The sequence below is a fragment of the Argiope bruennichi genome, chromosome X2 (assembly GCF_947563725.1).
Source record: "Argiope bruennichi chromosome X2, qqArgBrue1.1, whole genome shotgun sequence".
In the NCBI taxonomy this organism is placed as follows: domain Eukaryota; kingdom Metazoa; phylum Arthropoda; class Arachnida; order Araneae; family Araneidae; genus Argiope; species Argiope bruennichi.
In genome coordinates, this window is record NC_079163.1 from 58691780 (window position 1) to 58835958 (window position 144179).

Consider the following 144179-nt stretch of genomic DNA (forward strand, 5'->3'; position numbering starts at 1 on the left):
TTCCTAGCACATACGCACATTTAAAATAATTAGCAAAACCAAAGAACCCAGCGTCTGGTGGTTCGATTTCGCCATTTTTCATTTTATATAAATGTTCATAACCTCTACATATTTTATAAAGAGTCATCTGCCCACATTACCATTACCATCCTCCATTTTCAAAGAAACTATCATCCTTTGCATTAACTATCTCAGAACTTACTTCATTGTACATTTTTTATGGGGATAAACGTTTACAGATTTCCTGAGTCGCAATCACAATACTGATTCCTCCAGTTTTTATTGTTAATGAAATCATGAAATCTTATAATTTCTAGATATACCATCAATGCTCGTTTACCCTCAATGCTTTCCAACTTTGAAAGATATTGAAAAATAAAACTTTCACTGAGTTCCCAGCCTCAACAATTGGATCGATTTCACCCATTTAGTTAATCACTTTACAAAGCGTAGTTAATCAGTCATAGCATAACATCTCTCAAGTCCGTACTCTACAAACATAGCCTTAAAAGTCATTTAAGCAACGTCAAACGTGATTGATGATTAATTTCCTTTAGTTAAATTATATTTTATTAGTTTATTAGTTATTAACATACCAGTTTAAACCATCACTGGCTATTTTAGAACGGACCACATAATTTTGAACCGTAGTCAGATGACGAGGACGCCACCTGAGCTAGCACTTCCCCTTGAATCTTCTGAACCATACCGGAGGCCATTGGGTCCGAAACGAAGTGGAATACAAATCGTACCTCTTGAGAGAAAAACTGTTCTTGGTCCTCAGTAGAATCCTAATCTTTCAATGTATTTGTTCAACGTAAGATATTTAAGATATTTAAAACAGACCAAAACTTAAAAAAGAATTTGAACAGTAACGAGTCTATTAAGCAGTGCTGCTTTTGTATGTTATATTACTAAGCTTTTTGACTAAATAGAAGCATGTTAGTTAACAAGAACTGTAAGGATACACAAAATAATACAATTGCAATTACTAGCCAAATCGCAACAGGTACAGACAACAAACTGAAAGACGAGAAAAAAATGCTATTTACAAATCGAAATGTTATGAACAGTGAAAAAAAAAGAAGAAAACTTATGTTTGAATTTTTCGGAGGGTTAAACCTTACCTAAACCAGTGAATTGCGATGTGGTTCAAGATTTTTCTTGACCGATTAGCGCTTTATTCACTGTTAAGTGATAAAAAATTGAATAGTCTTCTGAGGAATTTGCTATTAATACTGATAATGGTGAAATAGAAAATAATTGTTAAATTTCTAAAAAAAATTAAGAACAAAAAATAAAAAGTAATCTACAGGGGAAAAAAAATAATTAAAAGTAAAAATAAAAAAATGTGAAAGAATGTAATGAAAGAAATCAATTGAAAAATAAAAACATTTTGACGCATACATACACATAAAAATATAATGAATAAAGCGAAAAGTCCAATAATTGTAAATAACTATGTATAAAAAAACGTAAAAAATGACTACTTATTGAAAATTCAAGGTAAAACCAATTTAATTGAGAAGAATTCAAAAATAAAAAACCAGATGAAAAAAATATATAGAACACAGAGAATTAAAAAAGATCTGTTTTAAGGATAAGTCCTATGTTGGAAAAAGTTATTTGAAGAAAGTAAGTTGCGTTTCATCTTGAAATATTAACACTGTAAGTGAAGTGAAGTGAAGATACAATTTCTGCCATCTCGAGAGGGAAAAAATGATGGATTGACGAAGATGCAAGCTCTTGATGTTTGTTTGGTTTTAATTTCACCTTTTGATGGAAGAAGAGGAATATAATGAGAGGAGATCAATTAGCTATATGCAAAAAAACTGTATGAAAATTTGGGACAAAGTCTCGAGCACTGTACTTTTCTGTACAAACAAAAAAAATTGGGAATTTCAAAGGGAGAAGATGAAAGAATTACTTGGAATCTAGATAGAAAAGGCAGGTTTCGTTTAGAGGTAATCAGCCCGAATGCTTTACATTTATTGTGCAAAATGTGAAAGACGTATTCAAAGTTTGTTGGCATCAATGTTATTAATATCGGGAGAAAAAAAGTGACAGTATTTTATTAAAAGAATTGATTTCATTACAAAAACATATTAACAAAATTCTTCCATGATATTTTGCACTCTTATACTTTATTTAATTTGAAAAGGTTAGTATTTCAAGCATTCATCCTAAAAGATTTTCCGATTTATTTTTAACATGCAGAAAAGGAATCAAGACTTCACTTTTTTTTTTAATGAAGAGCTAAAATGTTAATCGACATTTACGACGACGTATTCTTATATAAAATTGCAAATATGTTCCGATTTATATGAATGACACAGTTTATACTAAGACACAATTCAGCATTCTGACATAATAATAAAGCTAGCGTACCAAAGTATTTCAATATGTTGCTAACTATTCAGGGCTCTGTGTGAATCTCAATGAGCATTATATGAGAGATGGTGGTTTTGAACGACTTAATTTCTTAAATTTTTTTTATCAAATTCAATTTAAAAATAAATGCAAAATTAAGCTATTTAAAATTTTAAATCTCGTCTATAGAAGGCATCAATACTACTAAATAAAGCAATACGAATAATTTTGTGTAATACACTAATATCCATAAATTAAAAATAATGAAAGTTTGTACAATTAAAACTATAAAAGTGCAACAAAAATGATATAAATATAAAGCATGTTTATTTAAGAAAAGTGCATGCATGCAAAGTATACTGCAAAATATGAAAGGTATGTTGCCTGGAGTAATTAAAGAAAACTTATTCCTTTCAAAAAAGTAACAGCATATGGTTTATATGAATGTAATAGGCTGTATGTTTGTCATGTACTACAATACAGTCATCATAATGTCTGGGCATGCTCAACATCGAATTATCCAACTAATCTTAGGGAAGGATACACCACTCCTAAATCAATGCTTCGAGTTTCCCAAGAGACTAGGAGGTGTATTGCAGGCTTGAACGTTTCATCTGAACATGCCTCCACATGTTCAATGAATTCAAGTCGAGAGAGAACGCCGGACATTCCAAACGTGTAATATCCCCTTTTTTTCTTTTTTTTCTTTTTCTTTTTTTTTTTTTTTTACTTGGCATTTATTCACTTTGTTAGCAAGATTGTATAGGCGTTGTTATCCATAAAGAGAAAATGTACGTCCATTCTCCTCTAAACAGAAGCACGTACTGTTGCAGAATGATTTTCCAATAAATATCACATACCATGGTACCTTATTGCACATGGAGATCTGTTCGAGAATCCAGGATAACGCCCAACCGAAAAAGAAATCCAGTACCACCGTAATTATGATGTTCAGTGATATTCTCTTGCTTTCAATGGGTCACCGTATAAGAATATAATGTGAATCCATATTCATTGAATACCTGGATTCATCAGAAAATGCATACAACTCCAACTTCAAAGGTGTTCAGCTCACATGTTCTCTACACCTGGACAACTGGCACCGACAGTAGGTTTCGTAGTCTTGCGGGCATGTAAGTTAAATTGCTCTAAACGTCTGTACTCAGTTTTTCCCGAAACTGTGACACCCGTAGCTGCTGACAGCTGTCATAACAACTCTGATATCTCCCTTCGCCCGCATCTTTTCTCAGTTGTAGCTTATTACCAGTCGTATGTTGCCGCTGTAATTCAAGGACGGCCTGTACTACAAATCTTTATATATTTTTGGAAGCTCTTTCAATGTCTAGATACGGCACTTTGGACGAATTCGAGTTCCTTTGGTACTTCCATCTGCATACATCTACTTTATAAACTTTCGATAATTCTGTCACTTGATGCATCCTTCTCAGTCATAGCTATTCGGTTACGCCCATATTCGACTTATACATAAGTTGTGGACTATATAGTCTCATCAAAACCGTTTCTTTTTAACACTTCTGCGATTGATTTGTTCCATTTTATGCCTTGCCAGCGTCATCTGCTAGCTTATTTCAATTTGTAACTTAAGTGCTTTATTCTTGAAGATACGTGCGACTGCCTTCTAGAATACATTTTTGCAGTAGAGTACAATATCTGAGCGATTCTAAAATATCCTTAATTTATGGATATGAGTGTAACTCAACCGTAATACAAATTTTTTAGTTCATTTTGTATACTTTCACAAGCAGAATTCTTTAAAAATCTCTTAAATCTCCTTGAAATTTCAAATCAGGCTCCATTTGAACATCTCATCATAAAATCTGAGAGTAACCATTATCTGCAATATAGTATTAGAATATTAAATTTTAGTAAAATTATGGTCAGAATAATATTTTTTTACCATTCTTTTTCTTTGTGAAAAGGCTTCATGGATAATATTCGATATTTCATAATAGATACCAATCATGATAAGCAATTATCTTTTACAAAAATTAGTAAGCTAAAGATTGCATGAATTTTTCACAAGTGGTGAATTTTGTAGCAAATCGTATAAAGGTATATTCTAAAATACTTCCGATGCCATTTTTGAATAAGTTTCCACAATATTAGATTAAAATTATTTTCATCGGTTTTTCTGAAACTCATCATGATAGGATTATATAATGATTTTACAACTTGCATTAATACCCGACATAAAATCTCTTAAAATATTTCCTCACTCTTCCAAACATCCCTGTTTTCAAGTATTTCTTCGAATGTCAAAAATAATAATAGACAGAGCATTTGCAATAAGAAAACTTCAAACAAATCGAATTAAAAAAATTCCAGATAACAAAATAAAATAATGATTTAATAAACTGCAAATAATATATTTTATTTTGATTATAATAAAATGCAATTGTTATATTTTGGAATACCTTACTTCAGCGTTTTTCAAAAAAAAAATCTAGAATTATATTTTGTACACTTTTTCAACATTTTTACTGAACGTCAAATATCTCACTTTAGGAAATTATTATTTCTAAAGGAATTTCGTTATAATCGCTTGTTCTGTCTGGAGCTGCTGTACAAAATTTCTGAAAATTTGCACAATTATTTGTTGCCAATGAAAATATATTTTAATAACTTTAGAATTCTTAATAATTATTACTCAATAAATATATAAATTAAGAATTTATTCTAGACATAGCCATCTAGTGGTCTGTTATAGACATTAAATTTTAGGTTCCATAATATTTATTACGAATCATGAAATATATTAAAGACTAAAAAGTAGAAAGTAATAACAATAAAAAATCTAACTCCGTTTTTATTAATGTTGTAAAAAGGAGGAACTAGTATTTTATAAGTAATCAATCAAATTATATAGACATAATTCTATATATTATAGTGCGTTATATAATTCTATATAACGCAATAGCATAAAAAAGGCATGCCAAGACATTCGTTAAAAGTTAAAACATATTATAAATGTGATAAAAATTCAAATTTATATATCCTACAAAAAACTATCATTTTTTTAGTTTTATTTAGACATTCACATTTTTTATTTAAAAAATTAAGAATTTCAAAATATTATAGGAAAATAAAAAATTTTTTCTTCTTTAGAACAACAATATTACGAATGCGAATTAGAATATTTAACATTCTACTAGAATATAAAGTTTATAAATAATACTTGTATAAATACTTAATTACTTATATTACTTATTTAATAAATAATATTATACTTACTTATTATACTTATTAGTATATTACTTAAGTATTATTTATTTAAGTTTATAAAAAAAAAAGCTTCATATTTTTGCACCGGAGAATTTTTGTTAGCTGATTTTATGAAAATTTCATTTGCTGTAAGCAAATATGAAGCTTCTTTTTCGCTTTTTACTTTATATAAAATACATTAGTAGCATCATTTACGTTAACAAATATTCAATTAATAAATTAGGATACAGGAATTAAAAAAGATTTTTCAATAACAGATTCTGCGATTAAAACACGACATTTCTCCTGTAAATTTAAAACACCTTAATCAGAAATGAGAAGAATCAATTAGTTCAAAAAGGAAACTGTCAACCAAAAAAGTAATCCTTAGGGAAATAAATTAAAAGTAGATATTTCCTGAATCAAAACTAATAAAAGATACATTGTATTTAGAGAGCGCTAATGTTGCTACGTCTAAAACACAAATGAATTCAACCAAATAGAAATAAACATTAAATTTAAAAGCAAAAATGGGACCATAAAAATAAGAAATGAGGAATCCGGACTGAAGACTTTTTCAAGGGTCACCTTCAGGCAGGGATTCAAACCAGGGATTTTTTCTATGAGGAGTCTAACTTCCGCCCAAATATTGACCCTTCGTGATCCGAAAATCCCAAGAAATTGAGGTTTTTGAAGATAAGAATTAATATCAAAAATCAAAGATAATAAATTACACAATAATAATCAAATATGATTATAAAATTCAAATGAAGCAAAACCACAGCAAAATTTAATCAAACCAAAGTGCAATAAAGTCATTAAATCAAAGAACATAAAAAGAGCAAAAATGAATCGAAACAAGCTAAAATAAAACCAGTAAAGCATTAAGTTAAAGAACATACCTTGTTGAAAGTAAAACCTCTAAGAACTTTTGTGAAGAAAATAAACCTATAAGTGAAGACCATAATAAGTTAAATTGGAGAAGACGAGGAGAAGAATGATTGTACTGCACCGACTGCTGGCATTTATGAACTTCCCTAATTTGCATAGCTATTTTTCTACATTACATGAAAAAAGTAGTCAAAATTTAGTGGTATCTAGCATCTAGTTGTCAACATTTCAACTATTATTTCTTGCAGTTTTCTTTTCCCGTGGCCCATATAATGTATAAACCACGTTTCAATAAAACAATGACCAAAACAAACTTTACATAGGTTTAAGTAATGTCATTTTAATTATAACCACTATATGTGAACAGACATTTGAGCTGATGTTAATGTCCTACTGTCCTTTATGTCGTTTTTTATTAGTATGTCCAAGATTTTCAGGGAAATAGTCTAAATGGCTCTGTAAGTATGAATATTTAAGCTTAAATTAGAACCAAGATCTCTGAATCTGATAATTAAATCAACAGTTTTCAGGCTTGAAGTTGCTCAAGAAGTTCTTGACAAAGAGGTCAAATGAGATGCACACTTTCCCCCTGTCTGATTCAATGAATCCACGAAGTGAAGATCGTGTACGTGCTGTTTAAATTTGAGGACCCTCAAATATTTCAGCCTTCAGTTTTTCTCTTGTTACTTCAGGCATTTTTTGTTCTATGTGTATGAAGGTTAACCTAATCGAAAGTTTTTATTTACTGTTTCATTAATTTTATATGAAAAGGAAGTAGGATGATTTTACCTCAACCATCTATGGATAACGAATAGCATTTCATTCTCCAAAATCCATCTTGTTTCTAGGGTAGACCACAATTTTCTAATCCATTGGTAACCCCGTTGACAAAAGAAGTACGGATAATTCGTGTGATCACTTTACTGACGAAGACGAGCATTTTTAAGTCCACTCAAATTATCCATTGAAGTTCGTGACATTTAATCTTTATGATCAAAACTATAATACAGTATTCTTTTTCCGTTTATCAAACTATTTCCTCTGTAACAGCAGGTGTAAATATTCCTTTTTTTTTTTTCGTTCATTCATGCTATACATCTGTCTGAAAAATTTATTCTTTACAGTTTTAAATATCTTATTGTTTAGCAACACTGATTCGCCAAAAATAACATTGATGGATTAGGTGAAACTAGCACATCAAATACTAGATGTCTCATAAAAATGGAACAAGTATTTACTTCTAAATATTGCACCTGAGCGTATGCTTCTAAATAGAACATTTCATTAAATTATTAGGTGATGAATTATTCTAAATCAAGAGCATTTGTTAATAATTATTACAATTCTTGATAAATGCTCCAAGACGTACTCACAATTAGAATCTATAAATCCTCGACTGCCATCACAAAAACAAGCTTTTTGTTATCTTTAAGAAAATGTGCTTCATATTTTCAAGAATCAAAAAAAAAAAAAAAAAAAAAATAAGCTCTGAAAATATTACGCTTTACATTTCAGGAAAGAAAACAAAATTTAAAAAATAGTACTCCTTTAACTTCGGCAATCTGAATTTCAAAAAACATTGACTTTATTATTTTTAAATATGCGGACAAAATTAAACTCATTAGTTTTATACTGAATATTATCAATGAATAAATATACCTGTAGTACTTATATCCTAGATATTCGAAGAAATATGTAAATCAAGAAGAAAGTAATGAATATTCCCGTAAGTTTATTGTGTCGTTTATTCATACATTTCTATTTGTTTACAGAGTGTCTCGAACCGACAGCCCAAAGCATCGCAGTAGGATAATGTTTTAAGCTCCTATCTTCCTTGGTCTGTCTTGATTACATTAACTGTTGAAATCTGTGTTCAGAAATTTTGCATCATGCAATTCACAAAAAGAATACCAGCTTAAAAACATCATGTTAATAAATTCAAAAGTGAAAATTCTGTTTTGGAATTACTGTTTAAAAAAAGCATTTTTATTAACTTTAACATTGTCCAAAGTACACGAGTAAACGATTCGATGGTGCAAAAATTTCGAATTTCATCATGAAGATAAAATGTATTGTTACAAATAGTTATTAGTTTCAACACGTTTTTCATATCTTTAAAGAAAATTTCAACGAAACAAAATTGGTGCAGTTGAAAAATATTCTTTTAAAATTAAAATGGCTTCAAAATTATTTTTGTTTGATAATATACTTCGAAATTATTGAAGAAAACGTCAAAATTTCAATTGATTTTAATTAAAAATTCTGGAAACAATTTCTTACTAAACACCTACTATTCAAGAAGTACAAAATTTAGTAGTTCTGGATCCACAGGAGTTCTCGATCCCGTGGGGCATTGCATACTACGCATAAAGCGCATACTTTTTGCATTACGCAATTTACAGAAAGTATTCTAGCATAAAATTATTACCATGTTAAAACTCATTTTACGCAATTTTATCTGATAAAGACATATCGTAACAAAGCAAAATCGGTGCCTGATGATAAATGAAAAAAATATACACATGTGTGGCACAGTTAATCGGGAGTTGCGGAGCATAATTTCCAAAGTGTGTTGAAATAAGTTGTAACTTTAGATATGAATTGCGGATTGTCTTTTTCCTCGAAATCGAAATCCACTTTAAAAAGTTAGAAAAAAAAAACACAAAAGAAAATTCGCCACGCGACTTACGTACAGTCCCAAAAAAGGATTCTAGTATCTTCATTTCAACAATGAAGATACTTTTGGGAGTAAATTATAAATAAAGTAGGTCAATATTATTATTTCAAGATCTTGAGACACACGTTTAGACGATAATACTTCACTAAATGGTGATACGGAGATAGATGAGTGGTTATTACTACTTTTAACCCCTTAATCTACAACTACGGGTATAACCCGTAGCACGATGATCGGACTACAAATAAATGTAATTGATTTACGTCATAATTTAGAGATTGGTAATAATTATTTTGTATATCTACCACAATTATTATATCAGGTTGTAATTACCTATCAAATATTCCACAAAATTAAAGCAGTTGTGACTTATGCGTAGTATTTACATTCCGTAAGTAGTGCGCGTACAACTTAGGACCGATTTGCCGAACCGTGGAATGGCTCGAAGTCAGCGCGACCTTGTTTACATTTTCGGCCCAAACTTTTGGAACGTAAATCGTAGATTAAGGAATTCATTCCACGAATAATCAGAGTTCTCTTTATTTCTAAGTGTAAACTTCCCGCCCTTTCATCTTTCCTCTCGCCTCTCTGACGAAATTAATGCAAAAGTGCGGAGGGTTTTACCAAGAATGAATAGTATTTTGAAAGAATCAAGCCTAATCAAAAATATACTCTTAGCAATTGATGATTTATTTAAAACGTGTAGTTTCTTGCTTAGACTATATACGTATATTTATCAAAAAGACAGTATATAATCTTATTGTTTTGTTTCCTATATATATTTCCCTCGTCGAACTGTATTTCGGAAAGCTTTCAAAGGCGAGCTATTGGTTTTAAAAATATAGTTTTGGGGGGGAGAGGGCATCTTTTTAATTTAAGATTATATTTCATTCTTTTATACTATCATTGCAACTGGTAAATATTTTGTTAAACAAAATGTATAGATTATAAAAAAAATTGATAGAATTCTTTACTTATCTTTAAAATAAAAAAATTATTCAATTTTACCATAAATGTTTAATCTGAATGAATTGGAAACTGATCTCAATCTGCAATACTTATTTCATTAAGAACTGCAAATAAATTAGGAGGAATTATCCTCAGGTTTGGAAAATTTACTTGTTAGACTATATACGTATATTGATCAAAAAGATAGCGTATAATCTTATTGTTTTGTTTCCTATATATATATTTATGGAACCTTTACTTACCTAAAGATTATCATGTCGGCTAGCTTTTTGCAAAATTTATCATTCTCCAAAAGCCATTTTTCTGCAACGATTTCAAGGGCTCCCGTGTTTTCAAAGCCGTAAATCTTGTTTCCGGCATTTCTTCACAGTTTATGCATGCACTCAACATCAAGTTTCGTAAATCAACTTCGGATTCTTAGTTTAAAAAACGTACAGTCAGAATGAAAATGAATATCTTGGTTTCAAAACTTTACTGTTATTGTTTTATTTATCTGAAAAATAAATCAAAAATAAATATATTTAATTTTAGAATGTTAACATAGTAGATATACAATTTGCGCTCATTTTGTTACAAGGCTATATCAATTTTGTAATGCAGTTTTTGCAAAGCCTTTAGTTCATCTTTACAGATTCTGGCAATAACAGCTGTAGTATTGGCTTTCAAATCAGCGATACTTGTACACGGAGGGACTGCAGCAATAACGTATAATCATTTCGTTTGATTGGTCTCTCAACTAACAGAATGGAAAGCTGCTGCTTTGGCTAACACGGTAACCAAATCGCAATAAGTGAAAAAAAATTACTTTTATTAGAGTAGATGACCGAGTGAGCACCTTTTCCCTGTACAATATACCTCTTAATTGTTTCTTGAACCAAGAGATATAATTGGGCTTCTATACAAAGAAAAAAATAGTGCTATTCAAAAATGCAGCTTACACGTCCTATGAAACTCAGTGAAATACAGAAGTTTCCAAGATTTCTGTTAAAGAAACTAAGCCAAAACTTGGTATTATTGCAACTCTTCAGTTGGAACCTATTTTTGATCGTTGATAGCTATGGAATCAATTCTTCAAGACCAATGATGCGTATATATTTTTATTTTTAATCATTTTAAGTCATTTTGCTAGAAAAGAATTAGGTTTGTAGGATAAAAATCCTGCAAAATGAGTTCAATTTCATCAGTTATATCAAGGAATTGCTTCCAATGCATTACGATGAAAACCTAAAAAGGGAATTTTTCTCTCTAAAAAAATTAATTTAAGACGTTAAATAGATTTTCGAGCAAATATCTGAATCGGTACCTGGTCTAGTCTTCACTACATGAATATAATTTTATTTCATAGAATTCACCTTCAGATAATGTCTAAAAAAAGCGCAACCATGAGCAATTTTTGATATACAAGCCCAAGTCAACAAGATTTTTTTTCATTTCATAACCGTAAAATGTTATTTTGAATTAATCTCAGTTTTGTATAACATAACTTTTATGGTCATTTCGATATGGCCATAAATATGGATATCCCTTCCTTCCCCAGGTCAAATTTTTCGAACAAATAGGTAGAGTCATTTCCCAATATTATGACGCATAGTTATTTGAAAGAATGGAATCCTCCAAGGCAGAAACGACTTTCATTTAAAGGTACAAGTGGAACCTGTCTTTCTTAGAGGTAATGTTAAAATCTAAAATATTGCTACATTGAACAGTTTTGATACACAGAATTTCGGACAACGGATCACTAGACAAACGTTAATAACGAAGTGAGTGACGATCACTATGAAAGATAGAACCCTCCTTCAATTAAGAAAACCTTATCATCAGAGGAAATTTTATTAATCATCAATGGCATTATGCCCTTTTTCTCTCTCTTCTCAAAGCACTGTGGACGTCTGGAGGGATTCAGAAAATCGAAGAGCAGTCTACTGCATTTGTCAACCATTTGTGAAACCCCACTTCGCTTTCTCGTTCATCACGAACTAAAAATTATTAACATAATTGCGCCATTTCACGAAACTAAGTAAAAAATTAACATTATGATCACAATGCATATTAAAAAAATGAAAATTCAACCCTCCTGCCAAGAAATTGTAAAAAGCGTTTGTCGCGTTTCAGTTTTTATTCAATTTAGTAAGCTGCTTCGTTATAAGTAATACACTAAGCAATCAAATCCGGTTTTTTTTTTTTTTTTTTTTTTTTTGCTAAATTATTTTCTTGAAATAATTAAACTTGACAATACTTTTTTCAAAAGCCAATCGAAAAAAATGAAATTATAACTTTGGGAGACTCGTACTCACACGGAAATTGCAAAGTCATAACTGTAATTCTCGCACACATTATAATGATAATGATTCGCACTCTAATCATTTGATTTGAGTGCGCAACTGAGTACGCGAATCGTAAACATTATTCCGATGCTTTTGGACCGAACTACGAGAATGAAATTTTATAAGCTTTTGAATAGAATTATGTTTTTGAACAAATATGCAAAAGAAAAAAAAAAACCAGAACAACAGTAGTAATCTAAATGAGTGAAACACTCAAAACAATTGTAAATGAGGTTTCAAAAATCTGCATATATTGTAAAAGGATTAATAATATCAAAGTGATATTTCGATGAAAGAACTTCACACGTTTGAAATGTTACATTATGATCACAAAACAATTTAATGCTACAAATCTTTAGCTAATCTTAACTGAAAAGGAATTTGGGGAAATGTAGGGTGGGCAAAAACTTTCTAAAAACATTAAAAAATCATAAGAACTGGGAAAGTAATAGAAATACGAAAGGGTTTGCAGTGTTAGTTGAATCTTGGTGATGGAAATTTTTTTTAAACATGGGAAAAAAATAATTAAAAATACAACCGATAGGTGAAGCATAACGTACACAAGTCAAAAGACATGAAGTAAACAGTATGCATCCAAATTGCTTATTATATTAATATGTGTTCCAAATTATCACTACCACATGTTTCTGTGAGGAAAGGTCGTACCATATTTGTATGAAAAAGATGCTCTTTCTACAGTCATATTTATACAAGATGGAGCAACCATTCACACTGCTACACCAGTCAAGGCACTCCTGATACAGACATTCGGGGATTCAAAATTATTAGCAGGCGTTGCAAGTTCCCATAGCCTCCAGACTTGATGCCGGCATTCTTCTGATTATGAGAATTTGAAATTCTTGGTGTACCCATCCGATCCATCCAATCTGTCGGAATTGAAAAATATGATCCTTCGAGAAGTATCATATATACATCCGGACCTGATGAATTCTACCTTTGCTGCATTTGTATCTCATTTGCAATATGTTATCCCTTAGGGTGGTGATCATGTGGAATACATATTAATATAATAAACAATGTGAAGGCTTACTGTTCGTTAATTACTTTTTCTTTGACTTGCGTACGTCAACATCAACAATCGGCTGTGTTTTGAAGGGGGGGGAAGGGTCTATGTTAAAAAATATTTCCGTGATTTAGAGATGTTAAGGCTGCGAACCCTTTCGGTAATTTTTCCTATTTTTATTAATTTAAGTTTTTACGAACTTTTTTCCTACCTTGAATGCAAAAGTATATCAAGTTAACTTTAAGTCGTGATGACTCAAAAAAGCATAAATCATAAATGGAATATTTATCAAAAAATGAACAAGCGATAACGGCTCTGAAATTTGTGTAACAGAGAAGAACTTGATGAAGTGATTTTTTTAACCTCTTCTTGGACGATTAGCATACGTTAACTATACATAAAAACCAAAATCATTTCTTTCAGTAACCTTTCTTTAGGAAAGAAAATTTTATTCGAGAAATTATGAAATATTTTTGATGAAGAATTTTCCATCAGAATGGTACCGCTGCGAAAATAATAAATGTTCAATAATAGTATTTAAAAAAAATAATAATAAAGCATTGCAGTCAAAAATGAAAAAAAAATTGGCATGCAGAAACTGTACTGAATCCATAATTTATGTCCAGTTTCGAAACAATACGAGGGCTATTTTGTGATTAACATCGTTATTTTGAGAAACATGGTTGGATGATACTTGATCCACTATCATTCACCCTAAACTTTCTCCCCACACCAACAGAAGATAAGTTCTCTTCGACAAATTTAACGAGACTCGTTTATTCGGTGGTTCTTTGGTAAAATGGAGGTTCGAACTTGCCGTAGTCACATTTTTTCCTCCGAAAACACTTCGAAACAACAAGAGTAATCTCCCTTCAAAGCTTTCAACTCGATAGAATAAACTTCTTGTTGTTTAGGCTTCGTTTGCATTCCTCTAAACAGGGAGTGAATTATGTTTTCATATCTGTGCGGAACCAATTCTAATTGCACAGTTAATCTTTCTCTCGCATAGGATACTTTACTGACCGAATCTAAAAGAATCCTTGCGCGCTTTTCCCGACCTTGACCTCGTACTATTGCAAAGAGCGTTTGTAAATACACCGTTCGTTAGAAAGAGAAATAGTAGAAGCAGAATTTTTAACACTTAAAGATTTATCAGGTTTTTTTACAATGCATATTTTCATAATGAGATAAAGAACAGAATCGACACTTTAGTTTATATTTTAAGTCACATTGTCCACTGATATGATTTGATTTAGTTAAACATATATAACAGGCTCTTTTTATACACAATATTTTTAACTTATCATCTAGACATTTTTTTTGCAGGAAAACATTTATGGCTGGAATACGGTTTATCCCAAAAGGTAAAAATTTCCTGTACGGTCACCCTTGGCGACTTTTCAGTGATCTCGCCAAAAGTCACCATTTTGGTGACTTTTTGCACGAGCGAGATGTAAAGAGAACAGCGTAATGAAAAATATTGCCTGTGGAAAAAAAATGGAGGCGAAATCACTCAAATCGTTAATAAGGAACAATAAACATACCTGTTTCCCTTGCCGCTATCGCTTGCCCCCTTCACAACGCACCTACTTCGCTTCAAAATCTCATTCATCGTCTTTCGACTCAATTCGAAAAAGAAACCCTTTCTCACACTCCTTTTAACATCATACATTTGTCCTTTCACCTTAGATTTACACCTCCACTCGCAACCATCACTTATATCGTACCTTTCAACAAATTTCATATCCTTACCACATTTACAACACTCATATCTTTGCGCAATCAAACCCGCTTTCATACAAAAATCAAACGTTTCCTTTCCTTTATCCAATCCATACAAATACCTTAAATTCACATTCTCATCATACCACACAACATCATTATCACCAAACATTCTCGCACTTACCTCAGACATTTCCCATGCAGCAGCCATCACAAAAATTTAACCAAAAGAACGCGGGAGTTGAAAAGTAAAAAAACAAACGTGCAATGTCTTGGTCGACCGAAATTTAAAAAATGGCGGTTAACGGCTGTTGTCCAATAGGGGTACTGCAATTCCTTGTCGGTCGGATGGGGGTTGCCATAAAAAAATTTATCGCCAATGTTGAAAAATCGCGCCAAGGGTGACCGTACAGTAAAGCTGATCCCAAAACTATTACCTGTGGAATTTAAACTTACCAGGGCTGCCGCAGTCACCTGATCTACATTAATTACGTTTAGAAGGGTGGGGGCATATTCTTTTTTAAGGATAGTTTGATTAGCTGGAAATCCAGTTCTTGTTAACACAATTATCTCTTCGCCCTGCACTTCTTGACGGAGAAAAGTCACAAGACTCTCCAAGGAGCGCGTGTTCTTTTCGTCGGTGTTGTTGCCTTATTCGTGGCAATTTCTGTTGCGTTTCCACGTCATAAGGACTTTTTCAGGTATGCAGCTCTCACCAGGGGGCTAAAAAGTCGTCGGACTTTTCCTGCTTGCGTCCTAGACTCTGAGAGGCTCTCAGCTTTCTCTCCAACTCGCCATAGAGTCTTGCATGGTCTGTTTTGGCTCTACCATACACAGCATTCTTCATAACCATTGTCAGAAAGATCCCGACCATAAATCTGGACAAGCATTTATTCCCTTCCGAACCGCTCTTTCAGCTGGGCCACTGCTTTGGGATAATTAGATGCGGTAGCTGTAAAATTAAGAACTAGCCTCTCAGCTTTTGATTTCGGTTCGACTGAAACCATTGCATCTTGTCTTCATCCGAGTTACTCGGATCGTCGTTAATTTTCTGAAACTGGTTCCAAAACGAAAGGAACTCCTTCGCATCTCCGTTGAATTTTTTCAGTTCTAGTTTTGATAGCTTGAACTTTCTTGGTGTGCCTGGCTCTTCTGAATTGACGGTCTTTTTCAACTTCTTATAGATGAGAGAGTTGTATTTTAAATATCTTTCACGGTAGCATTCTGCAAGAGTTAAATCAGTCTCGAATTCCTCTCCGTCATCTTGATGTAGCAATGCTCCAGATATTGCTTCTTGGGCAGCTTCTAATCTCAAATATTTATCTTCTAATTGCACTTGTAGCAATGAAATGTTCTTTAAATCTACTGCATCATTCATAAGCTCATTCTCTATCTTATTTGTGCTTAAGATAAATGCAGTCCTAAGTACTCGTCTGTGCGCCTTTTGTGCTTTAAGATCCATGTCTAAATTAACTATTTCCAATAACACAGCCCTATCGCGGACGCCACTAAAATGTTACAACTGTAACTTACAGGTTCTGCTAATTTCTTATGCTCCGGCTATTGGAATAAAATATATTCATTTCTTAGGAGTAACAATCACTATTAACACAAAGCATTGAAACATTTGCTAACACATAAAAGGGACAAAAACAAACTACGCCGTAGCGTTTTTAACCTTAGATCATGCTATCCTAAAACTCTGACATCATACAGTGATGTAATGAAAGACCAATCACTCATTACATCCCTTCAAATTCTCTCTTACTTAAGGGTTGTGATGTCACACGTGCGATCAAGGACAAATTCGTGAATAAGAAATAATTCAATGGCGCCGCAACATACAGTAAAAGTAAAAGAATTTCCTTACGGTCTTAATATTTGGTAATAATTTTATGGTATTTGGTTTCAGTTAAAATAAGCTGTGACGACAAGCGAAAATGGTAAAATTTCAAATGCAGTGTAAGAAGCTAATGGCTTTCAGAAAACAAAAAATACTTGGTGTATTTTGTTTCACAAATAGTTCCCTTATCGTTTAAAACGGTAGAAAATTAGAATGATGAATGATATTGATTAAAACTAGGGCATTTAGTTAAAATGTTGTTAATAGAGTTGATCGCACCAGAGTTCACCACAATTAAAGCAATTAGGGTATCGTTAACCCAAAAGCAGATATCTGTGTGTTTAACGTGAGTGACTGGTGAGTGATACGAGTCAACTTCAGATTTAAACCTCAACTTTCTAAAACAGAACTATGGTTTGTGCGACTGAGCGGACTTTATAATCATTCAGATTGTTTTCAATCTCCTGCCATTTCGTTCCATAAATATATATTTTAATGAACATAAAATTATCATATATAAGAACTAAAATCAAGAAAGAGATTAATGCCGACTTCGCAGAATTGATAACTTGAATATTTTCGTTAACAACAATACGGCTTGGAATCTAGGATATCATATCAAAACTTCTCGTCTTCAATGACAACAGCTTACCAACGATATATGATAAAACAGAGTGAGAACAATCAAAATATTTAAGCTATTTTATAAAATCCATGCTATGCGTTTATATGCACAATTTGCCATGAGAATTTAAGGAAATATGCTGAAGAGCGTTTAAGATTGCATCATTTCAACTGTGTACACCGAACACAGTACTGGATGAGTTTGGTTGAAAGTTGAATCATCGATAACTTCAAAGACAACATAATTGGCCATTTTTGAGCGATCTATAAACACAATATTGAACGATTATGCACAATAGTTGGCATAATGGAGACAAAAGCAGCTGTTGAGTCACATTTGGATTAACCTCCATGTTATTAAAACTCTTAAAAGAGATTTATAAAGTCAACATAAATTATTTTCAATGGCGTAACGTAAATTAAACTACCAAATGATTTAGGTGAGAGTCACAAAGCAGAGATTTTACAGGATCAGAAAAGGGTTGCGCTGAAGAGGAACGAACAGCATACAGGTGAACTAAAACTGACTTAAAATAATTGTTTTCCTCTAAAGATGTTTGGTTAAAAATATGGTTTTAAAATAGTATAGTAGTAACAATTTTTGTCATTTCAAATATAGTGGAATCTAATGGCGCACAAAGTTCAAATTTTGGACATCGAGTGCAAAATGCCCTTGAACAAATTCAAAGAGCAAAGTGATGAATAATGTCAAAATTTTTCAGCATTGCACGTGGAATTATGAACTACAAAGTTGTTATCTATTCAGAATATCAAGTTCCAATCACAGCTTGATATACTCGAAGTACAATCGATATCCCAAGAAGTGTTGGAGAGAATTTTTAACATTTTTTAAAAACTTTTCACGTTTTTTTTTTTTTTTTTTTTTTTTTTTCCCTCACATGCAATAAATGAGAATGAAAGGAGAATTTATGATAGAAAATTAATCCCAGAAAGTTCATTATAAAACTTTATTATTTATTATACTTTATTATATTTATTATTATTGGGTAGTAGTTATTTTTCTTAATGTGTATCTTCCTTTCTTGGAAAACATTTTTGGCGCCATAAAAACATTTTCGCTTTATTTTACTTTTTGTTTTTCAACTTGCAAAATTTCGTTGCTTTCTCTAACTTTTTTGTATTTAATTAGCTTCATTTCTGCATCTTTTTTTATCTATTAATTCAATATTTTAACTCTGAAAATATTAAGAATTTGTCAGTTTCTTAGGTAGTTTTTATGATACCGTGCTGCTATTTATTTAAATTTGATGCAAGTTAACCAAACATTATTCGTGTATCAAAACAAATCTAAAACCGAAACATACCAAACCTGAGCTCTCTTTTCGCAACCTAATCCAATTATAGTATATTAGCACAATACATATTCGCGAGTTGGTAGAACAATGCACTGAGCTCATTCGATTTGCTAATAGGGATCCTTCACCTGGTTTCTAATTTGAATCGTTGTTCTAATTTTTATATTTAAGTAGGCAATAAGTAAACGAAAAATGTAGTTAACTAAAAGCTCCCCCGCAAAACATAAAACACTTTTATAAGATTAAACACACAAAAATGGAGAGTGGACATCAAGACACAGGCGAAATACACTCTAAGAAAAGTCGAATTTCCACGTCTTACGATTCCCACAAAACTTTCCGCTCCCGATGCTACGACTGCCATCTATTGGGAGATTTTACACTTAGAAGAATTTATGAAAACCAATGTATTAGGGCGTCATATAAGTTTATTTCTCACCATTTTAGGAATGACTTTAACTGGCTATGTTTTATGTAACTTAGCAGGCTTACCTATTAGTCGTCCATAGAATCGATTTCATTCTCCCATTACTTTTTTTCACCATTGGCGATATAGTTTCTTTTCTAAAAAATTTTTACACCGTTCAATATGGATAGCCAAAGGAAGCATTCGCGGCTATGTTATGCTTCATTGTTTTTAAAAAAGGCAATATTTCAAAGAATACTGCAGACGCGATCTGCATTGTTTACGGGAAAGGCTATTACAAAAGCTCTATGTCTATTAGTAGCACAATACATGCTGCAGAGACGGCGTTAGAAGAGGGGCAAGGTGGGGCAATTGCATCCCTATCGGCGGCGAGAGATTGAGTTTCGGCGCCAGTCTTCTCCCTTCAGGATGGTTGTGGAGAGCTTCATATTCTCGAATATGAAAGTTTAAAAACCACCTTAAAGTTAATATGTTGTAAACAGTCGAAATATCCAAGTAACGGTTAAAGTGGTTTGTCTATATTTAACAAAATAATCTATAGTGTAGAAGGTCAATTAAATTCCGCATTTTTCGGACAATTTTTGATCGGCTGACAATGAATACAATGCGATGGATGTCGAAGAAGTTAAGTCCGCAGATTTTCAGACATCTGATTTAAATGTCATTCATTCAGCTTATAATTTTCATTATATTTAGCATAATAATCAAAGCTGGCAAGTGAATAAGACGTTGCATTTTTTTCCGAACTAATCTTTGTTTTCCGCCTAAGATGTTATATTAGGTTATGAAAAAAAAATGTTTTGTCGAATATTTCGCTTACTTGACAATGAAATTATAAAGGGAAGTATATTTCTAAATTATACATGAATAAGACGATAGCGTTGTTTTTCCTAATTCAGAATTCAATGAATAATAGTTCTAAAATTAATCATCATTTTATTCATCTACTTGTTGCTTCTTCGGTACCAATTGATAAATTTATTTTATTTATTTCACTGTGAAAATTCTCGTACTATAATCTAGTTAATGGTTAAACTAAATTTAATAAAACACTCATTTCTCCCGACACTCTTGTGCAATATGCATGCTAAGAAGGATCATTTTGCTGTAGCCAAATTATATGAATTCTTAAAAAATCGCTGGAATAAGTAAATTGTAAAACTGCAAATTAAATTTATTTAACAGTAAAATATCTATTTTTTGTAATCTAATTTGCAGGCTGCAATTATTACACTCCGGCTTACTCTAAATTTACAATTATTACACTACAATTATTACACTCCGGCTTACTCTAAATTTACAATTATTACACTGCAATTATTACACTCCGGCTTACTCTAAATTTACAATTATTACACTGCAATTATTACACTCCGGCTTACTCTAAATTTACAATTATTACACTGCAATTATTACACTCCGGCTTACTCTAAAAGCTGGTAGCTTTTTAACTACACCAAAGGAGCTTATCCAAGAATGCACTAAATTTATTAAATAAATTACTACCTAAATTCTTCAGATTCTGCATTCAGTATTATAACTATGTAATTAAGAAACATATTTTTTAAAATTTTCTTTTTCATTTTTTTCTTTCAATTATTCTTCGCGGCAAAAACTATATAATTTCAGGTGCTTCTAAATTTTTAATAGACTTTGAATAAAGATGTCTTGATAAAATGATGATTAAAATAGTTATTCATAGAATATTCTATATAACACATTAACCCCTTGGCATACGCATTTACTTAACTTTCTCATTAGATGGCACATCTTATTTGGGACAATTATTATTTCAATCCTTAGAATAATATAAAGGCATTTGAGGTAATGATGCGTTTTCAAGATACATTTTTTTTATTTAATAGCTATTTAATACTTTCACTTAATTGCAAATTAAAAATGTAGTAATTAATAATGTACGAATGCGCGAATTGTCGTGCATCGAATACACAGTTGTTAGGAAAAACCAATGTATGCAACTTAGGGGATAAAACGCATTCTTTGGGAGGAATATTAGCTTGCAATAGTTTCGCGGGAAAAAAGGTACTTAACTACTAGAACAAGTGCCTAAAAATGAAGATAGGGGAGATCATATTCAAGATATAATTGTTTTTTTTTTTTTAATAAAATGCAATAGTTTTTTTTAAGCCTACATATACATGAAAAATAAATACATGAGAAACCTAATGTTTTAAGTAGTCAAATTTTCACAAGTACATTTTTCATATCTTACATAAAATAGTAAATTTGTACATATATTTACAAAATATTTTCTCCGACCTTCTTAAGAAACAACATCACTGTATCTTTTTCGTATCCTATATTGTTAGTGTCCGAATTACACTAAATTTTTGTTCTGCAAGCGCTGCTATTTTTATTTATAATTCTGGATTTCTAGAAATATTCTTTTATAAAGCTATTTGAATTTAGTTTCTATTTGCATTTTATAGTTTCCGTCATAAAAACATGCATTTGTTCATTTAACATCACATGTCATTCTGGAGGAATCTGTATTTCTGTCTATATACTACAATCTACAATGAGACATAACTAAATTTTTTCCAAAATTAGATCTCAGTGCAAGCAAGTCTCGAGAGTCTCAAAAAAAATAAACTCAAATATTGACAATCTTTTGATGATCAGTAAACAAACTGAGAACATTTTTTTTACAAATATCTCTGTAAATTTTTAACAATGAAAGAAAGGATCAATATCTGAACAAAAAAAGAAGCTAAATAATACTTAATTTCCTTTAATTAAACGTGAAAATTAATTGCTATGAGTTATTTTGAAGAAAAATTAGAGAAATTGTGCTTGCTCCCCTGTCGGCAAATCTCTACTGTCGCCGCGTCTGACAAATTGGTAGAACAATACACTAAGCTCATTTCGACTGATAATAATAGGAACAATTCACCTGATTTAAGAGATTAAGACTTGAAAGATAATGCGAACTTTTATTAAAACCATTCTCGCTGAAAATCCTCGATATAGTATATACATGATAGCGGATAACGCAAACATTTTGAGAATAGTAGTACGTAAACACCAGATCAGGATAGGAGATGTCAGTCACTGAGAAATTTGAGTTTAGCGCCTATTGGAGACTGCTAGAGGAATCGCACTTTTATGCATTATTTGCTTCATCAGCGACATGAAAGAGATCCTTTCTTTAAGAGACTTCCAACTGGAGACGAGACTTGGATTCCTCCCTCACCTCAAAAATGAGCTTGATCTAACTGTTTTGGAGCTTGGATTTTATCCGAAGAAAGTCCTTTTGTCCATCAGGTGTAATTGGAAAGCACGTTACTACAAGCTCCTTCTTCAATGTGAAACCATCAATTCTGCCTAATACTGCGATCAGCTTGAAAAATTTAAATTCACCATAGCAGAGAAACAATCAGAACTGTTGAATCGCCATTTTCGATAACGATAGTGCGAAACTGTATGTTGCATTTTGTGTGAGAGAAAAAAAGCTATTACAGTATGAATGGGTGATTCTACCGTATACTCCTAATTCCCTAGACCTTGCTCCATTCCACTATTATTTGTCCCCACCATTAAAAAGTTCTCAATGGTAAACTATTCCAATCAGTAAGAGAAATAAAAAAACGCACCTCGAGGAATATTTTACAAGTAAGCCCTAACAATTTTGGATGAAAGGAATAATGATGCTTCTTGAAAGATGTTAGAAAAAAGAGCAGAACAGCTCATTTATAGTTTAGTTATATTAACGTCCCGTTTTAAAGCAACACTAGGGCTATTTTGGGACGAGCCTCGTAATTCTGAACCGCGGTCAGATGACGAGGGCGACAACTGGGCTGGCACCTCCTCTCCATACTTCCATACCATACCAACGGCAGGAAGCTTGGCCAAACGGATTTCACGTGCACCAGACCCGCTTACACGGCAGTTCTTCAGTGGAATTGGGTCTCGAACCTGAAACCATTCGGTTCCGAAGCCGAACCTTACAACCAGGCCACCACGGCTCATTTATAAGGCAATATATAAATCTTAAACAACAAACATCATTTATTCATTTCATATCAAAAAAGTCAAAACGTAATGGGGCAACTTATTATTTAGAAATAACTGCATGACTATAATAATAACGCCAATGAATTTTTTTTTATATAAAAAAAAAATTGAAGCTCAAACGAGGAATTAACTGCAGAAATTCTGGGGGGGGGGGGGGAATCAGCAATCACATGCTAATCAAGAAAAAAAAACTTATACGATTTGACTGGATAACTTAATTTTTCGGCCTACTTTAATGTGCATTGCATTATCACAATTTTTTTTTTTTTTTCTTTTTTGTTCTATTAATCATGAACACGAATGGGAAATATTAAAATGAACTAAAACTACAAAAAATTCGTATTATTTATAATCTTCAAATGCTGAAAATTATTTTAACTGCTATTAAAGACTAGGAAGAAATTCAGTAATCTTGGAATCACATGAATTAATGAAAGAATTAATTCATGTGATTAATTCTTTAATTTGTATATATAGCACGGAAATAGGAGGAAAAATAGAAAATAAATAAAGAGATAGACAATCTTTTATTCATGATTCATTTTATAATACATTTGCGTGCCAACGTCTTTAAAAGTGCTGTCGACAAAATAATTGAGCCTTACAAAAATGATAATAGAATACCATACAGTGGTCAGGCTCTACTCCACTATTGAGTTTCCAGCAGAAATGTGATTGTTAAATACAAGGCTAAAGAATATCCCTGGTTTCTTAACTATATCAGCAAATAATTTACTAAAGTATTCTACACATATAAAACAATGTTTTTTACACTAAAATGCAAAAAATATTTTACAATGTGTTTAGATAAGAAAAAAAAAAAATCACTTTACTCGAACATTTTTGTCTAAGTACTACTCACAATGTATATTCAAATTATTTTGTTCTTAAATAACCGACACTAGCAGCAAGATTCAAAAATATATAAAAATGAGCAAATAACAAATTTTATTCATCTTGTATCGAATACCAAATTTTAAAACAGCCACCACTTTGAAAACATTGCTTTTCTTATTAGCAATGCGGGCTATATAAATAGAATGCCTTATAAAGTTAAAATTTTAAGAAAATGATTTAAGTGTGAATATACAGTATGCTATTATGTATGAATAAACATATTCCACAGGTCTAGCAGCTTTAGAATGAGTACAAATATTTTGAAACTTGGTAATTGATGGTAATTCAATCAAAATGGCAGAGTTCAAGACAATAAATTGTGCAGGATTCCATACATATACAATATGAAAATACATTTACAGTTCAAAAATTCTGGCAACCACTTCATGCATTTTGACAAATGACGAAGCTATCATCTGATTCAGGTTGGAAATTATATTCCAGAACTCATTTTACAATTAGACGTTCCTACAAGATTATAACAATTAATCTAGTAGTTGTAATAAATGAATATATTTAATTAATCAACAATAAACCTTATTAGTACGAAGAGCTTTACAAAGGATTAAAAAATGTGTGTGCACTGCCATCTACAAAAAAACTGATTTATGATTTTTACAGAAAAGCGAACAATTAATCCTTCAGATTCATTGCAAAGTATAATTAATACTACACATTAGGTTAACTAAAAATCAGCAAAACCACAAAATATAAATTTATTAAATCCGCTTCCTTTTTCGAGATTACAATCATTAATTATATATATGAAAAATTTGAAATGGAGTAAAAGGCTTAAGTTTCAAAAAATGAATAATCAATCTCGATTATATTTAGGAGGAAATATTATTGCAACTTACAAAAATTCTCACTTTTTTGACAATGATAATTCATAAAAATGTAGCATCTGATATTATATATTACTGATTATTATTGTGCAGCTGAAAGCGATATTTCTTTACACGTATTAACAAGTTGATTTTTAACACACATATCGTAACTTATTTCATGATTTTCTTAACTCAAATTTTAAAACTCCAATTCAAAAAATAACACTAATACCTCTAAATATATACAGCAAGAACTGGTATTCTTCCATTTTCCAATACTCCAAATTCGCCACAAAATCAATACTAAAACAGAATATATTGCACGCACTGAGCTATGCCTAATAATCGCAGATACTTGATGCAAATTTAAATAGTAAAAGGAAGTTTTTTTTGTTTTGTTTTTAGAATTTAAAAAATAATAATAGTTTAAAGGGATAATTCTTCAAAATTTTAGCAACATTTTTTTTGTTTGTTTGTTTTACACGAAAGCATAAAATTTAAAATGCAAAATTTCAACCAGGACAATTCCGAATTTGAATTTATACCAACGCATTGGCTAAACTGTTAACAACTAACTAGTGACAGCAATTTTGCAAAGAATCGGTGAGTTTAAACTAACTAATATCAAGTATGATGCATTTATTAAAATAGTCATAAGAAGGCGATAAAAAAAATTAAATTATTTAAAGTTTACAGGAAACGTAATAAAAAATAGATAATTGCATAAAAACAAATTTAGCGTGAATTTCAACTTAATACAACCATTAATAATAGGTTCATGAATGAAAATAATTTCCCGAAGCAATTGATCTTACATTATATGAAAAAATGTATAGCGATGAAGGGGTCGTTCATTAGCAATCGCAACAATAATTTAAATTGTTTTGTCAACATCTTGCAGATTTCATGGAATTAAAAAAAAATTAATCACATTGTAAAGTGATTTATTTTACGAAATCTCAACTCAAAGCAGCACTTTGCCGTTTCTTTGCGGAACTCGAAATCGCTCGAAAAAAAGAATAGTGCACATCAAACGCGGGAAACAAAAACAGAAAATATTGTCACTATGACTGGAAAATTCAGTTACTCATATCTGGATGTTAGGAATATTCAGAAAGTGGCAATTTTTCAATATTTTGATTTTTCTTTGAATATATTGTAAAATAATTTTCCTTTAATATTCGTTGACTCCCTGCTAACTATTTATTATTCAATGTTTCCTTTCGTCATTTTTGCAAGTCAATTCTTCAAACAAAGTTAAGTTCTTCAGGCAGAAAAATTAATCATTTTAGAGAATGTTTAAATCAATGCTCCAGAGCTAAGGAAGGTTAAAGCAGAATAAATTGATATTTTAGACTTGCATATTTAATTTTATTGAAATTAAGAAAACATTAAAACCCGATATTGGATGAAAAAACTGTGTTAATAAAAATTTACCCACCTTGAAATGAAATGATAAATTCAGTTTATCGTGAACTCTCTTGAACAAACTGGCAATGACGAGCTGCACTCACCAGAAATTGAGAGTAGATGTCTAAGAAAACTTCTACTTGTCTGCTTGAGTAGCGCTTACAGAAAAAAATTTGTAGTTCAAGGGGTTGAGATAACTTTCTCAATATAATATGCTGTTTAATTCTGATCTAGCAAGCCTCTATTGGTAACAAACATTAAAAATCATTACAAAATAAAAGGTTAATTTAATGTCAGAAAGGAAAAATTTATTATATAATCAGTGGTGTGGCAAGGGCAAGTGGCACCCATGCCATCTTGATAATTTCGTCTCTCCCTCTCGGTTATCATTAATAGTTCTATTTGACTTTAAAACGGCCATAAACAAAGAAATGTTTTATCTATGTGATGCCCATGGCATCTATACTCCTTTCAGTTGTTAGGCCATGGTATATATGTATAAACTGATAAGAAGGTTTGAGATAATCAAGTCCCTATTGAATCTCACATACAATAAAAGAATAAATTTTATCTTTAATTTTAGCAAATACGCAAAAAATAATAATATTATTATTATTATTAACTATCAAATAAGTAATGATGACATATTGTTGTTCTACTGCAGACGCTAAAAAGAAAATTTATCTTTAAATATTTAAAATATAAGAATATTTTACTCATTTCAACATTTTGTCTTGAATGATAAACTTATTAATTTTAGATTAACATTTATGTGGCTTACAAACAGAAGTAATCTAAAATGAATTATTAATAATTTAGATGAAATGAAGCTGAATAAGAGCCCCAAGGCTGTTTTAAAAATAAAATATAACTTCAAAACTGAATTACTTGAAATTCATAAAAAAAATTTATCATAAACTAAAACTTTTTCGATCTGCAAGATGAAATATTCTTCTGTCATATTCACAAATGTATGACTCTTTTTCTTATTCACAAATTATTTACAGGAAGTATATATTATTACTATAGAATATATTAGAATTATGATAATAATATATAGTTTGAAGCAGCTTCTTTAACTTCAAAGAAACCATTTGATTTCGCTCAAAATTCAGCAAGAACAGTGCACACACATTAAAACCGACTTTTCACAACAGCAGTAATAATTTTAAAACATTTACACACATATGAGAAATATTAGTTTGGAGGATAAAACTCATTGAATCATTATCCTAACAAAATAAGAACTCTACAATGTGAAAAGAATGAAACTAAATAAATTCATTTATACCAAGAATATTGTTGTTAAATCAAAATTTCTACAGGAAAAAGTATAGTCTGTCGGATTCTAACATACAAGTACTTCATCATTTGAATACAAGCTTTCTCAACATGTAATTAGACAAAAGTAAATAAGGCATCGAAAACTGCTTCGAAAATTTAAAAAAAAAAAAAAAAAAAATAAAAAAAAAGGAAAAAGTCAAGATGAGTCGGTTACAAACATAGCAAATTTTATCGGTATTTTAAAATGCAGAAACACTGAACGATTCTTTTCACACTCAAACAAGAAAACCGCTAACAAAGAACAGCAGAAAATATTACTTTTAAAACTTTAAAAATTAAAAAAAAATTTCAATTAAATTCCAAGCATTTCTTAAAATATGAAGCAAGCAAGTCATTTCATAAATAAAAGCCACTTATAAAACAAAATAAAACAACAAAAATGCATTCTAACTCTTTTTATGGCAGAGGAAAGATAGCTGTACAAGAAAAATATCACAACTGAATTATTAGTTTTCAAAAACAGTTTAACACTTTTATCAAAAAAATAACAAACTTATCAAAGAAAAGAATATATGAACGAATAATTTTAAAATAACCAGGGATATCTACTAACATTACAAGGCACATGTCACACAAATCTAAAAAGGAACTTCCATTATTCACTGAATTTACAAATACTCAATGCTATATACAGTTCTTAATCTCTCTCAGAAAATTGATATCTGTAGCATAATGAAATTGAATTTTAAAGCAATATCAGTAAGCACATCGTTTCTTTTCTTCAATATAACAAAAGTTACAGTAGTCCCTTTACATATCTGTTGAAATAAGAAATTATATTACATATATATAACAAAATATACATGAAAATAATGCTATATGCTTTTAGAAACCATCAGAATACTATTTTTCAATTAAAAAAAGAAGCCAGTTATCTTCATGAAATACATAAAACAATCTTTCACAGTAATAATCTATTTTTAAATTTGCTAAGTCTTAGAAAACGTCATTTTAAAATAATCCTATCAGGCAAAAAACGCTGTTTATGAACAAATATCCAGCCTATCGTTTTCTTTCACCTTAGCTACAATTAGCAAACTCCAAAAAATGGAAATATATATAAGCTGAACCTTGAAGCATCAGCATTTCTACGGAAACAAAATGCAATGGTGGAGGTGAATCAAATTTTTATCTCATATTATATAATCACAATAATTGTCGAATTTTTATGGTGCATGTGATGCACAGGTCCAATGGTGTTGGACAGCAAAAAAGTAGCAAAATTGTTTGAAAAAAGAGACGACTGTTTCATTTCATTGAAAGAAATTTGTCTGCATTTGACCAAAACAAAATCGAGCATGTATTCATATACACAATTATATACAATTTTCAACACATATGAGGGAACTACTTCAAACAAATTCTATACATATTTTAAATTAAATGCATTCCAGCAAGATTATTTGGTATCAATATTTATAATATAAAACGGTTTTACAATGGCAAAATTGGAACTATGACTAATACAAATGAAACACAAACACACAGAAAAGTAGTTGCTGTACAAACATTCAGCAATATAGAAGTATCTAACATATTAAACACATACATGAAAAACTGTAAAAAATAAAAGTATAATATACAAATAATAAAAAATGCTTAAATAAAGGAGTTTCCTATATTAAAATCTTTACATAGCTTACTGAAATAATAAAAGATGAAGTGCTTTTATTTTCCAATAGAAAAATAACCTATCACATATATTTTTTAAGGTGTCAATAAAAAATGCTGACTGAAATATTTTAGTCAACAAGAAATAACAAAAAATAAGTAGAATGTCATTGAATATTCTGTATCATATTCAGTCTATTCTCAATATGATCATGAAAAAACACCAATATGAGTAAATATGCTTATTCGAAACTTGAATTGTGTTACAAGACATTTGAATAAACACACAAAACAGTAGTATTAGTTATTAAGAGTTGTTTGGCATAATGTTAAATTGCTATGATTTACAGTTTATAATACAGAAACTCATACAAAGCTATTTCTTAAAACACTGAACATAATTCAGAAATACATAAATATATCCATCGATTTCATGACTAGGGATTAAAAAAACTACATTTAACAAATTTACATACCCCCTCTGCTTATTCAACCACACTGAAGGAAAGAAAAAAAAATAATTCTCCCTTAATAGGGGGAAAAAGCGAATCCACCTCGATCATTTCAAACAACTTAATAAGCACACGATGGCAAGAAGAGCTCAAGTCCAAAGACTTTCACGGGTCAAAACTCGTCTTTATCTCCCAATTGATTTATAACTTACTCAAGATGATACCAGTAAGAATCTGAAAGCTCTTCATATGGTAATACAAAGATATTCATATATGAACTAGCCATGACCTGCAGAAGTGTCAGAATGACAGTAACTGTTTAGCTCAAACTAATCATCTTTTAAGAATTTATGTGCGTGCAAGAAAGGGAGATCATGTTTACAAGCCATTCAGATATTACATGGAAATCCTAAATACCCTGAGGACAAATAGTTTCTAACTAATTTCAGTATCTCATTTGCCAACATTTTCATAAGTCACATTACACAAAAAGGACGGTCCATTACAGTGGGTTACTGTTATCCTTTAAATATAACTTAAATAAATTATTTTTCAATATATTTGATAGTAGAATAAGCTGTGCCAATAAAGCACTGTAAATGAAAATCAAAAAATAGTTTGCTCACTACCAACAAGCCCCATTAAAATGTATTCACCTTTCAAATCCAGTTACAAAAAAAAAAAAAAAAAAAAATCTGCAACATAAGAGTAATAGAGAGGGATCTATTATGTATAAACAAAATATTAATAGTAATGTTTCTGAAAACAGAATCTATAACTTTGTTGACAAACAATTAGATGCCACAATTATGAAAGCACGAATAAGCACATGAAAAGTCGATGTGTTATGAAGTAGATGGAGCTGCAGTTCATAACAGTAATTATGTCTATCACAAAAGAATGACAAAGTGAAAATTATCAATAAAATAAGTATTTTAGTGAAGGCATTTATAGAAGAAAAGTTCATAGATTATTAAAATGGACTTCACTGCCAGATATTTAAGTATCTCTTTTCAAATCGATTCCTTATAGAACAAACAAAAAACATAAGTGAAAAATTAGAAGTTTAAATTAAATTCAGCAATTAGCTGTTTTACTTTTTGCCATTATACAGAATGCATTCTGCCTGAAAAGACAAAATATCTGGAAAAATAGATTGAATTATAAGAGAATAATAAGCCCAAAAGTAATATAAATGAATAGACAAATCATTTCTATTTTATTAAAATCTTTTATTCTAATCTATTTTAAGATCCCAAGATATTTTTTTAACTTTAACTTCAATTGTCAAAGCAAATTAAACGAATTCAATCTATAAAAAATTTAATTCTTTAAGTTAAAACAACGTCTTAGAGAAAAAAAATGTTACCTGAAATGATTATATATTAACAATATAACAGACAGAAGTACTTGAAAAACTTATCAAAAGATATTGAAATATAAACAGTACTTCAAAATCAGAGTTCCCTACAAAATGAAAATTTAACAAGCCGGTTATTTTGAACGAAAAAGAAAAATACTTGAGGATAAAAAATAAAAAAAATGATGAGTTTAAGTATTTATACAATTCTTATTCAATACACAAACCGAAATCCTCATGAAAATTTTTTTTGCTGTACATTACAAAGCAGCCAGGCACTTAACTACAAAAATTGACACTAAATTATATAAAGAACCAAAAATATACGAATGAATTATACCTTCTCCTATATGTGCTTAGTATTCAAAGCAAAGAGAACTAAAAGCAAAATTGTTAATAATCAAATACTACTAAAGTAGCAAAAAAAAAAAGAGAGAGGGGATACTTGATTTTCAAAGATATATCAAAACACAATATTCTTATTTAGTGAATCCAATGCTTGATAATACTTTGCTTCTGCAATATATTAAAAAATTACTGTACGGGCATTGCACATAACATCAATCATATGCCAAAAGTTTTGGGGGAAAATGAGCAGTTATCAATTTTTTTAGTCCATTAAAGCTGCCAACTATGACGATAACAATATCAGTTGCAAACTTCATAAATATTTGACGTAAGATAAAAAGAATTTTCTAATTTCAAACCAAAAACATCACAAAAAGAAATGAAAAAGCAGTATATGATGCGAAAGTTTACCAAGTACAATTAATGCATAAAATAATTAATTTTTCAAACTAAACAGAAATACTGTGGGGTGAAGAAATGTTTAAAAACAAAATTCGATCATGAGCAAAGTTTCTAAAAAAGAAATCATAAAATTCAAAAACACTAAAATTAGAAAGAATAAATAAGAAGCTATTATTTTATATATTTAAATAAACATATGAGGTAGATATAGCATTAAATTAGAGCAAATAGTGAAAACTTGCCCTAGTATAGAAGCTAAGATATAGACTAATATAAAATTGTAGCTGCCCAACAAATACCGAATTCATACAATGTCACTTAAATCAAAATTATTTTTACACTGCAGAAAAAAAAACATAGTGACTCTTCTTGAAAAACACAGATACTGATATTCAACTTTTAAGCAGATTCAATCAATATTCATAATATACATACCATCTTTTTGGAAAATATATACAAGTAAAATACATTTCAGTTTAAAAAATTCTTAAATACAAGTTGATGCAAGAAGTACAGAGCATTTATCCAAATGCAAATGAGATTCTGAATTTACACAGCAATAATATCCTTGCAATCATATCTTAAACAATTCATATTCAACATAAACCTATGCAAATTCACAAAATATTTCTACATATTCACTAAGTGTTAAACAGCCAACTGTGCATTTATTTTTTATATATGGGTGGGGGCAAAACCAATTATTTCAGTGTACATTTACCATTTATTAGATTTGACAGTCATATGGTACATTCAACCAGATATACATATAAAGAACAACATTTCATAGGGCATTTTTAATGCATATTTTCTTTAACAAAGAAATGGTCGTTTAAAATTATTGCTATACGATACACTGAAACTAAATTCATCTAAGAATTTTAAACAAAATTATACATTATCGAAAATACAAAAGAAAGAAAGAAAAATAATTAAAAAAAAAAAAAAAAGGAAAGCTCGTTAAATATTTCAAAACAGATCTAATATATTTCATTTTAATTACTTTACTAACAAATACTTTAAAATATATATTTCTTATCGTCATTTATATAGAAATGGAATGTTTCATAGAGCAAAAACAGTACTCGAAGCAAGTAAAAATATTTAGTAGACAAAGTATTTTTGCACGAAATATCCTAAACAAGTGCATCAAAAAAACTGAAATGTATAAAGCCGGACATTCACGATCCTTACACACCATGCTAAGAGATTTGTGGCATTCCAAAATATACTGTGAATGCAATATATTATATATCAATTAGAATTAATGTGGTATGGACTGGAAAACCAACATCCAACGCATTCAAATATTTTCTAAATTCGTTTTTAATGCATCAGTTGGACAGAGTGCTCAATGAATAATTTAATATCTGAAGGCAGAACTTGGCATGCATAGAAGTGGGAGAGAGGGGGCTTGTGCTGGATTCTAAAAAGGCGTTTATTGAAGAGATTGGAATGGAACTTGATGGTTTGATCATAATATATGGGCCAAAATTAATGGCTAAAGAAATGGAATAGTGTGGAATCCGCCACATCATTGGCGTGATCGCGAATGACCGGCTTTATCGGCGCGATAATTATAATATTTATTACAGACAAAGGCTTTAATAGTCAACAAGATAAAATTGAAATATAATTATTAAAATAAATTAATATAATGAATTCGTGCTGATGTTGTATTATAAATTTAATAGAATGACCCAGAATTAAAATAGTGCTTTTGTGTATCCTATTATCCCAATGAAAATCTTCAATTATTATCTAAATTCAAATTTTAATAAGTTAATTCAAAATTTAATTCATCACTAAAGTTCACATATGAAACTCAGAAGAAAACTCCATAATAGCATATAAAAATGAAAGCAATATTTGGCTTTTAAAATATTGCTTTGTGATATTTACACAACTCAATATGTTTTTTAATTAAATATTATGGAGCAAATATTGATTGCCAGACTGCAATCAAATTAAGTTTAAAATTCACTAAAATAAAATGCTCCTTTTAAATTATCGGCAAATTTAAAGACTAACATTCATTATGTATGAATGTATAACACTTTTGCTAAAAATTCTTTAATACAAACTAACACCTGTACTGAAAATAGTACTAGGCAGTCAGTAGATAAAATTAAGAATATTAGCAAGTTAAGCTCATGTTTATCATTCAGATAACATTTCCTTTATATGCGAGCACATTGTACAAAAACTAACCTTTCCAGAAATGTGTTGAATTTTTAATTCATAGCAACATACTTATGTTGCAATAAATTGCACCATTATTTAGAATGACAAGTCACTTAAAAGAAGTAGCTCGAAGATCAAGCTGTCAGTTTTAAAACAACTAATTTTAATAGTTATTTAAAAATTTTAATTCCGCATATAGCAAACAGACTATTTTTATTGTAGTGTATCACATATTACAGCATTTAGCCAATACTTGCACAATGCTTTTTAATGTAAAAGATAAAATTAAATTTTTGCTTTATGCACTAAAAGAAATGTCATAATTTTTATATGAAATAGCTAATTTTGTACTTTTGAAACGATGTATTTAAATAAAAAATTTGAATAGGCAATAAAATTTCAATAACATGCATTTTTGAAATACAAAGTAACAACAGATGAACCTTCTGATCATAAAGGTACATCTATACTTTTTAAATACATTACTTGAAAACTTTTAACATTTGAAAAAAAAATTTCTCTATACCTCAATGAAAATGAAAACGAGACTACATGTGATTCAATAAGATGTGTCTGATTATTGTTTCATTTTCATATGACATTGTTTTTCCACATATAAAGAAAAACCCTTAAAAGAAGTTATTTACAGCTTTACTTCCCAAATCATAACATGTGCATCAAGGGATAATTTAGAATCATGATCCTTCTCCACTTTACGCCAATTAGTGTAACCACAACCACCAGTTAACATCAAAACAGTTTTTTGAGTAGAATCAGTAACAGCCTTTGGTGTTGATTTATAAACTGTTCTACCTAATGTAACATGAGTGGGTAAGCTTCGAGATTCATCACTAATTTTTTTTACAGGAGAATGAACTTCATCACACGTAGATTCTGGTGAAGGCATACTTATTTCCGTTGTAGCAGTAGATGTAGCCGTGGAAGCAGTATCATAAGCTGCGGAAGAATCTGAATCCTCTGATACTGCCATGGTGGACAAATCCCACGATCTTGGACGGCCTGACTTTTGTTGCACCCTGTTTGAAGAAAGTATTATAAATTATAAAAGTTTCAATCTCTTATCAAGATTTTTTTTATCTCTTTGGAACTTAAAAAAAGATTCCTTATTTAAATAACTCAAATTCAATCAATTTAAAAAAAACAATTACCTAAAATACAATTTACAAACAATTAATTACAACAGAGCTGGCATGGTAAGAATTTAGGAAGTCAAATAACATTCAGTGAAAAGATGTAGAAAATTCAATATTTACATGGCTTTAAAATATTAAACTAATAACAAGCATAATAAATGCAAAATTTGAAAGAAGAACATTAAAACTACATACTTTCTATCTAAAGTATTGAGGTGAAAATGAACTAGCTCAGGATCACTATGATTAAGCCGCTCATATAATTTTTCTTGGCTGTCTTTTTCATAATCTTGAACATTCATTAAATCAGCATAAAGACCATAAACATCATTAGATTCTTCTATGTTTCCTTGTGAAGAAATGTGTGGACATAAAGACATGCCTCGTGGTAAAGTCTTTGCACCAGATGCATGAATATCACTAAGATTTGACTTTGGACCTAAAAAAAATTTACAAAAATTCATATATTACTCATTAATGCAGCAAAAGATAATTATAATGGCTATTCATTCATTACTGGCAAGAGAAACAAATTTGTACAGTTAAATTCTTTAACTTGAATGAAAAGAAAAATGAAACATTTTTATTCAATAATAGTCTGTTCTTATAGAGAGATACACAGATACATTTTTTTTAATTTAAAAAAAGGGAATTTTTATAATTTGCAATACTTGTTCGCACAATAGTGTAATTTAACCACTAATGACGAGGTGAAAAGTTTGGACAAAGCTAGGGGGTGGGGTGGTCTAGAAGATTGTGTTTATAAAAATTCAGATACAATTTTCTAATATAAATACCATTATAGGATTCTGCCTATGTATTCTAAATATTTTTAATACACTTTAAATTTTAATAAAATTTACAAGTTGACTTCGTCTTAAAATACAAGAATTGTCAGTACTCATAATTCGGCAATCTATAAAAAGAATAGTCATAAGCCATCGCCTGTTTAAACAGAAATTAGATCAACAAATGACTATTTAAAATGCTTTATTTATTTATTTTACCCAAGATAAATAAATTTTATATCAAGTTACTTCACTGTCTTAGCAATTTTCTACATCTCTAAATACAGAAAATTTAGAATTAGTAGAATGCGAACCCTCATTAAAAACAACCCCTTATACAATAATTATTCTTTATCGAAATCGATTCCTACTTCATTTAAAAATCTCTGAAGTTTTGCATCATAACTAGGGCTAAGTTTCAGTACAATTCTCTCAGGCTTGGACAACAGTGGAACACTAACGAGGAAGTGCGACGAGCTAGACTGCTCAGAAGGGGGGGGGGGGTGCACAATTTGAAGCCACAAGTCAAATCCATTTAATTTGGCCAAATATTGAGAATAGATTATTAGAAAGCCATTGTTAGTACTCTGTCGGACCACACCTCCCTGGTTAAGGATTAATGCAGCAAAGTGGCTATGAAGGACTGCACATTGAAATATTTTGATTAGGATTTTTATTTATTTATTTATATTATATAATACTTTTCGAATTCTGTCGGCTTTTTAATATGTAACATTATTTGTTGTAAAGCATGATGCAGTTTTAAGACAGTGAAGAGACTTTTTATATTCTATTTAATCCACCGGGAAAGCATAATTATTTACAAACAAAGACGCGGACATTGTGCGTCCGCCACAGCGCAGTACGAAAGCCGAAATGGGGAAGAAGGGCCGAAATAAATTATCCCTCGCCTTACATAACCTTAGATTTTGATAGGGAAAATATTTCTTCATAGTACTAATGTATTAATAAGATTCTGATAGGGATTTCTGACACACGTCAATCACATGTAAGGGAAACACAGGGATCTTTTAAGAAAGAATGTGCTTACTGGACATTTTTACCCCTTCACACCGAGCGTGTGAAAATATCGGCGTTTAGCTGACTAAGCAATTTTATAAAGCTTCTCTTGAATTAATTAAGTAGAGACAGTGGAATTGGATCACGAAATAAGAGAATGAACTTATTATGGGCTAAATTAAGATAAAATCTTGGAAATTAATTAAATTGAAATTAAGAGTTTAAAATGTCATTACATATTATATATATATATATATATATATATATATACACACATACAGGGTGTCCCAAAAAATGTATACACATTTTAGCAGCTGATAACTAAGTTATTTCTTCTTTCTTTACGGACTGAACCCATTGAACCGAGTGATGGCAGACAGACTTGAATTTGAAGAAAGGAAATTTATTCTAAATTGCTACTGGAAGTATGAAAATGCAGTAGAAGTGCAAAGACAATTTAAGAGAGAGTTTAACAAAGAACCACCTACACGAGTTACCATCACTCGAATTAGAGATAAGTTTGAAGCTGATGGAACTGTTCAGGACGTCCATAAACCTGCAACAGTTGTTCAATTGAGGGCACCATTGAACATGAATGTACGAATATCCCAAGGGAATTGTTCCATCATGTGTGCTATTCCATCGCTTCGCGTTGTCAGCAGTGTCTGGAGCAGAACGGACATCAGTTTGAGAACATGCGATAACAAGACAATAGAATGGTATTTGTAGAATCTTTTACATGTTGAAAATTATTCGAATTATAATAAACCCCAAATTTACAATTATTTAAAGTGTGTATACATTTTTTGGGACACCCTGTATATTATATATTATATTATATATATATATATATATATATATATATATATATATATATATATTCCCATTCCTTAAAGCTACTTCTTAACAATTAAGACATAATTATACAAAAGAATAAATTATCCAAGAGTTTTTTAGGCATATATATTTTGAAAACAAGCACAGGGAAAATGCAATAAATTTAATGAGTCAGGTAGCTAATAGCAAGCTACAGAAAAACAGAATCTTATCAAGCTTTATAATAGAGTGTTACACATTTTCTGTTCATTCCATGTCTAATATGAATTCTTCAATGATTCTTATTAAAGTTAACCAAAGTTAAATGTCATATCCCATAGAAAAGATATGCAAGTTATGAACCAAATTTCCAGACAGAAAACATACTGAATATGATTTTCAGCTGAATACAAAGAATTGGTACAAAAATAGTAAGAAAATATCATAAAACATGCAAGTAGTAAGGTGACAAAGATTAAACAGCACTTTAAGTTCTTACGTTGTAAATGGATGATTTATCACAAAAACTAATTTTAAATTTATTTACCAGGTGTTAATTTCTTGTTTGATATTGATGATGGCAAGACAGAATCAGAAATTTGCTTCATAACTCTTGATCTTGGAGAAACTAAAGACTCATCATCACCATCAGCACTTGCAGGTCTTCTAGTAACAGGAGAAGACAATACAGGAAGAGACAGGGCTTTTGGTTGTAGACTTAACAATAATTGCACAGGCCCCTGATGAGCATGATATGCTAAACTAACTCGTCCAGTTATAATAGGTACACCTTCTAAGCGAGGAAGAGGAACTGTCAATAATATTCCAACATTTGTTCCAACCCACAGAAGACCTTTACAGGCAACAAGTGAAGTAACATAGATAGTGTGAGGTGATTTATCTTTATCTTTACCTGCACAAAAAGAATTAAACTTACAAAAAATACATTATAAATATTTAAAAAGAAAAGGCAATAAAATTAACTCACAAATCTTTCCATATTTCCATTATAAGATATATGTTAGAACATGTTTTTAGACTTCATTTGTATTATGATTAAAACACTGAACCAATATCCTTCTGAAAATATATATTACCTTAGAGGAAAACAGGTGCATATATCTTCTGATACTCAGGGTGTGTAGCAAAAACATTAGCATCTTTGTATATGCATATACAGTAGACTCCCGATTATCCGCGGGCGGTTTATCCGCGGACCGGATTATCCGCGCCTGCCGCACTAAGTTTTTATTTTGCTTCCAAACAAAGAGAAAATACTTCCAAAGCAAGAAGCAAACACAAATGACTGATTTTTTTCAAAAAGGTGTAGTTTTACAGTTATGCTTTTGTAATTACATAATACATTACAGTATTAAAACAGTACATATGTATTAATTTTTCTGTGAATCCTTGACGCCTCTCGTAAGTACAAAGCACTTTTCTGTTTTCATTAACAAAATACATTTTAGGTTAGTTTTGAGTGATATACTAAAATATTAAGCGTTAGTTAAACATTTCCTGCTGTTTATTTTACGTTTTATTGTACATAAAAAGATTTTTCAATGTTGGAATGACTGTTTTCTCTTTTACTATACCCGTTTTTAGCTTTTTTCGGATTATCCGCGATTTTTGTTATCCGCGGCGGCCGCGCCACCCAATTCCGCGGATAATCGGGAGTGTACTGTATACAGAAACCTATGTATTTTCTGAGCATATGATGTTCCTTGTTTAATAATAATGCATAATCTTTACTGAAAAGTTTTAAAAAATTAATTTTAAATGGATATTATTTTAATTTTAATATTTCTGTATCTGCATGTCTTCTACTGAAATACAATTTATGTCTTTTTAGTGTTGATAAAAATAAAAATGATCATAAAACTAAAAATATTAACATTACCAAAAAAATTAATCCAACTTTTAAACAATAAAATCTTATTTTTTTAAACTAACACATTGCCAATAATTTTAGAAGAATACATCATTTTTGAAAATGTCGACATTGATGTAGAAGCATAAAATGACTAAAAATATTGAATTAGATTTTTATATGTGCAATACCAAATAGGATCCGACATGGCTGCGATAGAAAGTGCAAATTCCTCATGTGGTAACTCGCCATATTTAGCAATTTAGAACATTTGCAATTTTATAAAGCAAAGCACTAAACCATTCCAGAATGGCCACTATCATAAAATTGGAAAAACTTAGTCAAATTAACAATAAAATAATGCCCTGTTCTAACTTTTTTTTTTTTTTTTTTAGATTAAAAAAAATTCACAAAAAAGAATAGCAGCATTTAGAAATGATCAGACTATAAATTCTCATGTTTTTTTACTTCTAAAGGTTAGTAATAAACTTTTTCAAACAGTTTATAAAAACCTGTTTTTTAACCTATAAGAATATATATATATATATATATATATATATATATATATATATATATATATATATATATATATATATATATATATTACTTTAGCTTTAAAAAATTACAGAGAAATGTGATTATATATTTTACAAAGAAATGAAAATGATAACGATTCTTAGTTTTCATACATAACAAAAACAAATCCACAAAACAAGTTAAAAAAGACGCCAATCCTGTAGTCAGAAACAAAATAAAAATGCTAGTTAATAAATTTAAAAAGTATTTTTTGAAGCTAGCGAGAGACTATATATCGTACTGCCTCAAAATTTAACAAACTCATCAAGTGAAGAAGTGTTTTAAAGTGAAACTGCATTAAAGTTTTTGTTTAAATTTAAGTGAAGGGGCATTTTTTATCACAACTTTAATAGCTGTAAAGTCAAGTAACTCAACATTTCAATGAAGCAATGATAATAGCACTGAATTTCATTACAAAAAAAAATCATTGACATAAATTGTGTCCAAACTAATTTTCAAAAATTGTTAAACTGAAGGGGGAAATGTATTCGTTCTAACAAAACTGATATAGTAAATTCAAAATTGTGAACTAAAACCACAATTACTTTCCATTTAAAATAGTACAATAAAATCTCTTTAAAAGGTTCGTTCAAAGGATTGTTCCAAATAGATATATTAAAGAAAATGATGATCGAATGTGTAGCATACTAAAGATGTTTCACTGTAAGTATTCATAGAATAGCTGCTCTCATTTTCGACATCTCTTTGACACAACAAATTCATCTTGCTACATTCTTATTTTCTATTGATCGAATCAATCAGTGTATTCTTCGTTGACAAAAGGCATAAAAGGTTAAACAGACAGAAACAAAATTCTTCATCTAAAACAATAAAAATTGAAATTCGAACATTCATCCAGACATAAGTAAAACACAATACATATTTTGTACTACCCCTTTGAGATAGTATTTCAATAAATAGAAATGCACATTATTGAAGAAAGAGGAAGCAGAAAAAATAAAGGTAATTAAACATAATCTTAATATCTGATGGTACCCTTGGATCCATTTTACCATGGATTCTTTCTCTGAATTTTTTTTCTTTTATCGGTTTTCTTTCTTGAATATATCCAGTAAATAAACACTTACAATATCCTTTCGCTTTATCGTATTCAATGACTAGGGAAACAAAAAATTTCTTTGCTCCTTTCGAGAAAGTTAAGCACTTAATAACGACACTTTTTAGAAATGTGTCACTTTTAAGGTGTTTCAAAATAGTTTTTTAAAATTTAAGCACTTTTCATGATGCTACACACCTTGTTAAGCTTATCCCCCCCCCATGCTTTCTCCTGTCTACTTCAATTTCTCAGTGGTATTTAAAGGAAATTCTCCAAAAGAAGCTGTTGCCACTGTTTTCTTCTTGCTTTTCAAGGACAACTAAAAACTCAATGCTTTAGCTATGTACTCCAACCAGCCAGATGAGCAGTATGCTATATGCTGGCTTACCAGTTAAAAATTCAGCTGGTAGTTCGCCATTTACGTAGGATGTCCTAGCAAGATAATCACATTCTTGCGTTTGGCATTAAAAGTAGTCACTGTCACTAAGAGGGACCCAGTGCATATTGGTTCTAGTTAACAGTCTACTAAGGGCTGGGATGACCAGAGCTGATGCTATTGTTTGTTGGTCTCCATGATGAGTGGTGCTGTTGGACACAAATCCCTTTCGATATTGCATAAGGGTTTTTTTTTGGGGGGGGGGGGGTTAAAGGAGGGGTTTTCTTTTGTAGGCAACCTAAGATTAAACTTACCAGCAATAAAACATATATTATTTCGTTACTAAAAGAATATCTGCAAAAATTAAAATTTCACACTATGTCATCTTTATTCATTCAAAAGACCATCAACACAAATGTTGTAATAATTATTATATATATATCCATTAATAATTTTCGTACTGGTGATATGCTGGTAGGAGTGCAATCACAACTTCAAGCCCAGCAAATCTAGGGAAAAGAAAGTTTCAGCTATAAAATAAATTGGCATTGATAATTATGGAGCTACTTGATCATTCCAAGGGTGTTATCACCTTAAGAGAACTGTTCAATATTCCATTGGAAAACACTTATTTGGGAATTAAACAGTTAAGGGGCGATACATATATACTGACTCACCATATGGCAGGATGGACAACTCCTTGACATAAAACATCATAACCTCATCTTTCATTCTCCAAAAATAACAAATTATTAATGCTAGATATAGCAAAGTATCAGTCTGATATTATATTCCAAAGCATCGGAGATGCTTTCAGTACCAACTGACCATTCAATGGGTAATTGCTGTGCAATGCTCATTGGCACCCACGGTACTGAAAAGATTCTCAAAAGAACCAGTGTACAATATTAGAAAAGTGCATGAACTGCAAATAGACATCAACCTATCAATTTCGTATAATGTTCACGTTGCAAACTGGAAAAGCACATCGCTGCAGTTAAACAGCAAATTTCGTATCTCAAAGCATGACGTTAAATTAAATGCAATGCCGATCTCTAAAATAACTGGCATGCTTTCACTTCAAAAAATTTCTCTAACCCTAAAAACATGCAATTACCTGTAAATCTTCTGAATCAAATAAAGCTAACCAATGCTCCAGATACATTAAAATCTAGAGGAACAAATATTAAATCTAAATATCAAAACACATTAAAGCTAAAACTTCCCAAATGATACTTTTTGAATCAAAACATCAAATCGATGTTTAAAAAATCGAATCATTTTGGAACTTATTGCCCAGAGTGATACAGATCATAAAATTTAACTTCTGTATTAGGAGGAATATTCTAAAGTCCTAACCAATTTGCAATCATTCACCTGATAAGGATTAGTACATCAGTATGCTTTTTACGACTAACCCTTACGTAACTTCCATTTCTTAAAGGGTTTTTTCCTTTCCTGGAACTACTATGATATATTGTCCAAATTGCAATGATCATTAACACATAAAATGTTTGTCTTGTTGAAGAAACTTTCTTGAAACTTGATAATCACTTGCAAATGCACAGCTATAATTGCATTTCAAGAGATACTAATGTTCGAACAAACCTTTTGGGAAATATATCTAAAAATATTATTGATCCTGGAGTTCATATCATATTCTATACACTTCGGTGCAGGCTATTGATATAGAAATTTACAAACTAACCTTGGTTACAGGCAGCTGTATTTAGTTACCGTCTCATGATGCCATTTGTTAACTAGATCTCAACAACTTACTGAAATAAGATTCTTTCACCTTCCTACACATGGCGACTACAAAGAACATAATATTTTGAGAGATTAGGATAGCGTATATTCTCTAGAGTGACAGACACAACAGTTTATGTTTGTTAACTGTCAATCTGCTCAGTAATGATGCAAAAACATATCGTAACGCTTACTTAGAAAATGCAAATCTAAAAATATGATGAGTAATTTTTTTCTGTGTACCATAAATTAAAATTCAAGACAGAATTAAATTTTATTGAGAAATTCTGTAATTAAAATATGAATAGCGATAAACGTGTGAATTTTGAATCATTAGTTCTGAAAGTTGCTTAGTAATTATTGGTTTTTAAGATGCTATCTCAGTTAATTCATGTATTCATTGACTATTTTTGTCTTAACACAAAAGCTGTTTTACAACAAAAATAAGCCTAAATACTATGAATCAATGAATTAGGAAGATGCAAGGGAAAAGTGTTTACACAGATAAATAAGGTAAGATTTTTCACATAAAAGACGAGAAAAGTAAAACAATATTTTATGTATATCTGGGTTTTCTTTCATCGTATTATAAAATTAATACATAAATAATTATCGTATTCCAATATATTCTGGGAAAATTTAAAGACTCATCTCTTGAATGCAAATATTTTTTTTTTTTGTTTCTTATATCCAAATAATACCACAATTAACCGCAAAAGAGAATTATCTTTTAATCAAGATATGTCACAAATGTAGTCGTGTAAAAGAACGAAATTGATTCAATTCGAATTAATATAAAAATGATTATCAGTTACTATAAAATTGGCATTTTTTATACACTGTATTTAACAATTTAGCAAAAATATACATCAGATAAACTATTTTTAAGCTAAAAACAATAGTTTAATTTTTTTATTTCTCATCCATTCATTTCCATTCCTAATTACTCAATAAGAAAATTAATTTATCCTAATCTTAAAAAGTTACATATGAATAAGAATTTATTCTCATAAATCTGTCACTGCAACAAGAAATAAAAATAAAAGATAAGCAATGATAAACTTTATTCAATGCTTTTTCATATTTCATGATCTGGTTGTGAGAATGGAATGTATATTAGCTGACCACGAGCTTAAATTCTTATGCTTAACAAATTATTGCTTTTTGTTTTAGAGAAACTAAACACTGATACATATATTACATATACATTGCATTCATAGAGTTTGTTTCTCAAACGAACATAATTTATGATGCCACTGGTTCCATCAAGAAATGTGTGGCAATATAAATATTCTGATATTAAAATAATGGAGTATATAATTTGCATTGAAATTGGTGGAAAAATTTAATTTACCACAATGCATTTTAGAAATTGAATATCAATAAAAAGCTCTTTGTAATGACCAATACAATGAAGTAACTAGGGGGGGGGGAAACATGTTGCTATTAGATAACATTCCAAATCTACTACGCCAATTCTTCATTATTGGTTTTACATGCCTTCACAATGAACAATTCAATGAAAGCATACATACATTTGAGTTTCTTTAGACCTAAACTATCAACACAACTTCAGATTCCAACTCCCAATGACATCTACTGAATGTAAAATTCTAGCTCACAGATGACTAACCACCTTTTAGTGCTAACCTTGCAGCTTTAAAAATTACAAATTTATGGGAAACATTCAACTTCATGGAGGAATCCAGGTTTAGCCGGCAAAACGGTAGCAGATATTACTTGTTATGGAGAGAAAACAGCAAGGAGCCACCATCTTCAATAGAGCACCACCCCACCCACCACCCAAAAAAATTGCAAGCACTTGTGTGGAGGGTTATGTCTTTTCGAAGAAAATATACTCATTTCCATGTTTTTCAACATGGAACCATGGTGCCTTCTTCAAAGCTTATGTTCATCCTTATTTTAGTGCAACAGGGGATAATTTCATCCTACAAGTCAATTTCACAACACAGAATTTGTATTTTAAAAAGTAAATAAATCAACTCAATGATCTGCCAGCATGATATCCAAACCAGAACCCCAATGAACGTGTTTGAGATGGGAAACATGTCTAAAAAATATCTTGTCGTCCTCAATCCTCTCACCCTCTATGTCAGATCTTTTTCTTGCTTGAAGTAGTTTTTGCATGAAAATGGATTTTCACTTCTCTATATTACTCTAAGTTATATAACATTTTTACTAAAAATAAATCAAAATTTACTTAAGCTAAAAAAATTTCAATAATCCCACTAAGATGATATTGTGAACTAACAATGAAACTGCACTGAATAATTGTTATTCCGACTATATACATACACAACAAAAATTAAGAAAATAAAGTGTTTGGCAATATATGCAGTGTCTAATTTCATCGAGACCAACAAACTAATTTCTAAACTGCTAGAGAGAAACATACTTCTACTTGCAGAAATGTTTTAAATGACAAAAGAATTACATTTTATGCTGTTTGAGTAAATAAATATATTTCTAAAAAAGTTATTTTAACTTATTATATTGTCTCCCAATCCTTTTAGCCATATTTAGTAAAATATAGTCAACAGGCTGAGATATATAACTAAAAAACACATCGTTTTATGAAAACTGACAGAATTTAACATAATTAGGAGTCAATTAGACAAATTTTAGGAACAAGTTGAAAATGTAACAAAATAGTGCATAGTTTCAATTTGCAAACATTTCTTAACATTTCTCACGAGATCCCGAATTTATCCATAAAATTAGTCTAAAACAACGGTTTTCAAATTTTCATAAGTCGATAAGTTTTAATCACAAAAGAATGAGTTTCTTTTTTAAATGTTACAATGTCAAGATTATTTTAATACATATGACTGATACGACCAAAGGATAATACAAAAATTTAAAAAGATTTCATAACCTTTTTAATGTAATATTTACTGACACAAAAAATACGAAAGGTAGTCATATTTTATTTAAAGCATTCTTTTACAACTTGTACTATATTTATATCACTAATAGTTTAGAATTCAGCTACTGGGCCATAATACATGTGGACACCCTGTATACAGTTAAGCAAAAGCAAATAGAAAGTGGCAAAATATGATGGTACTTTATTAACAAGATTTGAATTTTAAAATATTTCTTTCTTTCTTCCCTAGCAAAATATAAAAATTATTTTGAGACAAAAATCTATGATAATAAATAAAACATTTCTATACCTGCTAAAATTCTATTCACATTTGCTGCAATATTGATGTCTTGAAGATGACGAAATGTTTCAGTGTGATATAAGCATATAGTGGAGGAATTTTTTAAAGCAATCCATAGTCCCGTTCCAGAATGTGCCAAGAGATATGCCTGACCTTCATTATCATGTTGTATGGAATAACTTCGCTATAAAACAAAATGAATTCTTATGAATGTCACTACACTAATTTTCAAATTATTGTAAAATATTTATATTATTTACAATCAATACTATCACAGGCACAAAAGAATACGATCTTGAACATAAAAACATCCTAAACATAAGAATATACAAAAGAGGAAATTAGCTTTATATAAGCATTTAATTAAAAATAATTTTACTTTTGACAATACATTTTGATAAAGATTTCCTTAAAGAAAATTGAGATATTCTACAAACAAATGGTAAATGTCAAATCATATATATAGTGCTATATATGAAAATCATATATAGCACTATAAAGTAAATATTCATTGCGATTCAAATCCATAATCATCAGAACCAAATATTCCTGAATTTATTGATCAATCCAAAATATACTACACATTTAATTATGCTACATATTTAATTAATTTTAATTAAAATAACCCAACTTCAACAACTACTTCAACAAAAAAATAATTCTAAAGTGCATATTTTTTGAAATTTCTACTATTAAATAATTCTAAACAGAGTAAATAACAAAAAACAGAGCTTTTATACCAGTCACCGTTGTACCGAACAATACTACAGAGAAATAAACACAATCATGCACAAGGTATAATAATTGCCTTTCAAAAGTTAAGATACAATCCATTCTTTTGCCTCCAACTAGCAAACTAATATTAGTAAGAGAATTGGTAATCCAGTTTATCTTGTTACATGATTATTAGCTGTTGCATTTTACACTATTTCTGAATAATAATGCCATAATTCATTAATAATTTATTTATGTAAGTCCGTTTTTCAACAGAAAGGGAAGGAGTCATTTTCGACAAAGAATAACAATATATTCTCTGCTTGTAATGCATTAAGAAGCAATTCCTAAACTGTGACTATCTTATCTGTTTGACAGACAGAATGTGATGAAATAATTCAGATGCACTGATGCTGTTTCCTAAAAAATTTCAATCATGCAACAATATCATTCAGCCAACACTTTTTAATCTTTATTAAACTCATTAACCTTTTGTTGCAATCAGTTGCAATATTTTAAGATTTGCATGGCAGTTTAGATCAAACATTTTCATTGATTTATTTTAATTTTTATACCACTTTCACAGTGCGACAATTTGAATTTATTATTCAGAATATATATTCACATTTCCATAACAATTAATTATTAAAATTTTCAGTTATATTATCAAAACCGGAAGTAATTAACACAACATACATTTTATTTCAGCAAGATACATTGCAACAATTTACAAATGTAAATCATTACAAAGAATTGTGGATTAAAAATAACTTAGCATTCTTAAGTAAAATTAATTTTAAAAAATCATTGATTTTTTTTAAAAATTAATATAGCTTGAACTAAGGATATATCAATTTTCATCGTTTGACAATGCTGAAATAAAACCTCTGACAAAGTATATCAACTTGTATGCAAACAAAAATTTGTTATATTATTTTAATAAATGAAAAGTGATTTTATATTCATGATGAATGATTAACAAAAAATCCAAATTCTTTTAACATACATATTAACTTAATCTATAGAATAGAATAGAATTTCCAAAATATGATAAAAAATTTTCAAATATAATATCCAAATACTAAAAAGAATTGCCTCACTTTCAAATATTTTTGAATATTTTTACCTGCCTCACAAATATTAATGTGGTAGACATATAGCAGACAATCAGCATCATTCAATCTGCATGTCTGATAGTAAAAGAAAATGAAATGGAACAAGTGTAATTTATATTCAGAAGTTAAAATTTTGCTTCATCTATGGGAATAAATGTTGAAACTCATCCTATTTTCAAATAAAAGATGGAAAAAGTTTCATAACTCATCAATCAACATTTGTTTAAAAAATTACAAGAAATGTTGTGAATATTTTCGGTCGAATGTAGTAAAATTTAACAATCTTCTTGATCTAGTGAAAATTGTCCTCAAAAAGATTTCTCTCATATCTATAAGAAAAGTTTGATATCATTTCCACAGGTTTATCACTCTCTTCTACATTAAATAATATTTTCCCATTCATTATTCGATTGAACTATAATTTAATTTAAGACAAAATAAAAACTCAATAGATAAACTATTTGAGGGAAGTCAATACAGCAGTCCTTAAGGATAATATGGCAATTCTAAAGTCATTTTTGTGCTATGTCATTGCATCTAAACTGCTGTAAAAGCAGTGTCGAGATGTGGCTATTTTTCTTCTAGCGGCGATTACAAAAATTGACTTGTTCAGAAAACAGCCTATCATATCTCATTTGCAGTAAAGTTTAAGCTTTCCATATAAGAATTACTAAGAGTGACATCTGAATCGGAGGTGACAGCACAAGAAACAACATTTATCTTCACTTAATATAAAGACTTAGTAAGAGAAGTAAAAGCCCCCTTCCCAATCTTCCAAGACAGCCAATTCAGGTGTAGAAATTGCACTAGACACAAAATTCCACCAATATTTTGATCTTTAAAGCATTACTTGTCGAACCACAGTTCAAAAACTTAAGTCATTATCATTTCTTAAGATGAAACCATGAACTATAGTACCATCATATGATCCATTTTAGAGATCCAAGATCTCATTTCAATACCTTTCATTCGTTTAAACTCTTCTGGGAAATTTATGAAGAGTAGCTTTATCACCAAAAAAATACCAGCTCAAGCGATGATTCTATCCTCACAAGTACTTTAGAATTAGTAATATTTGGTACTTCTTTAATGACATATCAAAATCTAACCCGAATGACTCTCTAAATTGCATCTTGATTTATCTGTGGAGAGAGCAGATTTCTAGTGTAGAATGATTCAAACAGCATGACCTCTTTTTTAATGTTATTGGGCACTTTCCTGTGATCATTTAAGAAGAGTATATGCAGTTCGTCATCAACAGCCTTAAATTACCTTTGTTTAGGAAGACATCTGTAACCACAGTTGTAAATTTTCTTGTGAATGCCACTGCAAAATGGTTTGTAGCATGATGGTACACATGTGTGTTCCTTTGGATCCAAACCAGAGAACAGGTGATTTTTTTTTTTAAGGTTACTGTTTGAGATCAACTTGAAACAGGCTTAATAGAAACTGATTTATATATTTATTTGTATATTTATTGGCACTGATCCAAACAGGCTAAGGCATCAAAGCTATCTAATTATGATGGTGGCGAGTTCATTTGGTCAATCGCCATTTGTTTAAAATCAATATACAATTTCTTAATGACATAAAACAAATTTATTTGCCAAAAGCATAAAAACACTGATTAAAGAAGGAAGAAAAGCTCAAATGTTTGATATTCACAACTATTTATAACTTTAATAGACATGCAATCCTTAAAAAAATAATAAAAATAAAAAATAAATAAAATTATATGAAAATATTTGCAGATTAACTGAATTTTCTTACCTGCACTTCTGCTGTAATTGAGTCAACAACCCATATCTTTGAACCAGATGCACAATACACAGTCAAGCCCAATGGTAACAAACAAGTTACAGGTTCCTGATCTAATGTCACTATTGTGGGATCCTGTAACTGCCACTGGCCATCTACATTAAACAGAATATTTCTTAACAAAAAAAAACCAAATGATACTAAAATATGCACAACCACAATAATAATAAAATGACAACATAAATGGACAAATGAAAATTACAAACCTCCATTTCTATGGAAAATAATGACTGTACCATTGGTCAAAGCTACATAAACTTGATCAAAGTGATATTTCATTTGAAGTATAGAGGCAGGAACGACTGTATTTCCAATTTCCTCCCATTTTTCTGGACAGGAACCTTCCAAAATAAGCACCCTAAAATCGCAATTAAATTCGATTTAGAGAAAAATGTTATACAAAGCAGTTTTTAAAGAAACTCAATATTCATTCACCTAAGTGCCAATATACAGCCATTCAATAACTAGCCATATAGAAAAAAGCCTAGACAGTCAAAATTTTATACGAAATTCTCTTATTTTAGTGAATTAGTGATACATCTGTGCATGCCATAATCATTATTCCTAATGTAATTTTTTTCCCCAAATCAATCAAATGCTACTTTGGTACTAAAAATGATCCAACATAAACAATTTGGAGTGTACATAAAAATCATGCAGAGTTGCAAAAGAAGTGGAACAAGCATTTGTTTTAGCCATAGATATTTCTAGATTAATTACATTCGAAAACAAGCTTTAAAAAGACTGTATAAGGAAAGTAATATTTCTTTTAAATAAAAACAGATTACAAACATATAAGCAGCTAGAAAATACCAATGAAAAAACAGAATTGACATGCACATTTTACATTCTACAAAAGAGTGGTGCTTCTGATTATTTGACTGTTAATTGATTATGGAATAAGCTATTTCATTATTGTTTCTTTTACAAATCATTTAAGTTAGAAAGAAAATACACGCGTACGTGCGTGTGTGATAAATTCAAATCGTTTGCAATTTTAAACTCAGTTTTCTTTCTAACGCTTCAATTCATAATTCAACACTATTACATCCCAGTTATGCAAGCTTCTGGTTTCTCCCACATTTCTCCGGGTCTAACATCTGTAGTTTATTATAAGAATGAGTTGCGTTCTGAGCTATCACGTTACAATCGCACGACCAAATGGAATACCGACTTAGATTTTTTTTTTTTTTTTTTAATAGAAAGTTCCATCTCAAAGGCGTTAAATCTCTGACAACCATCCAATTGTCGCTTTTTACATCTTAGTAACAGTGTCTAGAAGATTCTACTCAGGTTCCAGGTTCAACAAAAAATCATTTAAAATTATCACAGAATTTTCAACTGACATTGAAGAATGAAACAGCGATTTAAGACAAACATTATTTAGCATTTAAGGTTTCACATTATTGCACATACTTATTTTAAGCTTAAAACAATAGGTCTATTGATTACCAAGTTTTGGATTAAAAGTGAAAATTAAAAGGTTTAAATGAAAAAGACGTTAAACCCAATACAGTGATAAAGAAAATTCTAAAGTAACAATTTTAAATAAATGAATACTTACAAACTTTATGATAAGAAAAATGCAGCTAATAGTCAAATTTCACCATAAGAAAAATGTAGTTTATAATCAAAACGTATGACCTAATTTAATGCTTCAAATGCATACCATTTAGATACACAAACATGCTCTCTATAATACTCATTTAACTTCATGATGTTTGTACTTACAAATACAGAAAATTAAGAGCATGGAAATAAATCAGTTTTACACTCAATATAAAGATTTAAAAAATGATTTTAATCTCCATTTAACATGTACATTCAAGCTGATAACAGATTTTCCAAATTTTTTAATGTAGTTATGGCACACAACAGACAACCTTCTTAATAAAATAAATATTCTTTAATAAAATATTAAATAATTTAAAATTAAAAAACAGAATAGAGCATTTAATAAACTTTGAGTTATACAAAAAACTGGAACATACTTTCTATTTTCAGTTCCCATCCATACTGTTTCTACTGTCAATACAGAGTTGCTAGAACTTTCTGCATCTGAACAACTCTTATCAATCTGCATTCCAGGAACAGCTTCAATAGCAATAATTTTGGTTTCACTAAGGTGGTATTCAGCTACTTGACGCAGATGTGTCAAATGCACAGCCATAACAACTAGATGGCTATTAACACCATCAGTAGAGCACAACCACAGATACTGTTGAGGAACTGAGCAGCTATTGACAATATAATGACATCCACATCTGACCTACAAAAATAAAGTTCAAAAATTTATAATCAAAAAAGACAGAAATCGAATACAAACAATTTTTTAAAGACAGCTTAGATATTCTTACTTCAGAGGAACAAGAAGCTTGAAATACTGGAAAAGTTTTAACAAAAAGCGGCATTTTGCTACTAGGGCGCTTTTCTTGTTCAGGTATATCCCAGGCAGGAGTATTATTTGGATCTGTCAAATAATCACAATTCTTGTAAAATATATCTTTACTAATGTTACAAGTTTAATTTCTTCCACAAATGGTATAGAATAAAAACTAGTATAGAATAAAAACTACTGTAACAATTTTTGAATTAAGTAGAGCAATATTTCAAACATGCATGCCCAAGTTATGCAAACACAAAATTACAAGAATTTTTATTTCACTTTCCCGTTTCAAATATTCCTATTTTAGATTACAATGCAAATGCAATATATATATAAAATATCTTCTAATGTATGCAGGATCAATATGATCAATTTAGTTAATCTGCTTCTTTTGTCAATTTCTTTTTGTGCCTTTCCACCTACAAACACACCCAGCTAACTTAAATTAATGGACCCGAGAGCAAACAAAATATTAGGCAAATTAAAAGGCTTGTAATACTAGATGGTCATTTACATATCTTACATAAATATGAAGCAAACGGCTAGACGTCTATTTAAAGACTTATAATTCAATGTTTTTGGTGCCATAACAATACACTCGTAAAATGCAAGGAATTGTCTCTTCAGCGCAATCAGATTTGAAATTGAAAGAATAATGTTAATGAACTAATAGACTGACACAGCACAGAATCGATAAGTTGATAAAGATGCATGAGTAAACGACAATAAAGAAGCCAATATCTCATACCACCAGAAAAGGAAGTGAAAATTGTAGAATATCAGAATTGTAGAATAATAGAAAATATCAGAACACCTGTAAAAGGTTTTAAAATTTAGGAACAGTAGACTCTGATGAGGAATATATTATAGCTACAAGATAAGAAATGTCAAAATTATTAGTTAGATACGAAGAAGGCAACTAAATCTTCAAATCAGTTTACTAGATCTTATGAAACCATCAACAAAGAAATAATTGCTCCATGCAACACTTTTAATTTTGTACCATTTAGTATTAATCAATAAGAAAAATCACATTAATTATAATATAATTTTCTTCTAAATATTTTACTAGCCCTTGCTTCTAATTAATTCTTAAAAATGTAAAATAAGACGCTAATTCAAGTGGTTTTCATCAATAACCATTTCTCGCATAATTTCAGAAAATTACTATTTGACTAAGAAAATTTATCCAACAAAACTGGAAGCGAAGCCTAGGTAGTCACAGAACGATAAAGTTTTAATTAGTTATTTTTCGCTAATTCGGACTCTTGATGGAAAGGAATTGTAATAAATTTAAATTAAACTTTCGGAACTTCTAATTACAATTTGAAATATTCATGGATAATGAAAATCAGGAAAAATTTAAAAAGATATATACTGCAATATCACAGTACACTTGGGCATAGAATAGTTTGTCTGAAAATTATCAACTAATTAAGTTCTCAAAGATAAATATAACTAAAATCGATTATAAAATATAAAAATGAAGTCATAGTGAAAATGCCTGATCATAATAAGGTTAACTGAAGTTTTGGTTGTTCTAAGAATAAAATGCAACAAACTTTTAGACAAGAACCATAAAATAAATTATCCTTTGCAAAAAGAGTAAGACTGCATTAATTATTCTTTTACTATTAAACAGCATTTCAAACACATAATTCGACATAACCATGTTATAATTAAAAAAATGTTCCAAAATGATTTGGATAGATATGTATTGAAAATAATTTAAAAATAAATTGAAACTTATGCTACTGGCAACATTTAAAGGGGACTTTCCTCCCTCACCATAGACAAAGTATTCTTCAGTGATACTTACATGTCAATTTAGCGTGTTAAAGATTTCAATTAATTGAGAAAATTCTAACAATGCTATTGGAAAAATAGCAAAAAACATTATGAAAGTTCTAGAAAAATATATCCCCAAAGATTCTTTTCAACAATAGTTTCAAAAAAAAAAATCTATTTCCAGCAAGAAATTTGCTGGACTCCAAAGTCTGGGTCAAAAGTTTAAAAGATGATGAATTTTAAATAGAATGATGAGTGCAAAAATAATCAGATTGCTTAGTTAAGGAAAAAAAAACCACTGGATGCAACGATTTCTGCTTCCTGCTATAAATATAGCCGGAAAGTAAGAATGATTAAATGGCAGAATCTATGACAATTTTCTTAAATTGCGAAAATAAAGGACCTCCTTAGCTCATAAGAGAGGCTAGGATACGGTACAAGAGTGAGAGATTCCATGCCACAAATAAACTACATACAAGTTTTAATTATAATTTTTACTTGATTACCAACAATTTTTTAAAAAGGCATTTTTGTTAAGTTTAAAATTAATATTTCATCTCTACAAGTTACTGGATTCATCAGAGTTATGATAAAGCTCTCCACCTAATACATCTTCTAAAACAAAGTTTTATCTCGAATATTTATAAACAAAGTCAAGATCAAGCATCAACAGAAATTTCTTCTATAAACAAACAAAAGATACATGTTAAAAAATAAGCAAACGGTTTGTATCAATCTGTTTAAAAATATAAGCTGACCAACTTTACCTAGAGCAAGTTTTGCAAGCCTTAAATCAGTAGTCCAATCACGTTTCACAGATGGGCTTGACATTTGGAAGCATATAGTTTCTTTGTTGGACCTAAATAGAAGATAATATTTAATGAAATATGGAAATAAATTTATATGACTGATGCCATGCTATTAAAATATTATTTTAAAAAATTAGTATCTTAATGCTTTTCTCAAAATATTTACAGTAATTCCATAATATTGACTCCAATAGCAGCTACAGAAGAAAGCTTTAAAAAAGCAATATTTTACACTACTAAAAATTTACTTCTGATCTGATAATTTACGATATGCTAAAATGCAGATAAAAAGAAATAAGTAACAAAATTTATTGTGTATCTCTCATAAAACAAAACTGAAACCAACTAAATACATATGAATATTCCTTTAAACACTTTCTTTGGAAGAACTATCGATTCTTAACTTTGATTTAAAAAATTAAGTGCTACTGCTTAGAACACAGTAAGCATTAAACACATTAGGGCAACAGCACACATAATATCTGCATAAATGTGTGCATACATGCACTCTAAAACAAGATTTTTTAAAAATATACTGCATATATGTGTGCATACATGCACTCTAAAACAAGATTTTTTAAAAATATAAATATTTAAATTAAGGGGGAAATGCAAATGAAAAGAAACTATCGTAAGTTGGCCTCAAAGTGGAAATTACTATGACTTCCCTTGTAGCCAAAACAAAATAAAATATGGTCAAATTTAATTTTCCCACTAGTAGCAGCTCACCCATAAGAGATGCAGACTAGCACTGCACCAGGAGATTATTATGTGCATTTTAGCTTATCTAATTTGCTAGCTTTTCTTGAAAATGCAATGCTTTTTCCTTACTTTTCCATTCTGAGAGCTGATAATCAGCAAAAAAGGGGAAAAAAATAATAAAATTTTGTAAAAATAAGAAAGAAATTGAATCAAGAAGCACGGGAAATGCAGATCGGGATTGACCTACAAGTAACTCGAAAAATTGGAAAGGTATTTGGACAGCCTATTGATCTGATTTTATATGATCTGATAGCACAAGAACAGGAGCAGGTCATGCTGAGCCACGTATCAGTCGGATTACAAATCCTCAAAAAAAGATAAGTTGGCTGCAGTCCAAAAAGTGAAAATCTCAGAAGGGAAAGAAAAAAAAAAGTTTCATTAAAAGTTTTTTAAAAATCAAGATAATATTTTCATGCTTCATGAACTAAGAAGTAAAATATGATTAGAAGATTGAATACAAGTGTTAAAATTTGTACAAAGTATAGACAATCATGGATTTTTCCAAATTCTCAGTGAAATCAAGAGTCTGCTGAATCAACTATTAGAACATCAGAACAAGTTTAAAAAAATCATATGTCATTGTGGACTATGCATGAAGAAAGTATTTTCTTTTTCATTATGGTTTTACCAGTGTTGCATGCAATGGTGCCATTTTAAGTATCTTGTTTCTGTTATAATGTCACTACATGAAAAAATTTCTGAAATAATCATTAATGTTTCAGAACTCATAAGCAAAGAAAATAGTGCTTGCATAATTTTCAGTGTTTACTTTTTATTTCTTTTGCCAATATATTGAGTCGTATTTTTACTAACAATAGTGGCAATGTTTCGCAACTGTTTTTGTTTTTAATTTGGTTAGATCGCTATTAAAGCAAGTGGTATTACCTTTTCAGGTATATTACTTTTTAAAATATTTACAACATCAAATAAAATGTTATCTATTATCTTTCTTCTCTTTTATGTTTCTAGTAGAATCGATATCAACTGAGAAAATGCTTTGTCATTAATCTGCATAAATCCAGGTACAATGATTTTTACTTTTACTGCATGCTTCAAGTATACTAACAACTGGTTGTAGACATGCAAGTTGCAGTAAAGGGAGAAAATAACATCCGTGTGAAATGTGTTCTTTTCAATACAATAACTGTACCACAACTAACCATGCCAGCATTAAGCAAATAAAAATCATTAAACTACAATAATGAGTTTTGTCTACAAAACAAATTTTTTAGTCTCAGAATAAAATAATGTATTGAGATTCAATTTATTGAATTCAGCTTTGTATATACCACTAAAGACAAAATTTAGAGGGGACTTGCTGGAGATTTATTCATTTAAGTTATCGATTACAGTTTTCAGAAAGAATGGCTATAGCAAACAGAAAAAATTAATCAGTTTTCAATGGCATGAAGATTTTGAATGTCAGCCCTTCACACAATTGTAACAATACAGGTTTAATTCAGCAATAGAAGAAATTGGCTTTTACATAAAGTACAAGAATTAGAATTTTAATAAAAATTTTGGAGGAAATGCTAGGTTTCTTTTCAAAAGTCATTCTTGGAGCATTTATAACAGAAATAGATCAGAGATTTCTGACTCGTAAAGGGGGAGTGACTTCAGAAATTAATTCAGGAATGGATTTGGTATGGAATAATGTACTTACTTTAAGAGTATTCATTAATAAATGGAAGTGAATAGCTGTATAATGCCAATGGAAAAAAATCCTTCAAAATTTTAAGCACAGCTTAAATACTAGCAGGCTGTCACTAAATCTGTAATGAAGCTGCTTGGATTCTAACATATTTGCTCATTTACCAAATGCTCATAATGCCTTCCAATATATTAGTTATTTTTTAAAAATTTAAAATTTCTTACAGTAGTATTAGCAATTTTTAATTAACAGAAAATATTTTTCTATTTTCTTGCATAAAATACCTGTCCATTCATATTATATTAGAAATTATATTTAAGTTTTAATTATTAAACTGCAAATTTTTTTTAAATACAACTTTACATGAGTTCATACTATAATTAGTATTAAGTCATTAAAGTTTTAAAATTACTGATTTTAAAACAGGATATCTTTTGAGTGCATCTAAAAATTAATAATAAAGAAAAATTTCTAAAATTTATGAATAAAATGATACTTTCAATTTTTACCAATAATTCTTCAAACATAATCATTTCATTCATTTCTTTATACTAAATAAAATATATTATAATTTTTTTATCATCATTCAAGTTGCATTCATAATTACTTAATATAAAATTTTAACTATAATTAAAACATTATATGAAAATACACTCATTTTAAGCAAAAAGAATTAATACATTAGAGCCCAGCATTCTATTTACAAAATAGTTTACATTTCACTTCGTAGTTAAATGGAACTTTTTTAACTTTATCTAAGAAATTAATGTGTATTCCAAAATACCAAAACCAATTTCAGTTATAATATACCATTACCCATATATTGAAGGCAAAGTGTGGTTGATTTGAAATTTTTTTAAGTTCTTGGAAGGAAATCATGCACAATCTTTATTTTTTGACATTTTAAAAAATTCTTTCAATACTTATCCATTAAAAAAAGTTTTTTTAAATGACATTTGCAGATTTTTCTGATACAATTACCGATTTTACTACAAAATATATAAATAATTTTAAAAATTTTTAGAATTTAACTATGTTATTTTACAATTACTATAATCTTGGGAGTTTTTAGCAACATTTATAAGAAATTTATTAAATTCTAAGATTTATTAATTAATTGATGGATTGATATTTTATTTTAAAATATTTACAGTGCTAATTAGAAATTACTAATCTCAAAAGAAATTTTTAATACCATCAATGATAGATGGAAACCTGATTGTGAATAAGCAAATACACTACTAACTAAGCAGTTTCAATGGTGGTTGAAAATAACTTGAGTATATAAACTGCACTAGAAGTTTTGAAGATTTTTTACCTTTGGAATTGGCCAGCTATTACACTTTCATATATTAATGATACCCTAACTGTACAATGTACCATCAATACTATTAACAAACCTAGTCGAATCCCAAATTAGTTTTCCCAAGTTGTACCATCTTCTAGTCTGTGTAATGCAAAAGCTCAGATTCTTACGTTACTCTTTGAAAGTAATGCAAAAAACAAAAACAGGTAAAACAATAAATTTAGTTCGAGTTATGAAGGATTTTAATTATAGAGCAGATATTTCTATTAACAGATCATCTAAACAACGTTTTTAGCAGATTTCCGGTTACTTCCAACATTAGGAATTCTTTTCTGCACAATAAATAGAGAATATTTTAACAAAGCGTTAGAATGTAAAATTATTGAAAATTCAGCAGTAAAATCGAGTATAATTACGGTAAACAATTTCAAAGTATTCAAAGACCCTATCTCATATACAACGACAATTTGGGACCTATAAGAGATAGCAGTCACCAGCTCTGAGATTTCTCAGCCTCGGTATTCGCCATGGTGCTAGCCAGAATCCACACAATGGAAATACACTCCTGGAACATTAACTACACTTGATACAAAATTCAAGAAACAGATTCCTTTGCTTGATCCCTAAAAGATTACCCATTTGAGTGGCTAACTACCAGCAAAAATGATACACTGGAGATCATAGTCCAACACATTTCTAAAAGCTTGTCATACATGGCCAACACATGTAGGTCTTGCCTTGGCTGTGCAGGGAAGGAAGAAACAGAGCAATATTGAAGAGCCCTGAAAAGCCTATTGTTTAAGGAAAGAAGGGGGAAATACAAAAAGCAGAAGTTGCAGAATAAACGTGAAAGCGAAAAAGACCCTTGAGTACTTTGGATCGATACATATATACTCATTTAAAGGTGAGCTTTAGAGGGTTACGGATAGTGCAAGAATTGAAAAATAATTTGTAATTCTAATTTGGATACTACAATACTTTTTATAATTTTTAGTTCTCCTTTAGGGTGGCTTTTCAGCATTGCAAATTTTGCTATTTGTTACTGTTAATGCATTTTCTTTTAGAGTAAGATGGATGGCTTCATTTGTCTGTGTTGATTGTTCAGTAGTGTAGATTATTTTACAATACTTGAATATGAATGGGGTATTATTGGGAAAAACAATTTAAGTTTTTTTATATACCAGAATAATTTTCTTAGGCTGTCATTAAAGACTATACCTGAAATCGAATTGGTGTGCTTCTTTCCAAAGCAAATATTATGGCTCTAGATGCTAAATATTGGAGAAGTAAGCAATCAAAGAACATTGAGAGCAAATTATTTTTCTATGACAAACATTTTTAGAACAACTGAGTCTCTACAACTTCATCACAGATTCAGCTCATAAAGTTGTTCAGCATAGGTGTAGTGTTTAGCTTTGACCTTGAATTGAAGTTCCACAGTACAGAAGATGAACACAATATGTTGGGTAATTACGGATTATATTCCTATTTCAAAGTGACATTGCTTAAAATTTTCTTTGTGGCAAATTTCAATATCAAGTTTCTAAATTAATACTACAACAGTTATTAATACATCAATACAGAGTTTCTGTAATAGAGTAATTAAGAAAAGCTTTAGTAGAAAGATGTAGTTTCAACAGCCTGAGTAGTTTTGATTGTAGGAGACTGCCAGTCCCAAGTATCTATCCCGCAAAGTTTTAAAAATTACTTTTAAGTTTTTGCAACTGGAAAAGGTGTAATTCCGAGTAAATTTTTTGGAAATGGATACATTTAAAAACTGAGCAGTCCTGAAAAGTATTTTGATTTTTAAAGTTTCAGAAAATGTTAAGTGTTTTATTGGACCACCCCAAGAGCATACAGGAAAAAACAGGCTCAACAAAAAACCATCACTGACATAGAAACCACACAGTGTTTGCCTTGGAGCTAACCAGAGCCTAGACACTTTAGGTCTCTGCCACAAAATTCAACAATATTTCATGATCAGCCCCAGAAAATTTACCACTTTCACTTAATCTGTCATCTCACTTACCTAACACAAGAAGGAAAGGATAAGTTGCAAAACCCAATAATAGAATTTACACTGCATACATTTACTTTACAGTGATAAAGTAATTTGCAAAAACAAGAACTAAATAAATGACAAAGATTACAAACATTCCAAAATAAATCTAAAAGATTCAAGTTAACTAGATTTAATAAACACCTCATAAATGATTCATTATCCAGTATCAAAAGAAAGAAAGAAAAAAAAAAAAACCAAGATTGCTAAAATAGTTTGGAAGGAAGGTCAACACATGTATATAGCGTAAACAGTAAACCTCAAAGTATAAAAAATATCCCTGGGTAACAATTAAGGAATGGGTTATCTATGCTCACATAAAGGTAAGCAGTTGAGAGGGGTTAAAAATTAAGATAGTGTAATGTCATTTTTTTAATTACAGACAAGACAAAGACAAATAAATACTCACATTGATAAAAGAAAGATTATGCAAACAAGAAATAGCACATATGCATAAAATTTCTAAATTTAATGGATATTTCCAGGCAATAAAAGCAACACTGCAACTAAAATCTAAAAATTAAATTAAATCTAAATCCATTTCAGAAAGTAAAAAACTTAAACAAGAATAATTAATAAAACAGTATTTTAAGTAAGTGTCAAAATTAGAAAGTAAAAAATAAACTTGCCTGGATCGAACAGGTACCGCTAACTGCAAACAGCAACTATCCAATAGACTGATTTCTTCACATTTTTGTCGAACTGATTCTTGGATTGAGGTTGATATACTTTGGAGAACATCAGTGCTTAAACTCTGAAAATCACAACTATATTAAAATTAAAAGTACCTGCATGACACTCAAAAGAGTATCGGAATATAGTCTGACAATCGGTAATTTAATGTATCATGTTCTAAAAATTTTCCCCCGACTCATGGAGAAACTGAACCAAAAAAATAATACTGTTCATCAGAAAGCGCCTGAACACATCTCGCAATACATAATGTTAAAATCAAGAAACACTTATCATTTAGTAATGCTTTATGCACAAGCAAAAAGGGGTGGTGGGTGGGGCAATCTTCATATTTTTATCTTTATACTTTCAAAAAGTAACTCATTTTTTTTCTCTCTCTCTTAAACGATTCTACAAATTCAAAACCTTTTGAATATGAAATTTTCAGTAATTTGATGAAAAATGACTGATTAAACAAAGAATTGAGACCAAGACAGTTACCTCAAACATGAGTGAAGAAAATAGAAATTTTTTTATAGCTGTTTCATTCATTTTCCAAATTTCTTATTTGTTGATGTAATAATTTCACTGATGCCTTTTTTTTAAGTGATGTTAAAATATATTGAAAATATATTTTTTTTAAAAGCCCAAACATTTAAGAAAACATGCATTCAAATATTTATTATATATATATATATATATATTCATGTATGGAAAAAATTATGAAAAATTACAGAAAATTATTTTGACAAACACTCTATTTATTCCCTTATCCATAAAGAAAACTTTGTATGCATTGATTTTGAATACATTTCTTTACTCTCAAATATTGATGCCATATGAATATTCATTCTGCACGAAGTAGTAGCAATTGCACTTCACAATTCAGTTAAGTACACAATAGAGAATTACGATTAACTGACTGGATGAAAAAAATAAAACTTTTTGAAATGAATCTCTGTGTGTGTAATTATTCACTGTGATTTGCCTTTCAGAGAAAATAAATACTGTGTTGTAACTTTCCAAACCAAATTGTTTCAAATATTGTAAAAGAATGTTTTGTTGCACGATTCACATGACAACTGCCACATTTAAGGAACAAAATTTCTTATGTCCCTTCCTTATTTTTTTGATGATATAGAATTAAATGCAAGTTCAGAATTTTCTCTTTTCATAATTATGTTTCTTTAAGCTATAGAAAATTTATCGGCAACATTATCCAAGTTTATCTGCCTAGAAAGTTTAAACAGTTTAAGTACAATATATACATTTAAGATTATGCTTTATTTTTTAAGATATCATTTTTTCCAAGATTGAGTGCGAGCGTTTGTTTTAGATCTGTTTTATTCTTCTTTCAATAATTTTTTTTTTTTTTTAATTTTATGAAAACTTACTTTTTCTGTTATTTTGTGGAAGAAGCACCTGGGATAACCACAGAGGCACCGCGGTTGATAACTGTAGACCAAAACGTGAACAAAACAAGCACCAAAAAATTCAGTCATTTTTCATGTTAAGGAAACAATTGAGTAATGCTCTAAAATGCAGTAAATATGAAAAATGCCAAAAACACTCTAAACAGATTCAGAAGATTGTGCAAATATGTCACTAGTACAAATGCTCTTATATCTAATGTAATAGTACCCCCCCCCCCCTCCTTTTGCCATTTTGTAAAATTTACATTTTGAAGCAACAACAGAATCTTTCTTTAATTGAAGGTTTAAAGTATGAAGATTCTGCAAACTGCCTCTATAAATATCAGAAAATACGATTATTTAATTTGAAAATTTATTTCTCTTATTTTCCAAATGATGTAAATTTATCCTAATTGTTTACATAAGTTTTAGAATTATGATGGCAGCAAAAAGAAATACATGACACAGTTTTTAAAATAAAATAGGGCAATGTTTGCTAATTGTCGTAAGTAAAATAATTTTTTAATATTTTTAAATAAATATATCAGACGGTGAATGAACATATGCCCTCTCATCCACCATTTATGCCACTCTCAACCCTTTCAGCAATAATAATTAGGATAGCATGGCTTATCATTGGATACTTTTTAAATGGCATGGCAAAATTGTAGTAAATTAAAGGCATTGCATTTTTTTTTTTTTCTTTCTTTCTTTTTCTGCACACTTAACTTTAAATCCGAAACAAAAATTTCTAACAAAAACTTCTTAAACACATGTTAAAATAGGTAGGATTTACTTAAAAATGCCCAACAAAAACAAAAATCTGGAAGGGGAAAGTAAATTAGCTGAAAAGGAACAAGCATTCTATCTCAATTCCCAGAGAGCACAGAATTAATAGGAATATTGAATTATACACAAGTAAAAAGATTATGTCAATCATTGCAACATTCAATCGCTGTTTTTCTGATACTGAATTCATTCATATCTCACAATATGAATGCCGAAAATCTCAATTAATATATATATGAGGTTAATACACTCTTATTTCAAATTTTAGCTATTATGGATGTGAAATTTGTTTTAAAATATCAAAAATGGATGGTCATTAATGCTACATGTTCTCTTTAAATTTTTAACCTGATTTTCCTTTTCACTGCCGATTTTCATAAAATTCTCCAAGAACATCCTTTTTTAAGGTAATATGGTCAGTGAAGATAATTAGACCATTTGTCTTTTTCTTAAATTCATTTCAATTTTATTTGAATCAAACAAGATAATATTAAAAGTCGCGAGTTCATAATTTCTTATGAAGGTAATTCATTAATTTCTGTCGTTGAATGTAATAAAAAAAAAAGAATTAAAGATCAAAAACTTTCTAAAATGCAGACAAAAATTCAACTGGTAAAATGTTTTGTAACCACTTCAAAAACATGCACTAGGTACAACAGATACAAGTATATATACAAAAAGTTCTTGCATTTTGAAGGAATAACAGAATGCAGAATCTACAATTAACAGAGATCCTATTTCTCTATAGCTAAGTTGAAATATCTTACGTTTCTTGAAAGAACCATACATGTTTTGAGAAAACCCATCAAAATATTATTAAAGAGCACTAAAATTATGAGATTCATCATTTTTCATTTCTTTCATAGAATAACTACTTGAAAATACAGTAAACTTTCAAGATCAAAATAAGAATAACTTATCCGAAAATCAAGGAAATTTCGACTTCCTTCACTACATTAAAGATTATTAGATTAATTCTAAATCTGCATGTTATTGTAGCAATTTCTAAGTTTTCATTTCAAAATAGAAGATGCTTTTCAAATAGAAATAAAAGTTAAAACAAATGCTCACACAACCAAGTAAGCAAATTATTTATACTAGATAATACAATACTTATACTATACACTTAATACAAATAGTATCAATAATCATTAATTTTTGTAAAAAATAGTTCCAAAGCATGATTTCATTATAAATAAAAACATAAATCAACTAGATGAAAAAAATTTAATGAATAAGTGAAGTGTTGAAAAATAATTACCGGATAAGAACCTCTCAGAGAGCAAACTAAAGCTTCAATACGACTGATAATATCTTTATCATGCACTAAATCTCGCAGTTCATCATACAATGTCTTATCATTAGAGGTATCTGAAATTGTAAGAGGGGGAAAAAAGCTTGACAATTGGAAATTATAAATACAACACACATTAATATATATATATATATAAAAAGAAAATCTTTTCCAACCTGAATTACGTTCTAAACTGCGACTTCCAAAAGTTTTGTTTCGGCTGGAGGAAATTAAATTTTTTGTAGACAACGCTACATCATCATGAACTTCAACATCTTGCAAAGGGACAGCCCATTTTAAATTCAGCCTTTCTCCATTTAAAATCCCATCATTACTCCTAAAAATTAACATGTTTACTATATTTATAAATGTACTTCACTACACATTGTTAAAAGCACAATTTTCAATAAAACAGCAAACTTACCGGGGAATAACAGCCACTGACACTAAGAGATCATTGAGAAGGAAAAGTCTTCTTTCTTTGGACTTTATAACAAGTCCATTCTGATCCAGCTGCTGCAGTATAAAAAAAAAGTTTCTAAAAGAATCAACTTACAATTTTACAAAAGAGTTAAAGTGGAACTTGGCTATTAAAAAGATCAACACAACAATTTCAAAATTCTAAAATGAAGTCAAGATTTGTCTAAATTTATCTAATTTTAATTTTTGTTTGTTTAAATTTTAGACATGTTTTAAAAAATTATCTCTTACCTTTATTAAATGTTATATAGAATCAATAACTGGAAATTTAGGTTGAATTCAACAGGCCACTAAAAATTTTAATTCCTTCCTTAAAAACCTTAATTCCAACTTCTATTATTGAGATTAATAAATTAAATTCAAACTAAAAAGTGGTTTTAGAATTATATGTGAAGCATTTGTCAAAAAGCTAGAAATGTAGCCTTAATCAGCAAATGCTGCTGAATAAAAAACAGATAATTCCTAGTCTCTTTCAACACATAAACATTAAAGTAGTTAAAAAAAAAATCCTAGGATTTAGAACTGACACAAATGGTTCTGAAATATGTGCCATTTGTAAAGTAACGAACGCCTAAAAAACCATTTAGTCCAAGCTTTATTACCAGTTTGTATGTTAAAAACTTTGCTGAACATGCAGTTATTAAAAATGTTAGAAACGAAGTTAAATAATTCTCCCTCGCTTGAAGATTGTAGAAATAATCCTTTTCCAAAGCCCAATAATGATTTAAACATTTCTTGAGATTACACTCTAACTTTCCTACTTAGTAGTAGCAGCAAAATATACAAATATGTACTTCTTAAACATCCGGGTCAGCACAACCAGGAAAAAAACTTGTACCCCTCAGCAACTTGGTTAAAAAAAAAAAAAAAATTGAGCAACATTCACCAACTATTTCATATCACAGAGCTGATCCATTAAACAGGAACATATCAACAAGTACGATCATTGAAGACACAAGTAGTACTGTAGTTCAAATAAAAAGTAATGGTGTTTCAGCCCTCAAATTTTTTAAAGGATAACATTTTTAAAGATATTGATTGAAAAATTACTAACATTATTAAATATTAGTTAAAATTTGAAATAATGAATTTTTGGAGGGGGGATCCAAAATTTTAATACAAAAGAATATTTAATGTTACTGCTATATTGCAACACTTTTTCCCGAAATGACTAACTGTCCTTTACATATTAGAAGCAATTGAATCTATTGTTGAAATTAGCATTTGTATCCAGTTTTGACATCTAAAAATTGCATTAGTTGAATTTCTAAATGAAAATAATCTCTCAAACAAAAATTAACACTTCCAGAATTTTTTTCTAAATCAACAGATACCTTTTTCTCTTTTAATATGCAACAGTTACTTCCAGAATAATAAGCAATGAACATACTTGAATCAAAATCAAACAATGTTTCGAAATTTTAATCATAACAATTTATTGAATAAAGCATGTCAATTACAAAGACAAATTTATCACTTATTGTGCTCTTTTTGAATTTTTACAAGTACAATACCAGAAAATAACACTACCATAAAAAAAAGCCAGCCATTAATTTAAAGACTTCAATTTATTCCCAAATTCTTATAACTCAATTCCATTAACAATAATATACACTTTAACCATTGATGCATATAAAAATTTATAATTGCACTTGTTTTTATAAATACAAATGCTGACGGTTGAAAATACAATTAGAAAATTATATATAATGCATACACTTACAAGCTGAATCACATCATCTTGTCTCAACAAGAAATGATCCCTATCGGCTGACGATTTAAAAGAAAATTTGCCAAGATGTTTCAACACCTCTCTTACAGCATGATGCTGCTCAGCTTCTCGCTTTCTTTCATTCAAGGTTTCAGCCAAAGATTCTAACTGTGTTAATGCCATTTGTAAAGACATCCGATCATGATGACCTGGAGGCGTTTCTTTCAACAAATCCTGTTTAAATAAAGTTTAATTAGAATGATTTTTCAGATAGCGGTGAATAATCCAATTGAATTTTCCAATAAAAAATTATTATTATGTAACAAGAATATTAAAATCAACTTCAGGAATCTTTTAATTACTTCAGCCATTTATCAAAAGAAAAATCTGACAGAGCACTTTAATTAAATCCATTTTAATTTATGCATCTGCATAAATTAAAGATCAGCAATTCTAAACCCTTTATTTAATATACATATTCTGCACAGAAACAAGCAACAGAGCTACTCTTAAGTTTCAGGATATGCATAATTTAGAAACTAAGATTGATCTTTTAAATGTAAATAAGTGTAAATTTTATAATAAAATAACAAAAATATCATTACAAGTTTTTAGAAGAAAATTAAAAAATTAATTTTCTAACAAATTTCCTAAATTGGAGTTTCCTTATAAGTTCGCTAAAATGATGCACCAAAATATTTGTTTGCACTCTTCAAACGCAATACATACCTGAAGCATTAGGATAAATTGAGGAAATCGTTGAACAGGTTTAACCATAAGACCGAAAAATGAGAGTCTATCTGGACTGTTAATCTGCTTCATCTACAAAAAATATACTACTTTAGTTCTGTATTTACTTTTAAAAAGGGTTAAAATGATAGTGTTTAACAAAGTAAAACAGCACGATATCCACCTTCAGAAAATCGGCAAATGCAGATTTATTTTTTGATGCTTGCTTTGCCGTCTCCATCGCCAAGGAAAAATTGTTTATGAAATCACTATATATGTCAGATACCATAGCCTTGGAAAACTAAAACAAAACAATGTAAAATAAATATCTAATTAGCAAACATTGTGCAGAACTGCTGAAAGACTGTTTATTGTAATTGCAACATCATACATAAACAGACATCACTTAAGCTGTAACGAATAAATTTTGATTAAACCTCAAAGCCATTTTTGTTTCATAAATTCTATATTAAGTTACCATAATTAACAAGAAGCAACTACGATTATTGTAATTAAAATTAACACATGCCAAGCTGAAACACATAACTGCAAAAACAAACTATCAAATTTCTCAAGAGAAATTAAAGTGAAAAGTAACTGCATATTCAATGAAGGTATTCAATATGAAAACATTCATCAACATTATAATGGAAAAACATTAAAAATAAATTACGAATCCAATTATTAGCATAAGTTTTGCATACATTCTATAAAAATACATTTTAATCATTCAAGATTGCAAGCTATTCCTCAATAGAAATTTCCATTTAGATTCTGTTTACAGCACATCATTGATTACAATTTGAATAATGAAATTACTTACTCAATTTGTAAATATTTTCTTCAAATTAAACACAGAATTAATATAAAACAGAAAAGAATGATAACTCAAGAAAGGTAAAGTTATTTAAGTAAGAAGAAAAATGGTAATAAAAATACTTAGTATAAAATCCAAAGAAGACAAAAATACACCTATAAAAAAGTACTAAAGTTTGCCTGCAGTTATTTTTAAAAAAATTGCTGAACTGCAAAGAACATTAGATACATGTTATAACAAAGGTCACTCCATAACACTCAGCACATTTTATAAATCTCACCATCTCTGGTTGTCATAAAATTTGATATAAATATACCATTCATATCAACTTGGTGAATACCAAGCTATATTAAGCTAATAGTATTATAGCTATACAAAATTTCAAAAATTTGTCCAAATCGGTAAATAGAATTTTATTTTGAAATGCTCAAATAGATCTCCTAACTGTACTACAGAGATGAGAGAGGTGTCATTTAATATAATATTTTATACTTTTTCTAGTGATACACAATATCATATGACCTAATACACAAAACAAGTTCTCAAAATCTAAAAAACATTTCTGAGTACATATTTTAAATTTTTAAAATTTACTCCATGAATACTTAATGTTGTAAATCACATGGGAAAATATAAATCCGAAATGATGTTAATTATTAATAAATTTAACAGGGTAACCAGCTTTTCTGCTGTTTGATTTTTTCTCGACTTTTTCCGGTTATTTTGATGTTTTATAAAAACTTTCCGCGATTTCTTCAGGAAGTATCAAAAATCATCCGAATGATATTGCCGCTTCTTACGTTTATGCAATGCACGGTACATTCTTAATAGCCTGTGAAAAATAGTGTTCCACTCCAACTAAAATCCATATAGAATAAAAATTAAATGTTCGGAAAACAAAACAAAAAAATATTATTAATCATTAAGTTTCAGATAAGCATCGTTTTTGCAAACATTTCCCCAACTACTGCAAAGATACTAATCAAATACACAGTATACAAGAAGATGAGTGCTAATCTATATAGCCTTTCTCATTGCTGATTGCATGAAAGATGTAATAAAAAATCGTATGTACATAGAAATGCCTAAGAATTAAATAATCAATTTCCTTCTATTAGCAACTTTCCTGTTTATGCTATTTACTAAGACCCAAATCAAGATTTAAACAATAATTCCACAAACAAAAAAGTTATTTACGAACAAAAATGAAAGACAGCCGAAAGAAAATATTGGGAATATTTTAAAAATACAATGTACTTTTAAAAAAAGGGGGCATTGAATCAAAAAAAATTTTTTTAATTATTCAGTGACAGCAAAATTGCATGAACTTTTAGATTGTCAACTATAGTAAAAAACATCTAAACATCAGCAGAATGTTTAATACTCTTCTATCATACAGCGAAAAAAAAAAAAAAAAACACGGAAATTTGGTTTATATCACATTTCTCTCTCTCTCTCTCATGAATTTTGTAAATTTTTAGCAGTTTCATATATTTTCTATTCTCAGATACGAAATCCCTTTGCACTATGGTGCATACGTCAAGAGGTCTCGATGGAATAGATGAAAGAAATATTCTTTTTTCATTTAATAATGCCGTAGTTCTGAAATTAGGATGCGTACCAACCATAGATAAACTGCAAAATTTAACTATACAAGCAAAGAAATACACAAGTTTCCAATTAAAACAATATAGATCAAATTGAAAAAGAAAAAAGAATTGCAAAAAATACATCTGATGGAACAAAAGACAAGGTATGACAAAAAAATATATATCGAAATGCGCTTATTTTATTCACTGTGCATCACTTCTAGAGGATAAAATCGTCAAAGAGTGAAAGCCTTGAATTTTTTCAACAATCAGAACATCAAATCGTATAAGAAAACCGTTAGTTTATATTATATTATATACGAATCTCTGATGTTGCTTCCTAAAACAGTTAGCTCTCTCACAGGAAAGACAGTTTTACGGTCAGATCTATTGAATACTGATCGGATGTCGGATCAGTGATCCAGGGCTTGGCAACAAAATAGATCATATTAGAATATTCTGGAATTTTGGCAATAATACTATAGTCTGTGTATTTTCTGTAGGCGATTCAAGGTCACATTTTCTACCTCGTAATCGGTTGTCTGCCTCGCGACGTTGAGGCAGGATAACAGTGTCACTTTTTTTTTTTTTTCCACATAGCAGTTAAAGGTATTCCCAAAAGGTAAGGTATTCCGAAGGCAAGGTATTCCCAAAATGCACTGGCGTGGGGGAAAAAAATAAGCTTTGTCGAAACCATGGCAACGAAGAAGGTGAAAGAGTAAAGAGTAGGGAAAACTAGTGTCCTTGAAACGCCTACAGAAATTACACAGATTATAATAAGAGGCGGGTTATAACTGACTATTCGAGAACCTTCTGTGTCTTTCTCTGGAAGCTACAGAAGGCCGGCAGTCTAAGCCGAAGTCAGTCATATGGTAAGAGTAAATGTGTGTCGAATCGTATAGTTAGTGTGTGCTAAGTCAGCGACGAATTAGTTAGATCAATCCAGCGAGGCGCAAGCATCAAATACAGCTCAAGCAATTAGTGGATTGTGAATTGAGCCGTTCGCTGAGTCTTTGAGACAATTATTGAGGCCCCATCGAGTTGTGTGTTGAACAGCTAGTCGTATAGTAGCGAGTCGGTAGTTGGGTACGGCTAAAGCGAGTCGACAGAATAGCAGGCATTTGTAGAGAGATGAATTCTCACTTCCTGCTGAGTTCTGTCTGGCCACTCTGTGTGCTGTTGTGGTTGTTTACTACTGATTACTACTTGTGGTTACTATTTGCTGGAAGTACTGTGTTTTGTTTGTGTACATCTCGGCTGTGATTCCATTCAACATCATTCTGTTCTCAGATTTACTAGGAATGAACTTTGTTCAAAATTTGATAGAAATCCATAAATTTGGTGTTAAGACCACACAACAAATTTCATACGTCAAGCTCAAAGCGGTTTTGAGTTCACAGACAAATACAATTCAAAATATTTGCTTTCCAAACTCGGAAAGGTCAGAAAAGAGGAGATTCGTGAGAATTTCAAAATTCTCATGCTTACAATACTTTTCCTCGATATACTTCGTATAATACAAAGTAAAGAAATAAACCAGTCAATTTTTCTCTTCTTTTGAATAAAAGAGGAACATTAAAGCCAAAAATTTTAACAGTAATGTGAGTTAGTCCTTAGTTACATTGAATTTTCAATAGAAAGCAAACGCAAAAACAATTTCGTGAAGTAAACTGTAATCATAACATATTTCAATACTTGACAATCTGAAAGGGGAAAAAAGCTTTGGGAAAAGACATTAGATATGAAATAAATAAATTATAGTAATTAATTTCCTTGTATTTCTTCACCATGTCAATTCCAACTGTTAATATAATCAAGTTTACTTTGATAGATTTTCAGTAACGTAATATCTAAGAACTGTTACTGTTAATTAAGAGTAATTCTTACTGTAAATTAAGAGCACAAATGCTAAATCGAACTTCAATCGTAATTTGAATTAAAAGCGATGAGATAACAAATTACATTGCCGCATTTATATTACATTATCATGACAATATAAAATTACGCAGAAATCGTGGTGAAAATCAATTTTTAAATTGTATTGATAAACTTGTATAAAATAAGATATAACAAGGCAAATAATAAACAAATTAGTTCTTTCAAAACAGTCAACAGAAGTAAAATCCATCATAACTAAATAAACGTACTACAGAATTCAAGGCACTTATGGTTCTGTCGATCGGATTATCATGATCGGTCCATGTTAAACATCTTTTCGAGTTTTTTTTTTTTTATTTTATTTTATTTTATTTTTATATTGGATGAAAGATTATTCTGAAATACAAGAAATCTTGTTTCGAAAAGTTACTTATCAGAAACGTTATTGTATCAACACTATATGTACACTTTTTACAGTCCACATTTATTTGTATAAACTTTTTCAATTATTGAAAGTTTTAGTAATATTTCCTAATTTTTTTTATCACAGTCAAAAAGCACATTCTTTTTCACCTAAGTTATAGTTTTGTAAGTATGAGCTAATAAGTTTTAAGCAGATTACAATCCTGCATGATTTAAATTGCTGGGAAAATAGCATTTAGTCTTCCTTTAGAAAAATAGATGGCAGCATGAGCAATTTTAGTTACTTCAATGGCATTAATTTATGTTCAAAATCCCTTCGATTTTTTGCCTCAAATTTGGGAATTTTTTTGAGCTCTTACGAATTGAAATCTTATCAAAATCAATCACCTATTTTCCAAGAATATCCATGAGGTTTTAAATCATAATCCTGTTTAATTTTTAAAATAATTTAAGAAGAATCAAAATGGCTGATCCACAGATGTCCTCATTTGGGGACACTACCAGTCTAGGACCTGTTTCTTCGTTTGCCTCTCTTCGAGTGAAAGGTGTTATTTGATATTTTGCATAGAATGATGCAATGCTGATTCTGTGTTCAGAGATGAATTTTGTTTATTTATCTTCGAATTCGCGAGAAAAAAAACACTTGTTTGAAGCCAGAAAACATTTCACATTTGCCTTTCGTTCTAAGTTTTTACATATTTTTCAACTTCATGTTTTGCTTTATTTATTTATTTTTTTTTCTGTAGATCATAATTTTTCATTTAAACTTTTTTCATAATTATTAGTATTATTATTATTGCATTCTGCATGTACAAATTATAGAGTGTAAGATAAAAGAAAATGTTCAATATATGTCCATCAGGTGTCCCCCTCTACAATATTCACTGTACAGTATTAAAACTACACAAAACACGAAAAATGTGCAGAATATGAAATGTCCCATTGTATGTAAGACAAAAAGGCACTCCCACATGCTTTGAGAAATTCCATGCCAAATAATAATTTTTAAATTTATTTTCAATTTTATTTGATATTTTTTACTTTAAATTGAAAAAAATAATTTTTAGGATTTTAATTAGATAATTTTTATTCTTAGTAGAATTAAATTTTAATTTATTATGATTCTGATTAAATTGCAACAGTTCTTATTTAATTATTTAGATTCTCAGACTTACTTCAGAATTTTTGCAGTAAATATTCGAAATTTTGTATTTAATATTTAGAACATGAATGAGAGTGTTTATAAACCTAAAATATTCATAATTACTACTATTGTCAAAAGGAAGTTACGCAAATATTATGAATGATTTTCTTACATAGTTATCTCTAGACGGGCGGTGTCCTCGTTTGAGGACACCACCCCAAGTGGAAGGATATAAGTTGAAAAAATTTTAACAGCAAAATCAATGTGTATACAACCTATTAATCACATTGATTGCATTTTTTCATTCTATTTCAAAAATTTGACCGCATTCTATTTCAAATGACCCGCGCCGGAAAGGGTTGAGCACAGAAGTGTAGCATTCCTGTATTATCCAACTAAACACAGGGTATAAATTTAAAAAAGATTAACTAAAGCTTGCTTTAACAAATAATCCATCTTCCTCCTGAATTTATATTTTGCTAAGTTATTTATACCATCACTCCAAGGAATAAATTTTAAAACATGAAATATTTTAAAATTTCTATTTAGATTTGATAAAACATCTATAATATTAGCTATATGATGTTGAATACTTTAAGAAAAAAAAACATGAAAAATGCTGTAAAATAACAAGTCTCCCAGTTCTATAACTCAATTAGGAGAACTGCTAGAACAATTTAAAATAAATTTCTATTCACCGACTTTGGACGAAATTTTAAAATACATACATGTAATTCAAAAATGAGTTGATATATCAGTATGAAATTTGGCATTTTCCCAAGTCTATACGATTTATGCCAAATTTTATAAAATTCGACATAATGGCCAACAAGACTTGCACACTTTAATGCAATTATTATTTAAAGAATTGTATAACACAGCTTAAATATACTTACCAATTTATGCATTGAAAGAAACATTTCAATCTGAATGGCATTGCATTAAATTTCTCAAATATTTATGCTAGACATAGAAAAGTTTACAAGTCTCTACAGACATCTAATTCATATTTTACACCCAAAATCTAAGCAAAATAATCTCAGTCAAGTCCACAAATTCAGCAATACAAGAATAATCTTGACTAATCTTACAAATGCACATAATATGCCAGAGCTTGGTTTGAATCAAGTTCCTTTCTATGACCGTAACATTTTATTAGCTCAGTAATTTGAAGCACTATTTTGAAATGCCCATTATATTAATTATTGTGAAGAGAATTTCGCACAATTAATTGCTACCAATCATAAATACTTAATGAATAAAGAAGGGATGAAGGTTATAAATCAAGACCATTATTGCCTCCTTACTTTTGCAGCATTTTATTTCTGTATCCCTAGCACTAAAGTAATAAGTATTAATGTTTATTTTAACTAACAATTTTAATTAGCAAAAAAGTACAGAATAATAAAAAAGATATATAATATGCATTATCAACCTTAGGTTTGTTTTAAAATAAATTGTATAAACGAAGTCCAAATTTAGCATTACAATGAAAATAATACACAATTTTATAATAGATTTCAACATTGTGACTAAGTTCAGTTTAATTGATGCTTTGCGTCTCAAGATCAAAGTAATGCCTTATACAACTGGAAATGGAGGTAGAAAACTTTTGAAAATATTTAAATACATAAAATCTGAATACGTTATTTAGCATTATTTATAGCATATTTACTGTTACGAATATAGATAATTTATAAATTAGAATTTAAATTACTGTATTAATTAGTTTTTAAAATATTTTTACAATTTTTAATAAACTGAATTTTGGTAAAAGATATCAGATCCCACTAGCATAATACACGATTTGCTTTGTCTTTCCAAATCAAAAATTAATAATATTGGAAGCAACCACTCTTTCAACCAATTTAAAAATCTCAGAAAAGGACTCCTAATTACAATTGTTCTGTCAAATTAGTATCAAAAATTATATAGATAAGATTCAAACTAGATGACTAAGATAGTCTTACTGCTTATACTGTATTTTAACCTGGGAGATATTAAAAATGGGATAGTATTTTGCAAAATATCTCGTTTAAGGAAAAAAAATTCAAATCTGAAATCAGCATATCATAATTAGGAAATAAAAAATGTAAGTGTTGTATAATTGCAACAAAAATGTTACCCAACTGTGTAACAGGAGTCCAACACCTTGCATTTAATACAAATGTATGCATAAATATGTCATTCTATTATTATAAATAGACATCTGTATGTCATACATATTCAGTTGACAAATTCTAACAAATTATTTTATATTAATTCCTTTATAAATTCTTTTAATATATGAAATACACAAACTCTTAAATACACATATTTATAAATGTACAGCAAAAAAAATATGCAGATAAATAATATTTTCAAAGAGAAAATATTTTTACTTATTGTGCTTTACCAATTTAATAAAATTTATCAAAAGTATATGAATGTTACATGCACATAATTTATAATTTATGCAACAGATTTAAAAATAACTTACAGATGCAACAAACACATCTCCAATCTTTTCTTCCTGGTCCCACTGGCGCACACACTGGATAAGAGCAATTCCAAAAATATTATGACACTGCAAAATTTGTTCAACACGATGAAACATTATACTTATCTTGTTGGCACTAACAATTGGAGGGGCAGAATCTTCCAAAGGATGCTTGTAGTCCTAAAAAAGAGCATTCCAATATATTTTACTTATATCATAAAATACTAAATAGTTTCTACCCACACAAATGTACAATAAAATTCAAATTGCATATACAAACCTCAAAAATTGCAATTAAATATATTATTTTGAAAAGGGATTGAGACATAATGAACAGACATGATTATTCAGTGTGTATCGTAGACTGCACAACACTTTTTTCAAAAAATATCAGCATTAAAAAAAGTCCGAAAAATTATTTAAGAAATATTCCAAGATATCACATTTAAATACTTATTTTGACGAAAAAGCGATATTAATAGCAAATCTAAAATATGTCCATACTAATTGATAATTTCAAAACCATTAAAAAGGCATATACTTCCAATCAAAAAATGTTCTAAATACAGTCGAGAATTATATTTTAAGTTGTTTGAGTCAATAAATGCAATGCTTCAGAAATGACAAAACCTTTTATACAGTTTTTCAGCCATATCAATCATATTTGGTAAAAGTACTTTGATAGAATAAGACATGCAACAAAAAAAAAATTCCACTGTTTTAAAATTAAAATTTAACATGTAAAAAATTTAAATATGGGAGATACACAAATTTATTTCAAGGGCAAATTATCAGCAATTGTAAAAGAAAAATCAACTGGGGAAATTAAAAATGCCATTGCAACTTTATATGTTTAAATACTCAGCAGGAAAGGGCAAAATGGATATTCAGTATGAAAGCAAAAAATTGAATAATTACATGGCTAGTGCAATAAAAAACGTGATGAAAGAATAATAAAATAAAACATTATTTAAAAGACGATTATAATACATTATTTTATAAAAGACTTCCTACTGTTGAAAAAGAAATGTAGCTATAAATACAGCAAATGCAACAAAGATGGTGCAACAGATTTATGTACCATAACATATTTATGGAACCTGTTGAATTACTTCTCTTCCACTGATAATTTTTTTCCTTATCTCAAAAGATATAAACAAACTGACTTAAATATGGTGATCACAGGTGTCATTCTTTCCATATCCAATATGAAATGAATACTTCCAAATGAAATTCGTCAGGAAATTAAGCAATGAAAAAAAATTTGTTAGCTGGCACCTCATCATGTTGAAATCAATTTCTTAACATAGCTCATAGTGAAGCAAATGTCTTTAAGTAATTGTTCCAGATAAAATAGTTTATATTAAGCAACCATCAAACCATCATCCAAGATGTATGGCCATTCAAAATACTCTTCCATATTCTGCAATAAACATTCTAAGGCAGATTCAATTGGTGGCTATTTGGTCATATGTTATCAAGAATTTGAAGTGACTAAAAGTGACAATTGTTTACCATTAAATTTACATTTAAAAAAATTTCATTAATAAATGCATTGTCTTTCTAATATCTAACATATTCTTAATCTAATATTCAATATTTAAAATTCTAGAACACAAATACTATTCATAAAACATTCTTGTCAGATTCAAGAACTTCCTGTTTATATGTTTTGACTTCCTTTTTTAATTGCCTTGAACATTTAAAGATTTTAAGTTTAAATTTTCTTATTTGTTTCACAATACAGCAAGTGAGTAAAATGATATTAATTAAATTACTATAAATAGGCTGGAATGTCGTAATTTAAGGAAATATTTTCAATTCTTTGACATTCCATTGTTTGCATTAACAAATGGGATATTAATTAGTATAAAATCAAGCAGTAGCTATACCAGCTAGTGAACATTCTAAGAAATTTTCTCTTCTGCTTTTCTGATAAGTATGCTTGTCGCTTCAAGTACGGTTGAATGATCGTTGGTAAGTATACACCAACCTTAATTTCATAAATATATCAGCTACCTACCAAAATTCTGATCTTTTATTTTACACGAATAGTTCATCATAATAAATCCTCAAAAAATAATATACGATACGTCCGATACGAATAAAAATACGTCCGATACTTTGTAATTCAACAAAATGATCGCCGAGAAGAGGGAAAAGAAATAATTATTGTAAAATACTTATTTAATTAAAATAAATTGTTTCGGAATTATAATAATGGATCAATATTTTACAACCAGTTTTGAATATTAATGGCCAAAAATTATACTTTCGCTCTCGTTAACACATAGTCCGATCGATTTGACGCTAGAAGGAAGAAAGGGGGGGGGGGTAGCTCCATATATATCTTTCTAAATAAAAGAGACCCATTAAAGCTTAAAATCATAACAGTAACAGGGGATGAGCTTTAGTTAGGCTCCTTTTTCTCTAATTATGTCGATAACTTGACATTCTAAAAAAAGAAAGAAAAAAAAACTTTCGACGAAAATACATATATGCATAAATTAGATACAGTGGTTTATCTTTCTCTTCCATACTCTGTTTTAGACTATCAATAAAAGCTTGATTTTTATTAATTATCAAAGATGTTTCATTCTACTTAAAAAAAAGTACCAGCGAATTATCATTTTCGATAAAAATTACCGATTTATAAAAAAATTTCCAGTTTTATAGTAAATTTCCCCGACCTCTTCGAATTCCCTATTTCCCGTTTTCAAGACCACAAAATTCAGCAGTTAAAATCATCTAAAACAGTAATATTTAAACCTTCATAACTCGGTCAGTTTAAATGCAGAATAGTGAACTTTTTTTTGTTTCAAATGTTAGTGTATGAAGAATACTTCATTTAATATGTTTAATACAGGGTAGTCATATTTCCAAGTTTTAAAAAATTTCCCTGACTTATGAAGGATATGTCCGAAGTCTTCAAAACGATTTTGTTTCATTGCTTTCTTTATTGCATGTTCCCAATAGTATATGAAAAATACTTTAACAAAAATCAATGAAGAATAAAAATCTACTACTCAGAAAGCAAAACAGACCGAAGCAACCCCATCTAAACAGGCTATTGACTCATTAATATATCTCCGAAATGTTTGTCAAATTTACTCAGAAACGATATAATACAAAAACACAAGTAAATTGGCAGAATGCTTAAGAATTACACCCAATTCTTTCTAGCTGGATTTTCCCAATTCATACTGTTTACTAACAAATGCCCAAATCAAAACTGAACAATAAATAACTGCACTAACAGAAGAAAAAATATCATTTACAAATACAAAATGAAAACGTTGACAGAAAGTATTACCAATTCACTTTTAAACTAAATGGAGTACCAAAATAAAAAAATTTAGTGACTGCAAAAATGGATTAACTTTTAGCCAATCATAATAAAAATCTGTACATTTGAAAGTGCTTAACCCGTTTATACCATAGAAAGAAAAGTAATTTTTATCAATTATTTTTTTCTTCTGCATAAAAAGAAAAAATTTTCATAGAATATTTTTAGAAAGATAGCATTAATGAATTTTGTAAATGGTCAGCAGCAATCAATTTCATATACATCAAAACATTTTTTAAAATGTTACACATGCTTTGTTTATATCTTTCTTTTTGAGGAAATCACAGTAGAAATATGTACCTATAATGTTTCAAATACAAGTTTAATTAATGTATTTAGTATTTTGTTTAAAAAAGGGGGAAATTTTAAAAATACACAAAAAAAAAAAGGTCAAAAGTACATTTAATCAATACTATTTTTCAGTACTTTAGAGATCCCATAATTGAGCAGAAGATCCATATTCACAATGTTTCTGAATATTCAGAAAAAAAAAAAAAAAGAAAGAAAGAAATGCACAAATAATGCTTGGATAAAATATTATCAATGACGTTCGGTACTTCGCAATTCAACAAAAATATTTGAAAAATAATGAAAAATAAATTAATTTTGATATAATATTAATAATACATTAGCTTTGCATTATCAGATGTCAATATTTCACATCTAGTGTAAAATAACTACAAATAATAGCAAGATATGCATTCAAAATGTGTGTGTGTTTTTTTTAACATGTTAATGCAATCCACAGGACATTCAAACGGGGGGGGCGACGATTACATTTTCCCCCCTTCTTAGGAATAAAAGAGAGCTAATAAAGTTGAAAAATAATAACAGTAATAAGAGTTGGGTATTAGTTATTACATTGCTTTTTCCAAAGAAAGCAAAGAAAAGAACCATTTTCGCTAATTATGCGATCAACTTGACGCTCCGAAAAAAGAATTTTTTTGTTTTTCCGATCTACTGCATAAATGTCCAATTAATTAGATACGGCGAATAATCTTTTTTCTCCTATGCACTACAAACTATACTGTTCCTAAATTGTTTTGATTAACCTTCTGTGTAATTTTTTAAAATCACTATTTAATGCCTTGATTGCAAATAAATTTAAATATTTTTCATACAAAGTAAACTGATATTGTATGTTACACGATAATAAAATGATATAATAAAAATCTGTAATCGTAAAAATAAACACTCTAAACTTCGAAAAACGCGGGATGCAATAGAAAATGGAGATTGCCAACCCGCGGAAATCGTGGGATAAGTAGCTGGTGGGTATAACGCAAACGCTATGCGAGTCTCAATCGCAAATTATCTCAAAGAATTTTTTTTTTTTTTACAAATATTATATACACACACAGAGAGAGAATATAAAAGTAAAACAAGATGTGAATTCGTAAGTTGATTCAAAACAGCCAACATAATTTGAAGAATAAGCAGAATCCGTCCTAAACTGCATAAATGACTTAAAGAAACTTCTCAAACATAGCACTGACAATTCCATATAGCGGAGATTGCGGTCTATCGGAAATTTAAATGTTAACATTCGGTCACCTATCACGTGAAAAGAAAGGCGGATGGGTTCAATTTCTAAGTGTCAATAAATGACTTTCTACTTATGAAAAAAGACCAATAAATTGACAAAATAAGAATTATGAAGGAAAAAAAAAATAGCTTGGGACTAAATTACTTCGCCTTTTTCCAAATATCCAAGAATCCCAGTCGGCTAGCCACTCTGTAACAGGACAGTGAAACTTCATAAAAATTCTGTTTCTTATTTTTATTATGAATATAGACAAAACAAATCAAAATATAATTACTTATTTTCACTTAAGCTGATCACAAAAGTTTGATACATTATTTTCCGTATTTTCTTCCTTTTGGTGAAGTGTAGACCTAAATTGCAAATCTTGGCCTGAACCAATAGTAAAAAGTTTTTCAATGGCACCGCAGAAGTAATTTCAACAGTTCCTGCCCTATCCAAAATTTTTATCATTTGAAAAATCTTTATTTAACAAGATTCTTTTCAATGGTTTAAGAATTAGTATTTCATTGCCATAATGAAAATTTTCAAATTAATCTTCTCAGTTCACATTTAAAATAGAAATGCTGTATATCAATTTCTGGCATATTAAGCAAGGTAACATGTTTCAAAAAAATGTATTACTAAAAATTCAAAATCTAAATCAATCCCACTAGTTTTTGAGAATTCAGAATTCACAACTACACTCATATCCATAAATTGAGGATAATTCAGAGTCATGCGGAAATCGAAATCTAAAATATATATAACAGCCGTAAAATGACTCCACACATCTTCAAAAATCATATGCAAATTGCAGGAGGCCACCAGATGATACCAATAGCACGCCACAATGGCGAGAGTGTAAGAGAGTGATGTATAAGGAATACAGGCAAAGAAGTAAAATTGTTCGCAAGCGCTTTATAAGTCTTTCAGTGCAATAACCGCATAGTTATGACACAAAGGACGCATTTGGATGATTTTTTACGTGGTAAAATTATCGGCCTCTGGAATGTGGGCGTACCCAGCTGGAAATATCCGAGGAACTTGGAATCGCCCAGAGTGTCATCTCCAGGCTTTGGCAACGATTCCAAGATGACAGTAATGTGTGTAGACGTTACAGCACAGGTCGCCCCTGAGTTACAACGCCGAATAAGGACCGGTATTTGGCAGTTACTGCCAAAAGAAACAGACGGAGCACAGCATCAGACCTGTCTCGTCAGCTCTCTTCAGTCACTGGAACGACAGTTTCAAGGCAGACCGTGTACAGACGCTTAGGGCAGATTGATCTATATGCTCGTAGGCCCGTCAGATGTGTCCCACTTACTGCAACTCACTGTCGCCTGCGGTTAGCCTGGAGTAGAGAGCATGCATTGTGGACACCGCAACAGTGGGCTTGTGTGATATTTTCCGACGAGTCGAGGTTTAGCTTGCAGTCTGATTCTCATCGTACTTTCATATGATGAGCGCCAGATACCCGTTACCACCAAACGAACATCACTAAGCGACACCGTTACGGTGGTGCAGGATTGCTCGTTTGGGGAGGAATTATTCTGGGTTCCAGAACTGATCTGCATGTTCAAATTGGAACCATGACAGGCCAAATCTATCGGGACATCATTCTGGAACAACATATACGTTTGCTTCTGGGCGCCATGGGCGCAGAATTCGTATTTATGGATGACAATGCCCGTCTGCACCGTGCAAACATCGTAAACGAATGCCTTCTATCGAAGGACATCCCCCGTATGGACTGACCAACATTCTTACCGGACTTGAATCCAGTAGAGCATGTATGAAACATGCTTGGCCGACGAGTTGCAGCCCGTCAACCACCTCGTACATGTCTAAGGAACTTCGGAGAGCATTGCTTGATGAGTGATGTAATATTCCCCAAGATCAGATCGATAATTTGATAATCAGCATGCCTAGGCATTGCACGGACTGTACCGCCTCGTCTGGGAGACAATACTATTGTATTGACCATCATACCAACCATGTAATATTGGTTTTTGTATTTTTGTAATTTGCTCCAGGGAGTAAAAAATCCCAATTTTTATTAATGATATCAAACATATAGCATCTTTTTTGCTCTTTACCTTTTGTTTGATAATTAGGCTTTACAAATAAGTCACATTTGTTTTGCATCTGAATCTTTCTTTTCCTGAACTTGCATTATCCCTAATTTATGGACATGAGTGTACATAAAAAAAAATCATGTGCTGCAGTAAGAAAATACAAGATGTGGAAAAATAATATAGTCCTTCAGATAATCCACTGAGAGCATCTCATTTTCACACATACTAGACTGGAAGTGAATGCAAGCATTGTTTCCTCTGGTACAACATTTATAGAGAATATAACAACTACATATTGTAAATTCCCTGTATCTTTATAATAATAATAAAAAGACTTAAAAATCAGAGAAGCAACCATCATACTTAAGAAAAATTTCTTGAAAGATCTAAAATAACCAACATTCATTCTGGGTTTAAAGAAAAATATATTTAAGATTTTTTTTTTTTTTTTTTTTTTTTTTTTTTCAAAATAGGGAAGGAAGCAGCAAAATACATAATTTTTACTATAACAATTGTTCTTAGTTTTTGAGTTTTAGTACTTCACTTCATGTATGCCAATCTTTAAAGTAAATGCAACTTTCATACTATATCAACAGGAAATACATCACATAAATAATAAAAATATACTTACTCTTATTAGCCTTTGCAAAGAATTAACATATGAATTTTCACTGTCAACAATGCTTCCAATAATATATCTCCTTTTCATCTATAAAAGTCAAATAACTTTGTAAAAAGAATCAAACTTAGGTTAAAATTATGAAAAAGAAAAACATTTTTTTAAACTCACTTTTTCTGGGGTTAGACCAGGTGGCATTGGAGGTAGTGATAAAGGTGGACGCTGTTTCTTTGGTATTTTCACATCAACGTAGCCATCTTCATCTGCATAGAGCACTGTTAATAATTAGTTCAAGATAATATTTTTTGCTTGATCAAAAAATTCATTCAAAACAATTATAAAATGATATTTTTCTATTATTCTATCTCTAGAAATTGAATAGCAATTCACATTTTAATAAAAGTATACAAATATTTATTTGTTTCGATTTACTGAATCAACACCAACTCCTAATTTAACATCTCGAAGTTAAGCAAAACATAATTTTTTTTTAATAAAGTTGTATTTTTAACATAGGCAAAAATCTAAACATCATAAAACTTCAAAATCAACAGGGACATTTAACTTTTTTCAAAAGTTTAAACAAAATTGAAGAAAGTGTGTATTTGATCTATTCCCTTTGGTAAATTAATTAAGAACAAAATCTGATATGCAATCTAAATAATGAGGAAAGGATTGAATGTTAAATTTTTTAAACTTTTTATATTTTTAGTTATTGCTTTCAGTTAATTGTTCATGGTGTAGATGGATGTCCTGCAAGTTTTGACATTTTAGAATTGAATGGATTCAATTCTTGTACAATGCATATAAAAATTTACAAAAAGTTATTACAATAAAAAGTTTAACACTAATAAGCATATGTGACAAAACCCCTTAATTATTTCCCAAAGCTAAACTCAAATTTGGACATATTCTCAAAAAAAAATCAATTTTTCAAAATTAACTCTTTGCATTCAGATGGTGACACTCACTCACAATTCAAGATAGTGCATTCATTTTGACATTTTATTTATTTTTCAATTTTTATTGTCAAAAACGCCTATAAAATGGCTAAAAAATGTAGATTAATTTTTTAAAGAAATTCAACTTCAAAAATTATGTATATTTATTTTTGAGAGCAATGAAGAAATCTTTGTATTTGGTGAATAATTATGCATTGAATTACTTTTCCAAGTGCAAAGGGGAAATATCTGAAAGCATTCTGCATTCTTTTAAAGTTAATGTTAAAATTAAAATTCATTTATGCTTTTATTTTTACATGAAACATCTTTCCCTTGTCTTCATTCTATGTAGCAAAGCTACATTAGGAACAAATGACATCTCTAAAGATTCGAATAACCTATCAAGAAGCTGGTTCAACTGTTTAGATTATGTCTAATAAACTAATGCAGGTCCTTTATTTAAAAATGGGTCTTGGAATAACTGTTTTAAATTTGTAATAGTTTGAAATAAGTTGGACTGACCTGCAATTTTTCAAATAGTTAATTCTGAAAATGGATAGTATTTCTCATATTCAGGTAAATAATCTTTATCCATAAACTAATTACCTTGAGAATGCCTGTTAATTTTACTGACACATTTCTCTAATTCATATTCCTTTTTCCTTGTAGAAAACCATCTTGTGAAGCCACCAGTAATGCCCTAAAATAAAAACGGTAAATATATTCAACAGTTTATAAAAACCATAAGTATATCCAACAGTTTATAATAAGTGTAATATATATATATATATATATAAGCACTAAAACAAGACCTCAGAAATTTCAAAATTGTGAAATTATGCAACTCCATATACATTGCATAATTAAGCCTCTAGGCACCTTACTGCTTTGCTTATCCTGCAGATATACTGCTCATATGAAGCAAGACCATTCTTTTATGCAAAGTTAATTGCTATTTTACAAAAAAAGACTATCCACTAGTTCTTGGAATTTTTCCAACAGAAATTGCACATTATTCAGGTAAGAGAAATCTGCAAAATCATGTAACTGTTGTGAACAGAAGTGTTTGTGGGACCCCAAAAAATCCCCTGAAACTTTTACGGACTTACTACCGACATTTTGGAGTTTCGAGAAGGGGGGGGGGAGAAATGAAAAATTACAATTATGAAGTATTGAATGACCTAATTATAAAAGTTCAATGAATTACTTTTTTTGCAAAATTAATAACCATTAATTTTGCAAAATTAAGACCTCTGAACAGAGGTCACGTGATCGCACATCTGGTCGAACGAAGTCTCTCCCTTTTTTTTCTGCCGCGCCTACTTGCCGAAAAGAATCCAGAAGAGAATGTCCGAGAACCGGGGGAATGAGTCATAACTCGTAATAAGGAAAGAACAAAAAGGAAGTTTTTTCCCCCTTTTCACGCATTATCACTGCCTTTGGAGAAAGAAAGGAAAAGTTTTCACCACACACACTGACCTTGCGTTTTCTGCTTTCAAAGCAAACAAAATTACCCAGATCAAAATAAATAATTCATTATTATACCTATTTCCTTTTGAACAACGATCCCCGGAATTTCCGGGTATCGAAGTTCAAAATCCCCGGAATTCCGGGGTTTCCCCGGAGCACAAACACCCCTGTGTGAAACATTATAGCCTAGGTCTATTTCGATGCTTCAATTTATATTACAGTGCCGAGAAATTTCGTTTTATTCAGATTCCAGATCTCGACCTCCAATAACAAGAGTGAAATGAAGCATTGGATTGAACAATGCTATGTACCGTCAATTCTCATATTACAGAAACCCCTTGCGCATGCAACAGGAGGCATTTATTTCACCCAAGTAGGTTCAAAATGAAAGATGGAGGTGTTTAAATTTAGAATAAAGTGAAAGATTATTCAGTTAATTAAGAAGCAAATAAAAGCAGCAGGTGAATAAAGGATTGAATTCACTGCAAGTCAATATAAAATTTCGCTTTCACAGATATCAAATTCTGGAATAAATTTATATGGTATAATATGGAAAATTATCAGTTACAATCGCAACATTTTCTGACAAATTAAGTACCAATTTTTCTTGTGCTTACTTCTAAAAATACACAAATTCATTTGCCCATGATAGTACCCTTTTTGTATTATTAGCCTAATAGAAAAGATTTGCTTTCTGCAAAAATGCCATTGAGCAATTGCACATGCATAAATTATGTATTGTGAAGCATTTCCCATTTGGTGTACATCATCTACATTTTCCAACTGCCAACATTTATTGAAAAAAGTTTCATCAAAATAAATTATAACCCTATCTTATGTACCATTTCTTCTTATGCTTCTTAAAAATTAGATTCTCTTTAAAAGTGTACCGTCTCATTCCACTTCAATTCATTTCCATACATTTTGATATCGTCATCCATTTAAATCCAATTTTTATGAAGAATTTGACAAATTTTGCTTACTTTAATTGAAGTTCATTGTTTCTTTCAAAACCGGAAGTAATTTATTCTTAAAGGAGTTTTTTAATCCATTTAGCATAAAAAGCATGCATAGTTGGCTTAATAATGCAGCAGTCAAATTCATCAACTGATGTTTTTACAAAACATTCTTTTTCATTTATTTTTTTTAGGTGAAGTAAAATTGTAAGTTGAATCTCCTAGTCCTGAGCGAATCCTTTTAATAGCCCTAATAGAAATTACTGCACTTTGACTTGCATGTTCTGTAGAATGTACAACAGGAATAATTAATTTCTCCATTTTCTGCTTCTTGGTCAAATGCTTAATATCATAAAATATTCTTATTCTAACATTTTATATAAAATATTAAATTAAGAATATTTTATAGAGTTTTTTTTAGAATATTTTATATAAAATATTCTTTATTTCTTTACTCCTCAAAAAATATATTCCTAATTGAACTGGCCATGCGAACAAAAAATACACAAGTTTTGAATTAAAACAGCATGATCCAGAACAAGAAAAATTTGAATAGTGCATCAAAAATCACAGATCAAAGTAAATACGCTAATTTTACTGTGTATTGCCCATTTACAGAGCAAAATCGTTCAGAAGTGCTAGTTGGAGGATCCTGAAACGAATATTTTCCCAAAGGTGAATATATAATTATGAACAAAATAAGTAGCATATTTCAGCTATATAGCAGTTCTTCAGCTCAATTAAATATTAATATCAATGCACAAGCATCTTGCAAATGGATTTTTAAAAATAGTTAATCATTATTTTAAATAGTTAACTTTTATACATTTTAGTGTCAAAACAAATTCAAACTCGAACATATAACATACAAAATTTGATTAGACATATACCTCATAAAATTTTGTGAGATAGTTCTAAATACCTCATTCTCTCTTCCTTTCTTAGCACTTTTTTTCTTTTTGCCAATAAACCGAGCAGCAAGTTTAGCAGCACCAGTTTCTTCTTCAACTTCTTCACTAGCAGAGCTAGCAGACTGATCAATACCAGCTTCGGAATCTATAAAACTAACAGTATCTCCAAAATCTTCATCTGTCTGATTTATTTGGTGTAGGTCAACTTCTTCGTAAATGTTGTCTTCTGGAGTTTGTAAACCTGAAAAAATATACAAGCCATAAATTTTAAAATATGTCTGGTGTTTATAAAACTCTTTATAAAAATGCATTGCTGGTCACTTCCAAATACACAACATCATTATGATGACACAATTTCTAAAGAAAATTCAAATAAAACACAGAAGTTTTCTTTGTATTCCTATCAAACAGCCGCCTAAATTCGAAAATAGCTTCCTGGTTTCTTAAAAAGCAACAAAGCAAATGGGGGGAGGGGGGCTATCTTTAACTGTCTGCTGATTCAATTTAAATACACACCTAATTTTTTACAAAGAATAAATGCATTACATATGAACCAACTGTATTAAAAACAGATATATCCAGATATCTTCTTGAGACTATTTATACAGGGTGTCTCAAAAACCTCGACCGCGGCTTTTATTCCTTACATATTGATCACAGACATATACTGTAAATTACAAAGTTGTGTAAAAAAAGTGCAAAATGTTATGAAATCGATTAAAACTTTAAAAAATACAAAATTTAAATTTTTATAAGGACCCTGTACAAAAAAAAAATTCCCAATGAGTAAAATGTGCCTCATCCTCTAATAAGGTCATGTACAAAATTTCAGAATTTTATCATGATAAGTCTCAACGATATGTTAAAACAAAGTTGATGAAGGGTCAATCACAAATTAAAATGCAAATGTTTACAGCTTCAGTGCAGATGACGCGACGCAGGAATGCATCATAAGGAAATAAAATATGCTTTATATTTTTAGTTTGAAATACAAATTTTAAAATCTACGTTTCTTGAAAAATACTTTAAAATTTTATATCATGAATTACAGAATATAATTTAAAAACATCATAGTCGATGAATTTGTAAAAAAATTTATGTAATATTTCCTTTAAGTTAAGTAATCTTTCTTTTAAGTTATTATTTCTACAAATTTTTAATACTTACATGATCTTATTAGAGGATGAGGCACATTTTACTCATTGGGAATTTTTTTTGAACGGGGTCCGTATAAAAATTTAAGTTTTGTATTTTTTGAAGTTTAATCCCCTGAAAATTTTAATCGATTTCGTAACATTTTACACCATTTTTTTATGCAACTTCGTAATTTACAGTATAAGTCTATGATCAATATTTAAGGAATAAAAGCAACGATCAAGGTTTTTGAGACACCCTGTATAAATAGTCTCAAGAAGATAAGATAGCCTGAAGCAAAATTAATGTTATAGTATAATTGTGACAAAAACCAACAAAAAATCATTAAAATACATATTTTTATCTATATAAATAAAAGTGAAAATTCATAAACAGTTGATACATTACAGAAACCCAAATTGCTTGATAGATTTTTTTTTTTTTTTAATTTTGTTCATAAATACTATGAAGCAGCATAAAGATTTTAAAGTTTTGAGACAAACAGTTAAGTTTTTAGTTAATTTAAAACTATGTTTTCATATAAAGGAAAGAGTACTCTTAAAATTTATTTTATCCATTTCCATTGAATGAAAATATAAGATATTTTAAATCATTTTATTTATTTGCCTCTAATTTCCTCTTTACAGTATTATATTTTACTTCAATTTTTAAATTAATAAGTAATGAAAAAAATTGCAATTTGGTAGGATTTTTTTTTAATTTATTTGGTTATTTAATTTTCTCAGAAGCTATGAAATCTACATTTTTTTTCCACAATATTCTCATTTTAATTAAAATTTAAGTTGAAAATAATAGAATATCCTGCATACATTTCATAAAACATTAAATTTTACTATAATTAATTTATAATAGTTTCCATTTAAGTTATTTATATATAAATTTTTACTTCCTAGATGGCATTTATTGTGTTATAAATATTTGTTATGTTTAATGTACTTCAAATTCTGCTCACTAATACTGAAGCATAACAAAGATTTGAAACAATGAATCAGCTTAATATAATATGCTTATAGTATATAATTATATATTAACTTATATCAATAAAGATATATTATCCTAACCAATGGCAGATACTATATAAAAAAATACATACATTTTAATTTATTGTACAGAAAGATACTTTTCATACCATTGCATTTCAAACATAAAAGTACTTTTGCTTTAACTTAAAGATAAAATCTTCACTTTTCTCACACTCAATGGGTGAGTAAAAGAATGAAGGGAATATCTGTTCTGAATGTATAACACCAAAAAGCGTGTTTCCTTTTCTGCAATTTTACACTTCAAGGTAACATGCACCATATATTTGCATAAAATATCTAAACACTGACAACTGTTTTTATCTACTTAAAATTTCATCTGAAGATTTTAAAGATACTTTTCATTCATTAAAGATAACATATGGAGCAAAAGAAGCATCAGGTAAAAGAAGCAACTGCAAATGCTTTGGAAGATATCTACACCTCCAACCTACTTTTATTTCATATTTATTATATAATATTAATCATTACTGAAAAAAAATATAATACAATCAAAATTTTTAAAAGAAAAACAGAAAATTGCTATCATACATCCAACATAAATATGTTCAACTGCAATTCTACACAAAAGGATAATGGAAAAAAGTAATATTGTATATCTCCGAATAAAACATCAGTGTATAAGTAGAAAATGTGCTTCCGCTACAAAAATTTACCCAAAATTCAAATCCCATATATAAGCGAAAAAAATTTAAATCCAATGACTTTCAAACGTGTTTTTATTAGGACGAAAATAATAATAAGCGAGTGGAATTTGCTCCAATCAAGTAACTATAAAGGAGAACTTGAAAAGCCAACGGTGATGGTTTTAATTCTGCTAACTATCTAAGCCAACACAGTTTTTTTTTTTTTTTTTTCATCCATTTGCTGTTTTGTCCACGATCTGATGTATCTACAATAATCGTATTTTCTTGACTAATTTATTTTTTGTTTGAAAGATGTGTAGAGAGACTGGCAAGACATATGCAAGTTTATTGATTAAAAATACTTCATCTCCAAGTAATTCATAAAGGTCTAATAAAGTAAAACATGTTCAACTAACGAATATTACCACATACAGAACATTTAAAAGAACAATTTTCCCCACTTACAAACGAAAATGTTCTAGCGTTTGCCTCAATTTCAAACATGAAAATCGTAAATTCAATGGGCTCTTTAGGCAACTGATGTGGCTTTACACAAGAGAACATTTCTGCTCAGTGCTTTACATGCAGAATGAAATAGTTTCATAAAGTGAAATTAGATATTAAATGAGTTTCCACTGTATTAAAACATATTACCCTATTTCCCCCAAAAAATGCAACAGCACATTAGCAAAGTATGGCCATGTACCTCTTTTTAAGGACAGTAAGTGTCTACGAAATTTCCACAACAGTAAGGGCAAATGCTGCCAGGTATTAAAGGTCATTAACACCATCAGAGCACAATTTCTTAAAAACAATACGTTTAATGCAGAATATTTTTGAACACTATGTCATGTAAGCCATGTCATGCATAACTGACTGAATAAATGACCATTGACAGAGAAAAATACCATCCTCCTTAGATATCAGATTTAATTCAAATTATTTTTATCCACTCATTCAAACAGAAAGGGCCAATCTTGCCACTGTAGAAATTCAGTATATTATAGTTTTAAACAGCTTTTTTTTTTTTACAAGGTTTTAGAAATGATTTGATACATCAATAAAGTATATATTTAAAGAAGCATGATGATTAAAAGTAAGTTACCTATACAAATATGATTTTGCAGTTTAAAAATAGCAATTTTCTGAACAGGAAGAATTTTATATGATTTAAGAAGAATTGATTTTTAACAATGTTATATTATAATTACAAGAATAAATTACAAATTAATTCTATTATACTTAACAAAAAATAATACATTTTTAATAAATAAAAAACTTTTTGGATCCTTCTTTAAGTTATTCAAAAGCTTACAGTAAGATTTAAAATAATTACTTAGGAGAAGGAAATTATTTTAAAGTAGATGACTTGAGGAAAAGGTAAATTTTTCTGAAAATGGAATAAAAGTTCAGAAAACTTTACATATTTTGAAAATTCAAAAAAAAAGCATACTATAAAGGTCTATTATAATAATGAAGAATCATGAATACATACTACTTTGTTAAAACAAATAAATGAAAGTACCGCTATGAATACAGATTGTAAATGTTAAACTAATTCTTACTTGTTAAAAGTTTTGGTATAAAAAAAAATTAAGCACTTACAATTTTCCACTAACTTGTTGTAATTAACAGAATCATTAAAAATTTTTTACATAGTTGAAAGTAATTGAATATTTTGACTATACTGCAAGACAGATTGATTTGACAGAGCTGAAAAAAGTAAATAACGCTTATCATTCCACTCGGTAAAACAATTCTGAAATAAGTCTACTGTGTTCTGAAAATAGCCGATATATTTAAATAGAAATTTGATTTAAACACATAGATTCGTTATTTAGAATAAAAATATTTTCTAATGTGAATGTTGAATTCCATAGCTCACTTCCCTTTCTTTCTCCTTCTGTCCAAAGATTATGAAAACTGAAATTTGACCTTAGTGTATTTCAGGAGGAGGGGAGGCGTTTATTTTTTATCTTGGAACATAAAATTTCACAATTTATCACCATCCAAATTAATCATTAATCGTAAACCAAATTAATCATTCTTTTATCAGTTCCATACTGTAGCAATTTCTTCAACACCACTGCTATTGAAAACATTTATTGATTGATTGATTTTTTCTCTGCATCGTATATTATATGTTGGTAGTTTTGTACGTATGCATGCATGAATGAATGAATGCACGCACGCGCACACACACAGGCTTTACAGACATAAAACTCAACAGCATAAAACTCAAAACTATGAAATGAAAAGTGGATTCTGAAGGAAATAGCAAGGAACAAAATGATATCAAAGCAGTTTAAATCCCACAGTAAAGTTAAATTAAAATAAAAAGAATATGAATGAGACAAAATATAAAATATTAAAAAAAGATCAAAGGAAAATCTAGACAATATTATTGACTTTCCCTCATTTTACGATTAAAATACACCAACACATTCATTTTTTTAACTCCAGTTTATTAGTTTTGCGAAATATATATCAATTCATCGGTTTTAAAATTGCAGCAATTGTTTTGTGTAAGATTAGTTGTGTTTAATACGGCATTATATTTTCAAGCAATGAGTAAGCAATATGATGCAATATGTTTAGCATTTAATATCATTTTAGCCATTTTTTTAATGATTGAATCATTACTTCAAAAAAAATTGTTTTGGTAATTTTTTTTTTAATAGAAACAGTCAGAATTGCAAAACAGTTGACATTTAAGCAGAATTTTTTTAAACCTATTTGATGATACAATTCTTTGATTTGTTTAACTAGAAAATGTATTATGGAGCACAAGTATGATGCAATCCATATGTGCATGAAATCTTGAATAAATCAATGAAATGTTCGAGATTCAAAAAATAAATTCCAAACAAAGTAAGTCTTCAAAAATTCTTAAAGAAATAAATTCAATAGAAATATGAAACCTACCAACAACTGTGTAGAATTTTTTTGTTTGACAATTTTTAGATTTTTTTTAATCTAAGTTATTTTTATGGAATTTTGAGCCTCTTCATGAGCTTTAATGTCTGAATTGCCACAACTACATTATAGCGAGCACACATACCAATAACAATTTTTTTTCATGCCATCTAATAAATCTCAAAGGAATAATATAAAATATGATAAACTATAGATTTAGTTGACTAACAAGAGCAGACGTGTCTGAAAAATCATGGATTGTACTACGGAAAATATTTAAAAATACAACATGAAGTTTATAGTAGTGCTGTACAATATAACACAAAATATTTAAAGTATGTAAAGTTTTTAAAAATTTACTCCATGTATAAATTGATCTTTATGTAGTCCAATATTTAATGTTATTTAATTCAATTATATAATACATACAAATTAATTTTTATCATTATTCGATGCAAATATGTTGAAGAGAATAATGAGAGTGAACAATAATGCCATATTAGATTCAGCTAATTATTTTTGCCAGCTTAAATTTCAAATGAACCTATTAACACTTCTTAATAAGAATCCTGCATCATTTTTTAGAATTGCACAAGTGCATATTTAATCAATTTCAAGAACTAGATTAATTTTTCTTAAGAACTTTGCTTTCTCAACATAGTAATTTTAGATTCAATAAGGATTTTTTTTCTGTGAAATAAGAAATATCTAATACTGAGCTATTAAAATTACTTTTTCAAATTTTCAATTCAAACATTTCAGTAGTGTTTCAAATAAAATTGTCAGCTTACTACATTTTTTTTATACAATACGTATTAAAATCTACGTTATCAGCAAGGACTGAAACACTAGCATTTAATAGAATTTTTTAGCAATTTTAGATAATTTATAAAATATGAAAATTACTTGAATACGACATTACATTGTATGCAATGATCCAGACATTCTAAAAACAATGTAGAACAGATAATAAAAGAAAAGAGTAAGATGTAAGAAGTCATGTGCCTTGTACTAAATGTTTAAAACAAAATGATATGGAGAATCAAAAATTCTCAGTTTGTATTTTGGGTATTGTACAAAATACCTAGGAATACTGTCAAATATTAATCATTTCATATCTAGGTAAAATGCCCAAGAATTTTAAAAACAACGATTGATGCTAAAATTTGCCGAAATATTATATATTTATTAAGTATTGAGTATAAATCAAATACAAGAAATAAACAAAAACCTAATTATAGTGCTAAAGAAGAATTTTGAGCAATACACAAATATAATAAATTAAAAACCACAAATAAAAAAAAACGCTAAATAATATTAGTACTTTTAGATAAACAGAATAAATAAGTATTTCAAAAATAAGAATACACAATCCTATAAATATAATAATTAAACATCATGCACAAGAACTAAACAAAAATATAAAATAAAATTACAACAGATAGAGAAACAAAATCATATTGCCTTAACTCTCAAAAATACAAATCTGAGTTGAGGAGGGAGGGGTAGGAAGGAACTGCACTATTCATGGAAGCAAATGATTGAAGTATAATAAATACATGAATTATTGTGTATTAAGAATAGATTTACAAATCACACATTCCATGGTGCCAAATGTTTAAAGATACAATGGAATAATTCCCAAGGTGTAAAAAAAATCTATGATGTCCAAAAAAGAAAATTCGCAGATAAGCAATAATACACCCAAAGCAAACTCCTGATCCAATGCAATACATTGTATGTGAGGAAGAGGGAGAATTGGCATATCAACATCTATCCTTAATGAAAATAGCACCCTTTATTCTTTCCCCTCTACATCGGAGACAACTTTTCCCCCATCTACACGAGACAACTTTTCGAGAGGTGCTCAAAATGTTTAGAACTCGTTTAGCTCTAAACTCTTAATTTCGGAGTTGTGAAATTTCTAATGGATGGCATAATAAAGAACCCTTTGTTCTGCTCACTAGTATAACTAAATAATCATTTAATAATACTCATACAAAAAAAAAATCAAATAATTAAATGTCTGGTTGTAATTAACTAAATCTTTAACTGTGTCGCCACATATTCTATATTATAGAACTTTGAGATTGAAATTAAAATATATAACATTTGTACACATATACATGACACAAGAAATATATTTTGAATTTCAATATCAATAGACTAACTTGCATTCTTCGATTCTTAAAAGTATCAGTTCATACGTGCACAGAAACAACTAACTTCTTGACAGTTTTTATTCAAAATTTAAAAGAAATCTACAAATTTGCAATAAAGCACAAAATATTAACTACATAGCTAAACATGTTTTTAAGTTATTGTATTCACAAATAAAGTGACAGGCATTAAAAATACACATACCTTCCAACAGCTACAGAAATCGGGCGAGAACTATGCAATTATGGATATGTACTGAAAAAGTACAATAAACACCTAAAATACACTTTTTCTGATTCATTGCACGCAACAATACCGGCGATTATTATTTTAAAAAAATTTAACAAAAAAAATCTTGTTTTAGCATAAATAAAAACATTGGAGCCACTTCTCATTACAAAATATGTATGGGAGTATGTTATGATGTTAAACTGAGCAATGATAATTTTTAAAAAGTATAAGTACTAGCTATTTAATTTTTAAAAAATCTGTAAATGTCTGAAAAATAGTGTTAACTTATTTACTCAACAAAATCATATTGTGCGATTTTTTGAAATAATACAATTTTATTAATTTATTTAGTCAATAATAAATCTAATAAATCTATTAAATAATTTTGAGTAATGTTTTAATTAAAATTCTTCGGAAATATTTTTCAATAATTTGTGGATATTCATTATATATATATATCTGCAAAAAGTACTATGGATAACTGGGTAACAATGTTGGAGAGTATGAAAATAATATGATATAATTCAAAAATTGTTTTTTTTACACTCGGATCTAAATGAAGGGGATACATCAAAATGTCAATGTCAAATTTTTTGATGGTTACTATACTTTCTCTTTGTATACGAAAAACAGAAAACACACACACATATATATATATATATATATATATATGAAAAAAAAAATTTCTATTTTCCAAATTATCAAAATTTTATTTATCACCAATACATTTCTTTACATGCTATTAATATATTTTATGTACCGAATTCCTGTATATACTTTTCTACAAACTAAGATCTATAATGATATTTGTTAAAAATTTCAGGAAATATTTGCATACATACACAAAGCACTTATTTCCCCACACAACAAAAAGTACAAATAAATTAATGACAAGCAAGAATTTATACTAAATTCAGAGAATGAAGAAAAAGGTATAATTGATACACAAAAACCATCTGAAATGCAACATATTTTTAATAATGATAATCTTTGTTTCATTAATGAAAAACTTACAGGGATTTTTTTTTCCCCAATTCATTATTGAAATGCCTTATTTCAAATCAAAAATTCATCTGAATTATTTAAAAACTTATGTATAAAATATAAAAAAATATGTAATAAAATTAGAAAATTCCACCTCTGTAGTTCGAGTTCAATATATTTAACGATAAAATAATCAAAATTTAAAAAACTCGCAACTATTGGAAAAAAACTTGAAATTGATTTTACCTCAGACAAAAGTACAACATACAGGCAATAAATCAATATAATCTAAACTACAAAAATACTTATCAGCTGATCTATAAATAAAATAACAAATTTAAATGTGTCACTCCATTCAAATGTTTGCAGAAAATAAAATTAGTTCATACATTTATTATTTTATTTGCTTTAAATATATATTCATAACAGAAAATAAAATGTAATAAACTGCATTATCAAGGTACACCATTTTTTCTATAATTACTATTTAAGGTGCAACACAAAGAAAACATTCTTCAATCATACAATAGAAAAATTTAACCAATGGAAGTACTTTAAAATTTAATTTGTATAAATTATTTTAGTGCAATCTTTTAAGTTAAATTATTAAAAAAGTATTAAAAATTAGTATTCTACTGATCCTAAATAGCAATCAGATTTTATACTTCAAGGTAAATGATAAAATGCCATTTTAAGAGAAAATATCTTAAATGACAGAAAAGCTTACGTTAGTAAATCCATGCAAAGCCAAGCACCAAATCATGGTATGTAAAAATTTAGACAGAACATGCATATATTCAGTAAAAAAAAAAAAAAAAAAAAAAAAAGAAGTGAAAAGCAAGATAGCACCACCACCAACCTCGTGAAGAACACTGTTGCCTATGGGTGTCATCATAAAGCATGTATAATGGTTCTTCATTTGGTTTCCCGGCAGACGCTGATTCATTCGATCGCTGGACTGCTGGAATTAAAAATAACTTCTGAAAGGAAATTACCCGTAGATAAAAAAAATGCTTTAATTAAGCCAGGTTACAAAATCATGCCAAATATGTTGTGAAGTAAGACCACTGTGACAAAATAAGTTTGAAAAAGAAATGTTAAAGGAATAACTTTAAAAAAAGATAATAGTTAAATAAAAATAGCAAGAAATTCAGATATTCAAGCACAGAAGGAAAAGTTTAGTAATAGATGTTTTTAAAATACAGTAGAATAAATAATTTATATGAATTACTTCAGCTATAAGTATTTAAAATTGAAATAGAAGATACAAGATAACTTGTTATTTTAACTAATAGATTGAATTATTTTCCATATTTGATCTTTTAAAAATTAATAGTTGTTCTGCTTAGAAAGGAAATTATACAGATTATATGCAAACAATTTCCATTATAAATATCCATGTTTGTGCATATGCATTTTAAATAACTGACTTGGGGAACAAAAAAAAGTTCAAAAATAAAATTCAGAATAAAATATTTGTATCATTAAAGGTTAATATATTTATTATAAAAATATGTATCAAGAAGATGCAAAAACAGTTATAAAATTTAATGTAAAATTATCTACAGCAAAATTCTGAATAGAAATTTAAAAATCTAATCAACATTTATATAAGCTCTGTATTACAATTAATCTGGCCTACTGAATTTTTATTTTCTTTCATTCCACCTTAAAAATTTGTAGAATTTAAAAGTAGTACTATATAGAAACAAGTATGGAAGCTTAAGCATTATACATACAGTAAATTACTTCGAAAGTGTAGCAATTTTAAGTTAAAATTAAGCCTAATTTTTCTTCATTTGTGCTTAAACTTAAAAATTAGTAGAAGAATAGGATATTCCTAGAGCTCCAGATTCTTATTAATTCATTGCATACTAGGTTTAATGATAACAATTAATCATAACAATGAACTCCATCTAGAGATCCTTGGGAACAACAAACATTCATACATTTTAGATTTTAAACAGGTTTGAAACAAGAGTAGTTTTTTTTTCCTTGGTCTACTCTACTTGGCCATCTTCTAAAATATGTATACACATACAAAAATGACTGATTTAACCACTCAACTTTTAATCTGAATTGTTCATATGCTATGGTACTTGTTTGAATTGCCTATATATTACATAAACAGTTAGAGTATTTCAGTTCCGTTTCTTCATGTATTTAGTTAAATTATTTTATTATGTTACCAAGAAATGATTTAAAAACCGGATGATATTTTCTCAAGTTTTAATGATCAATTATTTTACTTTTTTGTTGCTCTTGTGTACTGTTTTACTTGTCAGTTCAACATACTGATCACATGCCCAATTATCTTCTGGACATACAGAGCACATGCAAAGATAGCATCACTCTTTGGATTTTCTGGTTCTAGTCATAAATATGGAGTGGGTCTCACAGTAAATAAAGTGAATAAACAAAACTTTAATTTGTCTTAATATATGAGCCTTAATATATATGAAACAAAGATATATTGCACTCTGTGCGAGACCTCACTAACTCTCAAAAATACACCCAGCTGATCAAATTTAAGGGCATTACTGCATAAGAGATAATAGAGCAACTGATAAGGAGATGATATTTCTTTGAACTTACTGTACAAGAGAAAGATCCCTCAATGAGGGTACCCAAGAATTAGATAAGCATAGAAATCATGTGTATAGGACATATTTCCTATGAGCATATTTGTACTGTTGCCAATGAGGGCCTTTATAACTCAACCTTAGCTAATGCTTTCATGCTATCACAATGATGATCATTCAATATTGTCCTGGATACTTCGTTAGGGCAAGAGTAACTCTGACATAGTTACAAGGGAATGATTATATTCAATTCAAGTAGATGTAACTTCTTTGAGGAAGAAGAATTATTTGTGATTATCCAATACAGACACTCTTCTAGTTTCAAATGACATCACACAAGATCAAACCTTCAAGACAAGAAAAATGCTTTAGAATTTTGAATAAATTCCCATTCATCTAATTCCTTATATTTCAGTACTAAGTTTTCTTTCTTGAGGAGCACACAGCAAAGACTAAAATATTAACTTTTAAAAATATATTTTAAAACTGCTTCATGAAAATTGCTCTAAACACTCAAAATTTCATTAGTTGTAGACATTTAATGTTATGATGATGTATTTTAAAACTAAAATACAAAAAGTAATTATTAAAAAGAATCCCTTTACCTTGCTGTTCCAAATACGAGTTTAACAGCTAAGGAGCCATATTGACAGAATCAGATTTTGAAATAAAACATTGGCAGAGACCTCTATTTAATCTTGCATATATGGAATCTCTGAATAAAATGTAAGCATGCAATTCTCCATATTAAATGAAATGTCACATTTCAATTTAAATATATTTATTGTATGTCTTCAAAGTTACCAACTAGCTTTAAATAACACCTTTTATTTTCAAGTTCAAAATTCTTTATCATAAACTGAGCAAAATTATTACAAGCAGACTTTCTTATTATGAGAGAATATCAACAATTGCAATTTCGTCTTGTCTCAAAATAACTGCTCATTTGTCAGCACACTCAAAATACAGATGTGTCTTCCACGATTCTTCTAAAAACTAGCATTGGATTTTTAAAAAAGGTAACTCTAGAGAAACCTTTAAGCTTTCCTGTTTCTTTTACCTATCAAGTAAAACTCTAGGTACATTAAAAAAAAATACGGATATTGCAATCAGATTAGTATCCTATAGATTTATTAAAGATGCTTGAAATTAAAGAACTGTAAATCTCTAAAGGTTTCTCCCAGTCATTACTAAACATAAATATTCTAGTTCATATCAAAACACATATTAAAATCCAATTAACTATGTATCAATATACAAAAAAAATTAATCATATATCAATATATAAAATAAAATACAATTACCACACTGAAAGATGTATTAAAATGTTATTTTATAATAAATATTTTTGTTTTGATCATCTGTTTCATTATTGAAGTTAAACTTACTTAAAATTTCAAAATAGAACTCAAAACATGGAACATACTAAGCTTCATACAAATAAGAAGCTTCACCTGTTTCATAAATTTCTCATAATATAAATTATTTTTATTTTGAAAAATGCTTATATTATGCAAATCCTGACAAGTCCATTAAATATTCCAAAATTTATTAAAAGTATAAAGAATAAATTTAAATTAAAAATTCTGAAGTGGAAATTTTATTAGTCTCTTTCTTATATTTCTATAGAAGGGAAAAGAAGATGGCAGATTCTGACGTCATAAACACAGAATGAATAAAATATTTTTATAATGCAAAAAACAGTGTACTCTTTCGCATGCAATACATTTCATTCTTGCCAACAAGTAACAATAGGTAGATAAAAGCTTTATCTTTGACATGAATTAGAGCATGTAAAAGAAACTTGCACAAATAAATGTCTAATTGGATACAAAATCTTTTTGAATGTGTTTTAGATACAACCAAATTCTATGAAATTTTGACACTATAGATCTACTATAGAAACTCTTAATATAATAAATAAATGATACATGAAAATATTTTCTATGAATTTAAAATATTGAACAAGCTTTTTGTACATTTAGTTCTTACATGTTATAAAGTTAAATGCTTGGTTAGTTAATTTTTTTTAACATCATAAAAGAAATGTATTAAGCAGGAATTAATTGATTGAAAAATCCTTATTATCCAGTTGTATTAAAAGAATTTCATACATTTGTAATAACTTTTAGTAGTACATACATATAATACATGCATATATACTTTAAAATTTTAAAATCCTTTAAAAATATTTACAACACCTCACATTGCAGCAACAAAGTATTAAAGTTTTTATAAGTGAATCTTACCTTTTACTAGTATGGTAAAAAATAATTAAACTTTTTAGTCTTTAATTCAAAACACAGTAATATGCATATTATGGAATACTTTTTTTCTCAAAAGCATTATTAAGTGGTAGTGTTACTACACAGTGCCATAACTACGGAGGTGTATTCTCACATAGCTCACCTGGAAATTATATTTCTAAATTTGTCTGCCTTTCTACTGGCAGGTTTAATTATTAAATTTTTCCTAACTTAAACCATGGATATCTCTGTTCACTTGCTTGAGTATTCAAACTTACTGATTTCTTAAATGTGTCTATATTAACTTACATAAATTAGCTTACAGTGTGAATACAGCAAGTCACTGCACTGTTTTTTCATGTATATGTATTAGTGGAAATAGATAAGAATGCAAATAATAAAATTACTTGACTGCCATATTTCGAAGATTTTATTAACAGACACAATTCTTAAATAACCCAGTCAATTTGTTACACTGGTTTTTGTTATTTCTGAAAGCAATTTTATACTTTTGTATTTATATAATGAAATGATTTGTGATGTTAAATCCTTATGTACCTTGTACTATTTCGTTTAGTATTTTTTAATGTACTAATTGAATTCTATAAAATTTCATATACATTTTTTTTTTTTTTTAGGTGTTTATAATTTTCTGTAACAGGTTTAGTCAGAAAAAACATCAGAATATAAAATACGCAAGAGGACATCCAAGTATATAGCTAAAGATTTGCTCTAAATTACTATTCTGATAAAAGGGAGTCAAAGGCCAATGCAATAAAATTAGCATATTTATAATTTCCTGAAGCAATGAGAGGCTACAAGTGATTTCCCAAACCCTAAAGTTGTTAACAAATGCAAAAAGTTGAATTTTGCTAATTATTAATTTCTTTATTATTTTTATATAGAATAAAATTCTATAATACTTTGATTGAACACAATACAATAAAAAGATTTGCCAACAGATTGTGGAATAAAATTACTAGATTATGTAGACACTGGTTTTGAACAAAATTTCCAGGAAATACTAAATTTGAATTAAGAAATGGACAGAAGGAATTTCTTAATAAATGAAAGAGAAGAGTCAAAATAGAAATAGGCAAAAAAATGAGATAAAAGAATTGCGATTTCCAGAAAATTACTTATAATACAAACAGACAGTATTCTCGACAATCTATGGTTGTAAATAGATTATTAGCAAAAATGAAGTCTATTAGTGACGATTTTAATTTCCCTAAGGTCTATCGGCGATGCAAGTGTTGCCAATTTACAAAAATAAAAATTGCTATATTTAATAGCGAGACACATAACCGAAGATTTTTAAAAAGTATGAATTTACACTTGAAATCGAAAATTGAAATAACATTTCTTATAAAAACACAAAAACTGCATTTAATTTTAATAGTCTATAAGCTCTTCATGATTTTGGTTTAACCCAGCCTTGTCCAAATACCGATGTTACTTGTTGAATATTTGCAATTCTTTCCATTTCTACTATTTCATCAGAGAGAAGTTTCAGTACATTAAAAATAATAAAAAATTTAAAAGCCACTACTGAACAAGAATGATTATTCTATCTTCATTATTTCAAAAGAAAACAATATATAAATATTAAATATGATTATGCAACTCGCAAAAGAAAGGTGTTGAAGTGAAAGTGCAATTACAATAAACTTTATTGTAGTGTAATTATTTTATTATCTCTTCAAACCTCATTAATTATGGAACCTAAATGCAAATTCTGGTTCGGGGCTCAAGAATAAATAGTTATGACACTGTTACTTCAGAGACAAAATTTAATGAATTAATTGATAACTTTTAAATATATTATAATAGTGAATTGTCATCAGAAATACATCATTGTATTTTTGTAACTGTTAAATGATGATCAACTATCATCAATAAACAAATGAAAAGTCAATTACAAAATTTCATCTTCACAAGGATGACACTTTTTTAGTTAACCCTTTCTAGAGCTGTGGAAAGTATGCTTCCCACCAAATTTATCAATCTTTGTATGAAATTATGCAGGTTGGCATAAGTTCTAACAAATTTTTTTAGTAAGTCAGAAACTTAAATGCTTCAGTTCTTTATCTCAGACAAAATGATGTGTCTTGATTTGTTATTTAATTATTAACCAAATTAATTAATTAATCAAATTAAATTTATCTAATAAGCTAAATGAATCCCTTTTCTTATTCTAATTTCAAGCCTAAAAATATTTTAACATAATATGACTAGAAAAAAATGGCCCTTTAAAGGGTTAAATAAAACTGATATTTTTCTTTACAAAGCTGAAGTAAGGATTATACATTACATAAAACAAGTTACTGCTGTATTTATTAGCACATATTTCTTTTTCAACAATTTTTAAATTTCATCAGGTAATATGTTAACTTACTGATATTTATAAAATAATTATTTTTTAAAATATAACATCAGTAAAAATTACATGATATACAAGAAATTTTCATTTTTAAAAATTGCAAAACAGAAATCGCAATTCAATAAAGCTGTCTTAGTATCTATAAATTTTACAAAATGTTTCATTATAATTCACATTATTACGAACCCATATTTATCACTTTCTTTTCTTATTCACTCAATATAATCTTATTATAACATTAACACTCTGAGCTAGACAGGTATTTAAAAATTGCATGTATGCTCATTCATATATTATATATACATCAGATTCAATATAACATAGGCCTATAGGTATACGTAACATTTGGATTCAAATGTTAAAGCTATATAAACAGCACAATTTTATGCACTTAATACCTATAAAAAATATTTAAAGAAATAAAAGAACATTCATAAAATATTTAAGATTAAATGAAATCGCTTACCTCTTTGGCTATGGGCTCCAGTAGTTTTAGAGCCACCTGGACAAAAATCAGATTGTTGCAGTATGTATTCATTCATTACACGCCGTCCAAGACTAGCAGTTGCTGGTTTAGGTAAGGTTCCAGCACCACCTTGCCACCGAGATGAAGCGAAATATAAAGGAGGAGTTCCTGGACTAAGCACATGGGATGCTTTTGCTTCTAATGTAGCTGCATGCTCTGTTGGTTTACATGTTTCCGCGCATAAATCTTCCGAGCAAACAGAATCTTCAGGCATTAACATAGCTTCAACATCTAAATTCAGGTTCTCCAATATTTGTGCATGTCTTTGTTGCACTTTTTCAACCTCATCCAAGACCACTTTGGATGAATAAGCTGATGAACGATCACAGTCTCGCGATCGTGCTGTTTGTGGCCATCGAGGCATTCCAGCAAAACCCTTTACACTTCCTGAATAACAAGAAGAATCTTCATGTGATTGCTCAGGTATTTCTTCATATATATTTGGTTCTGAGCTCCGTCTTTTATGACATTGCTCACTATCTTTTTGTACAATATTTGCAGTCCCTTCTCCAGCCGAAACAACTTCTTTTCGAGCATAGTTTGTTCGTGGAGACATGCGAAGACCATTTGTGATTAATGAATTAGATCGCCGATAAACTGGAGTTGCAAATGTCTTCTTCTTCTTCTTTTTTTTCTGAAAAGTTGTAACCTTTTCAGGAATATCACAAGTACTTACATCTGGTTCAATAGCCAACAATGGATTATCAAAACCACGTCCTTTCTCATAAGGATTTTCAACTTTATTCAAATTATTTTTTTCTGTCTCAACAGCAGCACCTTTTTTTAATTCACTATAATAATAGGGGACCTTACAGGCCATATCACTGTTATCATCATGATACATGCCAAATCTTCATTCTTTAGAAAACTCCTTTAAAAGTAAGAATAGCTAAATTCATTAAAATTAACTACTTTTCTTTTGACGTACAAAGGCATCTTTACTTCAGCATCCATTACAATTATTTCAAACCTAAAATTAAAAATACATGTTATTGCCACATCTTATACATTCGCACATAAAGACATGAATTCTACATGAAACATTTTCATATGAAAAAAAAAGTAGTTACAATAGATCTGCTTATAATAAATACATAATAAATTCCATCCAATACAATAACTAGATATGAATGACATAACATTTTAAAACTACTAAATCGTGTTTAAAAGAAACAAAAATAAATACAATATACATGAAATACAACTAATTTATCAAAAAAAATCAGCAGCATCTAGGATTATTATATGCTATGTTTTAAATTCAATTAAGAAAGGGATAAATTGATATTCCTCTCCCATGTAACCATAAGTTTGCAGCAAGAGTATCCTACTCAGATAGGCTAAATAAACAAAGCCTAAACTTATGTGGAAAATAAAATAAAAAGTACTTTAATATTCATAGAAATGTAACCTAAGGAAAAATAGCTTCAAAAAAGTAACTTGTAATGTAATGTAATATAAGCAATGCAAATAATGCAGAAGTTAATGTTTTTCTTCCAAATACTTAGTATCTTGTCTCTCCTACCATCTTTCTAATTTCAGGAGGTATCGTATTTGTAGCTGCTATTAGTAGGAAAAGTAAAGTGTTGTTGTAATACAATTATTAATCTGTCCATTGCTAATACTGTGGTATGTTATAAATAATCATGTAAAAAAAGTTAATCTTGAAATCAATCATTTATAATTGTAAGAAAGTTAAAAATTTTGTTTCAGAGATAAAATGAACAATATATATTTTCAAATATGGCCACTTTTTACATTTTAAATTGCACACAATATATAAAACTTAAAAATGATTTCTCAAAATATAAGATCTGAAAATCCAAGCCTTCGCTATATCTAATATAACTTTAGAAAATCAAAGAAATATTTTTTTAAGTCAAAGAAATAATTAAAAAGATCCGGATTTCTACAAATATATATATAATACCAATAAATACATCTATCTATAATTATATAAAGCTCAATGTGTGTGTGTGTGTTGGCGCTCTACAGACCAGATCATTCGACCTACAGCTACCAAATTTGGCACATGCATACCACCTTGGAGGTCGGGAATGTGCACCTGGCGTTCCTTTTTTTTGAATTTTTAATTAGAATTTTAATTATTAATTAAAAACTAACTTTCCCGCCAAAAAAATCTTCATTTTCCCCACTTCCAAATCAATAAGGCTTCAGTTTTTTTTCCCAAGCTAATGAGGCTGGCTTAGCATTTTTCGACCGATTATTTCAAACGATTCTGTTTATTTTCATAATGTATGTCGCATTTAAAATTAAACATTGTTAATTAATCAATCTTTCTGATTCATTATGAAGTACTTTTGAATTAAAATAAAACAGAATAAAGGAAATTAAAGATTTGTAATCTTCATAGCATTACCCCAACTGGCGTAGAAAAATTCACGCATTTGTGTTACCATAACTGGCATTGAAAATTCAGGCATGTGCATTGTGTTCTTATTGTTGACAACTATTATCAACGGATGCAGACTTGATTTAAATTATTTTTAGGTTAGTTGTATGCTTTTGTAATTAAATTGTATTTATGTTAGTTATACATTTTTTGTATATGCTTACAGTTTTAAGTAGTTTTTTAAACCTGTTTTCGCCCGATTATTTTAAACGAATCTGTTGATATTCTTAGTGTTTGATGCATTTAAAATTAAACACTGTTAATTAATTGATCTGCTCATGATGAATCTGAGAAAATTTTGTTGACAAATTCTTGAGATATTACATAAATTAAGAAAGATATTCTTTAGAGCCCATAAAGTTTAAATGCTCAGTGACTCTGTTTTCAGTAATCATATTATAAAAAAAATGCTTTGTTTTAGTAAAAAATATTATTATATTAATTGCATATTAATCCTTTCCACTTGAATTTAAAGCCTAAATTCTACAGAAGCTAACAGAAACTTATAGAGATACATATTACGTTATGACTGAAGGCCTTTATAATATTATACGTAAATTATTTGACTATCAAAATTGAAGTTTTAAAATATTTTGATGAAGAGGTTATTAAAGTAGGAATTGCATAAAATATTTAATTATTAAAATTTTAACGAACATTAAGATTGGTGAACCGGCTGGTCGCCAAAGGCGGCTAGTTTGTAATAATTCATCGAGTTTCTGTATTCCCAACTGCCAATTTCAATGTCCTGTAAAAGATAAAATTTAACTTACTGCAAGTTTCTTCTAAAAATAAATGGGAAAAAAGAACTGCCTATCTTTTTTATTATCAAGTAATTTGCAATGAACAGAAAGCACTAAACTATCATATGTGAATACAAAAATTTCTTCTGTAGGAATATTTCAAAATGAATTTACTATAAATGAATTCATTACAACATAACATGGTCGCTATTTTTCTTAAAATATTTGTTCTCAGAAAACCAATTCAGATAAAATTTACATAACGTATGCAAGTAATGGTTACCCAAAAAAACAAAAATGTGCATGTAAAGCACTGAAATCAAGTAGCATCTTGACATAAGTTTTTTTTAATAATCTTTTGCTGAATGCTACTAAAACTTTTTAAGTAGAAATATTTATAGATAACTCGTATTTCTTCTGATCCAGTTCTGGAACTTACATGCTATAGAAACTATAAGAATAAAGATTTTCTTGACACACGATCCTCAAATACGATTAATCCTGCCGTAAAAATATGAATAAAACAATCACCTTATTGAAACACATTAACTGAAAAGCATTCTCAAGAGATAACATGCAGCAGTATTACGATAGAGAATGAAACTGTAAAAAAAACTTTAAAATAAGATTATAAAGTCTTAAAATCTTCAATTAAAAACAAATTTAAGTCTGTTCATAATAAAAAAGTTTACAAAAATGAAAATTCTAAAAAAAAAAAAAAAAAAAAAAAATTAAATGTAACCGATTAAATTAACAAATTAATTTTGTCAGGATTCTTCATTCTTTTATTTCTAGTGAAAACCGAGATTATTTTGCACTGAATTTGATTCAGCCCCTACATATTCAGGGTGCATAGATTAAATTAATCTTATAAAGATAAGCACTTTATAAATACTCTCTAAGTATCTTTAGAGAAAAAAAAGTAAGAATCAATTTTAGCATAATTTTTTTTATTATTACAAAACTACAATTTCGTTGAAAAATAAATTAATTCAGGCATTTACTAAGTAAGTGTTCATTGTTTTATACAAATACAAACATAAAATGCTACTAGTAGTAACTGAATATTTTTTCTAATATTGACACTAAATTAATTAAAAATGCTTTTTTTTATAGAAATTTTATTTGAGAACACTTATTAAAGGATTTACATTGCATATCTTAAATTATTTAATTACACCGCAGTTAGTAGTATAAGGGGGGGGGGGAGAAAAGTTATACTGCTACTTCATTAACATTCCTCAAAGAAAAGGTTAAGAATATAAATAATCAAATCTAGAACATAAAAATCTCACTAATTTTAATAAATATGTAAATACAAATTTGTTTCTTTATAGAGATTTTTTTTCATTCATTTATTCAATTCAATTTTCCTTCATTCATTTCTCACTAATAGCTTAGATTTTGTTACATGTAAAAAGTTTCCACCTAGTTTAAATAAGTGCATTAGCTTTATACTCAATTTCAAAAACTCGTTTTTTAAAGTGAAATTTGTTTTTTAAAGAGATCAAGAAATCAGAGTCGCAACTTTCTTCAAATCTTTCGTAACTATTTCTTTCACCATCTGTTCACCTAAGGAATAGGCTTTATTTTGGATTAATTAATGTTGTTAACAGGTTAATATTTGCCAGAATCCACTCGGTATATACTGCTAAACTGCTTTATGTAGTCACAGACTACATGTTGTGTAATGTTTTTCATTCAAATTTCCTACTTCAATACTTTTTATTAATGCTGAATCCTCTTTCAATTGATACTTGTTCACTAGAAAGAGTAAAAATAATTTTCACAACTCTCTGTAATTTGCATTTATAGTTTTCAAATAAAAGAGAAAAAATTCAACCAATTACATTTTCCTGACATTAAAATTCTCAAAATAAAGTAGATGACTAAATTCCAAGAGAATAGCATCTTCATCCTTTTATGATGAAAGTACAATATAGGATGAGTTTTTTTTTCCCACCACACTTATTTGTTCTTTGACAAAACAGCATTTCTTACCAAAGCAAAATTTATTGAAAATCTGTTCAATATGCATTCCAATGTTTTAAAACAAGCTATTGACAAACACACTTGAAAAGCATAAAACTTTATCCAATATTTCGTTCGTGGAATGCCAGTTTTTCAAGAATTTGTCCCTTCTTATACCTACACTCACTTTATCAACTGCAGCGCCAAATGTTAAAAAGATTATACTGGATTGAGTTCACACACAATCCAAAAATATGTTCTTAAGAGGTTCAAATTGCGATGAATGGGTAAAAGCTTGCACTTGAGTTTTTTTGTGATTATAATTCTATCTCTTTAAAATCTTCGTATACAAGAAAGTAAAAAAAATTATTGGCATTAATTTAATTTTGGTATGTTTTGGTAAGTGCAAAAAAATTACATTCAAATAACAATAGAGTATCACATATTTAGCTTCACTTTTATTTTCAGAAGCCTTGAATCATTCAGTGTGCTCACACTTGAAAGTCCACCGTGAATTAAATAAACATTTTCCAACATATTCTTAAAAGGTTCCAAGCTTTTACGCGATTATTATTTGAAGTAAAAATATGTAAATAATTCACTAATGCGCTTCACTAAATGATGTAAAAATGTAATTAGCAAATACTCTACAAACAAATAATTACGTGCAGATAAGTAAGCATGTACTGAAGTTACTCTTAAAAACTAACTCAAATGGATTAAAATTATTCCTAAACAGAAAAGATCCCCCCCCCCCTTATCTAAACAAGCAAAAGGGGGTGAAAGAAAAGTCAAGTAAATGAACTGGATATATTTTTCATATACCATCAGTATTTCCCTAAACTCGGATAAAACTACTCCACTGACCTCTGGATTCACACAATGCAAAGAAAATGGAGTCAAATAATCAGGTATACCTAATGCAATTCTATAGCACAGTAAAAAATTGTCAGAAAGCAAAACAATAAGCACCTGGATAAAAAAAAGTAATTACTTTTAAAACCCTTGTATAAGAACTAGAAAAAAGCAAGCATTTTTTAAGTATTTTTAATGACACTATGCACCCCAATAAAAAGGACTTTTGTCTCTTTGGTCTGACTTTGGCCAATTGTAGGGATTTAACGGCAGAGGAGGCAATATTTTAAATGAAATATATAGGAATCAATAAGATCATTTACTAGTCAACTACCAAAAGTACTGAAAGTTAAAAAAAAAAAAAAATCAGCATCTAACATATCCACATTTTCAATACCAATAGATCTGGATATCAATTAACTGTTAAATTCAATAGAACCATATATTTGAGGTTTCCTTTCCTTGATAGGAATTGCTCAGAAAAGAATGCTGTTAGATTGAGATTTATATACTTTAATTAGTTTTGACAGACATTTTGAAAGGCTTTATAAAATTACTAGCTTTTTCTGTTGCCCCAGTTAAACATATCAGGATGAAGATACTACTATACTTGGTTCAGAAAATAATATTGGATTATTCTACTATTCGAATAACTACTATTAAAAAATACCATTATGTTTGGATAAAAGTCTTATTCATCCACAAAATTATTTAAAAGTTTACTACAGCTGTTTTACAGTTTCTTTCATTGCAATTTCCTCAAACTACATACCTAATAAAATTTTGGAAATTAATGAATACGAGTAAGATAAAAAAAAAATAAAAAAAGTAGCTGAGAATTTAATTAATTATAAACTTTCTGTAAAAGAAAAAAAAAATGTTTCATTTACATTTTGTTGAAAACTTTGGTACAAAAGTTGTCACTTAAATAAAATAATTAACATAAGTATGAAGACCCTCAATACAAGTTAAAGAATGAAAAATAAGCTTGATTAAATAAATTGTGTAAGTAGTTCCATGTATTTAGCTAACATATAAATTTAGTATTAATATAAAGTTTAGAAATTATACTGTCATTTTGTACAAACTGCAGAAATTACTTTTCAAAAATATTGTAAAAAGTCCTTAATAACACTACAAAGGTATTTCTTGTAACAGTAATTAAAGTTTGTTTTATAGTACAAATCCTGAGCATTAAATTTATAATTACATATACAAAAAAAAAAAATGTGTCACTCACTATAAGGGAACCTGCATTTAAAAAAATTAGTCACACACATGACAATGTGAATATCATCTCTGTTAAAAACAAACAAATGAAAAAATTTTCAAGAATAAGATTTAGCATAAGATATATAATACTACAGACAGAAGTTCATCAACATCAAATTTTAATTAAGCTAAAGTAGGAATTCCTAACTGCTTTAACTGGACTTTTCTATAAAGGCAAACTAAAAAAATTACATCATTTTTTATTGAAATGTCACTATGAAAAGCTATTTCAATAAAATTTCCCCCTATTAACACAAAAAAAAAAATTCATACAACTTTTAAAGCTTTTATTTTTATTTAAAACCTCTCAATTTTAATCATTGCAGAAAAAAATTTAAATATTACATGTTTAAAAATCATATAGACTAAACATGTTTGAAGGAAAAAGCAAACATACTGTCAATTTGCTTTTTAATGCTTTTAAACAATATTCATATATTTTAATATAGGTTTATTTGGATGATAAACGTTATATTACAATGATCAGAACTTTAAACTATTATTCAATAAAAAGTATTATATTCAATATAAAATATATACTATGAAAACAAAAATTACCCAATTTATTAATATTGTGTACAAAATAATAGCAGCAAAACTGTAGATTTATTCAATCCATAAAGAAATTGCACTTCCATATTTAGATCTCTAAAAATTACATTCTCAGATTACCTAAACAATGTCAAAGAAAACAAATGAATGCAAGATTTTGTCTTTTATACATAAATCGAAATCAGTCAATATATATATTTATATTTAAGTTAGACTGAAATATTCTAATGGTGCAACTTTCCCTTGTGGTTTCAATTAAATATCTTGAAATTTGCTTTAAAAAGAAAGATGCAAAGTATGATTTCTGAAAAGAAACACAGGATACATCCTAAACATTTATTGCAAAATGAAACGACAACATATATATTTTTTTTTATTTTGTACAAATTTTATGGCTAATTAAAATAGATTTTCAAGCTTCTTAAACTTAATGTGATCTTTAATTACAAAAATATGCCGCCCATCAATCAACAGATATTCAATTTATTATATGGAGATCGATTTTCGAAAATACTCTCTGCTACTCGTACATTTACAGAATTCTTTGGCACATGTCACAAAAATAAAATCTCAGTACAAAATGTAAAACTAATTTTTTTTTTCAAACAACCAACAACATGCCACCCGATGCTAAGTAATTATCTATTTAAAAAGAAATCTCATTATCTGCACTTTAAAGTACAGTTCAGTAAAAAATATTCGATCAGTATATAAACAAACAACACAAATTTTCCTACAGTAAGAAATATTTATTTTTCACCTATTTAGTAGCATTAAAATATCTGACCATGGAGGTTTTGAAAATTCACCAACTTTTTCACCTATTTACAATTACGTCAGATTTCCCAAACAATACACACTAAACCAAAAAATACAGTATTTAACTCTGGCTCACCTAGAATCTTAGCATAAAATATTAGTTGACAGCAAAATAAGACAACACCCAAGAAAGTAAAAATTACCTTCCGTGAAGAAAGTTCAGTAGGAAGTCACTCAAGTTCAGACAGACAGCATTCACACTAACAACAAACCTTCATTAACATCATCTGAAAAGATTGATAACCGACTAATTTTCTTCGCGATAATCTTCGAAAAATAAGTTTCACGATAACTAATTATACACAACTAATGTTTTTAGGAAGTAGGAAGTCTTTGTGAAAACTGCTAAAGCTATTGTTATTGGCTATACTCGCTTAACTGGCCAATAAAGGGCGATGTTGTATCTGCTTAGGATTCCAAACTCTTCCGGAAGAAGCAGGTGCGGATTGCATATTTTGATTCACGCTAATTAAAAAAAAACATTTAAAAAAAATTTTAACCCAAAATTTATACAATTTTTTACTTTAATTTGATAATCAATCACTCATAACTATATAAATATTCACTTTTATTTGAATAATTCAGGTTTAGATTTCAGTGTGCTCGCTTTTCAGCAAAATACAATATTTGAAATTTGTTTAAGTCTAAAATTTTTTCAAAATTGATTTAAAACATGTGAAATATTATTACACCTTTGATGCTTCTTTGATTCACAGTACTCAAATTTTTTTTTAAAGTAAGCAATAAAAATTTCAGACATGCAGAATTTATGTTTTCTTTAAGAGTATTCAGCCTAAGCAAAATCAGTATCCATAAAATACTTATTGGCATTTATCAGTCAGACAGGAAAGAAAATGCGAAATTTCTTTCTAATATTTTCGAATCAAGATTTTATATGTCGATCCAAAACTCTCAAGACAAAATTACATCAACGGTGGAACGAGAGCTGAATGAGAAAAGAGCTAACACACTAGAGCTTATTCACGAGCTGATAAATATTTCATGAATCGTTATTCTGTAATCAATGTCAAAAAAAAATCAAAGTACCATTGACTACGGTCAGAAATATGTGATTCAATTATCGATATAAGATTCATGTTTTTTTTTTGTTTGTTTGTTTGTTTTGTTTTTTTGTTTGTTTTTTTTTTCGATTACAGTTTTTGAATTAAGGTAGAAATAACTTTCGATTCAATTGGTCCAATCCAGTTGAATCTCGAGAATAGTAATCCTTTAATGCTGATGGCTTTTCCGAAACAGAGATCCAAGTCCCAGTAAAGACCTCCCAAATCCCAAATAATTGTGAAGGTACCCATTCATCACAATTGAACCTTTTTCAAGGGGATAACAGAAACTCCTCCGAGGCAACCTTGTGGCAATGATTTTCCCTCGCAGTAACCAGCTGCTGGTTTCACTTTGGGTTCTGCTGTCGCTTTCATACGATAGCAAGATATCCTTCACGTTCAAGCATCTCCTCCGATAGATAATAGGCGACGGCTCAAGCCCAGTGGTTTAGCTTAGGTAAACAATACTGGGGACATGATAAGATTTTGTTGTCATTATTGATTTGGCTATGGTAAATATGGCAGCAGGACATGGAATTATTTTTCGCAGCCCTCGTAATATTTAACTAACATAACTCCCTCGTCATACTTTAAAAACTATAATAACCAGATTAATATTTCATTTTCATAACGTCCCCTAAGACTGAGGATTGGGAATACATACTTTCTTGCTCCCATGTCACTAAGATATTGCTTAAGCCTGCATACAAATAATGGTAAATGCAGAAATCTTCCGATAGAGAAGGGAGCAAGTAGCATTTTTCTACAGCTTCAAAATAACAAGCAATAATTAATTCCATACTTAAATAAAGATAATTAAATATTTAGTAGCTAAGTAGCATCTATAGTAAACTATTATTTCCTATAAGTAACAATTTGTGTAGTATCAGGGTAATAGGAATTGCATGATCAAACGATGAACAATAATAGAAAATAAAGAATAAATAACATAGTCTCAAATGAAATGTATCAAACTGTTATTGGACACAAATTCTCAAATCATTATTTAAATCTTAACAAAATATAGCAATATACAAACCAAGTGAAATTATAATTATTAAACTTGACTATTTAACCATTTTTACTCTAATTATATTAAACTTATATTAATTAAATTAAAATAATTGATTTAATTTTATAAAATGAAATCAATTAAGTAAAATGTTAAAGAACTTTTCAAAATCAAATTTAGATGGTTTATCAAAATATAATAACACAATTACTGTAATATTTTTGATGAAATAAATTGATACTTATTTAAAATATAGTCACTACCTCTTAGTAAAAATTTGAAAATTTTTACTAAGTTTTCTTGATTAAAAGCATTTTATAGAATATTTCTTCTCGTAAATTTTTATATGTAAATATTTTTTTAACTAATAATTTGTATTTTTCATTTCCTCAAACTAAAACGACTATAGGTTCATTTAAAAATAAAAATTATAGTAAAAGACATCAAGAAATATTCTTATGCAACAAATTCATGCAAATGTCTATAACACTCCTATTGTTTAAAAAGGTTCTCCATATGTTTGACACATATTAAAAGGTAACATTAAAAACAGTTTGATTTGAAAACATAAATTGCTATGCATAAACTAAATAAGAAAATACAAAAATAGTTTCATTTAAAATTTCAAAACATGAATGTTCAATAAACTTATCAATTATTGACTTATTAATAATTAACAATAAACATTAATTATAAATTCAGCTATGACCCCCAAACACATACAACACTTCTGTCAAATTACGATGGCAGCGCCAGTAATCAATATTGAAATAACATTTCATGCCGTATTCAGTTTATTATCATATCTAACTTCCTTGAAATCAGGTGTAATAATAAACTTGATGCCTTAAAAGTTGAATTCATACTTCTTTTTCATTAAGAAAATCAATGTTATTTTTTAATGCCATGTCAAATTAGATTCATATGGTATTTTGAAATCATTTCGTACATACCGAATGCTTAGATAGTGTTCCCTGTTAGCCCAAAATGCCCAAAAATATTGTTAAGATATCTTCGCGATATTTTCCGGCATTCTGAATATCAAAAAGTATCGTGGAGATGCATACAATATGTGTAGGTAGATTTTGAACTGTCAGGCTTTAAAAGAAGTTAAATATAACATTTCACAAAAAATAACATTTAAAATGCTATGTTTTTTTTAAAGGCAAATTGCTTGCTTTTATTTAAAAAAAAATTATACATTTAAAACATAATTAATGACCAAAAGACCATTTTTTAAAATTTGCATCTGTTTTCATTCATCTATCTTAACTACTTTAAAAAATATTATAAATCTAGAATTAATGACCCAAAGACCAATTGTTGAATATTTTGAATTGAGAACATTGTCATCTAAAAATAATAATAAAAATAATAAAAAAGTTTCTCAAAAAATTGCCTGAAAACATTTTCAAAATATGAAATAAGAATTAAATGAGCGTTGTTTATGATAGCTCACTTTCAATCAGTATTCACAACTTAATGCAATTCTCAGAAGACATCCCAGTATATGTGCGCAGATACCCTTTAAACTCCTCATGTCGGGATTACACAGTATGTTACAAAAAGTAGTATACAGCAAATTGTTGTTTTGATGCACACAATATATTGTAAACATTTTGAACAGCTGCAGCTGTATGTTGCACAGTTTGCAACAAATTTTTTATAAAGTAAGCAACAAACATTCTAATGGCTGGTAACTTTTCCAGCTAGAAGAACCAACGTTTGTGATAGCTTAGTCTTAAGAAAAATCCAGTTTGTCTTTTCACAATTTAACGGTAGACATCTCAATATAGGTGCACATATATCCTTTAAATATTTCATTGTGAGTTTACCCAGCACAAGTTACATTCACTCAAACAATTTTATTAAAAAAAATTTTAATTTTATGTTGGCTTATTTTTATTTTCATTTTTTAAATGTAAAAAAAATATTTATTATTGGATGATTTTCCGATTTTAAAATATTGTTTTGGGCTTTCTATCATATTATTAAGAGAACACGGGATTTTTTAAAAAGAAATTCCCGTATTATAATCCTAAAAATTTGTGCATGAGAGTTTTCTTGGGAAAAAGCTTGGGGCATAATATCCATTCAAAATTATCTTCCTTTTCGCATCATTTTTAAGTTTTCAAAATATTAATAAAAAAATTTCAAATATAGTTAATATATGTTTTTTCCTACCGAGCAACTTAGTGAGATGCGAAATAATATGCCTCCAAAACTTAAATTAATATTGAAACAAGAAAAAGCTGTTGAATGAAGTTCGAGAAAATATCACTATTCAGAAAAGAAGTTATATCAGGTTTTGTTTCAATCGGATACAGACAGATATATTTAAAAAATTTTATGAGGAAATACCATACATAGACATTCAGTGACAAAAGGTAATAACATTCTCAGAAATAAATCATATATAGCTCAAACTTCTATAAATATTTTTATAAATAAACAAAATTAATCGCTCTCATTATCTGATGATAATTTGATAAAATCCATTACGATGGACATTTAAATAATGCATTTGTCCCAATAAAAACAGGTAAAATTTTCCTTTGCTCCATAACGTATGGCACATTCTTCACCAATTCTCCATTCAGGTTGTAATACATGAAAAAGGATAAAAATTGCCCCAGGCTTTGATGTTCTTAAATTTCACCGATTATATTTGAAAGAGATATTTCCTATTCTAAGTCAAAAGTTCAGACAGCCTTTATAAGACTCAATCAGATGACAGGAATCAAAAATTAGTTTCTTCAGCAATACTTCGCTGCTCATTCTTGAGAATATTGCCGTTTGAATAAACTATAGTGATAATGGAATAATTTTTATTTTCGAGATTAGAACAATAACTTTTTAAATTAGAAAGAACGTCTGAAATTTCAAATAAAAAAAAGTTCAATGTCTATTTTTTCATTTATAGTGTGGCAATGGGAAGAATTTTCTTTATAATATTTAGCCACAAAATCTTTTCTATTATACGCACGCATATTAATGGAAACTGAAAACACGCAATCAACCTTTTTCGTGAATCCTTCCCTACAGCTTATCACCTTAAGGAGTATGGGAATGGGCTGGTAAGGAAATACTCCTACACATTCTAGGATCGTTAGACCCCCACAGCAATATTATAATAGTCATTTCCAAGCTTCATCACACATTGAACCAGGTCCTCGGAACTAACCATCTTCTGTATTAAGTTTAAATCTTATGAACACCCAAGGCCACCTCACTCAAAGACAGAGAGTTAAAGTCGATTTATTTAACTCCACAATTAAAATGACAAGATTTTATAATGATGGGGCTGCATTTTATGTGAAAAGGAATACGTCAAAGTATAGAAGACACGAAATATGACAGAACATTAAAAACAATGATATGAGTTACAAAATACAATACGATGAGCGAAATTAATACGTTCTTAAAACTCTTGAAATTATATGAAATTATAAAAATCAATGGCTTGGAAAACTTTTTAAAATATTTTTATGGCGATTGATTTTTACTAAATCAAATATGAGTAAAGATGAAGAATTAGAGTTACGAATTCGATGAGAAATAAAACTATAATATTCGATTAAAATATGCGGTAATGTAAATTAAACATGGCATGGCGGGCACTCCAACTTTCCCTAAAAAAATGAAGAGATGTTTATCAGTGAAGCGAATTGACATATGAGCAATCGAGTCATTTTTACATCGGCTATTCTAATGGGGGTGGCATACCATAAATTAATTAAAAGACGGATAGAGAGGATTTTGCTTCGTATCTCAATATCCCATTCTGTTACCAAGATAATAACTACAATAAGAAAAAGATCTTTTCAAATCGTTGCATGGAATGTGCATATTGAAAAACGGTGGAAGCAGCTATAGCTGTGTACTAAGTGAATTCGTTTTCTGTAATCCTCACATGGCTAGGGATCCATGAGAGGATGCATTCACTTGTCAGCATGAGATAAAACTTCTCAAGCAGTCGTGCTAACAGCATCTATAAAGAAATAAAGCTACAGAAAAATAGAAGTTTTCTAAAGAACAAACAAATAAACAAGCAAACAAAATCTAGACCAGCAGTCAAAGTCGAACATGATGTTCTTCGGAAATATTGGTAGATATTTGTTCCAAATATACTATTGCTATTGACATGACTTTCAGATTTAGACCCATTAGTATAGACAGGATGTACGGCCCAAACTGATGCCAATGAGAATTTAAGAGTTGTTGATAAATGATAGGTGTAGTATATTGTTTATCAAAAGTATAAAAATGGTTGGTGAATTTAAAAGAAAGGCCTACTTACACGAAATGGAACTCAGGGCAACTTCCAAAGCAGTAACAGTTCAATTTTTTAAAATCATAATCCTCCCTCATATTCTCCCTAACATTACCCTCTAAAAATATTTAGGTGGGGGCAGTTGAAATTAAACCTAAATAACTATGCAATAATATTAAGCCTAGTTATTATTGAATAATAATTAGGCTTAACAACTGTGGCCTAACAGCTATCTAAATTATTGAACATATTAATTAAATTATTTATAATAATTAAATAATGTAGCAATTATAAAGGCAGCTGTTAAAAAAAACTTAGTTAACATGTGCAAAAACATTTCAATTTTTTGAAAAAAACGTAATAACTGATAACTTAGAATTTAAATTATATGTAATTCTTACAGAGGATCTCCCAGGAATATCAGCACAATTCAAAATTTTCAGAGACATAACTGTTTGAATTTTCCATTTAAACACTTTTTGAGTGGCTTAAAGAATTAATATAGCCAATTAATATATCCAAAGAAGAATTAATATATCATATATTTCTTGAACAAATTTAACAAAATTTTATGAAAAACTTCTGAAAAGATTTAAATTAAAAAAAAAACATTTTAATGTTATATCATTATTATTTCTTTTAGATGAAAGAGTCGCCCTCATTTAATATACATACACAGTTATTTTTATTAATACTAAAAACAGAGAAGTCTGTTATCTATCTGACCGTTGGCCATTACATTCCAAACTATTTGACTTAATTCGGTCAAAAAACAAAAGTATGTTTTGAATGGTAGAATTGCACAGTATAACGATTATTCAGAGCTGGTATTAGCTTTAATTAATCAAAAATTAAGCGAAATTTCACTTGCTTTAGTAATAACTTCTGTAAACATTACTATGCACAAATACTTGTTACATTATCTTTAAAAAATTCCTCTTGTCCTTGAAATAATTGTTTGTGCAATTTTTCTTCAATTTTAAATTTATTTCTAGATGTAATTTGGAAGCGTATTTTTTATTGTTGAAATTTAAAGCATATCTACTCCATCGTTTCACCAAACCTATTAATCACTTCTTTCTCATCTTATAAAAAAGATTATTTGGAGTTAACTTTTTTAATAAATAGTGTTATTTTATTATCAAACAATGTAAATGTAGTGAATGATTTTATAGCTTACTAGTCGCCTTTGGCGACCAGCCGGTTCACCAATCTTAATGTTCGTTAAATTTTAATAATTAAATATTTTATGCAATTCCTACTTTAATAGCTTCTTCATCAAAATATTTCAAAAATTCAAATTTTGATAGTCATATAATTCACTCATAAAATTATAAAGGCCTTCAGTCATAACGTAATATGTATCTCTCTAATTTTCTGTTATCCCTCGTAGAATTTACACTTTAAATAAAAGTGAAAAGGATTAATCTGCAATTAACATAATAATATTTTTTACTGAAACAAAGTACTTTTTTGTAATATGATTACTGAAAACAGTCACTGGGCGTTTCAACTGTATGGGAACTAAAGAATATTTTTCTTAATTTATGTAATATTTCACGAATTTGTCAACTAAATTTTCTGAGATTCATCATGAGCAGATCGATTAATTGACAATGTTTAATTTTAAATGCATCACACAATAAGAAAATAAAACGAATCGTTTAAAATAAACGGTTGAAAACCGGTTAAAAAAACTACTTAACAAACAATGTACTTAAAATTATAAGCATATACAAATAATATATAACTTACATAAATACAATTTAATTACAAAAGCATACAACTAACCTAAAAATAATTTAAATCAAGTCCGCATCCGTTGTCAACAATCAGAACACAATGCGCCTGCGTGAATATTCAACGCCAGTTACGGTAACGCAAATGTGTGAATTTTTCTACGCCAGTTGGGGTAACGCTATGCAGATTAGAAATTTTTAATTTCCTTTATTCTGTTTTATTTTAATTCAAAAGTACTTCAGAATGAATCTGAAAGATCGATTAATTAACAATGTTTAATTTTAAATGCATCAAATATTAAGAAAATAAACAGAATCGTTTGAAATAATCGGCCGAAAAATCTTAAGCCTAACCGTATTAGCGTGGGGAAAAAGAAAAAAAAACTGAAGCTTTACTCATTTGGCGATCGGGAAAATGAAAAGATTTTTTTGGCGGGAAAGTTAGTTTTTAATTAATAATTAAAATTCTAATTAAAAATTCAAAAAAGGGACCCCAGGTGCACATTTCCGACCTCCAAGGTACCTCCATGTACCAAATTTGGTAGCTGTAGGTCAAACGGTCTAGCCTGTAGAGCGCCAGCACACACACACACACACACACATTGAGATTGATATAAGTAATAGATAAATATTAGGTTCTCTCTAATAAGTATAAGGTAGTTTTTATTTCTGGAAAAGATTGCACATGAATTATGTAGGAGATTTTCATAACTGCTACATCTACAAACACTATTAACTGAGTATTTCATAAGAAAATGACAGTTCTTATTTTAACAGTTAAAGTTCCTGTAACTATTAATTTACGATACATTCATTTATGCTATATACATTAAAGGAAAAAAAATATCAAAACCAAGAAAAAATTATTGTAGAGTAATGAAATTTGGACAATGCATTTCTTTAGTTAACATGTTTAATTGATTAAATTTTCAAGGTCACAGGTTAATTTAAGCTTAAGAAAATACATTTAGAATGTGAAATGCTGTTGCATTAATAGCCGGTGTATCCACCAGAATTTTTAATTCTAGCCTACAAACATGCATGCAATGTGTCATACAAGTGCCGAATGTCACTTTATGGTATGGAGTTCCATGCTTGTTGTACTTGTTTTGTCAATACTGGGACTGTTAGTGTTGGATGTGGATGATGCTGGAGTTGTTGTCCAATGATATTCCATACATACTCAATTAGAGACATATCTAGTGATCTAGCAGGCCCAGGTAACATGTCGACATTCTGTAGAGCATGTTGCGTTGCAACAGCAGTACAAGGGCGAGCGTTATCCTGTTGGAAAACTGCCCCTTGAATGCTTGAATCATGAATGGCTGCACTACAGGTTGAATTACCAGACTGACTTACAAATTTGCAGTCAGTGTGTTTGGGATAACCACGAGAGTGCTCCTGCCGTCACAGGAAATTGCTATCCAGACCATGACTCCAGGTGTAGGTCCAGTGTGTCCAGGCTGCTGATAGTTTGGTTGTAGGCGTTCCTCTGGTCTTCTTCAGACCAACACACTGCCATCACTGGCACCAAGGCAGAACCGGCTTTCATCAGAAAACACAGCAGATCTTCACTCAGTTCTCCAATGAGCTCTGGCTTGACACCACTGGCGTCGAAAAGGATAATGGCTGGGAGTCAGTGGAATGCACGCTACAGGGCGCCTGGGTCGGTGCTGTCCTTGAAATAACTGATTTCTAACAGTTCGTTGTGTAACTGTGATACCAAATTCAGCTCGAATTTCTGCAGCAGACGCAGTTCGATGCGCCACAACCGTACGCCGAATACGGCGGTCTTCCCTCTCAGTAATGCCACGTGATCTCCTGGAACCCGGTGTTTTTCAGGCAGTACCATCCCTTGATCACTGCTCCCAATAATCATGCACAGTGGATACATTCTGACCAAGTCTTTCAGCAATATCGCGGAAAGAAAATCCACCTTCTCGTAGTCCTATTACACGACCTCGTTATAACTCGGTGAGCTGTTGATAACGGTTTCATTGTCTTCTTAGAGGCATTCTTGGCTAACATCAACTCAATATGTCAAATTTCAACGATAAATAACGGTCACAAACTTTATATCACGCATTTAAAGCAAACCTGATATGCAAATTCTGAGTGGCTCTACTAGCGCCACACTTATGCGCTAAGCACGAAATTCGAATCGATGTCATCTTTCAATGTATAAACACGCCCACCAAATTTTGTTTATCTAACATAAGTCTTTCTTGCTGTTGGGATTTTTTTCCCGCCTGTGTAACTAAATGAAATAAGTAATGCAATTATTGAAATAATCATTACAGTTTCAGTCAAGAATTTTAAAACTTTAGATATTGTTTGACAACGGATTCTAAAACCCTCCGCGCTTTTGCGCATGCGTTAGGATGGGTTTAATTCGTCAAAATAGGGGTGAGAGGAAAGATGAAAGGAGGGATATTTACATTTAACAATAAAATAAACACGGATTACTCTTAGACTAAATTAAAATGAATAATATGATCAAAAGCGACGTGAGATTCACATACACGGGAAAAAAGTGTCTAATAGGGCGAAAATCAAGGTCAAAGAATGAAGAAGAATTCCGGAAATGCTCTCCCCTTAATGAGATAGAATCGTCGAAAACTGGTCGTCTCAGAATATTGAAACGAACAGTATTTTATGACTTATAAGACATACAATTCCTGTTATTATGACAAACTATTTCCTGTTATTGTAATCATATGTATGGTCTGTTCATTCAGTTAACTTCCCTACTGCAACCACTACCATCGCGAAAATGCTAGTTTCAAAATCTAGTTTTACATTTGATATTTTTAACTACATCGAAATAAACAATTCCTTAGCCTACTTTATTATTTAATTTTTATCCATCTGTAAAACTTTTCCTAGCTTTTCAGCTTAATTAACATCCAGACATAATTTGAAACTAATGCAACCCCAAGGCGGCAATATGATACTCTGTTAAATTTATAATGTTATGTATCGTCTTTCATTTTAATGAGACCCTTCTTTTGAATAATTTGGATTTTATAGCTTCGTTTGAACATCTTGTCGGTATTTGAAAAGCCACTGAGGAAGACATTCCTTACGTTTTAGCTATCTGATTTAAAGAAATTTGTTTTATTTTCATCAAATCGCTATATCATTTTTTAATACCATAAAGGATTAAATTTCAATGGATTTGCTATATGAAGGACGATTATAAAAAAACTGACGATATACGACCACCTAAGGGGACGGAATAAAATTTTGGAAGCTATTATTATACGGTATATTCTCTGAGAGATGTAAGAAAACAATAGTCTAGCTCCCACGGTTACAGTGCGAAAATTTTGAAATTTTCAAATGACAACGCTAACCTTTTTTTTTTCCCTCATGGAAACGTGATTCTCACAGTAAAACACTTAAAATGTGGTTAGAACGGTAGTTTTAGCCCGAAAAATGGCGGCGCTAAAGACACAAAAAAAAAAAAAAAAATGAAAAGGCAAACATATCATTCAACAGAATACGAATTACTCGTTCACTGACGTCACTGTCTGAGCCTTGCCTAATGAATCGCTCTCAAAATCAGAAGATACGAAGAAGGTTGAAATCAGTAACTTATGGAAAGAATAAGATGCTGTGATTTTAATGCTGCATCTTGATCAACATGCCTGTTAAGTGAACCAACACGGTGAAATAAGTAAGTTTTATTAGCTGAATGGATAAAACGTTGCAGCGCATTATTGGTTTAAGTAGAAACCACCGGCTGCGATGAAACCTGTATTCAAAACAAGCTGCAACGTATTAGATATGCAAATTTGAAGTAGCTGCACATATGATCGATCTTTCCCTAGACAAATTTCCTTTCCTGCTGAGGCTGTTGAAGAATAGTTCCAGTAGGTAAACGAAGATCGCATTGCAAACGCACACATATTTTCGAATTCTAAGGCCCGCAAAATTCTGTGTTATATTCTCCATGTTTCCTTATCGGTTATAGCATACTAAGATGCTGAAAACGAATTATTATCAATTAAGAACTGAATTTTGCAAATAAATTCCTTATCCGGTTAGACATTAACAGCCAGCAATTACACAAACTATGCACAGACGAGGCACACTTCTCATTGGCTAGTAGCGTTAATTCTAAGAATTGTTTTTTACTACACTGGGAGATTCAAATCCCCATGATGTGGTCGCATTTCCATTACATGGACGAAAGTGACTGCGTGGTATGAGACAACAAGCACTTTCATTCTTAGACCTTACTTTTTTTAAAGAGATTCCAGCTCAAGGTTTACAAACGCATACAGTGAGGAGATCTCGTCATGATTCATTGCTGACTAATTACGTCATTCCTAATTTAAACAGTGGGCCTTTCTGTCTGATGTTGAATGGATACAATATGGTGCCGTCCAGCACGTAAAGTCCTCTGCCAAATATTTTTAGAGCACCACTTTGGTGACAGAAATATCTACTATTTTATTTTCCAGTGATCCTCAAGCTCACTCAATCACACTTTAATGGATTTCTGGCTTTGGATGCCTGAAATCTAAAGTGTATGAGTCGTATTATTTGAAAAATGTTATCCGATGCGAGATTCACAGATTCCTCTGCAAGTGGCATGTGCTGTAGTACTATGCACCACCTGCCGTATGCAAAGAGTCATTGTGTAAGAAAATAGATACAATGAACATTTATAGAATGTAAAAATTTTCTTAACTAATATTTCTTTGTCTTTTACCTGTTGCTTTTTTTCGCTTCTGCCTATTACCGCCATTTTTAGCGCTAAAAATAGCGTTTTAACACCATTTACAGTTTTCTTTTAACTTTAGGATTATGTTTCCGTGAGGGAAAAAAATAGGTGTTGTCATTTGAAAATTTTGTCACTGTTATCGTAACTGTGAGAGCTGGAAAATTGTTTTTCACATTATTCGTGAATATATTCCGCATAATACCTGAATTCAATTTTTTTTCTCTCTTTTCCCTTGAATGGTATGATCGCTAGGAAATCAGATATGAGCAAACCTTTTTTTGATAATGACTCAGTATTTCTTCTAAAATTTTGTATTTAAAACTCTTATACTGCTCTAACAAATCTATGTAACTTGTTTTGGATAGAGAGTACTTTATGATTAACGTTATCAAGATGCGACTTCCATGTCTTCTTTCTTCAAGAGTCAAATAGAAATATTTCAATGACTTGGCATATTTTAAGAACATCAAGGAATATGCATGAATTTCTTATAAGAGAAAACAATGAAATAGAGTTTCTTTGGATTGAGCTTGAATTTGTTTATCCAATTTAAACAAATCTTGTTGGGATCTAACTTTTCTGTAAATGTAAGAAACAGCTTCAGATACCATTATCAAGATATCACCTGCGAAAGTTGTGTATTTGCAGGCAGTTTCCTCCACTATTTGTCTTAACAACCTATTAGTGATAGTAAGTTCTAGAATCGATTTCGAGTAAGTCCCTTTTCACATAGTTGCACTCTATATTATTCCTTTTATATGGATATTTTTATCATGCAAGAAATCTATTATAATATCAATCATGAAATATCTTCCAAACGTTTAATGATGTGTGTCCTTAATGCTACCAAATGCATTAGAGATGTCTAACGACAGTGCTGTCGGAATTTTTATTATTAGTTTTAGTATCTATAAAAAAGTTATTGAATTTATCATGAACTATTAATGTGTTCTTAAATTTCCTAAAACCATACTGATTTGCATGTAGTTTGACTTTAGAATCTTATTTGTGAAGAAATCTTTTTAAAAATATTCTATCAAGGGTCTGCCCCACGTGAGGAAAAGGCAAATAAGCCTATTAAATAAAGGCTAAGTTAAATCTTTATCTTTTGTAATAAGAGATACATTCGCTACTTTTTAGATATTAGGGAAAATTCTGTTTTTCGAGCAGCTGTAGAAAACCGACATAAAATAGTCAAGATTTGCATAAAATAACTCTTTACGGCTGGCGGTACATTGATGTTCAGGTGACACAATGAAGGTAGCAGTTTCTGTGACCTGCATTTTCTCCAATCATTCTCCTTACTAATGACAAGAGATGCTGCACAAATTGTCTTTAAGAGCAGTTTCTGTGCGAGCTCTGGATAGTAATCTGGCCAGTACTGAATAGCAATTTATAGTATCTCCGTAAGAAAATTGTGAGTAAAAGAAACTACACTTCCATCGTTGCATCGACTGTGCTTCAATACCCGACACTTGTTATTACAGCATTGAAACTGTGTAACATGATTTTATTCATGCCGCTGGTTCGTCAGAATTTTTAAAAGAAATCAAAGTAAAACATACTGAATCGGTGCTCATAGATACTTACCATTTTCTAGCTATATATAATTATGCTATTTTATTAAAGCATTTAGAAGTAGAGTGATATTTTTTGCTTTTTTTTTTTATCTGTGGCTTAGCGACATTTCATTTTGACCATATAAATGTATAATAACTCGTAAAAAGTGGCCCATCGAAAAAAATATTAATAAGTAGTAGTTGGCATTATATTTATTTCCTTTCCACGTTTTTCTTTTTTTATTAATGGCTTATTGCTACGAATGACGAATCGCTGAATTCGGGATCGTATTTTTCCACAGAATCCTGGAATTCGCCATCCTCTTTATCGGATAGTACTATGATCTATTAATTTCTGAAAATGTTGCCTTTTCTTCTCGTAATAACACATATTTCTTTGGAAAAAAATGGTAACGTTCGTGTTTTAAATCGTGTACCTTTCATCTGATCTTCTTAATATTTTGATTTAAGAGGCCATGTGAAACACAAAGGCTTCACCTTCAAAAATACTTTTAAAAGCTTTGACAAAAAATGATTTAATCAAAGTTTTAATGATTTTATATATATAATGAGTCAGTTTTTCCCCCATAGCCCAGTAGGTTAAAACAATTTGTGTGTGTGTGTGTGTGTTGCAACGATTAATGTATTAATTCAAATGTTTTTAATTTGATTAATCAGTCATTCGAATTCTTCTCAATTGAATAATTTTGGTAGGTTAGACTTTTTTAATTAAAAAATTTTCCCCTTGAAATCTCTATAAATTTTATTCTCGTTAAATCATTAGTTCGAATTTCTTTTGCTTATTTTGAAATCGAAATTAAAAATTGAGCAATATTTCATAACATGTTTGCATGCTTGAATTGTTTAATTTAGTTAGATGCATCTGTACTTTGTGTCCTTAGTGGCAATAAATGAATAATTTTTCAATGCCTTTAATTTATTTAAGGATATGTACATGCATTCACTTAAAAATGCAATAAAATTTCTCATTTTCAAAAAAAAAAAAAAAAAAAAATCTAATACTTGTTATACGTCAATTATGTTGCTTACTTTGAAGTTACATTGAAAATTGTTGGATTCAACGCATTGTATTTTACTTCTATATTAAAATTATTTTTAACTGGAGTTTCTTTTTCCGTATGAATTCTATATAAACAAAATGTTAACCTTTCGCACACGAAAAGAGTAATGCGATGCACGATTATTCTCTGAATGCAAGGGCTTATTTTAAAGCTTCAAGATGATACAATTTCACAAATTTTTTATGAAAACTTAATTCGCGAGTTCTTTTTATAAATCTGAAGATCTTAATTATTGAAAACAAGAAACGTGAAATGAAATTTCGCCTAGAATCGTGTGTAAAAGGACACATCTGAAAACAGAAAATTAAAATATTTGCCTATAATTTAAATTCTTATTGGTTAACTCAAACTAATAATTGTAAATGATTGAAACTGAAAGTTCATTATTTTTCAATTGCTTTTGTTCGTTACATCCATCAGTATCTTGTGTTATCAATTACCCACATTTTATAAAAATAATATAAATTAAATGTGATTTGTATTGTTTATTTTGAAGTTTTATGGTATAATTGAGTACAATTATTTTAAGTGCTCCTGTCTATTAAAACTATGCACTTATTTAATGAAATTATTTTTTAAAAGCTACCAAATTCTTTTTGTAACTGTTTATTTTTAATTTTGGATTATTCATTATAATTTTAAATTAAAAATTTAAGGAGAATCGAACTTTCAGTCTGAAACATCGTAGCGTACTGCTTTAGGATTGATTCATTTAACTAGATTTTATTTCTTAACTTTTCTCTTAATTATGTAGCAGCGGTAATGCACGTCGTCGCAACGGGCGTGATCGGGAATGTGACGTGGTGTAATAGTAGTAATAAAAACATTTAATAATGATTTTTTTTAAATGTTTGAAGATAAAAATGTACAGTAATAAGATAGTATATCACTGTAAAGCTTATTTTATTAAAATAGTATAAAAAATTTATACATTAGAATGCTCCGAATTATAGAGGAAAGATATTAAAATATTAATTAATTCTTTATTAAAAATCTAATTAAATTTTGAAAATCACTTTCGTAGTAAATATCTAATTCTCAAGAAGTAATGACATTCTAATTTTGTTAATTCTAGATCCATCGGTCTGTCCTGTAGACCGTTTTGAATGATTTTATACATGTGTGCCGCCATTTGCAGATAATGTTTATAGGTTGGATACTATCATGCTAAATTAAATCTTTAAAATTTATTGAACTTTGATGTGAAACTTCCAGAGCCACCTTCAGCAAGTGATTTAAAAGAAAAGTTTTCCCAAAAAAACCAAGAAAAATTTACTTCGCATATTTTTCTTTTTCTGGAATAAAAATACTTTTACTAATATGCATAATTTATTTTCATGCACACATTTAAGATGAACCAATGATATTTATTTAATTTAATTTAATTTCTTTTTTTTTTCTTGCCTTCACTTATTTTAGAATAGCTATTTTTGAGTTTGTAATATTGTTTCTCTACACATGTCAGAATCCACTTATCATTTCTTTGCCACAGAACTTACTACCTTAAATATTAAATTCTTTTTTTATTAATAATCGGAAGGCTTGGTTTGGGAAATAACTCGGGATGAGATTTAGTATAATAGAAGTATTCCTTTGGGATGTTTATTCACTAAAATATTAAAGTGCAATATTTTGCCGCTAGCGAGAAAATAGTCTTCAAGCTTTTGGCATTGTATATATACTAGTAACTTGTCGTCCGCATTCTACAGCTCAATGGTGTGATCATCGAGATACCGCTTCGTCAGTGGGAGGTCAGGACTCGATCCTAGATGCCTTTCTCTTTATTTATTTTTTTTCAAAATCGTTCAAATTAAATCAACAAATTTCAAATATTAGGTCCTTGCATGTATTTTAATCAGCAACATCTATTGGTAAACATGTGAAGTATCTATATAAATGACAATGGTTTTGAGTTTTACCAATTTACTATTACTTTATAATTATCATTTTGAAAGTTTTCCATTCACTTATTTAGTGTATAAAGAACCCAATCATGGGACGCTCCAAATTGCATTTTCGACATTCATTGCTTTTATTGTTTGATTTGAAGAAATCTGCTGCCGAAACCCATCCGACACTTTTAGAAACTTATGGTGATGCTGCTCCATAATATTCCAACTGTCGGTTTTTGGTTTCAATGAATTAAGAGTGATGATCTCGATGTCAATGACAAAGAACGGCCTGGAGGACCAAAAAATTCGAAAATAATCAATTGCAAAACTTATTGGACAAAAATGGGAAAAGGGTGTAGGAAATGATGGAAAATATTTTGATTGATATATATTGTACCAATTTTTCCCAATAAATGCCTTTTTAAAGTGAAAAAATGATCAAAATACATGCAAGCACCCTATATTTTTAATTAATATGCTTTTCATTTTTTTTGTGTGTGTGCAAAAATAAATGTTTCTTTTCCTAATTCTTGAATTATAATTTAATTTTTCAAATGATTAGCAGAAAATTATAAATATGGATGCACATTTTAAAATGTTTTTTTAAAAAATTACTTAAATTAATAATTTGCATATAACTTTGATACGTTCTCCTTTTTTATGGAATAATTATAGCAAATGGTGATAAAAACTCATTATAATTACTCACAGCATAAAAAAAATTATATTCATTATTTCTAGAAATGTATTCAATATTCATTAATTTTCAGTTGCATGATAGAACCAGAATGGTTTTTACGATAAGTAGATCATAAAGACATTGGAAACAAAATACAATTTGGCATCTTTCACAATTGATAAATGAGATTTTTCACAAAAGCAACGTTTCTTTAAAAGATTTATTGAAAATAAACTTCAATTATATTCAAAAATATTTATCCTTCATCAGAAAGTTGGATAGCCTATCAAGCATACCGTATCATCTTTTTAAGAATTTTGAACCATTCAGTAACTTAGCACCTGCATTTCTTTTTATTAATAATATTGCTTACATATTTAATAAACTGTCAGCTGTTCTCTTTAATTTGCGATATGAATACGGTTTCAAAGTATCAGAAGAAATAATTTGTTATTATTAAAATCCGAAAATTTTAAACTTTTTATTGTTTTAAGACGATATCAGTAATTTAAATTATTTTTAACCATTAAAGTTACAACCATAATTATTTTTCTTTTAAAAATTAAATTCTAATCAAGTATTAGAGGAATAAACATTTATTTTTGTATCAAAAAAAGAAAAACATCTTAATTAAAATCATTTGTAAAATGATAATTTAGTTTGAATACATTTGAAAATTGAAATAAAACAATACGTATCCAGAACCGAAACCTGACCTCCCGCTGATGAAGAGATACCTTAATGAATATGTCGTTGAGCTTGTTCGCTGCATGCCAGAGAGACAAGTTATTTTAGTTAATACTAGGATATAAACTATGCCAAAACTTTGAAGGCTATTTTCTCAGAATTGGCTGTTTTTTGTGCTTTAATATCTTAATGAATGTATATCCTAAAGATGTATAACTATTATACTAAACCACATCCTAAACTATGCAACCAGTGCCCTCTTCTTGTAAAATAAGTTAATTTGACAGTACCGAAAAGGCTAAACCGAAGCATTTCATCTATAAATTACATATTCAAGTTTCAGCGCGTCTTAGGGTTACTCGCTGTCAGACTACCCCAATTATAAGAAGCATGTTTTTTTCCTTTCCTCTTTTTGAAAATTTTGACCATAAAAAATTACTTTAATTGATTACTACAACCATTTTTTTTACTTGTTATTAGAAACTTGAAATGTTTCAATAATTGAAAGCAAAATACGATTTTAAAAAAAACATTTACCACTAATTATTATAAAAATTAAATTATGAACACTCCACAGTTGCATTAAATTTCAATAAACTTTGAACTACAATATAAAAAATTTTCAATTATGCATACATTAACGCCTTGAGTGCCGTGTGTGTGGGGGGGAGGGGTCACCGGTGGGCCCATATAAATAACATTGAAAGAAATTCAGCGCTGTAGTCAACCAGTTAAATATTTTTCTTTTTCTTCTAATACACAATTGTAAGACATTTTTTGAAGCTTATATAGAATGTGCGTTCAATATTTAAAATTTATTTTATGCAGAACCATTGCAAGCATCATATCCTATTTTTATTAAGCATTATTGTCAATTTTACAGACACATTTTCGCCCCAATTAATTAGTTAAGTCACAAGTTTACTGCGTTTAGTATACGTTAAATCAAATAAAATAAGTCAAAATTAAAAGAATTATATAATACAAAATCAAGATATTTACATTTAAAATTTTTAATTAATCTAATTTTTCTTTTTTCCATAAACCAATTCTTTTCTATAAATTATTCCCCAATTGAAGTGCATATATCAAAATTGAAACTTTAACATAGTATGTCTCCGGCTTTTCTTAATTTAATCTTGCCTATTAAAAATTGTCAACAGCTGTTTAAGAAAAAGCAATAATAATCAGTTATTAAATGTAGTTGAATTTAACTATTGTCAGGAAAGGAGAATGAATTCAAAGATTTGTTTATATATATATATATATATATATATATATATAACCAATCTTAAGTAAGAAAAAGTTTTAAAACGAAACTAAAATGAAAACGAAACAAAAACAGTTTCGAAATCGCAACTAAAATTTATAACCTATTTAAACTAAAACCAAAAAAAGAACTTCATAGTATTTAGAGAGCGCAATTGCAGCTACTTCTAAAACACAGATGAATTGATACAAAAGTATTAGAATCAAGTTAATAGGAAAAACAAAAAATCAAAAAAAATTAAACCAAAAATATTATAAAAAATATAAAAAAAGAATCCGGCCTGAAGACTTTTTCAACGGTCACCCTCAGGCAGGGATTCAAAGAAAGGGATTTTTTCTGTGAGGAAAAACAGACATTGTCTAAAAATGATTCCTCGTGACCCGAAAATCCCCTGAAATTATGCTCAAGAGATATACCATTTTAACAGAAAGGAAATATAAAACAACAAATAAGAAGAAATTAACCACAACAAAGTAAAAATACAATAACAAAAATAACAATAAAAACAAACGATAGCGCTAAAATTAAAAATTAAAAACGAAAAGGCCAGTACATACCATTAACAGTCAAGAAAACTTTAAACTATTGATTGTGATTCCCTGTTTTTAAAAAACTAGCGGTAAATTATGTAAACAGATGTAGGCACCCAGCGCCATCTATTGAGTAAATGATAAATAAATTAATTTACAGGAAGAAAGAGCCTATTTAAATTTTTATTCTTATTCAGCAGAGAAGCCCTATATGGCCATCATCAGAAAATACTTAAAAAAAGATATTGTACGTAATTAATTTTTTCTTTATCGATAAATACTGTTTCAATCGGTTGATTACAATCTTTCTTCTACTTCGACAGAATAATATGACAAAACAGCATATCAATCATTTTCAGAGGATTAGGAACTCGACGAAGAAAATCCAGAAATGTCGATGTATAATAAAACTATAATTCCATCCAAGTTCTAGAGAAACGAATTTATGATAAATGCGAGAACGGCGAAGTACCTAAGTTCCTCACATTATTTTTCTTGGGAAGCTTCAAGGTCAGAATTCCATTCGCAGAATTTAGAATGTAGAAGAAAAATAATTTCGATGAAATTAAATAACGTTTGTTTTAGAAAGATTTTTATTGCAGAGAATATCGATTTTTGATATTTAAAGCAAATTTTGTTCAAAAATGTGAGTTATTGCGAAATATTTCATTGCAGGACCATTTCACTAGATGGAATGATTTACTCTAACTTTTATTGTATAACCAAGTTAAACCGACGAGAGGTATAGACTTTAACTGTTTTGTGATGAAGGTCCTGAAGCTTTACTTGTTTCTGTCTCATCCAATAACATTTTGTATTTCCTTCTAAGTAATAGCAGGAAAATTTAAATGCAAGCATTAGGGCTTTTAATAAATGAATAGGGTTATATGGTACGATATCGTGTAAGAAATCATATTTTGCAAAGTAATTTTAGTATTGAAAAAAAATTGCAATTTACCAGAAACGGCCATAGCAAGGACATAAATTTTTGGAACAACATTTGATTCACAGATGAAGGAAAAAATATCTTTAGGCAACAAAAGCAGGCAAAAAAAAGGCGATCAAAGAAAAAAAATTAACAATAAATATGCAGCTAAAACAATTAAACGTGGAGAAAATCTCTGTTGTGATCTGTGGAAGTATGCGGTGTCAGCTCGTTCAATAAAGCTGCAGCACCCTCTGAAACTATTCTTTAAAGACGCATTTTTGTTTTTTTAATCTAATTTGCTTACTTTTCTACTCTAAGAGTTCTATTATCAATGAAAATTAAAAAAAAAAAAAAAAAAAAAAAAAAGAAAGAAAGAAAAAAACTTAAAAGAAGACAAGAAAGAACGAACAAGCAAACTGGTCATTCGGTTGCCTGTTGCGTAGATAATGATTGATTTCAAGTCAATCTTCGAATTTAGAAGCATGAGTTTCAACTAGATTAGATACATCACGAAAATTGATTCGTTCAGAATTAATTCCCGATTTCTAGAGGGTATCGGGTACTTTGAGTTATCTCGCTGTGAATTGCAATGGATTGTTTTGGCACGCCTATCTGTGAATTTATTGCCACAGCAAGTGATTAACACCAGATTTTCATGTTTAAATAAAAAGTTACTTATCTGGGACGAAAACTCCGAAACAAGAACTTGTAGGTATAAAAAAGAAAAACAGAAAACTTTATTATAGATTAAAAATTGATAAATGCAAGTATAAAAGTGTATGGCTTTTAAAAATTAAAAAAAAATATTTGAGTGGTACTTTTCGCCCATCAGATCTTGTAAAGTTAAAGAAGAGGCGAAAAAATGAACATAATAATAATTAAAGTAAGAACATTCGTACCGTAAAAGGAAATTGATAAGCATTACATACAGGAGAATTTTCACCAAATATGAGATGTCTGTGAGTGAAGCGATAATGACCTACAGGGAGACGAGTCCATTTGAGATCTATCTCGCATGTAGGAGAAACCGGCCACGAATCAATGATAAGCTTGACACTATGCAATATATTCTGTATCTGCATATACCATTTCTTACCAAATGTAAAAATGTCGGTCAAATAAACTTGCCCTTTGCTCAAAAACGCTGCCAAATCTGCATTTTCATTCTCAGGAACAATATATATATATATATATATATATATATATATATATATATATATATATAAGAAAACCACTTTTTTTCTAGCGTGCGGAAGTGGATAAAATGCGAATATCAATTGGATGCATCCGATTGCGATAATGAGAAAGTGTCTTCAAAGCATTCGTGCTATCGTGAGTAATTAACTTACGCTGAGTAGTGAGTAGAAGATGAAATTTTCTGGACAGCACAGAAAATTGCCACCAACTCAACAATAAATCAGTTGCGCACCAGTTGTGAAGGCGGTTAACGGTTACTGAGTGTATCAGATGGAAGTATGATGCCACAACCAACATGTCTTATCTGATTTCGAGCCATCCATGAATATGGGAGTAAAACTAGAGCACCGACAATGATGAAGTAGAAAAAGCTGTCGGCTAACAAACATTAGCAGCTGAGGATTAATCGAATTCTGTAAAGAGATTCAGAAAAAAAAATTGTCGTGTTTCCCAAGTTGGACAATTGAAGCTGAAAGATTCAATAGCTTCAATTTGAAGATCTTTAAGGTCCGATACATGCAGCAGGAGTTTAGCTCTCCTATAAAGTGGGAGAATATGAGTAGGATGGGCATTATAGTGTCATCAAAGACCCACTGACAATGATATTTTGGCTATAGGATGATTCAGAATATTCTTTGTTCCAAAATATAGGGCGGACAATTTCTTATGTCTTAAGCAAAGAGGTAGTTGATGACAAATAACATAGACTTTCAACAGGATAAATATGAAACGCACCAGAGCGAACACGAAAAGCAGAGTGGTGGACGGTATCAAATTGTCTCAAAAGAGAAGGACAGGCAGAACCGTATACCATACATCCGTAATCGATTCGTGAGAGAATAACTGCTTGGTAAATACAAAACAGCGAAGTTCGATCGATACCCAAGATGTTTTGAAAAGCACTTTCAAAATATTTAAGGACTTCTCATATTTCTTCCGCCGGTGGAAGATGTGTGGAACAAAGGTTTGCTTTCGATCGGGAATCACTTCCAAAAACCGTATTTCATTCACCATGGGAATATAAATATTTCTAAGGAGGATAGAAGAAGAGTCCTGAGAATAATAGAAGAGTCCTGGTGAATGCTTCTCTTTCTCAAAAAGTGCACACAACTTTTCTCGGGTAATATAGTGTGTCCATTATTATAACATCAAACTATCAATTTGTTTACTGTGTGCTGCAATTGTCGATCTTTTAGAATTATGTCACTACTATAACATGAGATATGTAGATCATCAACATAAAGTGTTCAACAGATGGATGAAGGCAAGTGATTAAAAATTTGGCTAAAATCGGTAATAAAAAGCATGACATTGACAACACTTCAAGGTGGAGCTCCCTCAGCCTGAATGAAACAATTAGAGTAAAAGTTGCCTACACAAACTCGAAAGGTTCGGTGGGATAAAAAGTTCTGTAACAATATGAGCAAGTTTCCCCTAAACCCATGTTAAAAAGTGTTAAAAGAATGTTGTAGCGCCATGCACAGTCATCCGCTTTTTCAATATCGAATAATATTAAGACAAGGAGGTTTCTCTTAACAAAAGCGTTGCGAATTTGGGTTTCCAGGAAAATGAGGTTGTCAAAGTAGATCGAACTCTACAGAAACCACACTGCAAGGGAAAGATGCATCCTTAATTTTCTAATTCAAAAATTAGATGAGCATTCATCATCCACTCGAAGGTCTTAGAAAAGCAATTTTAACAGCAATCGGTCTGTAGTTCAGAGGATTAGATGGTTCTTCGCCAGTATTTGTGCTGTTTGAATTTTCTCGACTTTTCCAGGTTTTTTTAAAGAGATTTCTTTGACATTTTTCAGATTTTTTCTATCTTCAGAATGATGTCACTTTATTTTATTCTCTTTAATTACTGCATAATATGTTCTTAAATTAATTTCAAAAATTGTTCTACTCTTTTAACTGGAATCAGTGTAAAATAAAATTTAATTCACAGAAGAAGGAAAAAACATCATTTTCACTTATTGAATTTCAGATAAGCTTCAATTACGTAAAACCTTTTCCTTCTTTCTGCAAATATATTAACCAACACTAGAAGATACAGGTCCATTTAGACCGACTTTTATCCAACCAGTCATACCTCATTACTGTTTGTCAAATTTACTCTAAAAACAATATTATATATATATATGTTCATTGGTTCATTCTACAAAAATATATGCACACTGGCGTAGTACTTAAGAATGAAATTATTTGTTTCCTTCTAGTAGGGTCTCCCCTATCCATACTGTTTACCAACACGCCAATCAGAATTAAAAAATACTAACAGGAAAAAAAATTCATTTACAAATACAAAATGAAATCTCTGCATCAAAGTAAGAAAAATTCTTCAATGAAATCAAAATTACATTGACTTTTAGCTCATCAACTATAATAATAATAATAAATATCGCTTGCAAGTTGGCTCAATGCTTAACTAGTAAAATAGAGAAACAATAGTAAAACTGGTCTTTATCAATTGTTTTTCTTTACTGCATAAAAAGAAAAATGTTTTAGAGGTATAAATTTCAAAAAAGATAATACGAATGAATTTTGTAAATTTTTGTATCACACAGTTCCATTATACACTAAACCGTATAAGAAAAATGCTGCACTTCTCTTATTAAAAATTTTTTTGAAAAAATTACAAGAGGCATGTATACTTATAAAGCATCAAACAAATTAATTTCTCCTGTTTAATATTTTAAAATTATCGAGCATTTTGTTGAATATATAGGGAATTTAAAAAAAACCCCAAAATAATAATAAAAAAAGTTAAAAGAACATATTAACAATAACGTCCATTTCATATCGTCCATACCATCCATTCATATGAAAAATTTAGTAATTCGAGCTCATAATATTAGAAAATAAACAAACAAAAAAAGTTTTTACGGAAATAGTAGCAATAACGTCCGATACTTCATAATTCAACAAAAAGATCTCCGAGAAGAGGAAAAAGAAATAATTATTGTAAAACCATTATTTAATTTAAAAAAATGTTTTGGAATTATAATGGATCAATATTTTAAAATCAGTTTTGAATATTAATATCCAAAATTCATACTTATCGATTTGGCCTTTCAAGGAAGAAAGGGAAGGGAGGTAGTTCCAGATATATCTTTTTAAATAAAAGAGACAATTTAAGCTTAAAACCATAACAGTAACAGGAGCTGGGCTTTAGTTAGGCTGCCTTTTCCCATAGTCCGCAAACTATTTTAACTAATTATGTCGATAACTTGTCGTTTTGAAAAGAAACAAAAGACTTCGACGAAAATATCATATATTTATACATATATGCAATAAATTAGATATGGTGGTTAATTTTTCTCTTCCATTGTCTGTTTTAGACTATCAGTAAAAGTTTGATTTTCATTAGTTGCTAACGATGTTCCATCCTACTTCTGAAAAAATACCAGCGAATCATAAAGTTCAATAAAAATTACCGATTTAAAAAAAAAATCCAGTTTTACAATAAATTTCCCGATTTTCCGGATTTCTCTGACTTCTGACTCTTCCCAGTCGGCTGGCCACGTTTCAAGATTGGAATTACAATCGCTTCGCGCCACTGTGAAGGGTACTTCTGCTCAGTCCAAATCCTATTAAATAAAAGCAATAGACTGGAAAGGGAAGTTGTATTCAAATGGCGAAGCATGTTATATGTGATTCCATCTGGCCCGGGACTGGTGTCATGGGACTGAGTCAAGGCCATTTCCAATTCAAGCATCCTAAATTGGAATGGAAAGGTGCTTCTGGCATTAAAATGCAGATGCAACCGTTCTGCGCTATTCTTAACTGTTAAGAAAAGAAGGACTAAAAGAATCAATTGCAGAAACTTGTGTGAATTCTTGGCCGAGAATATTAGCTAGATTAAACAGGGCGGAATGTATCGCATTTCTTCTTTTTAAAATAGAAATAAGCTTCACGATAAATCCCAAAAGCAGTCTTTACCTTTTTTCACAAAAGTTTATTGGAAGTAAAGGATGTGATGGATGATACAAAGTTGATACATGATTCTCTCTGACTACGAAGCGCTAGTGCCTTGTCTTTTTTAAAAGCGATCAAATTCTCTGTCGTAAGGTATCTTCGAAAAATATTCCAATTTTTTTTGTTCTTAAGGCTGTCGGAACAGGCTTCATTCCACCACGGTCTGCGAAATTTTCTTGGACGTGGGGAAGTCTTCGGGATAGTGCTTTTTGCAGCATTTATTGCGATTTCAACAAGCTGTACTGCTTCTGAAATGTCTGCACATTAATGGTAGGTAATAATTGGTAATATGCAGTATTACCATGGTTTCAATGATAACTGCCAATTTGGAGAATGCAGTCCAGTTTGCTTGCTGGAATAGAAAATGCAGAGGATAAATAGTCGCACCGCTGCTATCAGCATGGGAGAGTATTACGAGAAAGTGATCGCTATTGTGCAGTCCTTTTTCAGCACAATGGTAACAAATTAATGTCCCGCGGCAATTAATTTTCGAGTGGCCAAAGCGCTGGCACTGAAAGCAACTCAACGTATTTGGTATATATAGCCGAAATGGTAACTTGATATACCCTACATATACATATTCATGCAGCTTAGGATTGTACAACGGGAGCTTTGAAATGCTTTGTGGGGAAGAATTGCCCATCACGTCGAATTGATATTTGGCGGACATGAATTCATTCCTTGCGGTTTCAGTTCAGCAGATATATCTTCAAGATATATAGTTCTCTGCAGATTATAATACCTTTCGCAAAGTTAAGAGAGGAATGAGGACTAACAGATATGGATATATTTGCCAGTTTTTGATTTCAGTAGTTGTTGGCATTTGGAATCTATCTCTAGCAACAAGTCATCAGAACGCATTTTTTTGAAACTCACCGAGGATTGCACAGATTGCCTTCTGAACTAGAAATGAAGACATGTTATAGTGTTATTTTTCACAGATATTCGTTTTATTACAATATATATATATATAAACTGTTCAATTATTAGTAGATTTGTATACTTTATGCCCACTAAAGGAGATTTTTTTGTGAGATATCATATGATATTGTACAGGATTCGGGCCCGACGGCACTGCCCATCACGGAGCCCAACAAGGGAAGACAGCTACCGGTTCTGTTCATTTCCAGCCTCGATGCTTACCTTAGTGCTAGATTGAACTTATAAGCTCAGAATCTCTCAGGAGTTAGGGAACCATCCTTAACACCAAGCACAAGAAAGATCCCTTCACTGAATCCCTATCAGACTAACCACTCAGGTAGCTTATCTACCGATCAACTGATACACCGTCGACCACAGTACACCATTGTCTATTGGGTCACCAAGCACGGCCAACAAATGGGGTTTTTGGCTGTCTATGAGAAGCAAATAGAGAGGCGACAGCTTGTCATGGAGAGCTCTCACTCGCCGTCGAGGGAAGGAAGAACAAAAGCGGAAAGCAGAAGTGAAAGAGGAGGGTAATCTGGAAGGCAGACCAGATCACTACGGTATCTCGGGTGTGTAATGTCCGTCAAACCTAAATAAGACGTGCCCCTGAGGAGAAATTACTCATCAAAAAAGATTAAAAGATAATTTCATAAAATAAATTCAAATTTTAAAAATTGGGGCAATTTAAAAACGTTTGATAAAAATAACGGTTTAACTGCATTTTCTTGTTTTTTTGCAGCACTGTTCATTTTTGAAAGAAAATGTTACCGCTATTATAAAGAATTAGATAGTCAGGGAAATTGACTTTCAAACATGATAGCGATTTCAAATGTTTACATAAATTATGAAGGAATAGTTATTAATTCGGGCACCCAAAATTTTGTACCATCCTCCAAACTTTATCATTCCTTGAACATTTGTGAGCATGTCTTGATAATTAAGTATGCTAAAGAAATATTTCGAATAAAGAAGAAAAAACATACTATTATAGTAAAGTAACAAAAAATCAAGCTCAAACTGACAAAAAACTGGTAGAATTTAGAAGCCATGATAAAAATCAAAGGAAAACAGACAAAATACTTACTGCTATTTTTTAAAATTTGATTTTCGTCATTAGTATAATCTGTTATTAATTTTTAAATGCATAAAATTAGATGTAACTATGTTTAATATAATTTTTTCTTGCTGTGTTTTGTTTCAATTGAATGTTTACGTTGTTGAATTTTATTTTAAAAAGTTCTTAATTCCACATAATTACTTTATATTTTAAATCAATAATATATTTAAAAACGAAACATGGACCTTATTCTGGCTCTCACTCCATGGAGGGAAGCCAGGGGGTTAATTGTAACAGGAGCAAATTGTAACATGCATTTTATGCAAAAGCCTTGAAAAATTTTAAATAGAATTTTTGCTAAATATGATTTTTATGACAGGACTTATTACACCAGCACAATTAGTGTCAACCGAAACGGGTGGTGAAAGGCTGTGAGCATGTACTCTGTTTTAGCTAGTTTATGGGAGCGGGGGGGGGGAGATCATAATCTTGGACTTTAGTCAATTGATCTTTCCATATTTTTACTTATTTATTTTGAGTATGCAAAAGTTTAAAAAACTGCTTTAAATTTTTTCTAATCACAAGTTTTTTTAATCAATAAAAATATCCGAAACTATAAGATGGGGCAAGTTGCGACATATTACAACTTAAGAGATTTATCTTGATTTGTGTTTAATTCATGTAGTTCGACGTTTTGTTTTAAAAATTCGCATGCACCTCAAAGATCAGATCTCTCTCTACCCCTCCCTAAGGATTCATCTAGGAAAGTTTCTAACAAAGGTTCACTTAAAAAAAATCTAATTGACGCATCTAAAAACAGATTCAATGGATAAAGAGCATGGCGACATAGTTAATAAGAACCGAGACCGAGGGGGGGGGAAGTAAGAAATGCAGAAGAGAAGTTTGAACTTATAGATTTTTGGAAAGGAGAAAAAAAAAGTTTCGCCGTAGAAAACTTTGACTACATACTATAGTCTATTACACAAACACCTGTTTTCGAAGCAACGTTAGGTCTATTTTAGGATACATCACGTAACCTTGAACATCGTTCATATAACGAGAATAACGTCTGAGCTGGACTCCTTCTTTAAGCGTATGCGCCTCACTAGCGGAAATGATACGTTTGGCCCCGATGAACTCAGCATCACTAAATGCGCTGATGCGCGTTCTTCGCGGAAATCGGATCTCAAACCAAGGACACTCCGCCCCCGCTGTCAAGGCATTAAAAACAGACCAACGCGATACTCAATTGAAAAATGGATCCAATGTTCACTTTACAAAATGTATGTGATAAGAAGTAGGTCTATCATTTGATATCTATCATTATGATGCAGACTGGCTTTTATATTGATTGGTTAAATAATTTATCTTTATTTTATTGTAAGTCACAAGATAATATTTATTATTACAATGATAATTTATAACAATAACCAATGTCATGCATTTTAAGCAATAAAAAAAAAGGCAAATAGAATAATTTTACATATTGCTGCTTTTATAGATACAATTTGCCCCATATCTGGGCAAGTTTTGAAGAAAAATTTAGTACTAAGATCAACAAA

The 144179-nt window shown here is 29.5% G+C and overlaps 1 protein-coding gene across 1 annotated transcript; it reads right to left on the bottom strand.

Annotated features, from left to right (window-relative positions):
• Positions 1-34675: 34675 nt before the first annotated feature.
• LOC129960896 (rho guanine nucleotide exchange factor 10-like protein) lies at positions 34676-114403 on the bottom strand. Its single transcript, XM_056074614.1, has 24 exons — positions 114159-114403; positions 105331-106360; positions 98513-98614; positions 88553-88782; positions 85811-85904; positions 84435-84526; positions 84276-84353; positions 76699-76878; positions 68553-68669; positions 68369-68461; positions 67652-67873; positions 65873-65964; positions 65625-65785; positions 65416-65525; positions 61911-62035; positions 55462-55553; positions 52878-52990; positions 52512-52789; positions 50727-50878; positions 50473-50615; positions 46883-47057; positions 38605-38970; positions 35629-35872; positions 34676-35316 (listed from the first exon to the last, which is right to left on the bottom strand). The coding sequence occupies exons 2-24, from the start codon at positions 106232-106234 to the stop codon at positions 34923-34925; spliced, it is 4557 nt and encodes a 1518-aa protein (XP_055930589.1). The 5' UTR covers positions 106235-106360; positions 114159-114403; the 3' UTR covers positions 34676-34922.
• Between the last annotated feature and the right edge of the window lie 29776 nt (positions 114404-144179).

Coding starts and splice junctions, on each gene's coding strand:
- LOC129960896 (XM_056074614.1), bottom strand. CDS start 106,234: ATGTATCATGATGATAACAGTGATATGGCCTGTAAGGTCCCCTATTAT. Junction 98,615..105,330: donor TGGAGCCCATAGCCAAAGAG/GTAAGCGATTTC, acceptor TTTTAATTCCAG/CAGTCCAGCGATCGAATGAA. Junction 76,879..84,275: donor CTTTGCAAAGGCTAATAAGA/GTAAGTATATTT, acceptor GCTCTTTTTTAG/GACTACAAGCATCCTTTGGA.